The sequence below is a fragment of the Pipra filicauda genome, unplaced genomic scaffold (assembly GCF_003945595.2).
Source record: "Pipra filicauda isolate LSUMZ 115617 unplaced genomic scaffold, ASM394559v2 scaffold354_size748207_pilon, whole genome shotgun sequence".
In the NCBI taxonomy this organism is placed as follows: Eukaryota; Metazoa; Chordata; class Aves; order Passeriformes; family Pipridae; genus Pipra; species Pipra filicauda.
The window spans coordinates 158,372-288,897 of record NW_024104481.1 but is presented as its reverse complement, the minus strand read 5'-3'; the positions used below and the strand labels follow the sequence as shown (position 1 = coordinate 288,897).

Below are 130,526 nucleotides of genomic sequence, written 5' to 3'. Positions count from 1 at the left end.
GAGATTTGGCAAGAGCTCTGGGTTGTATTGAACTACAATGGCTTCATTTTAACCTTGTTACATTCAGGGGTCCCTGGTGGTCTAGTGGTTAGGTTGCAGCACTCTCACCGCTGCCATCCGGGTTCAATTCCCACTCAGGGAAAAACTCCCCCGGGCAGATGGAGCTCGTCAGCCCTGTAAGGCCATCCATCTAAGAGAAGGTCACTCTAAACAAACCTACGTCCTGAGGACCTCGCTGCCACTGTCCAAGCTTGCTCGGCCCCGGCAGATGAACCTCAGGATTAAAGGGTGGGCTCAGTTCAACGCACACTGTGTCTCAGCTAAAAAATCCACTGCGCAGGCTCGAAGGGTAATGACCTTTCCCAAATCTTCGCTCGCGAAGACTGGCCATACATTCAGTGAACATGCCAATCACCATCACTCCTGGCAGCCCGGCCTACCTTCTTGCTATTCTAATGTCCCTCAATGGCACAACACTGGAAATATATGCTACATATATCTAATTAAAATAAATTTCAAAGACAGTTAATTAAATTTTACTAGATAACCTGATTTATGTCTATAATAAATAGAGATCTCTTCACAAGAAATTGTTACCCTTCATTAACTTTTGAAGCTTTGAGGAGAAAGAATTGCTTATATCTGTTTTGCAGGTGTTTTTGCCTCAGCAATGCAACATACAATACAGAAATATGCTCAGGTGAATTCTCAAACTAGAAGAATTAGTGGTCCTAAAACAAGAACACAATTATATTTAATCTAACGTAAATGGCTTATGCACAATCTGAAGTGAAATTCAATTTATTATAAACTGTCCAGTCAGTGAATTAGATGACTCACTGTAGAAGTATTTTCTTATTATATGATTGATATTGAGTGTCAGTATGTGTAATTTTCATTTTGAAAAGTTGAATTACTGCATCATTCATGGTATGCTAGGTATAAAACCAGCCCTTAATTTTTGAGAAAAAAGCAATCCCATGGTATGGGACTTTAAACAATTAATGATAAATACAATGGATAGAGTGAATTCTTTAATTTCACCAAGTAATACTCCATTTCAAAGGTTCCAATGTAGACCTGTTTGCTTGAACTCTTTTTTTAATTTGTGTTCTATGTTGTTGAATATACCATTAGCCAATAACCTAGGACAAGAAACAGTGCCTTCTGAAAAACTGAAGACCTTTCTTTCCTAGAAAAAGATGGCTGAAACTAAGTTAACGGCATTAGGCTCTATGCCTTTGTGAGGAAGAGGAGCTTAGCATCCCCAAAAGCTGGCAGTTTCAGCTGATGGCAACTATGCAAATAATAAGTGATGAATGGGAAATAGACCAAATTTGAGGGCAAGTCTTGATCTGGATGTCATCAAAGACCTTTAGGGTCTTCTGTCTTGTGAAACCAAGATTGGGGTTTCCCAAATACATGGTTCAAAAATAATGTCTCTCTTCTAGAAAAGCAAAATTCTGAGTAAAGCAGAGAAATTTACAACTGATAGAGCCTAACTGTCTCACAACCACTGCTGGAACATTATTATATTAGTTTTGTTTAAGCTCCTGTGTGAAATTTCCTAGCTTCAGGCTGCAGCCCAACAAGTCAAAAGCACTTCTTGACAGGAAAGAAAGTAAAGTTGCATTTTTCCAGTATAAATCAACTACAATTTGAAAACTTGTTCCTGCAAAAAATTCAAAGAGATTGTAGAAGCACGATAACTTGTCTAAGAATCCTACAGTTGGAAATATGCTTGGTTCTGGTAGAATTGAGGATTCCAATTTTTGAATCATAACAGCAAGATATTTGCACACTTAGAAATCTACAATATTACCTACACTGCTTTGAAATGCATTGTAGTCATCACTTGAGAGATTTTGCTTAGTCTTTCCCCCTTTCAGCTGGAATTGGAAAGGATAATAGCCTTGATTCTGATTTGTGTGCTGAGTCTCTAGTGAGGCACAGGCAATGAAGTAGTTTGCTGCTTGCCACCCACTTATCCTGAAGTATAGAAACTCATTCCAGCTTGGTAAGGAACACTCTAATACTACAGATTTCATATTATTTTATGATAAATGTAGCATTGTAAGCAAACAAAAGATGATGTTACCTCTTTCTGGCCTGAGCAGAAAGCCAAGAATCTGGGGTCTTGTGAATTATTTAAAATGGAGGAGAAACTGGCAGAGTCCAGCTTACCATAGATACAAATTAGTTTATTACAAAAAGCGTTCAAAGTCACCTTTCCTGAATGCAAGAGAAAATAAAAAACAAGGGCAGGTTTCTCAGCACACAGGTCAATGTCCCTTTTGAACAACACTTAGACCAAAAATTCTCTCTCTGTTTTAACCCATGCCTGTTTATAATTGTCTTTTGCAGGCTTTTCTCTCAGCTATTTCTGTCATTCTGCATTCCAAAGATTTGAAAAACGTCATTTTGCAAAACCCATTCGTGCTGTGTCTTTATTTTAGATGGAAACTGTTTTTGTTTCATCTCTCTGGATACCTACAGAAGCATAATCATTTTTTACCTTTATCCCTCACAAAGACCTATTGTTAAACCTAAAAGCATTTAGTGACATTTAGCCTGCTATGACAACATCCGGGTTTTGAACACTTAGCAACAGCTACAAAATTTCTCATTGCTGTGAACCGCACCATATACAGCCTTGTGTCCCAGCATCTATCTTCAGCAAAAGACAGATAAAGATAAATTATCCTGGTCTTTGGAGATAAGGAAACTGCAGAATAATAGTTCTCATATGTTTTAGTGCTTCAGTTTCATAGTGGTGCAGTCACAGGAAAGGAGTGACCTCAGAGTGGCTGCAGATGGACAGCACAACGGGACAAGCTGGGTGCTAGAGGAGGGAGAGCTCACAGTAGCTGTCAGTGGGTGAATGCTGTGAAATGTACAACAAACAATAGTATGGATTCATGTGTAGCAAAATCTTGAACTATGATCTTACTTGTCTTTCATACCGCATTTCTGGAATAATACTTTTCTTTCTTCTGTAATTAAAAAAAAACCCAACCTTTTCCTAATTAGCCTTATTTGAGAAGAGAACCCACTTTTCCTTCTAGTTTTGAACCACCATGGGCAGACACCCATCTAGATGTCTATAAGTATGTCTGCAGTGCATGTGAAGGTCTTGAAGCCTTGATCCTAAAGTGAACTTTACACTGCCAACAAACAAGCTTTTTCTTGGGTTTCTTTTTTAACTGAGACACACAATATTTACAAAAACATTTACCAAAATATTTTGAAATATAAAATAAAATCCATGAGTGATTTCAAAGCAATATTTATAATTGATTTTGATAAGCTCAGCTTTTAGGATTACTTTCTACTACTTTTTAAAATAACTGGATTAGCTAAAGGATGAAGAAATCTTTGACCTATATATTCTAGTTACTGTCTCTTTCTTTCATTTACTTGGCTTTAAAGCATATTAAGACAAGCTAACCCATATAAATGTCTTGCGGGACGTAGGATCCAATTTTAGTCATGCCAAAAGTACCTGTGTACCAAAAGAAGACAGATGGACAGGCTCTTATTTTAGCACACATTGCATGGCAGAAGGAAAACAGTGGAAAGCAGGATTTAAATTTCTCTCTACCCCATAAAATTATAATCACAGAATTATAATGAAATAAGATACAAATAAAACCCAAAAAAAACCCCAAACAAACAAAACCCCCACAAAACAAACACCCTCATGCTGCCTGTATTGATACTTTTCAGTGTTGGTTACAGTGCTCATCAAAGCTACAGTTAACACATCATCAAGGAGAAAGGACAGACTAGAGCGTGGCAGCTTAATTTATCAGTGAATTCCAGTTCCTGCAGTGAGGATGTGACAGGAAGAGCAGAGGGTAACACATGGGGAAATTTTTCTTTACAAGGAAGGAAATGAGATAGGCATTGTGTAAGAAAATATTATTGAAGCACTGATCCAAGGATGTGAAGCAACAATCCTTTTGCAAGCAAGGACTGCTTCAGATAACATCTCCCAAAAGTCTAAGGAAATCTGAGTTTCTTGACTGTGTATAAAAACTTCTTGCTCTTGCATGGGACTGGCATGTAGTGGTGTACAGTGAGGCTGCAGGGGTGGGCTCTCAGGGCAGACAGGCAGTGGAGATGCTGTCCTGGCTATCCACAGTGCCAGTAAAACCATCTTAAAGTATGGATGAGGTGAGTCTCTTGCATCTGCAAACACAATAAGACATTTTACTTCATTCTTCTATATATTCACAGAATCACAGAAAATGCCAGGTTGGAAGGGACTCACATGGATCATTGAGTCTAACCCTTAGCCCTGCACAGGACGATCCCCAAGAGTCACACTATGTACCAAGAGTGTTGTCCAAACGCTTCTTGAAATCCTTCAGGCTTGGTGGTGTGACCACTTCCCTAGGGAGCCTGTTCCAGTGCCCAACCACCCTTTGGGTGAAGAATCTTTTCCTAATATCTAACCTAAACATCGCTGATAGAACTTCAGGCGATTCCCTCAGATCCTGTCACTGGTCGCCACAGAGAAGAGATCAGTGCCTGACCCTCCTCTTCCCCTCACAAGGAAGTTGTAGACTGCAATGAGGCCTCCCCTCAGTCTCCTCCAGGCTGAACAGACCAAGTGCCCTCAGCCGCTCCTCATATGGCTTTCCCTCAAGGCCCTTCCCCATCTTTGTTTTTCTCCTTTGGCTTAATTTCTTTCTTATATTGTGGTGCCTGAAACTGTACACAATATTCAAGGTGAGGCAGCACCAGTGCAGAGCAGAGATGGACAATCACCTCCCTGGACCGGCTGGTGACGCTTAGCCTGATGCCCTCCAGGACAGGGTTGGCCCTCCTGGCGGCCACGGCACTGCTGAGTCATGTCCAATTGGCCATTGACCAGGACTCTCAGGTCCCTTTCCACAGCACTGCTTTCCAGCACCTCCTTCCCCAGTCTATACATGCATCCAAGGTTGCCCCATCCGAGGTGCAGAATCCAGCACTTCCCCTTGTTCAATTTCCTATGTTTGGTGATTGTCCAGTCCTCTAATTTGTGGAGGGCCTCCTGCCTTCGAGGGAGTCAACAGCTCCTCTGAGTTTTGTGTCATCTGCAAACTTGCTTATTATTATTTCCAGCCTCCACCACCCTTACATTCCTTCTTTCTTTGATTACTGTGTTGATTTAGATAGCACACATAGTACATGTCCTCTCTCTCATGCAAGAGAAATGCAACTATGTTCAATGCTAAATGACCCAGATGAAATAATATCTGACTGACCTAGGGAGTGGTGAGGTTTAACTGTTCATTTATTTTTTTTACACTTGCCTCTCTGACATACTTCACGGAGAAGTCACTATCATTATGACCCCTAGAAAACAATGTAAAACAGAAAGATGGTACACACACACTCCTTTGTGTGTACTTTGATTTCTTTTTCTCTAAATAAATTAAATGCCCCCTTCCCCACTTTTAAGATAAACAGATTGATTCTGAAGAGAAAACAGGCAACAGTAATATTTAATTTTAGTATTAAAGTTACAATATTATTTTTTTAACCAGATTTAAAGTTTCCCTATCAGACTCGGGCATTTCCAAATTGGGACAGGGGAGGGCACTAAAGAGTTACACATGGATCTGAAAGCTCAAGCAATGCTTTGTCCAACATGTAAATTGGCTCCACAATGATTTCAGGCTCAGCATGAACAGTTCTTGAATGAAAATGAAGCTTTGATACAGCCTATTTTAGTTGCTTGGACTACGTCCTTAATCTTTTGGGAAAGCTGCTGAAGCCAAGCCCTGCTTTTGTGTTTAATCATCTCTCACCCAAGTAAGGAAAAATACATTCTTATCAATAGTTTTCTAAAAACATGCTGATCTCAGAGAGAAATATAGAAATGGTGTGAACCAGACTAGTGTGTTTAGGCATTAGTTTTATTTTGTCTCTAGTCAGTCAAATTAAATTTTAGGATTAAAAAATATGGTCATAAGGTCCTTGTTCTAACTGGGCTAATACCACTAAAAACTGACAGGTTTGGACAATGGACTGCAACCATCATCACTTCCAAGAAATCTGCTGCAAGGTTATTTGAAAATTTACTACGCTTTTCCAGAATTTGGCTTCTATGGGAAGCAATGATTCATTTTCATTTGCAAAAGGAGCGTGTTTTGTTGACAGAAATGAACAACGCACATTTATTTACATAATTAATTACCATCAAGCTCACAGCAGCGTATTAAGCTGAGACAATTCTTCCCATTTTCTGCCTGTCAGAGTGCACTATACCAACTGAGATCATGAACTGAGATCCTTCTTTGTAAAAGCACATCTGAATGAAGACTCTTTTAATTATAGAAACTTTTTTTTTTAATTAGTGGATAATGCTGTAACCAGTGGTAACATTTGTAATGGTGCAAGGCTATAATCAGATCTCATGCATTAGTGGACAAATTTATCACTGCAGAGCTCAGGAAGGCTTTATGAACAGCCTTCAATAGTTCAACAAAGGTACAAGTTCTGTGTTTTTCTAGATCCCTTTTATGCTATCTTTCATACCACACAATATATAATAACGCAGTAGTAAACCTGGGTGTGTTGGTCAGTCTCGGGATAGTTATGAGGACATGGTATGCAGCACACATGAGGAAAAGAAACTCTAACAGAGACAGAGAGGTATGAATGCCACTTTACAGGTCACTGATACAGTTCTGGTCCACTGTTCTGATCAACCCTCGTCAAAAACATGAGATAAAAATGGAGCAGATCACAGGATGACTGTCAAGGAGCACTGAAAGACTTGAGGTACTGGATCTCTTGTATGTGATGAACACATATATAACATATTCTAAGACTTGATCTTGATATACATCCAACTCTACATCATAGTTTTCTCTAAAAGGAAACCCACATGCGTAGGCTAGACAAAAACCACATTACATGGCAGTTTATTTTGGATGTCTTCAAGAGAAGCCAGGGAAGGAATGATTGCCTCCTATATATAAAATAAAAAGCTAAACACTGGAAAAAGGTCAGACTACTTTAACTTAGGTTAACTAAGTAACTTAGGTTACTTAACTTAGCAAAAACATATGGTAAAAGACTGATGATAACAAAAACATGGTTGCAAATCCGACGGCATCTTCTAATAATTCTCAGAGATGTGCAGCACGAGATCTCAGTTCCCAAATATATGTTTACCAGTCACTTGTACAACTGCTTAACAGTAACAACAGATGTTCCAGGGTACATGGGGTTCCTCCTAGCCACCCAGATGACATCCTCCTTCTTGACATTTTAGAAGGAATATCATATGCAGCAGAAATGGAACCAGGGAACAAAGTGAGGCATGGAGGACAATGCTCGCCTGGGGAGTTCTAGAAGACCCTGACCCATGCAGAGGTGTGGTGGAAGAGTCCAACGCCAGATGAGTACAAGCTTGCTGCATGCCCCTTTCTACAGAAAGACAAGTTCCCTAACGGCTTACAAAACTTGTTTTTCTCTCCATGATTGCAGTTTCCCATGACAACCATGTTTCTCCATAGGGACACTACGCCTGGCTGCCAAGAGATGGATTTTTGTGAGAAACAAAAATTTCACAGGAGCTGGACCTGCCCCCAGCAGATGGAAACGGTTCGGGTGCTCACGGTGTTCAAAGCATATACAAAGTCAATCCATTTTTCTACCTTTGAAAGAAGCAGCAACCAAAACATATTGCAAACAGAAAAAAGAAGCTTCTTTTGCATTTCAAAACAGAGCAAAGAAGGAATCACTTTCTCTTAAGATAATATCAGGAGCTTGCAAAAACAAGGACGAGCTGTGCATATGTACCCATCTTGACTTTGTGGGTGTAACAGAAAACTGGAATCACAAATGCACACCATGTGTTACAATATTTTTTTAAAAAAAGATCTGGCTGCTGTGCTACCATACTGACACAGACTCTCCAAATCAATTGTAAGGACGTTGCCATGAAAAACAGGATCAAGGGAAGTGCTTGGCCTTCCCAGGAGCTGCAGCGGGCTCTGCGCTGGGGGTTACTGTGGGTTATTTCCTCCCCACACTGTTCTGCCCTCACCCAATCCTTCCGATTACACACCCCGCTTTTGTGTGTCCCGGCTTAGCAGGGGGAGAGAGCTGTGTGTGTTTGTGGTTTTGTTTCCCTCATTATCATGCAGACAATATTCGGCTGTTCTCAAGGAAGGTCTGGGTTCCCTGCTCTTTTCCCAGGCTTTCTTCTTGTCCATGAAAAGAGGAAAAACAACGAGGACCCTGTTTGGCTCCGTCTCGCCAAGCCATGGGCTGATGATGATGTAACAGCGGGCCCGGCACTGAGTGGCTGCGGCCAAACTGGTCATGCTCTGTCCAGGCATGGCGCGGCCCTCCGCTGGCAGCCGCCTCACACCTCGGCCCCGCCGCTGCACAAAGGCTCCGAGCAGGGAGCATTCAACCGCAAACAAAGTGCCAGCCGAGCATGAAGTTGAAGGGGATCTCCCCCTCCGCACTGAGATGGCTCCCAGCCCTAACCCGAATGCCTGCCCAGAGCTCGCACGCTTCCTGGCTCACACCCCGGGCTGCGGATATGATGATGATGATGGTGATTATTATTAGCTGGTGGAACGGGATTTTCTGAAATTGGGGATGACTGGGGAAGTAAGCAACGAAGGAGGAAAACTAAATTTGTTTTTCTTGCACTGATCTCAACTGATGTAAATCAGCATAACCTCATTGCCTCCAGCAGAGATACATTCAAAGACATATCAGCACAGAAGTTGGTCCATGATGTCAGATAACCGAGGGCAGTTTATCTCTACAACTGTTGCACAGTTCCTTGTTGGACAATTAGTAAGCTAAATGTCTACTAACATGCATTTAAACAGAATCATTAAGACAGTGGGTTTAAACCAGTTTGTGATTTTTATCATCTTACGAAATTTCATTTTACCTAAAAAAGCATTCATTATTCTCAAGGGGAAAAAAAATCCTTTGCCGGTCCTTTGGTGATTGCTGACTCCTGGAGTGACACATTCAAACATTTTGTGGCTCACTATACTCTTGACAGATCCAGGGGAATGAAAAGCAATGGAAGTTTGCAGATTGTTTTCAAAGGCAAGACACTGAAAGTACATGACCAGATTTTTCTGAAAAAATATTTGACTTAAGTGAAAGGGGAGGAGGATGAGGGGGAGAGATTAAGCACTACCTGTTGTCTGAAACATCTCCCACCTTAAAACTGAATCAACTTCGAAAGTACCAACCAATTTACTTTTCAGATGCAAATTTCCAAGACATTGTGCTATCCTATAAACTTGCATGAGGTGTCTGAGAGCATGCAGTTTCATCCTTTTAAAAGCCTTCCAAACCCTTGAGTTTGAAACTTGCTTTGTTTAAATTTAGTTTAATTAAAGGTTGTAAAGTAATTCATTGATTGTTAATTATAATGAAAATAAGTATCCAGATACTTGAGCTGCATGGCTTTATACTTGTTAAAACACAGAGTCAAAGCACAAACAGTAAGGCCATGCTTATCATCCAGCAACACAAATATTCATTAAAAAAAGTGCTCCCCTCAAGTTTGTCATCAGCCTTTTTAAGAGCTTCACAATACATTTGCTGTCTTCTTTCCACTACAGTCCATTTGTCGAGTATGCAGGTGCTGCCTATTTCTGCAGCTCAATGACATATAATGCATGCACATAAAGGGTAATGAATATTTTCATTCAGGAGATCAGAAGTTGTCTCACAGGCAGTTCAGTCTGCAGTCTCTCATTTCCAGGTATTGGCATTTGGAGATTGACACATAAAAATGATGGAGCCTAAACTGAGATATTACAGCAAGCCCATGCACCCACCAGGACATTCAGGGTCTGTCTCTCTCTACCTTGCTGTATCTCATACATGCACACATACACATTTTCAGGACAGCAGGAAATGTATGCGGTAGAGGGGCACTAGTAAAATCAGAAATTAGAAGTGCTTGGAAACTGGAAAGGATTTATGTATGAAAAAGTGAAATTAAAAATAGCTGGTGAATTCCTTGAGCCTGCCAATTTATGTTTTCACACAAAACAGAGTTGGGGAGAAGAATGTTTGGGGCTGATTTGTTGCTGAAAGAAAAATAAACAAAACAACTCACAACCTAGAAAATTTAAAAGTGTTCCTCCAAGCAGTTTTCTCTGCTAATTAATTGTCTTCATCATTAGGCTTTTTCTCTTCCTGTAATAACAAGCTGTGTTATATGACCTCTCCTTTTTTCTTCATAGTACTTCTAATCTCAGTGCTCTACTCTTCACTGCTGCTGGCTAGCAAAGATTACAATTAACACAAGGTGTTACTTGCAGTCCTGTTCTTAGAATTGTCATTATAACTTGGAAATTCGTAGTTCAACCTGATTGTGTAGAAGTTTTGGATGCCCTATCCCTCGAAGTATTCAAGGCCAGATTGGATGGGGCTTTGAGCAACCTGGTCTAGTGGAAGGTGTCCCAGCCTGTGGCAAGAGAGTGGAACTAGATGACCTTTAAGGTTCCTTCCAACCCAAACCATTCTGTGATTCTATGATCTCTTGTATTTCTTCAACCGCTCCCAGTTTTTCTCTGGGTCCTCTATGCAAAGTCAAGAATTGCTTGAGCTATAATTTTTAACATCTAAACACTTTGACCAAAATACAGAAAATGTGTCTAGAGAGAGGAAGATTTGAGCTGGCAGGTGGCTTTGTTTTTATCTACTTTGTTATCGTGGTTACGATTGTCTTCTGTATTGTAGCAATATTTCCCAGGCAAAAACTACCCAGTTTTGATACTGATGGTGACTGAAGAACAGCAGAACAGACAGAAGGTCATGAAAACATTCAAACAAACCACAAAAGATAAATAGGTCACTATGCCACTTGTGAATCCCGTATTGCTTTGGTAAAATTTGTAAACTATGTTTTGAAAAAAAAAAAAAAAAGAAAGAAAACATAAGTAAAACCTACATAGGCCTCCAGAAAAAAAAGGAAGGTATCTATCTGTACTTATATGAGTGTGTATGGTTGTTTTTGACAACAGTGAACTCTATTGTGGGAAATAAACATTCTCAGTTCCAGAAGGGAAACCTTCACACTTTAGAAAGGCAGAAAGAAGAGGCTTTTCATTCTGCTGTGAGATGTTGGATTTTGTACTTGTTTTGTGTATGGGGACCCAAGGTTTCATGCTAATGGGGAAGTAAAATAGTTCTTTATGGAGTATTTTATAAAGGACTATCAATCATTCCAGTATGAGTCTGAAGCAGAAGGGAAGCAAAGGAGAGGTCATGCACAAAAATGGTTGTGTTTCAAGCCATGGAACTAAAGGAGATTTGACTGTGGGAAAACAGATTCACATTCATGCAAACCCTGAACTTGGCCTTACAGAGCAGATAAGTGCTGCTTGTACCCTCAGTATCCTCTCGCTGAGGTCTACCACCTATAAAATAAATCCTGTAATGAAAGCAGATTACCTCATAATGCAGTCCTGGAAGGGGCTGATTCATCTAATATCTCTTGCTTACAAATGTACTGTGGGGTTACCATAGTTCAGGCAGCCTCATTAAAAGCAGTGCAAAACACGCAGAGCCTGAATGGAGATGAAATAAAAGCCCTATAGATGGCTGTTACACATAATCCATTTGTTACTATGCTTTGGGCAAACAAAGAAGCACATTGTTTATAGAGCTGCTTTCTGCCAGCAGCAGGACAAATTCTTATATGATTCTAGTGAATATTTTACAACATTCAGCAAAACAAAGAGTGTGCCTCCTTCATCATGCTAGTAATTCATAACTGGGAGAGATGAAGGCAGAATAGAGAGAGTGAGAGTAAAATACTGATATCAGGTAATTTGAAACAGCTGTACAGGGAAAACAAAATTATTACTGATTCTGTGCACCCGGAGACCTGGGGGGAGGGGAGATTGGAAAAGAGAAGGAATTTTTCATGATTTTACGTGCATTGCATACAGTATACATAAAGGTTAGAATCCATTCCCTAACGACTTAAGTCAGTGGTTTATAGTTTTGCATACCAGTAGGTGAAAAGGTCTCACTAAATTTGGAAAGCCAAAAATAAAAGATATTCTTGAAATAAAAGTTGGCCAGGCACTAAAAAACACAATTGAAGGTAGTGAATGAAGCAATGAATTTAACAAGTCAAGGACCTATCTAGTTACACAACAGGAAAGTTTAAAATAGAATTGCTATTTCTAGTTCTGCATTTGGCATGTATGTTGAAGGCTTTTTTTCACCAAACAAATGGAAAACATAGTTTGCAGTCTACATATTATTTGCTTTCTCATATTCTGGGTTAAATGATGTAGATTATGTAGATGTAGACTTCATCCTGACCTCAGTGGATTTGCACTAGATTCTAAGCATGCCAACCTAGGTGTCAGCCCAACCAGTTAGCACTGGTTAATTCACATCTTTCACCACACCTTGCTTTTTTTAACAGGAACTATGTCTTTAAGAGGACACTCTCATTGTTCATATATGTGAGCAAACCAAAATTCTCAAAGCTGGATTTCTAAAAAGAGACTAAACGCTCCTTACGCTGGCATAAGCTGAGAGATGGGGCTTGTACTCAGATAAAGGAAATGTGTGGAGATTGTTCTTCAAGCTGAACATGCAATGCACTATACAGAACTAAACCCTTTGCAATTTAAGCATAGGACACTGGTCTGTTACCCCACCTACACACAAAGTGTTGAGAAATATTTATCACCTGAAAACAAACCTAAGGAAAGGGGTTTCAGAGACAGAGCCAAAAAAAACCAACTGTGAGGTTTTGTTTAACAGAAGTATAATAAGATTGTTCAACTGCAGCCTGGTCATGATATAACTTACCCCGACTCAGAGGCAAATGGGCAGGTCTCTCTCAAATGGCCTTAGTTCTCCTTCAGGAGGGAAAGCAAAGCAAAGAGACCCTGAATGCAGCTAGGGGCCTCAAAAGGGAATCAACATATCTGCGAGGAAATGGCACACCATGAGGCCCCAACTGTTAATACTATCTTTGTGCAATGAAGAGAAGTGGTGGCAAAACATGGCCTGGTGAAAAGAGAGCACTAAGGCAGATATGCAAATTTCTGTGGGAAAACATCCCCTCCGAGGCATTGAGAAGCACTGACATGTTTTCACATAAATCATTAGGCAAGACAGGATCCTATTTTCCATCCAAAAACACTCCAGAAGATGTGGGGAGCTGAGGGCTATTCCTCTTCCATGTACAAACCACTTTTGCCTCTATCCACACAGCTCTTTTGCTCACACAGCAATTGCATTTCTGTATAATTGTATGAAAGTAGGAAATATGAATAAGGTTGTAAGGAATGTCTTGTTTGTGTATGTGGTGTAAATACTGATGACTGGGATATAGGAAGAGCCATGTTCAGATTTCCCAATTGCTGATTTTCTGGATTCAAAGTTCCCAAAGTCATTTGAGGCACTGTGACATTGTTTGTGTCAATGCAGCTAATCTATTCAAGAATTCAAACTCCAGTGGGATGGATTTCTGCTGCAGCTGGAAGGTCTTATGGACTAACTAAGCAAGTAAATGAAGTGAGTGAATGGGAATTTTTTTGACTGTTTTAATGCTTCAAACCTTAATTGCAGGCATATTCTGAAGGATGGACTCCACTGAAAAATTAAACTGGTATTATGCAAAATACTAACAATTAATAGCTGACATTTAGCAATTAAATCAAAGAGGAAGAATGATTGCGTGACAGACACAATTGCCCAGAGAAGCTGTGGATACCCTATTCCTGGCAGTGTTCAAGGCCAGGTTGGATGGGGTTTTGAGCAACCTGGTCTAGTGAAAGCTGTCCCTGCCCATGGCAGAGGCATTGGAAATAGGTGACCTTTAAGGTCCCTTCCAGCTAAACCATTATATGATTCCATGACATGGAAAAACGTGGGGCCTTAGAGAGGTGACTTGAAAATCCTGAGCAGAGAGACAGGCTGAGGAGAGGGGTGGTGGCTGCCCAGCTGGCTGCTGAGAGAAGGGAGCTCGTGTTACTGCCATGAGCAAATGGCATCTGCTGAACAGCCAACAGGCCTCCAGTTCCAGCACTTGCACCCAATGGAGAACTGCAGAACATAGGACCTGAGGAGCCCAGTGAATGTTTTTGCTGTACCCTGACGCCCCACTGGCCTGCCTCTGACCCACTCCAGCAAACTCCCTGCTCCTGCTCCTCCTTCCCCTGAACAAACTGAAAACTCCTGTCTCCTGCCAGCAGGAATCCCTCCATCCGTCCCTAAAGCCTCACACACTACCAGTAACACACTCTGCTTCCCCCGTGGGTCACACTCTGAGGGGAGTACTTCACCCATACAAATATTTCAGCCAAAAATTCCCAGCGTAGCATTGGATGAGACTGTGGGCTGGGGGTGATGTAAGTGATTAATGGGTTCTCTGCAGAACAAAACCTCCTCAGCTCTGTCACAAGATAGTTGCTATGGTTTTTTGACACCGCTTAACAGAAATTTACTTTGGCCAGGGGATTGGAGAAGGGGAGAAATAAAGAATAATACTATAGAAAAGTCCTCCATTGTACACTGGCAATTATTCTGAGCAAAATCCTGTGCCTGTCTAGAATTTCAAGCTCTATATAAATACTTACAATTAGACTTAAAAAAAAAACCCAAAACACTAAAAAAAACCCCAAAAAACCAACCAAAAAACCACAAACCAAAACCACAACAAATGAGGAGACTTTGCTAAGAACAGCTAGCTTGAAACATGTCTTCTTGTCTATCAACAGGGTCTGTTAGAAATGCTGGAAGGTTTCAGCTAGGTTGATGTAAAAACAACATCAAATATCCCCTCCTGTGAGAGACTAAGTTTGCAATGACTTAATTAAGGAAGGCTAGGTAACAATGCACGCTTCATTGCAATCAGCTGGAACAACCTCAGAATCTTTTAGCATGATATTTTACCAAAGTCTCAAGTTTCAGCTGGCTTAAAAAATGCTCTGTGACAGATGGCAGTTTTCATAGGTGTAAAATGTTCTAATATATCAGACAAGTTCTGCCTGAAACATCCAACAAAATAGGAATGAAAATTGGCCAGGAAATGTTTTTCAAAGTCTCTAAAAATGAATGCTTCCCAGTTTATGAAACATTAAAAGGCCAGAGCAGCATGAGTTTTAAGGCACTTTGCCCATCCAGAAAAAGATTCTTTCTGCATGTATTTTGAGTGACACAACCACAGGCTTTTATCACCACTCCCCACTTGAAGGAAGATCCTGATAGACTGAATACTGGAGATTTGGGCTTCAATGCTTGTACAAGATTGTAAAGAAACTGCTATCCTTTAGCAGCCTCAGGCATGCCTAAATTGTCTTGTAAACTCCAAAATCCTCAAGATGCAGAGTCCCCCACCTCCCTAGAAACACTGTATAAGGGGTTTCCATCTATAGTCAACAAACATCAAACCAGAACACCTGGGAGCACAATTCATGTGGGTTTGTATGCTTAAGTCTGTTGGCATGTCTTTACATGTCATAAATCAACATTACACAGGCAAACATTGAGGGTAACTGGGAAAGGAAAGAAGGATAGCTGTGTTATCACGTCATTCTGGGCTACAGGAGCAATTATTCCAGGAAAAGAAGTATACTGATACAGATACTCTGCTACTGCTGCCTGAGACCGCTTGTTGATTTCCAGGCAGGACTGCATTATGTCACACAGAAATGCTTTTTAGGTATATTGGAAAACCCATTCCCGAATATCAAGTAGGATTCGTAATTACTTTATTAATTCATCGTTTCACTAATTTTAGTGCTCTGAAGTCAGTTTTTACTAGCAGATCATCTGGCCCCCACGAACTATCAAAAAGCTTAGACTATACAGGACTAAAAAAGCTGCTGCAGTGTATCCATCAGGATGTACTGTGTTGGACAGGCAAGATGTCAAACTTTATAGCACGCGGGAGAAGTTTTGAGAATTGCTTAACAGTTTCAGTGGAAAATGCTGTGTCACTATCAGATTTTTTTATATAAACGTAGCAGTACCAGTGAAAATTTTAGTTTAGAAAGTGGTTCAGTTGCAGAAGGAGACCAGAAAACCATATTCCTCCAGCAGAACAAGAAAGCTAGGACTGACAGTTGAAAGCTGTAGTAGTAAGCAGCTAGAAGCTAGTTTTCAGCTTTTGGAAAATAAGGAAGGAAAGCAATTAATCTTGTTTAGACAGTTACAGTTACTTTCTTCATTGACATTTTCATAGTTCCTCTTGACTGGGCATAAGAGGGACTTCCAAGAGGTTTATTTTATTCTTAGACCGATGTGACAGCTCACCTTCTTGAGATCATTGTTTCCATAGAAGGAACTTAGATACAGTGTTAAACTAGATATTTATCCTTGGAGATGCTATGTGCTCATCATTTGTCGATTTCATCACAATAGAATACATGTACTTAGTTTCCTCTTTCTGGTTTTGGACAACTTAAGCTCATCAATTTTACTAACAATATGTTACTCATTGCCAGTCTCCTACAGTCATTTCAATTTCTTCAGGCTGGCAAGTGAAAAACAATAGAAATTATGAGATCACATCCAGACACTAATGAGTGCCCCAGTCTAAAACAATTAACATGTGCCTCTGGGTGAACCTTCACTTCAGTTTGGATCTGAAGCACACTTTGGAACAGTTTACTGATCATCCTCACTGTGCTTTTATTCATGTTGCAAAGTGCTCTTGGAGAGAGTTCTTTCAGATGTAACTGCAGTTGGCAGCTGCATTTCAAAAGTACATCTAAAGTCCTTCAACTGCTACTGAAATGTGCAGCAGTGACCAGCTCCTCAGCACCAACCCTCCTGTTAAAGAAGGCACTCCTGTTATGCTGCAGTACCTGTAAAGGTAGACATAAGCTCAGACAGTTAACTCCAGCAGAGAATTAAAGCACAGAAACTAATCAGAAAAAGACATCAGCCTGCTTGGGGACTATTTTTGGTTTCTGTTGCACCCTTTTCTGCTCGCTAGCTGATCTGGACTCCGAGGATGTCTTCCATAAGATTCAGTTCTCCCCTGGATGTGGGCTGAGACCTGTACCTACCACAGGGTTCGGGATCCATCAAGTGACATGGCCTCTAGAAGCCAGCAACCATTTAATACTCAGAGAAAGTGTGCAACAGGACAGTACTGCTGAAGTACAAAGAAGTAGCAGTACTTCCTTCAAAACCTACTTACCTTCAAAAGGTAGAAGTTAAATCCTACAATATTTGAAAAATTACTCTCCTTGTTTATATGCCTCTAGTTTTAAACTGTAGATAAATGAAAAGCTTTTTACTCCACTAGGTGGTGTAATTTGTCTTTCTGTAAAATGTGGCTTTACAAATATTCCCCCTAACCTTCATTCAAGACGAAACCATAAAATACCATCTGAAAAGTGAAATGGGAATTTGGTCTACAGGAGTCAGCTACTTTATCAGGTCATGCCTCTTCACCATTTTCTATGATTCCTTATAAAAGCTCCTATAAGGACAGGAAAACTTTTCTGTAGAACAGTCCTAGATTCACAAAGGAATAAAGTAGGAACCCAAAACAAAAACATGGTCTCTCTCTATTTCCCCTTATACTCAGGCATGACGCCTGGGTATTTAAGCTGTTCATGTGATTTATCTCATGTATTTTAAAGTGTAACATTTCTCTCCGTGGTTTATGCCCGAGTTACAAGATAATGCAGTCAAACATATTCCTGGATCTTTCTTGGCCAGTTATGCTAGAACTTGCATGGTTATAGTTACATATAGGGGAAGCAGAGAATGCTAGCCTGCATAACAGGATGTATCTTGGAGGATATACTCTGGCTAAATGTAACCCTGGTGGATATAACCCTCTGGTTAAAACAAAAAAAACATCTTGGCTGGTGCCATCCAACTCTTGGCTTCAACTGAAGTCCAAATTAATAAAAAAGTATGCCTGGATCATAGCTTGCTGTTTAGACATTTGCAGGCATTTATTTGTTCATGATCAGTGAACAACATCTACTGACACACATACACCAAAAAAAAAAAAAAAGGCCATCTAGTAAGCAAAATGCCCAACACCCCATCAGCAGTATACCTCTCTTCCTAGAATTCTGTAGCTACTAAATCACCACATGGTCCAGCTCTGCCTAAACTTTAGCATCAAAGAAGTCCATAATGGAAAAATACAACTTGATAATTTTTATAGTGCTTCCAGGATGTCTTGTAGGTATTAAACAGAAGCCATAAAACTTACAGAAACCAACCAGCAGGAGAAAAGAGACGGTTCAAAGCTCAAGACTGAACTGAACAAAACCCATCTGGCAAACTGGAGGAAGCTCAGCTATCCTATCAGCTCCAAGTTCTCTTCTGCTATCCACCCACAACTCTGCCTCCTTGCCCTTGGAAAACTGGTACTGGTAAGAGGCGTTTTATTAATGAACACACCCATGAGAAACGCAACCAAGGAACACATCCAACACAGATGGAATCATCAGCTTTCAGTGCTGAAACTTTTTGGCACTTCCTCATAGTCGTAGTCTGTACAGTACCCACGTTAATTCAGGTTATTTACATATACAGACACATTTAAGAGCAGTCAGAAGAGATTAAAGAGTTTACATGCTCACCATACCTTCTCCAAGCACTGAATTTAAAATATAGGACTGCCTACTGTGCATTATTAATGGCATTTCTATACATTAGCACCACTGGAGGATTTGTTTTTGAATGCAAATTTCACAAACCAACGATTTCCTCTATGAATGATTAATGTGTGACAAATCTGAGGTATCTGCATCTACAGTTGTGCATGCTAGAGACTCAGAAAATTTACCTGAAAAGTTTCTGTTAAATACTTCAAGGTTGGGTAGAAACAAACCCAGAAAGTTCCTCAATGGCTACAGTAAAGGCTTTAATCTCATTAAAAAAAACCATAATTGGATTTGTCTCATAACCACTTCTACAACTCCAGTTACTCAGGGATAATATTATCTAGAGTAGGGTCTGTGTTGCATTATACTGACCAAAGCTTCCAAAGGTGTAGCTCTTGAGGTGACAGAAAAATGGGTAAAGGTCCTTCTTGGTTATACACACACCAGATAAAGGGCCATCTTAATAGCATCATCTTGTGCACATATTTAACCACAAGAAGAGGAAGAAGCAATTCTGCAATTGTAAATTCATATGTGATAATCTTCATATTAAGTACTAGACTGTTCTGTGAAAAAAGAAACATAAGAAACACCATGACAAGTGCATGACCTATGCCACACAGAGAATGTATCTGTTATGTCCAATTACTGATGTTGATCAATTTAAACCTGATTTACGGTCTGCTGCAAAATCTTATACCAGGAGACTCTTTGATAGCAGTATCAATGCACATAGCTCTATCATAAGAAAAAAAGCACTTCATGCTGGGCAAACACACAGATTCTGAAAAAATTAGATTAAGCATTTACAGGATGGAGGTTTGTGTTCCATTAAGTCACTTTTATGCCATCATTAGAAAATGCCCCTAAGCAGAGGTAGGTTTGAGGGATTAAGAAGGAAAACTTGGCACAAAGAGATACCTAATAGTGGCATCGCATCAACAACATAACTGCACTCAAGTCTCAGCAAATGTGGGTTTTGCTGAATTCAGTTTGCAAATTGTGACAGCAGATGGTTGAAACCCGCCCCCATAAAAATTCCATGCCTGAAATGGTATTGCCTATGTTTACACACCCTGAGAAATAAGACTTGGATTTACAAAGAACCAAGTGAGTAACTTCTATTCCCACATGCTGTGATGCCTGTTATGCAGGGTACAGGACACTTGAAAACACAGCAAAGTATTTGGCCACTATTACATAGTCAATAAGCTTTTATTTAGATGATAAAGGACAACATGTTTGCAAGAAGAAAGATCTAGGGAGATTTACTGCTCCCCTGAAATTCAGAGAAGTTCCCCAGGTTCCCTGTCCGTACGTCAGTGCTTGAGCGAAAGAACAAGCAGGTTCTTTGAATCACAGGCAAAGTCACTATCTGCATTAACTGCACAGAGATTTCATCTTCACGTTGCCTCCCGCTGGATACACTCTGTGTATGAGGAGTGATCTAAATATTGGATTGCACATATTTGGCAGGTCTTGCACCCCTCTTCACAGACAATGGTTTTGTCATAACTCACAATGAAGTTACTGTAATACTGCTTAAAGAGTGTGCTGTGTGGCATAGACAACTGTTTGGCCATTTCATATAGGCTTTCTGGCTTCAAGTCTTCAATGCCATAAGTTTTAGTCAGGATGTATTCTAATTTCCAGTTGGATTCATTTTTCTCATTGGCATCTCTGAGGTCCAAGTAAAACTGCCAAAGATCCTACAGTTAAAAAAAAAAAAAGAAAAAAAAAGAGAAAGAAAGAAAAAATAGTCATGGCTGTATTGCTTTCTTCCCTGCTTCATTAAGTCTCTGGAGTGATATATTGATTAGGAAGCTGTCAGTCCTCATTATTCACAAGCGAACAGAAGGTCATGTCCCACCCCAAGAGCTGGGCTTACACCCAAAGCTGGTACTTGCAGTGCGGTAATGGTGGGGGGATGGGGAGGAGAAGAAAAAGGAGACACAAAAGGCAGCAGTGCCAGTGTTAGAGGTCTTTCCTGTCCAAACTCCTCTATGCTCATGTCTGCCTTAGGAGCGGGGCAAAAGGATAAAAAACAGAAGTCTCCTTTCTGCAGGCACTCCTTGAGGGGCAGAATGGACAGAAAAACAATGGCCCAGGGAGAATTTAAGGGAAAGGAAGAGATCTCGATGCAGGAGTGAAATCTGCACAAGAAAGGAGCAGCCTGTATTAGCATAGGTCTCCAGAGAGAAACCCCACTCCCAGTCAAGCTGCAGAGTGCATTGTCACTGAACTCAGTGGAGTGAAGATTTTATCCTGAATTACAGAGAGAAAGTCCAAGTCATTCAGAGCCAATATAATTATACAGGATTCACTTCATCTCCAAAAATCACAAGACCACAGAGTAAAAGTATTTTACTTTTTTTCCTTCTAAATTTATCTACCATTTCCCATAAAAAGTATAAACTCCATATAGGAAGATGCATGATTACAAGACATCATGGGGTTAAAAGTGCTTTTCTTCCTCTGCCCTTCTACACCCTTTAGAAGCCTTTCATGGACTGCATCCCAAAGCTCAGGCTATCTTCAGCAAACAACAAGCCTAGGATTTGGGGTGAACCTCTTTCACAGTTGCAGAGCTCCCTGCAAATAGTTTTAGGATTTTGCCTAGAAAAATTCTGATTGTCTTTGATTCTGTGTCATAAGAATATTCCATTGAGAATAGAAGGTAGTCCAGCAGGCACAGAAAGACAGATTTCCTTTCCTTTGCCCAGGAAGAAAAATTAAGAGTAAGCACCAAAGTTCCACCAATAGCCATGATACTACAAAGGCTGATTGATATCTCACTGTAATTTTCAATTACACTATATTTAAAGTCTTCAACAATGCTTTAAAATATTTACTTACCAGCAAAGTATAATCAAGAATATCATACTGATACAATCTGACACCAGGGTTATTGGACTCCATTTGCCATACATTCTTCACTGGGGTTACAGCAGGTGCCACAAACAAGGAATTGACTGGCTTTTCTGCAGGAAAAAAGAAGGTGAGGAGACAGTTTCCTTTCAATCATTTTTTCAAACAAACGTTTTTTTAGAGAACCAACACAGCAAGGACAAGAGTGACTGGCTTAAGGATATTAGCTTTTTCCCCCCCTGGATAAGCTATATCACTGTGAACTCCTTCTATACTTCCAATACACAAACCAAACCTTGTGTCAAATACAACAGTACTCACTCCAGTGTGTACCACTTAAGTTTGTCTATACTAGAGGCTTCCCAACCAATTCGACTACCTGGGCAAAGTGTCTTGCCTATATGTGAAGTCTCTGCATTTTGCATATTTCTACTGAAGACATATTCAAAACCTTTAGCTGCTGTTTCCATACAGTATTTTACATGTCACTTTATGTGTTTATAATGTTATTAGAAACAGCAGAGTCTCATAACTTGACCCTGACTTCACTCAGCTACACTAACTCAGCACCTAGTACATGAACACAGATCTTTACAGCAACTGAATTGCGAGGATACAGATGGTTTTAATGAGACAGAATATGCAGGTAAGCACATTGAGAGGTTCTCTGTGGAAGAAAGAAAACCTAACTATTCCCTTCTCTGACACTGTCACAGCAATGAAATCACAAGGTCAGTCTCCACATATGAGCAGAAGCTTTGAAAGCTTGGAAATCAATAGATTCTTCTGGAGAAGACAAAACTGAGCTCTATCTCATTACACTGATGTTGGCTGCAATACTGCATTTATCTTGAATTCTCTGGAATTCTGTCAAGAGGAAAATGTCATGAATAGAAGACAGTCTAAAACTGTACAGATAAACACAATCTGTATGTAGCTACATGCAACTTCACTGTTTAAATCTTGTCAAAAGATGCAAAATTACTAAAATAATTTGGAAGCAGTTGCACATGTGAACTGTAATGACAAGCACCAAGATCAGTCTGTCCCCAGTGAAACTTGCTGTAGAGGTGATGATTTTAAGCATAAATGGGACAAGGTAGAAAAAATGTAAGTATGAGACTGCCTTAAACACCATTAAAAAAATACAAAAAGCCAGTTCTTTCATTAGTCTGGATTCTTTTTACTGGAGATTAACTCCATAATAACACCATGTAAAAAAGTAAAAGATTTGGAATAGTGTTACCCTGGTCATCATTTCGGGCATAGTTTTTATAAGTTTATATAAAACATAGATGAAGAGCCAATTAACATTTGGGTATTTTACATAAAGCAAAGCAACGGACCTCTCATTGTTCTATGCTACAGACACAACTTGTTAGATATCTTCTGTTAGAGATGTTAGAGTGCTCCATATAGCCATGCCCATGTTTCAAACTAAGGGATTTCAAAGCAATAAACAAAAATTTCAATGTGGGTGATTTTCTTGAAGGGAAATTAGCTGATCTAAGAGATGCAACAGGCAGAGACTTTCTTTCCTCTGCCTCCTGCTTACCCTTATCTTAATTAACTTTGAAGCAGCAGGGAACTCAGCAGAGAGGCACAGTAATGATGCAGGAAACACAAGAACATAGAGCATGTCTAGCTGGCCTGAGAACATTCCCTTTGACACATTACACAATAGCAACTGGCTAGTATAATTTGCCCGTGTCACTGAGTGGAGAGGAAAGACTAGAAATGCCTGTCTAGGCATAAGCGTTCATTAAAAAAAAAAATAGATTAGGAAGCTAGAGGAGTCTCTTCTAACTACAATAAAAAAAGACAGTCTGCCTTGCAAGATTCTCTTTGGAAAAAGAATGGCAGTGTGTGAGACTTGAACTCTTGCAGATATATAGCAGTATTTCCCAATTTCCTTTTTTCCAATTATTTGTAACAGAAGCTGACTAGGAAAAACATGCAAGAAAGTATTAATTTGCTTTTAATCAGGAAGAAAAAGATTCAGGAGTCAGCAAGCATCATTACCTTCTTCATCCAGGAGGACCATGATACTATCTCTATGTGTATGTCCAAAAAACTGGCCCGCAATAACACTACTGTATTTGCGAAAAATCTTTACCAGTCTCTCATTGTAATACTCCCTTATAGCTGTAGTATTCCTTGCATATGGCAAGTATCCTACCGGTACATGACCTATTATATATACCTAAGGAATTAAATACAGAAAGTATGATTAGCACCTTCATTTGAAACTTACACTTTTAGCTGTAACCTAATAACGGTTACCACAGTTTCATAATAATGCTGTCTCAGAAATGTCATTCTGAAAGATGTAAATCATGACAGTTTTTTAATATAAAATACAAACAGTATGAATGTTTAAATTCATAATATCAATTAAGTATATTATTAGAGGAAAATAGTTCCAATAAATCTACGCGTGATTTTAGGCCTAAGGAAAATGTTATCAGTTACTTCAAATGAAAAGAATTAGTTACTAGGGCAAGACTTATAATTTGGCATCTCAAGAAGATAAAAGGAAAAACTTATGTTCAAGTATTACAGTGCCTGCATAGTCAGAGAGTCACCAGAAACATGGAAAAACTAGTTAAAACCCCTCTATCTGAGGCAGAGGCTTAGTGCCAACTGCACACACCAGCTAATATGCTGCAGAGTTTCTTGAGGAAGGGAAATCTCTCCTTTCTCCTGACTGGACTATAATATTTTTTAAATTAAAACACTGCACCAAAATGTAAACATGTTTCAAATTAAACACATCTTCTGCTCAGATGATGATCCAATCCCTGCACCAATCAATCAATCAATCTATCAGGAGCCAACAATTTATAACTTCATTTCAAAACCTGAGTAATATATGACAATTTACTATAACACTCAAATCACAGCAATTGCGCAGCTTGGCTAAGTTTTGTGGTTGACAAACTCCTTTCTAATTTCTATTTTTGATACTTTTAATTATATTAAAATGTAAATCAAACATGCTAGCTTTTGTCTTAGGCCAAGAGTGTAGATTTTAAAATTAAAGACTATGAGTAAAAAAGCTAAGAAACTGGCTTCTGCAGTATTTTACATAGTAGGAAAGAAAAAGTATTTTACTGTATAATTTGAGAAACTTCATTAGAGAAATTTCATTCAACTATTTTATTAATTGTTGCAGTATAATGTGCCTATCCAAAGAGGAATTATTAAAAAATAAATTTTAATTTTTTAGTATCTTTGGCAGCATTAATATTCTTCTAGAAGCATGTTTATATTTTCATTGTCTCTACTTCTTCTGATGGGTTCTGTTCATGGCCCCTACCTTTTCCTTGTTTTGTGAAGAGGTTTCAAGTATTGCCTCCAGCCAGGCAAACTGGTTGGCTGGGTCAGTGATATTCACAGTTAGGCTGTTGGGGCTGTAATATAAATTTGTGTTCAGACTGATTATCCTGAGCGGTTGAGAGCGATCACCGGATTCAAAAAGCTGTGTGTAGAAGCCACCTGTGAAAACAGGACCAATATCCTATGAAAAATGAAAGGCTTCAAGGCACAACTTTACAATCAAAGTATGCCACTGATAAAATACCCAGCCTTACTTTATAATAGACTACTGATGCTTAGTCAAGCTACATATCACCATATCACAACAGAACATCTTAACAACGTTTTCAGCCACATTTTAGTATAAATTGACACTGAATTATTTATGAATTCTTGCCTGTAATTGTCTTTGTGTTTATTTGACAGTATTCAGATGCAATTATCACATCCAAGAAGTGCCCTCTAATGTTTCTTCCACACTGAGATACAATAGTTGTTAAAAGTCCCACATTTCTTGAAATAATGCAAACGTACAGGCTCCTCCAGGAAGAGCTGTTTGAGTTTAGTAGCCTTGTACTCTGAAAGTCATTTAACTTCAGACTGGTAATATGATGAAAAGTAAAGATCACATTTTTCAATTCTAGCTCCCAAAACTCTCCACAGCACGCTGAGCTTCTTCATAGGTGTAACTTCATAGTTCAGTGGAGCTACAGCAACAGAATTATAATATACGTGAATTTATGGTCTGCCCTTTGAGTTTTATTATCCTTCTTAAAGTTTCCACTTCCATTCTTATCCCGAGGTTGTTCTCATTCAGGACACAAACCCACAAATTAAACTTCCAAATCCCTAATGTTTGAGTGGATTGGAAATTGGGTTGAACTTTTCAGTCCTTTGCTAAAAAGAACAATCTTAATTAGGATATCAATATTCTCCCAAGTAGTAAGTTGGACATAAATGTTAACAGTATAATCACCATGACTATGTGCTATCATAACCTGAACCAAAATGTACCTATTCAATATGCCCTGAAACACATATAGCATTAAAACAGAAACATCATTTTAACAGTTTTTTACAACCAAAGCTAAGTTTTCTTGTGCATCCATACACCTTCATCTAAAAAGTATTAAGAGGTATTAAAGTCAGAAAGGTATTTCACATGCATTGGTACAATGTCAATAACACTGTACATCTCTACAAGAAGCAATAATTATTGCATCAGAAAGGAATACACGTATTTTGAATATAGGCATTGCCATTGAAAAAGATAAGTAACTTCTTCCAGGAGAAGCATTACAGATAATCCATTGTTCTGATTCATCCTATGAGACCTAGCTAAACAAACAGCTAATCCATAGAAACATTAATTTCCTAAACCTGAGCTTCACAATGCATTACTGCCATATTTACCTTTTCTGAAGGTATTGATTGCTTCATCATTTAGCCAAGGTTTCCAGAAATCGGCAACAGCATTGTAAACTTCACTGGTAGTTACAGGAAGCTGATCCTGTGAGAGAGGAGAATCTCGCTAAATCTTAGCATTCGGACACACAGACAAAAAAACCCCACTAAATTATCCTACCTGGTCTCTTGCATAACATGTAAGTGTATCCAGTCATCACCAGGAGGAATTCAAGAAAGGAAAAAACCAACTTCTAAACATCCAGTATTGCTGATCAGCTTCAAATGCCTAAACTTAGTCAGAACTGACTGCATGGCCTTATTAATGCACTGATAAACTAACGCCAGAAATATGTGAAACTTTAGTAATACAGCAGAATGGAAAACCATACATTCTACAGAATTAATAAACATATCAACTGACAAGTCAAAGTCTAAAAATAAAGTCTGTTGGATGAAAAGCTTGAAGGTAAGCTTCTCTTAAAGAAGGTGATTTTTTCAAGAACTTGGGGTTCATAGCAGCTCCTTAAAACTCCACTACGGCCCTCAGACACATTCAGACGAAATTGGCAAATGTTGCTGTGGTGTCCTGTAGTTCTAGTAACAAAGCATTTAAAATATAAAAGAAAAAGTTTTGTCAATGTTTTCTCCCACTGGCTTTAATTAGGACTGTAGCACTCTTCAGCCTGAGCCACAGCCTGTTAAGAGCCATGCTCTGATCTAACCCTGACAGGAAGACACCAGCCTGTCCTAACAGGGGTTGAAAAACAGGAACAGTATTGCAGTGCATGTTTTCTTAAACATAAATTTGACCTTTCCAAGATCTTTGAAACTAAACCTACGTTGTTAGAGGCTTAGGCAGTAAGCCTCTGTCTAGGAGCAGTGCAATCAGACGTCTGTTGAGAAATTTGCTGCTTGCAGTGCACAGACATCAGTTATTAGGACAGCTTTGAGCCAGACCTAACAGTTACTAAGACACACAGCAAAACCTGATCTCAGATAAGAGATCATGTTATGGACTGAAGGTGGTTTGGACTCAGGCAAGCCACTGTTCTGTGAATTGCTAGACAGCAGTTTGGGAATTTGTTTTAAGCAGGGGCAAGGGTGTGAAGCAAATAAGACAATGCAGAAAGACTTAGGTCACAATATACGATATGAAAGGTATCTCAATGCTTGATTATACTGAGTAGTGTTTATAACATGTTCTGCAAGAAAAATTACCCAAGACTCTTCAGTTGTTAAGACAGTTCAGAACACAACTGAGAGCAATAAAATTCTTCAGTGCATGGTGAGCATGCAGCTCTCACACTTGCTTTGGAGCAGCTCACAGTGTGTGTCTTGTTCCACATCACTTCCAGCCTACAGGATATTTGCCATGCATGTCCATATGAAAAAGAGAAATGTCATAAACTGCAAAAAACAAATGTTAAACCAATCAAAACAGATGAAATGACCCCATAGTGGGGATATTCTGATCCCATTGGCATTTTTCAAGCAGTAACTGAAAAGCATGCCAGTTCTGCACCTTGGTGAAGCATGCGATTTCAAAGCAAAGTATCACACAAACTGTGGCTTTGCACAACAATCACCAGTTATTCCAATCACCTGCCTGCTTCAAAGTCCTATTTGCTGCCCATCTGGTCCTCCTGAGCATCTTTTTTTCTATTTTCAGATTTAATTTTGCAAGCAAAATTCATATTTGTTGAAAAAGTCCCTACATTCTTTGTCTACAAAGTTATTGTATCTAGTTTTTTTCTTCTATATCAAAGGAGACTGCTGAATGACAACTATTATCTGTTTAGACATTTTTAAAAGCAAAACAAAATGAAAACAAAACAGAGCCCTCAGTTAAGGGGTTATTTATCAAACCAGAGGTTTCCAGTGAACCAACCTGTCCTCATCAGTGCACCTGACAAGCCAACACAAAACTACCACAGTAAGAACACAAGAGACTGAAGTCCCAGTTTGGTTTGTACGCTCACATTTCCAATATATGTCTAGCTCTTATTTTTGTTTCACATGTTTCCTTTTCCCACTCTCTCAGCACCTCTGTTACTCTTCAGTCTGGAAACCACTAACTCCAGCAATGACACAGGAAATTATATCATTACCTACTACACCAACATATACCCTGACAGGCCTAATGAATAACACAGAAAGCTGGAATAAATCCTTTGGGGTGTGAAAGGGTGTTACTGAATTCCCATGAGGCATTTCAAACAAAATATTTTAGTTGACCTGCTCCACATCCCTTCTGATCCCCTCAGATCCAATGACAGCATTTGCTTCTGAGTCCTGTGTGCTGCCAGATCAACCCACAACATGCTTGAAAGGACACATGAAGCAACTGTTTACTTTTGAGCTATGCCAAGAACAATATTCACAGTACACTCAAAGCGAAAAAGTCCTCAGCTGCACATAGAAATATTCACATTGATGATTCAGTGGCTAAATGTCCAATAAGGAAAGAAAAAATAGACATATTTTAATAATATTGGCAAAACTAGAGGGACATTACAAAAATTCTGCCATTAGTTTGGTAAAAAAAATAAATCCAGTGATGCCAGCAGACAGATTTCCAGCAGGACTTTCAGTACACCTTGAAACTTATCACAGGCTCATAGATCCATTAAGGATGTAATTTCTGATAGATTACACATGCATGACTCATACAGCAATAAAAAAATAAGCATGTATTAACTATTTCGACATATGGTGGTTCTAAGCCATGAGGAACAATTAGCAATGAATTCACATGATCTCAGGCCACGTACAGATTTTACCTGGCATCAACCTTTCCTCGGGTAAGAGCACAAAGAGAGAGATTTAGTTTCTGTTCTACAGCGGAACTATTGGTAATTTTAAATACTAACTGAAGAATTGTAGAATTCTGTTTCCAGAATAATTTCTGAGGCGTTAGGAACACACTCAATATGACGTATAAAAAGATAGCTAACTTGTTTTACCTGTGGCCAGTAGTCATGATTGCCCAAGGCCGGGAAAACCTGAAGATCTGGAAAGAAATTACGAATTGTAGAACTCATATTGCCAATGATGCTAATGACCAATTTCGTGGAGAGCTCTTTTACAGGAACATGAGGAGGGCTATCTCTGAAAAAGAAAAAGGCTTTATTAACAAAGGTTTGTTAGCAACTGATAAGGAAAGGCAAAAAATTCTGCAAACACATCTACATTCTAGCATGTAAGGCTACTATACTTTTTAATTAAAACCACAGAATTGCTTGAAAGGCTCACTGCAAAGGCTTTAAAAAAGTGCAAACGAGCAGACTAATGTTGTTTCATATCGTAGTGAAGACTTCTTATAAATTAAATTAATTTAATGCCATCATGTTGAGCTACTGCGCAGTTTGGGTTATATGTCTTTCATCACCTGCACAACTTTGCAAGTTTCTTTTTTTCCTTTTAACAACATCCTGTTGAAAATTAAGTACGATAAGGTAAGTGAAACAAATTCATCACTTATCTTCATATATTAGTATTTTTAACACCCTTCCCCAGCAAAATTGACACAACATAAACAAACTAGTTCTCACAAACACTCAAAACTATTAATCTCTTTGATAAATTATCTGTTGAGCTATACCATAAAAAACTATGTGATGGTAGAATTCAGAGTTTTCCTGTGGCAGAAGAGTACATCAATGCTATCTTTCATGACTACCTATAAAGTAACAGGGCATAGTACTATCAAGCTACTCATATGCCTCCCTTTCACACTTCTTTCTCCAGTCCCATTGCTAAGGCACAAAAAGCTTCACAGGTAACACCTCTGTGAGAGTATTATTATGCTCACTTTCTAATATGGAAGATTGGAAGAGGAAAGGTAAATGCTTTTACTCAACAGAGTAAAATGATAGACAGTACTGAAGAGAGAGGCAGCAACTATGACACTGTTACCCTCCCCCTGAGAGCCGCTGATCTAGAATCCATACAGGCACCAAACCAGAATGGTAACTTTATACACTTAAAAAAAAAAATGCATAAGCTACAGTATTGCTTGATTCTAGTTACCTCTTAAAGAACTAAATACAATGTAGTTAGAGGGTATCTTCTAAGAAAGGATGCACTTCAGATGCAGACCTGAAGATGTACAAAATTCACTGCCTCCCGTAATAATTAATTCCAGTCAGTTATTGCCCTGACCTTTCTTTTTGTTTTTTTTCCATTTTCCACCCCCCCTGCACCATTTCTATTAACTTACACTAACACAGCCATGTGGTAAATACCACAATGAACAGTCCAACAATTAATACAGAGATCGAAGTCTGCTCCTGAGGCCTTATATTCTCAGTCTTCCACCTAGTAGCCATTTGGACAATTAAAGGGACAACTAGCATTTGTGAGATACTGAACTCAGATCTGTTGGTGCAAATATAAACTTGTGAATTACCGCACTATGTGGCTATCCCGCTTTAACTGCAATGACGTGAACACTTACCCTGTCCAAATCATGAATGAAACCTGCTCTTTGGAATCCTTCATGAATGTAAATGCTGACAAAATAAGTTGATAAGGAGAATCACACAAAAAATCCCCAAATGGGCCTGGGTTGGAGGCATTGGCTCCTTTGGAAGAAGAACAAACTTTGGTGCGATCAGGGGTAATGTGATAAGTCGGATCTAAATGTAGATCGGATACATGCCAGAACTGCCCTGTTTTCAGAAAACAAAGATTAAAGAAAATGCATTATTTGCATCTGAACTGGATATACAAGGGTAATGCCAAGTTTGCTCCAGGTTTCTACTGCTATTCCTCTTTAGACTCTTGAAAAGGAGAATAAATTTAACAAATTGTTGATCAGCCTGTTTGATAAGTGTGGGCAAGTTCTGCATTCCTGACAAGAGTCGAGTCCTTCCTGTAGTCTACTTAGAAAAACTGAAAACAGAGGCAGAGGCATGGGTTTACACTATTTACCAGAAATAAAAAGGAGATTGGAAGGAACTGAAAAATCAGCTCTTTTTCATTAATAGCAATCTGGAAACTGCAGAGTAGAGGAGGCAATAGAAGGACTTCTCCACTTCACCTGAAAAGAGAGGGAGTTGCATTTTAATTATTTTTCCAGAGCTTCCCTGGCTGGAAGCTACTATAAAAGATCAGAGCCTAGAAAGAATGGCAAGAAACAGCATGTGTGCAAAAATTTCAAAGCTCCTCTCCTCAGCAGCCACAGTAGCAGAGACTGGGCTTCTCACCATAGAGCAAATGTGTCAGCCTTACCACTGTTTTCCAGGCTGACATGTTCTCAGCCATGGCTTCACAGCACTGCACGGACAAAGGAGCTGAGAAGTATAGGAATATGCTGAACAAGGTGAATGAAGTCTGTATTAGCCTATAAGCCTTCAAGTTTCATGTAAAATAAGAGTAATTTCTTTCTGTCCGTTTCAAAGCACTTGGCTTTGATACCCATGTATCTGGGGCAGTGGTTGTGAAACAGGGACGGATATAAATTGATTTTTCCCAAGGTCACATGCCCACTCTGTGGCTGAGCAGGCACCACACAGCTCTACCCCGTGGAGCTTTATTTCAGGAAGCAAAAACCAGCAGCGTTCTTCAAAATCTGTAAAACTGTGACTCCTACGATTAGGACTCTCAGAAACGCCAGGATACTGCTGCGTGTTCGGTCCGAGGCAAGTGTGAGCGACATGGAATGAAAATTCTCTGGGAAACCATTTGGGAGCACTCACCTGCGTACACGGCCGTACCAGGGGCCACGGCGGGCAGAGCGCGTGTTTGCTGACAGCACGGAGCCCCGACGCGGTGTTTGCAGTGCATGCCCCGGGACACCGCGCCACAGGCAGGGCCGCGCTCACCTCACCTCACCCCACCCGCCGGATAACTGGATATAAACCCCACTTAACCCCCCGTACCTGAAAAGCGCCCTGTTTACTGATCTAACAGTCACGTGCAGCTGGAGCCACTTGGGACAGGGAATACCGCGGCAGGGGGCTAAGCGCGGGCAGCAGTGCCACCAGGGGAGGGGAAAGGAGGCACAAGCGGGGAGCGTGCACCCCAGCCCCCCCGCCGCCGGGCCGGCAGTGCCCCCGGCCGGGTCTGCCTCCGCCGGGCCGCCCTTCGCCCGCCTCCCCCGGCCTCCGGAGGCGCTGCCCCCCGCCGACTCACCCACGGCGGAGCGGGGCTGCGGGCCGGCCGGTGCCGCCTCCAACGCGGCGCAGAGCAGCGCCAGCCCGAGGGCCACTCGCAGCTCCATGTTAGCCGTGCGGGAGCGCCTGGCCCGCCGACGGCTCTGCTCATGTGACTGCCCGGGAAAGGGGCGAGCCCCGAACGGCTTGTGCAAGCCCCGGCCCTCCGCGGCCTCGCCGGGGCCGCCGGAAACCACGGCGCCGCGCCCGCCCGCTCGGGGCCAGCAGCCGCCCCTGGCCGCGGCCCCCGCCCGCTGCCAGGCGGCGGCTCCCGAAGGGGCGAGCTGCCGTCGCCTCGGCCGGCCGTGCCCGCGGTGACCTTGAGGGGAGCTCGCAGGAGCCAAGCCTGGCCGCGGGCAGGGCTCAAGTCAGAGCACCGGCTGATGTGAGGCGGCCTTGAAGGAAGGCTGCGCTCAAGACACCCCGCACCTCAAACATCTCTTGGAAGGATGGATCCCGGTTACTTAAGATGCTTTAAAATAAGAAACAAAACAAAAAAACTGATGAAATATGCTATGAAGTACACGTTTAATACAGCTTAAGGGAAGTGATGAGATGTACTGTAAATATGAGTCTCTGCTGCCAAGGCTTTATGGTAGCAAAGCTGCTGTTTATTGCTGAAGTCAGAGTAGTTTTGTCTAGAGGAAGAGTACTTGCTGTCAATTTTAGGAGCAGATCACAGTAGCGGTGTCATGGATCCTGTGCCTGCCCTCAAATGTCACAATGCTCTGTACGCTATTCTGTTCAGATCTGCTTTCCAGGGTTCTGCAAAGCTGTTGTATTAGCAGCAGCTGGAAGTCCCGTGTGTCATTTTTTCACTCCTCTGAGCAGTGTCACAGGCACTACTTCTCCACGTTTCTCTCCTTAATTTGACATTAATATTATTTATCTTTAGAATAGCAAAAGACTTTACCAATAAGCTTCACGATGGTTTCATATTATATATAGAACTGATGTCTGTAGGGAAAAGTAGCCTTTGTTTAAAAGCAACTGTAACGTAAAATATTTACTGTTCAAGGTTTATTCTGAAATGCAACATCTCTGCATTCATTTCCTCATATTTAATGAAAACCTTTTTTTTTTTAATTAATGACCCCACAAATTACTTGTTGTGAAGATGAATGCCAATATTGAGGAGGCAAGTCTGTTTTTCCCAGTGAAGAAGGAAATGCAGCTGCTGCCACCTTTCTCAGAAGGGGTGGCTGGGAAGGACAGTCATGTGGCAAGAGCACCCACAGGCAACAGAAGGAAGGCAGATAAAAGCTGCATCAGATACTGAAGCTGAGGATTAAATGAGCTAATAAAACTGAAGGGCAGAAGATGCTGCTTAAACATAACTGGCACTGTAGCAGCTAAGCAGCCCAGAAGAGCTCCCCATACGACTAGGGCAAGTTCTACTTTCCATTTCTCTGATGAAAAGTGTTTGCTCCAGATTTTGAAAACTATCAATAGCCATCAAATAAAACATATCTTTAATGGTTCATAATTAAGGACTCTCTTCTACCTCTGTAGTGTTCCCCACAAAGCAGACTTGGATCTTCCTTTCAGACAGCTTCTTTGTGAAAAAATAAGCTAATAACATTGAATTTTATAGTTGTGTGGGTTAGGTGCCTGTTATGTCTGAACTTTTATCAGATGAGTGAGATGGGCTACCCACATTATCCTACCTATCCAGGGAAGTCAACAGCATCTTTCCATGATATCACACAGGAGACCTGAAGGATGATACAGTGCAGGATTAGGCCTGGGAGTTGGGCTCAGCTGTGCCTTTGTTTGCAAGGCTATAGATGGCTACATCTCCATGTGGTTCACTGACTCAGTGTGTAGAAAACATGGACTCTCTAAACAATCTCCTCCCTGCTGCCAACAACCCATTCCAATTTTCTTAATAATCTGAGGCGTAAGGTGAGTTTTCTGACTCTGGTCTTTTAAGGAAATATTGGTCAGGCATAGGGTTTTAATTTATCGTTTTTAAGCAGCATTTTTATTTTAAATTGCTCACAGTGCAAACTGTTATCTCTCTTGTACATATTAGCTATAAAAAACCAGGTCAGGGAAGGGAATTTTAGTAGGTTTGTCTTGTACTGTTTTCCTGCCATCCTTGTGGAGACTGATGAAAGAGTTATTTATCATGTTGACCCTTTCCTCTGACCCTGTGAAAGACTTCAATATTTGCATATTAGCAAAAAAAAGCCCAAAAAAACCAAAAAAAACAACCCAACAAAAAACCACAACCAAAAAACAAACCTATCAAAACAAATTAACTCTCTTAACTACTAAACCCAAAACCCTATGATCACCCCAACAAAGTCTGTCTGTCTACTGACCTTAGCCTGCATTGAGAAACAAATTCCCAGTGAAGAGGGGAGCTGAAACTGGCTTGAGCATCTTACTTCTTTGCCTACATAAAGACAGGGACTTTATCTTTCTCCAGCAAAAAGAAGCCACTGAAGTAAGTCTGTGTTTCATTTCCCAAAATACTCTACACCACATAGAAAGGCTGCTGCATCATTGTGCTGCATACTTTTCCATCCTTAAACTCAGAAAAGGAACTTTGAACACCTCCCTCCAGAACACTGGAATATTAGCTGATTAAATGCCAAAGGAGCACATGTTTAAAAAATGTTTTAATTTCTTTTTGATTTGCATTCCAAAACAATTCACATATTTTCCATTTACCGTAATAAAAAAAAAAAGAGGCAAGTGTTTCAGAAATTTAATGCCAAGTTTAACCTGTTTCACTATAGAGCACAAGCATGCCAATTTGGTGGCATAAAGTTGTTTTTATATAAAAAACACTCCCCAAAACTCTTTATTAACCTTTCATGCCAGAAATGTGCATTTTAGCTATGCTCGATTATGGACGGGACATTAATCCATCCAGCAGAAGTAACATCTGGACAGAGGTCACGTAAACTCTACGCTTTCTCATAGTGGCGAACAGCAACCACATCACCAAAGGTGAGAGTCTGCAAGTCCAAGGAAAAGACAGACATGTTAGATGCTGGACTATTTTCTGTAATAACACATATTATGAAGGCCATGCTACAACAAGTTCAGTTTACATTATGTAATTTATAGAAAAATAAATTGGTCTAGCTTGACATTTTAAATGAAGAAGCAAAGCCTTAGTTTAGTTTTCATAAGAAATGAAACTTTCTCCTTGCTACTTTCACACCCAGGAAGCACATAATGCACATTTACAAGGCAGCACAAGTGAGGTTAGAATTTAACTTTTTTAATATAGCATTGTTTTAGTACACTTGTTTTCCCAAAGCTGATCACACCAAGATGTAAAATTTAAAATTCGAAGTCCTCTATACCCCTATTCTATACTGTTATGCATAGGTATATACTTAAGGAGAATCTTGCACTAAAAAATGCATTCTATGCCCTGTGAAGCTAGAACTAGCAGATACAATAGTTGCTGCAATTGTGTAGAACACTAACTACAGTATGCATTCTGGAAGTATTTCCTGAAGTAGAACAGGGCCCCTCAGAATGTTCAAATTCCAAAGGAAAAGGTTTTCTGTATATGTGTAGCTATTTCAAAAAGCAAAGCATGTGTTTTCCCTTGAATCTCTTGCCACATTGTGTTGCATTGACTGTATGCTTTAAAGTTTGTATTATTTGCAACAGTCTCCATCCATGCAGATACTCTCTGAAGTATGCAGGAAACAAACTAACTGGTTTTCTCCAGGGACCAAGTCTGATACATTAGTATAGCTGAAGACGTTTTTTTGAAAGCTACATATCTGTGCCAAAAATAAGCATGAGAAGTGCTACCGTGGACATTAGCTATAGTAACTTATAACATTTATTCACCCTATACTCCAGTTTCTGAAAAGCTAGGAAAATAACGTGAATTTAAACTGAGATTTTTCTCTATACAACAGCTGTTTATTGTAGTTTATAAAAAGATAGGAGGACTAAACCCTTTATTATTAAATATGAAAATGCCATTACCTCCTGCAACACTGTAATTTTATTTTCACAGGGAAATACTTATTTTGTGTAATTAACTATTTATGCGTGCATGCATAAAGTTTTCAAAGAAATCTGAAATATCACTGGCAACAGATAATTTCCTATATAATCAAGAACTTTGTATCATTACCAGAACTTTTTTTCTTGGGTATTTACATAAAAGTCTAGAAAGAACGTATACACTCTGGAAATCCATAGCCTGACTTGCCTAAAACCACTAGCAGTTTTTTAGTTGTCACTAAGACAAGACACAAAACAAAACAACTATTTGAAAAATCCCTGCTAGCTTTCCCTGCTAATTTAGTTTAAGGATTTGTGTCTAAGTAACACTATCTGTTCACAAAGCTTGAGATAAGGGTAAGTGAGAAGTGTTAGTGGTACATTCGAACGCTCAGGGAGCTTTATACTTACCATTACCATTTTCCCATCCTTTATTTCTCTCACAAAGTTTGTCTCTTTGCCGTCCCATTTCTGTACGTGCACTAGCTTGTCTCCATCCAGGGTCACAACTGACTGTGAGATACCAAGAAACACAAAGACCTTCATTTATTTGGGATATTTGGGATTCCGCTCACACATTCTATTGAATTCTCTTCAATAGATGGATGTGGATCTAGAATTATAAAGTAGTCCCAGCCATTTTCAAGCCAAGGCTATGAATCATCCTTGTTTTAAGCATGAACTCCACACAATTCTTGTTTGTGTCAAAGGATGAAAAAGTTGTTTCCTTCTCACAAGTTCCAGTCTCACAAGAACCTGCTTCAGATGTGCTTTGGGATAACGTTTCATGTTAAGCCTGCAAAGGTGCAGGAAAAAAAAGGAATTTGACTATTTCGACTGGAAAAAGGTTTCGCCAAATTGTATTTGGATTGAGAGAAAAGCGGGCAGCTAACACAATTCGTCGACACTAGAAGGCAGACAGGGAGCTGGGGAAAGGACACATTGATTCAAGCAAGACGGTAAGCGGGCTGGGCAAGCAAGATGCAATCTTGTCTTTTTTTCCCGTCCTTCGCAGTGCTACAACTAGTAGTAGCAGAAGTTACATTTTTTTCCCTTTGACCCTACCAAAGATAGAGCCTCGGGGGCGGGGAGGAAGAAGAGAAAAAAGACAGAGGCCACTGCAGCCCAGAGTTCACTTACTTTGCAGTTTCTATCATCGGGGGTAGTTTCATCAAATTCCTCTCCAAGTTTAAAGCTGATTTCTGTGTTTTTGAAAGTGCTTTGAGTCTTGATCACTGCTTTGTCCCCCTCGCTGCTGATAATCACAGTGGGTTTAGTCACATTCCCCACCTGCCGTGTTGCAAACCCCACTCCTAGACCATTCAAGGACAAAGAGAAATCCATCAGACCTTCGGATTTTTATATATTTTTTCTTTTTGCCACACATCGAGGTACAGAAATCTCTCCTCCCGCTCTACAACTGTAAGCCATCCCTGTGCAGTGCTGCTTTCTGCTTCGCCTGTGCCCTGGTACCGACATTATCCATCGGTACTGCCCCCCCTTCGCCCCCCGCTGTAGCTCCGCGCCCCCCTCGCCGCCACCGCACCCCGTCCGCTGTCACCCCTACGGCCTCGATCGCTTCTGCTGCTCTGAGTTTCAGTTCCTTATCACTCCAGCATAATGATTTCTTTTGTGTTTGTTTGTTTCCAGCTTATCCGCAAGCAGCATGTGCCCGTCTTTCACACGCATCTCCTCGCCCGGGGCCATCTCCCGGAGCCTCTCCCCGCAGGACGGCTCCCACGCAAGCACACCCGCACCCCCCGCCTGAATGAAGCAGCGAAGTAGCTCTGGGGATAGAAGCACAGCCGTCTCAAACAACCTCCCTCATCACCACCACTGCTGCCTATGCCTCATCTACATCTCTGGCAATGGGGGGGGGGGGTCCTTTTAAATTATTTTTTTTTTTTTTTTTTTAAGTATGGTGCAAAATTCCAAGGTCTCCTAAAGGTGCCGCCGCCCGGCCGTACCTACCCAGGGCCTTCATGTACTCGTCGAAGTTGTGGCTGTCCACCAGCTTCCAGGTGCCGCAGAAAGCCTCGACCATGGCGGCCGGCTGCGTGATCCGAGCGCGGTGCCGGGGGTGGCAGAAGCGCCGGTCCCACCGCGCCGCCCCGCATTTAAAGCAGGCGCCCGGCGGGGGGCCGGGGGCGGGGGGCGGCCGCGGTCCGCCCCCGACGGCCCCGCGGAGACGCCCCACACCGCCGGGGGAAGGCGCTCCCCGCCCCGGGGAAGGGGCGCGGTGGTGCCCAGCCGGGACACACGGCGGGACGCGGAGGGGAAGGGAGAGGAAAGACTGAGGCACTGCTCCTCACCCGAGCCTCCCCGGGGGCACCCCCATCGGTCCCCGTTGCTATCCCTAAATGTAAAGTAACACGGTGGAAAAAACAGAAGCGGGCACCCAACGTGAAAGACTCCACTGAGGGTCACAACGCTACCGAGTTTTCTCATGAAGATTTTCAACCCCAGTTTGGTGTTGGCCAAGTGCAGATCCCTTTACCCCTCACAGCATCTATATGGATGCTTTCTGAACTTGGCATTTGGTGTTGCTGATTGGAAACAGCACCTTGCCCCCACAACTGGCAGCATTTGGAGACTAAGAATGAAGAAAGAAGGAAAAGAGATTAAAACTGTTTCTTTCTTTTTCTCCCCCCCCCCCCCAAGAGAGGGAATGTTTTCTTCCTAGTTGTTGTTTGAAATCCTTTTAAGATGCTAGGTGGTCATCTTGTCTCTCAAAAAGTTTTTCAGAAAGCAGCCTGTCTCTGGGACACGCCACAGTGTCAGCTTTTCCAGACCTATGACTTGGATGGATTCCAGAATACTGAATCTAGCACTTCAGCTCTCGTAACAAAACTCAGGGACTAAGTGAATTGCTGAGGAACAAAACCTCAGCAATTTTTTACCTTGTTCAGCCATACAAAATATAAATAATTATGAATATTTTCCCAATATTTTTAAATTAGTTTCTGACCATCATTTGCATTTCTTTCAGGCTCTTGTAGTATGGCACATTCTTTAAGCGTAGGGCAAATGATGATTTCTGATGGGATTTTAAGTAAATTTGCCATTTTCTCACTTGTCCTCATAAGGAATTAAACCCTCTCTGAATTAATCCAAGGAGTATAATTCTAATTCCTTTTACAACACAACAACACAATTTTAATTAATCTTCAGAACCTAACGTTATGAACTAGTGCATCAATTTCTCTTTAACCTTCCATTCACTTACTTTGAAGCAAAAAGTGCCCTCCTGCAGCTGCTCAGTTTATGTCTGACTGCCTCTTCTGACCAGCTCTTCTGAGGCTTTTCAGCCAGTGCTCAGAAAGCCATGGAGACTGGAGCATCACTTGAAATAACAGACTTCCAGTTGTTCATGAGACTGAAAGGAATCAGGTCCACCTTTTTTTTTGTCAAAGTTGAGTAATGCTGTACCTCCAAAGTTTGCAGAGAATATCAGTCTTAGTGGTGCATCTCATATGGATGTTCCCTAACTTCATGTCTGTAGTCAGTCAAACCCTCTGTAATGAATGAGTGCCAATTACACTTTGTAATTGGCATTGTCATGGCACAGGGCACATGGGTTTGGTATTGTGCATGCGTGTCATCCCTGGCTCCAGTTCAGTTTGGGGATTGTGTTTCCTCAATAGAGTAACATTATCAAGTAAATAATGCCCATCACTTGTAGCCAAACTCTGCAGTGGTGGTCTCACAGAATCTCATCGCTGGCACCCAGGCAGCTGACACACAAGTACATTCAAACTGACCTTGTCACTTACTTACTTCACCTGAGATGCATCAGTACCTAACGCGGACTACAAGAAAGCTGGAAAGGGACTTTTTCCATGGGCACGCAGTGATAGGAGAAAGGGTAAATGGCTTTAAACTGGAAGAGAAGAGGTTTAGACTAGATATTAACAATAAATTCTTCTAGTGCACAGGAACATGGTCACATCTTGCCTTTAGAGCAGATTAAATTTAAGACCTATCAACCTCAGCAGTGTCTGGGTCAGTTTTCTTCCTCTGCACTGACAGGGAACAAATTTGAAGCTTCTGTGTCATTTCTCATGCTTTGAGTTATTCCCTTCCTTTAGCACATAGACCTGTTCCCTTCCTGAGGACGATAATTTTTCAGCCAAACTTGTGAAATCAGTGAGACACTGGAACATGTTACCCACAGGAGCTGTGGATGCCCCATCCCTGGAACTATTCCAGGCTATGCTGGATGGGGCTTTGAGCAACCTGATCTAGTAAAAGGTGTCCCTGACCATGAGGGGTGGGGGTTGCAACCAGATGATCCCTTCCAACCCAAATCATTCTATGATTCTATGATATTAAATTCTAAATGATTTTACAAATATCATCTTGATCTGTATAAATGCTTTGCTATGGCTGGAATGGAGATTGCAGTGTGAAATACACTGACCTGGTGTGTATTTTAGGTTGCTGCACAAGAGACCAGCTTGGAGTTTCGTTTTTGCTGTCAGCAGTTTGATAGTTTTAACAGACTCTGTACTCCTCTGTAAAATGCCTGTGTGACAAAAGCTACCTCTGGAGATTCCTCTCTGAACACGAAGGGATTCATTCTCCTTTACACTAAACTCTTTACACCACCTGAGCAGTCTAAGTAGGCACATTTGTGTTTTCTGTGCAAGGTCTGCTTGAAAGATGAAAATGCTGTGGCAACATATCCCTGTGTAATGAGTAATCCTTGCTTCCAAAGGCCATTCAGGGTGAATGTGAGGCTACTCTAACCTTCAGCCTTCAAATAAGGGTCACAAACCCTGCTTTTAGCTACCTTTCCCCTCTTATAACCCTGCTTCACATGCTCTCAGACATTCAGAGAATGAGGCTGTCAGCCTCGTTCAGCCTTCGTTCTGTACTTGAAAGAAAAAAATTCACCTGTTCAGGAAAAAGAAAAAAAGAGGAGGAAGGAGGCACCACACTATGGCCACCAGACTCCTATGGTAGAAAAGGGGGGCCATGAGATTCTATCATGTGTGAATTCCTCACAATGTCAGGAGCTGCTGAGCATATAATCACTACAGCCAGACACTAAAGGCTGTAGAAATGTAGTGAAATTGGTGCAGCTAGTGTTTGAAGTCAGGTTTATCTGTCCTTCTGCTCTGTACCTCAGTGGATCTAATGCAGGCAGGGCACTCCTTCTACACCAATTCAGTTAAACCTCCGTTATTTCACTGTCTTTACAGTACAGTAGCCAGGAACTGAGTATTACTCTGTAAAGTTTGATCAGTAGTTAAGAGGATACTAAGTTATAAGATCTTCAGATAATTTAGTGATGACTGCATTATTCAAATATTTCTGTGTTCGAGGCAGTAAAGACCCTGGAACTGCAGAGTATCTTGTATCCATGTATGCAACAAAGGGCAGCAGTGATACCAGGCCTAACTCCCCTGGTATAAAAGCAAATGTAGGCACTCAGAGGACTTTTAGGTATTGAATCCAATTGAAACCAACATGATTCAGGGTCCTAACTGACTTAGGTGTTTCTTTAAACTCTTAGCATTGTGAAACATATAGAGGGCTACTTCTGAATTAAGGAAATTGAAAATAATGTGCAGCTGAAAGAAGAAGCTTTCCCCAAATGGACAGCCAGCTAGGGTATTCTTATCATGTTTTAAGCTTTTTTTGAAGTCCTGCTGTGAATCTCTGTGCAGTTTTGACCTCAGTGCAACACAGAAATGAACAGATTTTAGTAGCTATTGTGTCAGATGGGATGATGTTACTTCAGGGCTGAGTGCGATTTGATTTTTGATGTTGCAGAAAAACCTAATGTCAAACAGGGCAGTAGAATGTCCTTAACTAAAATTATCTCATATGCTCTCTAGCTGTCTGAGAGATTTTCTGTTGGTGAATCACGGAAAATATCTAGGTTTATTTACTCTATTTTCTTTAGAAATCCCAGTTTCAACAAATGCCTTATGGAGAAGACACCCAATTATGCAGCTGCACAAGGAAGTGGTCACAGAATGGCCCCAGGTACAAAGCATCTGTATGAATCCAGTCTTGTGCTGAATAAATCCCACGTGAGGGGCTTTGTTGGAGCTGGGGACCACATGATAGGCAGGGTGCAAGGTAATGCAGGCAGAAGCAGGGAAAGCATGTTTATACCATATCCCTTCTAAGAGCATGGCATACTGTAGGCAAAACTTAGGAGCATGTTCAGCAGGCTTCTTGCCACTGTAAAAGCTCAACCAAAATAGTGCCAGGACAGTCTAACATTAGACACAAGTCATGTTAAGGTCTAATTCTGGTGTTGATTGCTAATTAGTGAAAATGAAGTGGTCTGTGATCCTGCATTTCATTTGTGAAGATTCTCTCTTATGTTACAAATTGGTGTGACATGAGATTAGGAGAGTCCTGGAAAGTAAATACCCACTAATACCTCATTATGAACTATTAGACATATATTCGGATTGGTTTAAGCTGAGAGGACAGCTGGTCGACAATGGTTTAAAGAAGTAAGCAAATGCTGTGAAGTATCTCCAGGGTCTTCTCTGTGTCTAAAAGGCTTTCGAGGGGTTGGTATCTGTTATCTAATATTACTGTATCAACTCATTTAGAGGACTCAAGTCAGAGGTTCTCCTCAAAGAATTAGCCTGCACTAAAGCCTTCCTGGCTCCCGGTTCAATTCATTGAAGATGCAATTACTTTAACTTCATGCCATTACGCCCTTTTAATTTTAATATTTGTCTTTGCTTTCTTTTGTATTTAAGAGTAGAAAAACTATTTAAAAACCTCCAAAATATAACAGAAATATTTGATACAGGATGTCACTTACAATAGCAGTCTAGTTATTGTAAAATCAGTACAAGAAATCAGCTTTTCAGACTTACAATTTCACCATGGGCAAATGTAAGGTCGTACACTGAGGAAGAAAGAAAGAAAAACAACTGACTATTTCAGGGGTAATAATGACTCAGAGAAATTTAGAAGACATATGAATAAGAGGAACATATTAAATTAAAATAATCCTTATGTGGAAAAACAGAAAAATAGCACATAGATTTAAGGAGATTAGATGACTTGCATTTGACCTGTTACAACTGATTCTGAGAGTCATGTGTGGATTTGGTGTTCAGGGCATAACAGTGAGAATATTAGTGGAGCTGAAACACACTCTATATTAAGGTCCAAGGATTCTGTATTATAGCAATGGAGGCAATGATTTTTATCATCATCAATATAAATTTTACAGTGTTAAAGGTACAAGTTTAAATTGTCATATGTCATTAATGTCATATTCTCTTTCTGTAGCCCTAGTATACAACATGGAGGCTGTCAAATACTTACTAAGTGTGACTACTTGGAATTCAGTGTAATCAATGTCAAGCTAAAACCTTTCAGCATAACAAAAGACTGTGTAGTCTGCAGGGCTGAATTTAAGAAATTTTTGGAATAGCTCAATGTAGCTTCATTCTGTTTATCCATACTGAGGCATTCCATTTTCTGCATTATCCTGAAATAACTCTCAACACCAGATGAGATTTAGATAAGAAGTAAAATCAGGTTTATTTAACTAAATTTCAAGTTTAAGAAAACAGCTACTGAATTTGAAAAACAGATGCAAAGTTAAAGCTCAAGGACACAGCCACATCTGCTGGAGCCAGATGTGATCCCCCACTCCTCTGGGTTTGTGTCCTCCAAATCAAAATCTCTCATCTGGAGGAAGCCATTTTCTCTGAAGTTCTAAAATGAAGTGTTAACACACTCTGGAGAAATGTCTGAATTCCACAGTCTTGATAAATAATTTAATTATGTTATCAATTTATGGGACATTCACGGATGAACAAATGCCTGACACGGTTCAGGCATTTGAAATGAAACCTCATGCTGGGTGACCTAGCTGGAATTACACACCTAACCTGATTCATTCAAGAGTGCAACTATATCCCTGCTTTACATATTGTTTTGTGACCAAGCGTTGAGTTATTTCTGAGTTTTCATGAGTCTAAATACATAAACTTCCTGGAACACAAAATTCTAAAGCAACTTGAACCATTGTAGAGTTAAGATAGCTCATTACTAGCTTTAAATAGGTGCTACCATCAAGACAAACTTCAGGAAAATTTAGGTCATACTGGCTGTTGGGAGACAATCCCAGAGAAACAGTGGTCTCTTCAATCTGGTATACAAAATTCCAGTCACTGGAAGTTAAGCCAACAGAAATTTATATTAAAAATGAAGTGCATATTAGCTGTCAGGAGACTTCACCCTTTGACCAACTTTCAAACTGCCTTACAAGACTTTTTATCCCTGCAAGTTGTAAACTATGCTAATAACCACAGCTATTGAACATCATGCAGGAAGTAATTCAGAGAAGATCTATATCCTGGATTATGTAAGAAATCACATTGAGATGGTTGCAATCAGCAAGTCTACACCAGGAAACTTAAAATCACATCCCACTAGCTAAGCGTGTGTTTGCACTTTGCCAAATTCAGAATCTACCATGGGAAAAGATAGAGATATGCATAGAAAGGAAAAAAGGCATGCAGTCCCCGCCCGGATAATCATGGGACTCACTTTCTGGACTGTACTGCAGCAAGTGCCAAAGAGGAAGTATAGATACAGCCACTATTCCTTTAATTCTATACATTCATGTTTTTCAAAACATGTTTCAAAATATTTCCCTCTCCGTGTGGCAGTAGTAAACGTAATCCAGATCTTCTAAGGCCAAAATGAATAACTAATCATGTAGCATTTAAACAAAGCTTCTAATTGCATCTTCCTCCAGACCTTTGAAACTTTCTTGAGTGGCTGATCAGCCTTGCAGCCAGAGTTCAAAACATCCAGAGTCCGGAGCCAGTGGGGGGTGCAGGAGCAGGCTAACTTGCTTGCACCACGACTGGCTCATCTGTTCTTATAAAAGAAGGGCTATGGAGAAGAAACATGGGACAACTTTCATGCATTTAAGTCCATCTCACTGTGCTTTGTCTCCCCTGTCCTTAAATTTATTCCTTCTTACATTTCAACATTTCATTTTATCCTTTATAAATTTACCTAGAAGTTTCGACTCACAACAGGCCACGTTAAAAAAAAAAAAAAAAAAAGACACAAAGTTCAAAGGCTGTCTGAAAGAAGACACTTATTTCAGCACTTTCTTATATTGCAACACCATCTCTGCATAATCACATGCTATTTGTTTTCTACAGAATCTCTGTGTTCAAGTCAAGGGCTGTTCAGGGACTGGCTCAAGGGTCTCTAATGTGTCTGTCTGATATGTAAGATTTACCCAGAACTTGCTGGGAGGAACAGCAATGAGTTGTCCTTTTACCATCTCATTTTAGTGAACACAGAGGCAATTAAAGAGATTAGTTTCTTGTATTGGGCGTTTAAAGCACTAATAGTTGATGTTGGGCATAAGAAGGTGTGAGTGAAGCGAAGGGTGAGCACTGAAGAAAAGGCAGTAGATGGATGTGAGCTTTGAATGGAGTTAGATGAGAAACTAAGAGGGAAGGAAGGAACGTGATGGGACTGTGAGCAATTAAAAGAGAAGATGGGTACAAAATTGGTGGGAGGAATAAGAAGGTTCAAAACGTGTAGTTCTCCTATGAATGCACGTATGGAAGTTTTCCTGTTTTTCACTTAAAGGGCCCTTTTCTTTCACAGTGCCCTGGATGTCTTGGCTCAGCCCCGGCTGCCTGTCGGAAGCCGGAGGTTGTCCGGATAGCTGCCGGGGAAATCTCGGCTCCCCAGGCAGCTCTGTGCAGGGGGTTACTGGGCCATGGGGGGGCTGCTGGGGACCGCGGGCTTGCAGGAGCCACAGCTTTGCTGGAGAGAGAGAAGTAATGATAATAGTGCTGCTGTTTTAGCTGCGCAGAGGGACGCCGGTGCGGTCCCTATGCAAGGCGCCTCCGAGGGCAGGTCACCTGCTCTTCACCGACAGGAGCTGTAAGGGAGGCACGTTTCCAGCCCAATCTCCCTGCTTTGGAAGCCTCGGGAGTTCTGGCGCTCGGGGCCCCTGTAGGGCTGACCCGCCGGGCCGGCAGAGGCTGGACGCGGCCGCGGGAGCCGAGACCGGCCCGAGGCAGGAGCGCCCTCTGCCGGCACCGCAGAGGATGTCATCCATCCCGCGGCGCCGGGCGGCCGAGGCGCCGGTACAACCGCCGCTCTTTGTCATGTTATGGATCATCCTTAAGGACAGGCGAACTCCGCCGTGTCCGAGGCGCTGAGAGCCGGCGGGCAGACAGAGGCGAGGGCTGAGGAAGGCGAGGGCTCCGTGTCCCTGGCAAGGCTCGGGCGCCACCTTGTGCCCGCTGACCGGGAGGTGCCGCCTGGCGGCCGCGGAGCCCGTCCTTGGGGAAAAGGTGTTCCTGCAACCTAAGGAAAGTGGGTGCGTTATGAGAAATATACATCTGGAATACTGCTGAGGGTGCTCCTTCCTTTTGTGTTTACCCTGCTGGTATATAATTTGCAAACATGCCCTAGAGATCTGAAAAAAACCAAAACAAACACCCAAACCAAAATACACAGTAAGGTTAAACCAGCCACAGATTAGCTTTTCCGTACACTGTATGGTAAGCACTGGGTTTACACCGCCAATCCCTGCATAGCAGAGTGCCAGGAATAAAGCCCTGGTAGGGATTGTCCAGATCCTCACATCAGGGCCCTTTAAATAGCAGGCAATTGTTGAGTACATGTTTAACACAGAAAAGCCCACAGCACCCAAGAAAAAAAGAAAAAAATCCATCAAATCTAAGTCTTGCACTAAAATCCAGAGATCTGGCATTAGGCTATGGGGCAAGAACAAGGTGAAGTGACACCCTTTAGGCTTCCTATCACTCCCAGCCATCTTGGGATATTAACTGGCCCCATTGGGCTGACAAGGGAAATAAACCAAAATAGTAACATAAAGTAACAGCTCTCAGCATTTATTGCTAATTACTAGTCAAAGTAGAACAGCTTCAGGTTGGGAAGATGAAACTGAGTTCTCCCTAACAAGAGGTCAAAACCAGTCTGCTGTGGCGGGATTGACACCCCAGCCCAAAATGCAGAGTGGGCACTCAAAGCTGGGTACCAAGCTAGGCTCAAGCACCTGTTTTACTACAGAATTTATGGGTTGAAACATGAAATGCCTCTTGTTTGCCATCACCCACATTTCTGAATACAGAGGCACCAAGGTTCTGGGCCCTTAGCAAAACTCCTGGAGTGAACGTCTCAGATGAGCTGGAGACAGTCGGCCTCTCAGCAGGCCAGTTTGCAGCTGGGTTTGAGGTCTCTTAAACTGTCTCCAATTCCTTGCACAACCTACCTGAAAGCTGAAGACCCCACTAGATGGCAGGACCGTTTAAGCCTTTGCTATTTCTACTTCAGAGCAAGCGCCCCAGCGGGCTCAGCCCACTGGTCTGTGCTGTCTGGACCGTGGGGTTTATAAGCTGTGCCAAACCAGTGGAGAAATCCATGCAGAAATCTCTGCTCAGTTCCTTTTCACAGGCTTTATCACACACAGAGCTCCATCAGACCGAAGAGAGGAATACAAACTAATCCTAATTTGCTAAATCTTTAAGTATTCCTCTTTGCATGTGTGATACATAAAGCATATTTGGCTTACTGATGGTAACGTGTAGTTTAAATCTCTTCTAGCCTCTGCTCTGTTGTAATTTTTAAGTAATGCAAGTGGAGTTATAATTTTGTATGATCACCATTGTATGAAAGTTGCAAAACAGAGAAGTGGCTGCTGTGGGTCAGGTCACAGATGGATATAACTAAGTAAGATGTCTTGGATAGTGCAAACATTTCCACTGATTAGCTTCCTTGCCTCCAAGCATTTGTGTTTATGGACTTTCTGAATTGGGAAATATTTTCTGTTTGATTAGTAACTCATGACTTAAAACTAAAGCTAGATATAACTCACAGTGTAGCTAGTATAGAACCAATTTTTGTCTTCAGTGATAACTAAATTTGGCCTGCATATGGCTGCACTATCACTGATTTGGAAATTTCTTTTAAAATACACTACCTTGTGAATTGCTTTGCCACTCATTTCATCCACCCAAGTTCAGCCTATGCACTACTGCACCAAAAAGATGGTACATAGCACAGGTACATACCTGTATGAAGAATCAGCAAATAAGCTTCATTTTAAAAAATCCTTAATTACTTCAAATTATCTAATTAACATTCTAATAATCAGTCCCCTACTTCAAATCTATTTAGTGTTTTATTACCTTTCAGATAAAAAATTGAACTCTCCTGTTCTATAGTAACAAAAGATGTACCTCAGAATATATATTCATCCACCTCTTAAAAGAAGCTTATGATGAAGGGCTGACCCAAAGAAAATTACCTTCTTAATGACATCTGGTAAATATCATGGCTAATTTTCTGTATATTCAAAATACCTAAATTGTTTTATATATGCACAATAAAACTACAAGGGTATTTCCTGGGGTTTTTGTTTGTTTTGTTGGTTTTCTTTGTTTGTAGTTTTGTTTGGTTTTGTTGTTTTGTTTTAAATATGCAGAGTGGGTAAGAATAGATAATTGTTTCATTAAGTTTTAAAATTTGGAAACAACAAAGTTAACTTTTTTCTTGGTACTAATATGAAATTCTTTATAAAAGCTCAGAATAGTACTGTACGATGATGAAAAAGTTACTATTACCTATGCCGCACTTGCTGGAATGGAAATTGGGATTAATGCATTATAATACCAGATTAGCCTTAATAGAAGTTTGCTGCATTAATTTATCAAGGTAATTAAGTATGTACCTAATTTTAGGCACCTAAGTAGTTCTGTTGACTCCTGTGAGACTAGTCTGCATTTAAAGTTAAGCACGTTTTAAAATACCCTGCTGATTCAAGGCCATAACTTTTTGGCCACAGTGAATTAAGAGAATGCACTGTCCTCAATAACCCATTAGTTAAGCTAAAGGGAGGTGGTACAGACTGGATAATGGTAGAAACTGGATAAACTGGCTCAATGAAAAGTATATTCAGAAGCACTTCATTTGTTCTTTACAGGCTCAGCTGAGGTTTAGTAAGTCTATTACCTATCTTCAAGATACTAACAACAACATGAACCAGAGCCTTCCCAACTTTGGCTGTGCTTAAGACAGTAAACCCACCTAAACCCCAGATTCCTGGACAGCATGGAACACAGTCCCCCCAGACAGCTCTAAAGGGGCTAGCTCCCATCTGCCTGAGTCAAGCATAATGCACAACTAATAAACTCTGCTCGTGTTCAAAGATTATATGGCACAATGTCTCCCACACCAACCAGTTTGTGGTTCAGTTTATACTGGTCAAAAATATTCATCTGGCTCAGAATTTGAAAGATTTGAAAAAATCCAGGCATAACTAAATATTCCTCTTCTATTTCTGAATGAGCTCTCATGCAGTCTAGACTAATATTGTTTAGACGCAAACAGTACATGCATGTGGCAAAGAAGCATTTCTGTGTCTGTAGCTTGGTTAATATGCAACTAGGTAATACATGTGTACCACTGTATAACATATTACAGATATTTTAGAAACATTCATCCCACTTTTAATTGAGTTGCATTTTAAATCTTAGTTTTTACTACTTAGGTATTTTTTCAAATTTTCTTTCTACACAATGTATTTCAAGCACCAGAGTGCTTACAGTAATTCTCCAGGGTGTTGAGCACTTTTGACTAGTTCTAAGCTATACATTTGTGAGCAGTTAACTCCATTTATGTATATAGCTGTGGAATTATTTTTATATAGAATTTAGCACATGAATAATTTGCTAAATTCAGCTGGTTCATAATTGGTGTTTTAATAGTAAAAAACTTCAAATCATCTTAGGCTAACAAAGTACTAAAAGTATCTATTCCTGTAGCCCAAATTTCAGTGTCTGTATTCTATCAAAGAATCTAAATATATTCAGTGCTGCAACTGCGAAAGTGCAGAATTCAATATAGGCTGTGACCCGGAAGAGCACATTAGCATATGCTCCACCTAAAGCATATAAGGGATTCTGTTTCAGTAATACTTGGTTACTTGATTTCCATGGGATCATTATAGCTTCTTATAATTTGCCAATTTTATGTACTGTAATGCTGTAAAGGAGGCTGGTATAGGAGAATGAGACTGCAACCCAGAACAAGAGTGCGTGCCACAAATATAGTTGTCTCCAAATCCCTCTCCACTGTGGTTTTCAATGCTGATCCTCCCGCATCAGCTACTTCAGTCTCTCAGGCTCTCTTACGTCACCTGTTTTTCTCCAATGGAGTAAGTTATTTTACCTTTTCAAACCTGAAAAAACCCCTGAGATGTTGCACTTGTTACATGAATACAGGCTAAAGAGAAGGGAAGTAAATGTCAGTTCAGTTGAAACTGGATCCTTTATTGAATGGTCCCCAAACAGCAGGGCATGAGTAAGTGCACAGCAGGAATGGAAGTTGTACAGAGAGGCCTCTTACAAGTTCTCTGCCAGCTGCAGAATACACAGATATTTTATAGACGGAATACCAGTCAAATGTGGAATGTACCCATCAAAGATGCTTCCTCTGTCTGGCTACAATGCAACAGTGGGCAAATAAAAGCATCTGACTGCAGGTGTTGGTTAGGTTTCATGATGTATGTAAATGGCTGCTACCCAGGCTATAGTGAAGGTGCTTGCCTGTACCTGAATCTTAGGTCTCCTACAATAAGGGAATGAATGCCAAGTATTTTCAGGAGCATGACCTCGATAGCAAAACAATTCCTTTCAAGAGACAAAAAGCTTTACTTAAAATGTTTGTAAAAATCACAATGATTGAAACATCTTCATTGTCAGCAAACAATAAAGCAAACTCTAGATAAAATAAAAGAAGCATGTATTATAGGGTTTTGTCATACAGGAGAAACATCAAGGAATCAACCCAAGACAGAAAAGATTATAGATAATTAATTTCCACAGTGAGATTAAACAATATTCATCATATACAAACATGGCTACTTTATTTTAGATACACATGAACAGCTACAATATTCAGCCTGAAAACAAATGACAGAAGTGGCAAGACTGTACGAGTGGGAGATATGCCATAATCAAATTGAGCTAAGGAGAGTTTGAAAACAGTGGTGTTTAAGTAGTTTACAAAACCTTTTGGAGACAGGAGAAGGAAAGAAAACATTTTCTTTTTTTTTAAATTTCTCACACCCATCTACATATGTCTAATGAGAACAAAAATCTCAGGAGATAAATTACAGATAATGTCTGTAATCTAATATATACTTAATATCATGGTGGAGAGAGTGAATACACCTCTATGTCAGAGAGGAGAAAGCTGTTTTAGGAAATTAAGATACAGGATTTTTATTTTGAAACAATCATTCTTGGAACATCTGCTAAATATATTAGTTGGAACTGTCAAAGAAGATTAGTTAGGATGAATACTATAACTATGACAAAACCCCAAACAAGAGATACATTCTTTAGTTCTCTTCCCATTTGGATGTGTAGAACACTGGTTTTGAAGGATGACAGTATTAAAAACAGTATGTCATCCACATTAATGTCATCTAGATACAAGTGTGTTGCAAAACCATGTCTATGCTCCTAAAGTTGCTACCACACTTCAGAAAGGGTGACACAGGGAAGCTGGAAAGTCTGTTGATAGGTTTCATTAACCCAGCAGTCCTTAGGTGTTAGGAATCATTGCTTTTCCGTTCCGCCTCTTGACTTTCCAGCAAGGCTTTGGATGATGGCACTTCTCCACCCTCTGCTCCTGCATCTAAAAATAGACAGAATTAAATATTTATACCACACACATTCTCATAGCTTTTTTAATGCAGCCAAATATTTGAGTTCATCTCTGTTTGGACTGGCTCTTTATTACCACAGTCCTGGATGCTTTAGAAACAGAAATTAACTTGCAAGATAAAGACCTTGCAGAGGATCTTTCAAAAGCAATTACCTATTGGCGTTGATTTGCCTGTTCCTTGCACAGACTGATCAATGTGTATTTGGCTTTAAGAAATAAATTGGAAATAACTCTGTATTACTGTTATTCTTTTTTTACATGGGTCATTTCCATAGACAAGTTACAATATTGCATTCCTTTGAGCACTGCTTGGTTTCAGGTAGATAATGTTACAGTTTATGAACATGCCAGTTATCTGTCTGACCTTCTTTGCCAAGAAATACCTATGTGAATTCACCCTGTCTTCACAAGAGGAGGGATTTTTTATTACTCTGATTTGGAAGTTTGCTCTTCTATAGATTAGAGTTGAATTCTTACATGACTAATATATGTAAAAGCTCCCCAGTGTGCCTGGTCATTATATGAAGAGTTCCACACTGTTTCTTTTGATCCTCAAGTTTAATCACTAAGAAACAGGAACTTTTCTTCCCTCAATTTCCTTTATAACCATAATAATTTTCACATTACCTTCAAGCCCCACATGGCAGTACCAGAGGTAACAGAATACCCAAATCTATGGCAGCACATAGTTTTTGGGGACAAGGAGAAGTCTACTCAGCACATCTGGCTGTACCATCTTCTACTTTAACAGCAATAATCCAAGGAGTACATTTTCAGCTATTTGCCCTGGAGACTTGCTATAAAATATCACAAACACCCAAAAGAGTTACATGTCTTGATCTCTACATATCATAGCAAATATATAATGCTGTACACAATTCATCAGCTAAAGCTGTTGGCAGCAACTGATTATGTTTTTAATTCTGGCTAGACGTTTAGAGGCTTCGGAGTTCTATACTGGTAAATAAAGAACTGAGTTATTTGACACCCTTCAACATTAGGTATCACAGCACTGTTGTGGTAAGGCAGACAAAGCAATATGTTCTATTGGCTGTTTCTGTACAGGGTTGGATGTCTAATAATAGAGGAGTCTTGCAAACAGGGTAGAGGAAAACAGTTGGTTAGAGGAAATCTAATCTCATAGTTGGTAGCACTTAGGCGTGCAAACAGGTGTTAAGCTGCTGAGTGTATCAAGATAGTTATACATAGTCACCTAGGAAAAAATCAGCAAACAATAAAGGGTATGGACAGAATGGTGCCCTAATGCAGATTACCAAATGTGGGAGACAAGCATAGCTTCTTTGCTCTCTCTTTGTGTCTTGCAGCCTCCTCTTCAACCTTTGGATCACCAGTGACACCAATCAGCTGTTTAACTTGGTTCCAGTACAACCTCCCACCAGATCACCTGTGGAAAGTCTCCACCCTCCAAAACTTATGCACCATAAGAGGACAATCAGACAGGATACAGATGGTCTTCATTTCAGAGTTAGGCTCCAAGATAAACAGCTGGTGCCAGAATCTCTCCCTCTAATCTCATCAGAACATTAATGTGGTGTGGCCTGCAGAGTACATGGACATCTGTATCACACAGCTACAATCCTTGTATAAATAAAGCAAATCTCTTTTCTAAGACAGACAAAAGGTATTAGCACATCCTGTTCCTGATTTTTCACTATGACAGGAGCTGAAAGCATTTTAGAAAGAGGAAATGTATTATACAATGAGCATTAGCTAAATTTGAAACAAGATGGAGAGAGTCCTCCTCACCACTTCCCATAATCTTCACTGAATCTGAATTTCAGAGCAGAAACAAAATAGGGCATACTTTATATAGCCACATGTTCCATCTTCTGCACTTTTCTCATTTATCTAACTTCTTTGTTCTGAGCTGCAAATGACTTTCAATTTTTAATAAGTCATTGTTATAACCTGAAACAGGCAAAAAGAGATGCCTGTTTGAGCTCCAAATGTTTTGCAAACAAACTCTTTTCCTGTCACAGCATTTGATCTTCAAAACTGTCTTTCCATTTTGATGAAGTCTTCTCAATTTGCTTGCTGCCTCATCAAAAGTTCTACTTACAACACAACGAGGCTGTAATTCCCTTCTGATGCTTATGGAATTGCCATCCCCAAAAAGCATCCAAACAGTCAGTGAACCTAACTGCATCCTGTATTCATTTCCTATTATCACTGCTGTAAACTGCTGATAACAGAATCTGCTCCCTTCCAGCAATCTCTGGCACAGCTATATGTCAATGACAAAAACAAAGTACAATTCCATGATCTTAATTTTCTTCAAATCCCGGCAGTGCTGGTACCTGTATTTGTAAGAAAGCATCGCTACATTTTGCTAAAACTAACATAGCTATGTTTCATTTCTTCCTCTTAATGCATTGGATGGGTACTAGGAGAGGAGGACTATTCTGTCTGGAGGGCTAAATACTTATTTTATACTATGCTGTAACATTTCTTATAACAAGACTTTCCCTCTTTCCCGTTTATTTTGGCGGGGGGAGGGAGGGAGACTGAAGAGAGAAAATTTTTATGCTTTAGAAAGTATATTCTTTCCAACTACTAAACTTTCCAGAGGCTAAAGTGAAACAAACATGAGAAACTTATCTATAGCTGTTGTATTCTTTTGTGGTCTAACATGGTGCAACTCCCTCAAGATTCACTTCTCTAAACAATACAAAGCCTAGTTACCCCTAATATAGCAATGAATATTTCAGTGGATTGAACCTGTCATTTCACTTCCACAGCTCCTGACACTAATAACAATATAAATTCCCATCTACCTCCCCTTTGGTAATGGAAACAATTCTTTCCTGCTGAAGCCTGACCATGCCAGGCAGAAGAGCTATTTGGAACAAAAAACCCCATAATATTTGAAAACCAGAACATTAAATGTTAAGTGACTGTTTGTACTTCAGAATGGATTTCTGGTGCTTCATCTGCACACACCAGAAGGAGAAAATCTGCAGGGACATAATGTTCATATTCATAGCGAAAAAAAATCTCTCCTTGAGACAAAGAGTTTTAACTGGACTCACAGGACTCCCAGCTTTACTTTGATTGTACTCTGTCACAGGAATCCCACCTGCTCTTCCAGATTCTCCTAGTTCCCCTCACTATTACCCTGCAGCCTGAGGGTATCTGACCTTGCCATCTTTCCCAATTTTTTCTTCATTTCCACCCTATTTTCTTCATAAATCCTTGCACCTTCCTTTCTCAAAAGTAATGTCTTCTTCCAGCACCCATTTAGATTCTTATTTTCCTCTCTTTTCCCAGTTCAAGTCAGGGTAAGGTCATTTGGTCCCCTGTCACACCTCCTGGAAGTGTTCTTTCCACCTGCCCAGCAGTCCTTTGATTAGACCCATGTTTGGTTTAGATTACAGAACCCCAAATACATGAATATAAATTAAATCACCAAAGCAAAGACAATTTGTGATCAAATAAATCCTCCCCCCCCAGCCTTTATGGTGCTTTAGGAAGCTGTAAACTCAACATCCTGTAATTGCTTCAGGCAATGTAAAATGAGGACATGCATCCTCATCTCTCCTATAATCTACTTCAGTTCAGATTCATGGACCCTCCACACCTCAGTGCAGGCTTGCCTTTCCCTGTGCTGCACCCACACCATCACTGTTCCTGGATGTGGGACCATCAGTTGTGGTGGCATTTGTCATGGCAGCAACAGTGATGAGCATGAGATGAAAAGGTTTGCTGAAAAGATTCTGATTAAAAAAGCAGGGGCAAACCATGTTTAAGGTCAACCTATAATTTTCACTTCATATGCATTAGAAACCAGATTTTTCTGAGTATGAAAATCCCCCTGAAGTCACTCTGAAAGTAAAAAGCTCACATGCAAAGCTGGTGTTGATTAGACCTGTGCTAAATCAACAGAGCACCTTATCAAATTAAAGGACATGGCAAAATTGGGCACTGGTCTCAGATAGCAAAGTTGAAAGCCTACAATCAGGAGTAAATCACTATAAACCCTACTCTTAATGTATATGCCTGAGTTAGGTTAGCTGTCATTGGATTAACAGCACAGCTTGCTGTCCTGTGCTAAGTTATCTCAGCGCAGGAGTACATTTGAATTTGTAGCTGGTGCGATGGGTTTTCCAAGTTGCCCATCAATGCAACTATGTTTGCTCTTCCTAAGCGGAACTGGAATTCAGTTCCTAGCACTGAACTGTTTCCCCAGGCTGCTGAACACTGAATCTGTGGGTGAATATGGCAAACAGCCTGGGTTACTATTAACTTGTCTTATCAGGAGATACAAGAGAGAACTGCATTGGAAAGTTGAACTTATTTATAAATGAAGAAATAAATGTCCGTATTGACATCAAAACTGTGTGGTGGCAGAAGCCTTAAGGAGAAAGCAAAGGACGACTGCATAAAAATGTTCCTGTCTGCATGTGCAGCCATTACCTTCTGAAACAGAGAGATCAGCCAGTTTGTGTGGCAGGTCTGAAGTCCCAGCACCAGCAGGAGAGCCCAGGATATCTGGTAAGGCGTTGCGGCGCCCTGCCCGTCCTGATGCTGCAAAATCTGTGACCACAGGCTCCACATCAGTCATTGCTGACTCCTTTCGTCATAGCAACGTCTGCAAACGGAACAAACAGAAGAGGCAAACAGTAGCCTGATGGACGCTAATCACCTGCTCAACAATACAATAGCCATAGGATTTGCCCAATGGTTCTTTTGTTATTAAAAGCCATACATTTCAATACTGAGTGCTTAAGCTTTATTTCTGCCCCAGCTGAAGATAAAAGAACGTCTGTCCATTTCCTTTGCACATCACATTAGCACTATGAACAACTCTGTACTTAAAATAAACCTGTGAACAGGGTCAGCAGCAGCCCTTTCTGCCAGCCACCTGTATGTCTTTTCATGACCTGTTCCCTTTTTTTAAGTGGTTTTGCCATACAACTACCTGGAAGGAAACTGAAACTCTGTTGTCATAGTGTGTATGAAGTAAAGCATGTTTTCTTTATTATCAATCTTGCTCAGATTCTTATTTACAGTCTTGTTAGAACAAACTCGTTTCACAGAGGAGCAAATTATCCAAAAAAGACCTCTCAAAAAACAAACTGAAATTCTTCATAAAATTTCTTTATCCAGTAGATACCAAACCACTTGTTTTCCTCTACTCCTCGTTAGCCTGGTTGAACTTCCGCTTGGGAATGTGACTTTTAGCTAATAAGTAACTGAATCCTGGAAATAATAGAGTCAACAGCGCTCTGCTCCCTTGTTCCCTGTCTCAAAGCCCATTGAATTGAATAGGAAAATTGCTGACCAAAATGGGCTTTGGATCAGGCACGGAGGTGTTTGCAGGATCACACCCTAGGGCAACAGATTAAGTGAGAACACCCTGAGTAGAAGGAGGCGATACTTGGCTGCAAGTGGCACACAGGGATAGTGTGTGAAAACTGCCATTAGCAGTCACAAAAGACTATCAGACCAAAATTTACACAATAATTGCTGATAATTAAGAGTAATTTCTAATAATTAGGCATCTGTTACTCAAAAACAATAGTTACTTGCCCTATATGAATGCAGTTCGGTGCACAATACGGAAACAGGAATTTTGTCTCTTTGGGTAAATACGGTCAGCACTTTGAGTGAGAAGGGATACAGATGGAACTGGAGACCAATCCGATGGAAGGCTGTCAGCTTCTGTTTGACAACTGTCCGTATTTAGGATAAGAATTGGATAAGGAAAATCACAATCATGTTAGAGTTGTTAGTGTTGTTAGTGTCGTTCGTGTAAGAAGCAAAGCATCATAATCCCCTTTCTAAAACTCTAAGGTTGGGAAATATTAGTGCTTTCATTTCATGGAAATAAAAAATTATAGAAATAGAGGTCAAACACGACTTGCTCTGATTTGCAGGAAGGAAGGAGCAGAAATTTGATTACTGATGCTGACTTGGCATTTGCACCACAAACATTTTCTCCCTCAAAGTGCCTTTCAGCTGTGTCATTCCAGAAACAAGAATAAATATTCTTCATCTTCTTTATATCTCTAAATACTTTGTAATAGAAGAAATGCATAATTTTTAGTGAGAAATGAAGGCACAAGTAAAATCTGCAAGTCTGAAAGATGACCTGAACATGCAAATAAACCACTTTCTTTAACCAGAGTCAGTAAGTAAAAGTTCTGACCTGGAGATTTAGCAGAAGGTTCCTGTCCTGCATGAAAACAGGTCAAGTCCAAATGAATCTTTTCCATAAGTGGCAAGAATATAAAATCATGGATATTCAAGAATGCAACTTTTGAGAAAATACATAAAGTACATGCATTGACATTCTCAGATATAGCATTATACTATGCATTAATTAAAATGGCTAAGATTCAGTACTTGACATGTAATATAAAAATAAGGAGAAAGAATCCATGTTTACAGACAGTCTCATGTTTTTTTGTGCGTGTCCATATTTACTTAACTGTAGGTGTTCTAAATGTTTTCTTCACATGCTCACCAGAGCAAGTACAGACACCGTAAATTACACTTCAAGAACAGAAAATACTTGGGATCTTCTTTTGTTTAGTAAACCTGTTAAAATTTGTTCTCAGTTCCAAAATACCGGTATTGCTGCAGTTCCTGCCCATTTCATTTCAGCCATTTATACAGTGAAGACAATATTACTGTTGCGAGTTGACTCCTGTCCACATGACGATCTACAGAATGACATTAGTGTTAAAAAACACCAAAGACTTTCTCAAGCCTGTCTTGTGGAGTTTTTTCCATCTTTTCTCTCCCGCATGGATGTTTTGGTCCCTAAATGGTTACTTTTTAAATGGAGAAAATCTGCTCTACAACTCATGCTATATTAAACTACTCTCTTCTGCAGTACAGTTTCAACTTACCCACCTTGTGTACTTGTTTCGAATCCCTCCCTTTCCTCTTCAGCACACCTCTTTCTCCTATCCTCTTTCTCCTATGATGTAATCTCCCTTCATTGCACAATACTAGACAACACAGGAAGATGATGAAGGACACGTTCTGACACACCTCTGTGTAAGTGAATTTTGATTTATGCACTTGATTAAAAAAGTGTGCAGAGACAAATCTAGAACATCTGTCAGACAGAAAATCAGCTGATCATTATCAATACATCTGCTGGCCATAATTCAAATGGAGTTATGTAAAAATAATATAAGTACACCATCCTCTATATACATAGTGGTTGTATGTTTTCACCTTTGTTTTTTCTGTGCTACACTATGCTAGCACAGGATGTTCTTTAAGTATATTTGAAAGATGAGGGACTATCCCAGCATGCTTAGAACTGACATTAAAAAACTTAAGTCCATTTAGGTCCATATAAATCAAAACTTAAGTTCACCTCCAAACATATGACAGATGTTATTCAAAACAGCTTGCTGCTGTACTTGAAAGAAATGGCATTTTGTTCTTTAATGTTCTAAGGAATATTTTCAATTTAATTCTGATGCTCTCTTATAATAGTATTTTCTAGGGCCTATATCCAAGTAAGGATGTAGAGTTTCTCCTCTTCATCTGTTTCTACCTTTAATTTTTTAAACATATCCATCAGGAAATATCTACCTTTCTGGCATCTTCTTGCATCTGTTAAGCACAGTATTATTCATCCTTACTCACAGAGTAAACAATAATTGCAATGTGCAAAGCACTTATTTTCTCAATTCCACTCCTCCTGCTGGCAAAATCTCCTTCAGCTTCACTGAACCCATTTTGCTCTAGCCTTATCCAAGATAAAGATACTTATATCTTGCCAACTCCTGCATGCAGTTGCTTCTCTCAGTTTCCAAATTACTATTATCATTTTTCTCCCGTGTCACTGCTCACCAGACTAACAAAGCACAGCTCTAAAAGAATAGTGCCAGATTTCCAAAACAGAAACTTCTGTTTCTGTACTTCCCCAGCTCCCTTTTTTCCACAGCAAAAACCCAAGCTACCCAAAAGTATAAGGAGACTGCGTGGAAACAAAGAGCTGGGTAGGGATACAGGCTGGTTGCAGGAGGGTCAATAGTAGGAAAGCAGATGGATGTCCCAGAAAAGCTCATCTACTAAAGTTAGAGACCAAAGGCTTTGCCTGGCATCCCATCAGTACTCCGTGGCACCAGACTAACTTTGAAACTCATTCCTGGGTCAGGTTTTTGGGAGTACTAGGTTAATCCTCTCATATGTGCCTCTGAAATCCCTGCAGGACCACACAGAATGCACATCAGACCATTCAGGTGTTGTCAGAGACTGAAATGGTTAATGATTTACACATTCTGGGACCGCCAGGGGACTTTTGCAGGCTGGGAAGAGAAGGTTGCTCACCCAGCCGGGCCCATCCTCCTGAGGGTGCTGCTGAGGTGTCGAGGACTGAAAGGTGGGATGAGCCATTTTTGCCATGCCCTTCACGTGAACTCTGCACGTCTGGCCTGGGCTGTCGGAGATGTTGGAGGCTCGTGGCATGGCCTGTGACACTACCCATGGTAAAGCTCCCCACCCCTGAAAGGTACAAGGCAGTTGCACCTGAGCTGGAAGTATATAATAATTCATAACTTCTTTGAGCGTGTGGGTTTCCCTTCCCCACCCCCAACGGATCAAGACCACCACTTCAACTAATAGACACGGAAGCTGCAACTACCAAGTTTCATCACTGGATCCAGTGGGCAGTGACTATATATCTTTCCACCTTTATCCTTTCTTTCCCTTTCTCTCTCTTATGCATTTCTTCAAGTGTTATCCTTATGCTCTAATGATTGATATACTGCTATAGATGATAGATATAGATGATAACACCCAAAATGGCAATATACCTGTTTACCTTTAAAACAAAATTGTTCTAAAATAAACCCTACATATACATGTTTTCAAACACCGATTATTCAGCGTCATTTTCACTCTAATCCACCCCAAGGGATTAATTAATAAGAACTTGGGCTATCCTCCGCTTCTTCTAGGGGCAGGTCACAACAGGTGTGGAAGCGGAAAGGAAGTGCTCTGCTTGTGAAAACTGGCTACAATGAAAAGCAAAACTCAATTACTGATGTATGAGACATTCAAGTAATCATTCTCAGACAAAATAATGGCAGGTAAACTACTAGTGACATTTTTTCTGAGAGTGACATTTTCTGAGCTAGTTTGTTAATCTTTGAATCCTCTTTTGTTGGCAGCATAGCCAGCCCTTTGGAGGAAAGTGAGTCACAGAAGCTGGTAAGAATTTCTTTAAATAAATGACAAAGGAAGAGAACAAATAAGTCTCCTGAAACAACTTGTGTGCAGCAACAAGAGAAATAATGCTTCAAGGTGCTCAGCTGTAGCGGTCCACATGAAATGTCAGTGCTATCTCTTCCTCACTCTTATCTGCTAGGAAGTAGATAAATCACCACCTTAAGTATTTGTGAAAGCTCTTCTTTCTTCTGAGCTTTCTACTGTCTCACACAGACAAAATACTGATTTTGTTCTTCTTGGAAGGACAAACTGTTCCTCAGTAAATGTCAAAAGGTTCCTGACATTGGTATTGTGGCAACTCCACTCCACAGGAGACTGAAAGACCAAACATATCACTCCTTGCCACTCAGGCATTCTGTCAAAAACTCTTGTCTTAGGTCTTAGGAACAGTCTCTGCCTGTAGCAGAGAAAGCTACACTTCCCAAACACTGTTCCTTTTGAATGCCCCTTAATAGGAACAAACTGGAAAGTGTGAAATCCTCTCACAAACAGATGAAAAATAAGTAGCCAAGTAGTACTTTCAGAGCCATACTGACTGATTCTACATCTTGAGGGTCTCTTACTGTAAGATGCATTTCAGCATCTTACTATATTCAGAAAGAACTTTAGTCCTTTCAGTGTTGTTTAGTTCATTTTTATTTACTTGTAAGTAATAAGTGTTCTCCAAGTACCTGTAGGTTCAAAACTTTCTAAGTAAGGAGAACAAAACAGAAAAGTTATTGAATGAAATGCTTCCGACCATGCAACTGAGTTGAAAACCACATCCCCCTTGCTGTGCAGTTGCCACGCTTTCACATCCACTTCTGCTGCAACTGTATCCTGATGGCTTTGCCTCCTCTTACCAAAGGTCTCAGAACAGGAACATTCTCACTGTATGTGCTCATGTAATCCTTATACTTTATCGTGAGGCATTTTTGTATTACAGAAAAGGAAAAAAAAACCTAGGAACATCCGTGCTTTTAAGGAAAACAGCCCAGAGATTATGATGATAACTAACAGTAACCTGGGCACTTGTATAACAAATTTTGTGAGAAAAATTTCTGCTATGTGTTTTTTTCACAACAGGAACATTTGTAACACACTGGTAACCCTAGTGCTGGGAAGCACACAGAAAGATAAGCAAGTGCTCTTTACTATACGTATATCCAAACACAGGGGTCTTGATTTTGTTTGGGGCTTAAGACAAGAGACCACACATTTCTTAATATACAGAAGCAATACATCTGACTGTATGAATGTTAGAAGTGATTAATTAAGGAAAAAGAAGTAAATTTGTTAGCTTTAAGTTTTTTAATACATCACTAAACTTGAAACAAGAGTTCCTTTTATTATTTCATGTTAGGAGGATGATTTGGGTTTCCTGTACAAAAAGAGTTGGCCTCTCTAGTCCATGTTCTCTGAAAAACTGACAAGCTGTTTTTCCCTACAGGGAAACTAAACTATATCCCATCTCAGTAAATCTACAGTGCAGAAGCATGTCTGAGTCCTTCTATATCTGTGTCAGTCTGGATGTTACAGCCCATATAACACACGACATTTCTGAGATGATATTTCAAAGTCTGGTGTATTGTATAACAGGTTTTCATTTTTGGTTGCTTACAGTGTACACAGCTGGATAGACATTTAGCACAAATGTCTTGTGTGTTCCTTCTGCTCTGGATACACTCTTGCACTACACTCTTGCACCAGAAGAACATTCTTACTGATAACCAATATTATACTCATGGGAGGGATAACAGAAAAAAAGCCATGTAACTTATTAATCCTGCTGCCTTCATGCTTCTGGAGAATGCACAGATACCAATTGTGAAGTTCACTTTCTGCAAGCCCATGCAAAGTAGAAAGCTTTACTGTGAACTGTGTCTGATTCCTGAGTATGCACAGTGCTCCAGTGCACAGGAGAACACATTACAAAACTAATAACAGTTCTAAGTAATGGCACAATTTTCCCTTTGTGAAAGAAAATAAGGGAGAGAGGAGAAGGGGTCATGATTCTGACAACTGAATCAGAAGTTATCTGCAGTAAGTAATAAATGAAGTGACATTAGCTGAAGGCACTCAATACCAGGCAAGCAAGCACATCATTTTCCAAATGTCTGTGAGTGACCAAGAGCAATGACAAACATAATGTTTGTCGACTTCACTGGAAACACAATTCAATTCAAACTCATCAGCTATACTAGAAAGAAATCAAACACATCCTCTACTAGAGAATAAGAAATAAAGTTCAGTGGTAACAAATCAATGACCAACTTAATTCTTCCTCTTATATTTTGGCCATTCATCCTCACAGAGTTTTCATTTCCTATTGCAATATGTATAAGTATCACCTGTCCCACATACCCCCAAATAACTTTCTGAGTTCAGCCACCAAGTTCCAACCTTCTAAATGCTTTCTTAGGATCTGTATCTGGTTTGAAATCCAAGAGAATGTTGCCCACTTACAGGAATATACATGAGGAGTAATTTAGAATCACAGAATCATAGAATCAACCAGGTTGGAAAAGACCTCTGAGGTAATTGAGTCCAACCCATGACCCAACCCCACCCTGACAACTAGACCATGGCACTAAGTGCCACATCCAGCACTTAAAAACCTCCAGGGACGGTGACTCCACCACCTCCCAGGGCAGCCCACTCCAATGTCTGATTACTCTCTCTGTAAAAAATTTCTTTCTAATGTCTAACCTAAAACTCCCCCGGCACAGCTTAAGACCACGCTCTCTTGTCCTACTGCTGGTTGCCTGGGAGAAGAGACTGATTCCTACTTCGCTCCAACCTTCTTTCAGGGAGTTGTAGAGAGTGATGAGGTCTCCCCTGAGCCTCCTCTTCTCCAGGCTAAACAACCCCAGCTCCCTCAGCTGCTCCTCATAGAGCCTGTGCTCGAGTCCCTTCACCAGCCTCGTTGCTCTTCTTTGGACACTCTCCAGCACTTCAGTGTCCCTCCTAAACCGAGGGGCCCAGAACTGGACACAGTACTCATGGTGCAGCCTAACTAGCTGAGTACAGGAGAAGAATCTCTGCCCTGGTCCTGTTGGCCAACACTGTTCCTGATACAGGCCAGGATACCATTGGCCTTCTTGGCCACCTGGGCACACTGCTGGCTCATGTTCAGCTTTCTGTTGATTAGAACCCGCAGGTCCCTTTCTGCCTGGTTGCTCTCCAGCCACTCTGTGTCCAGCCTGTAGCGCTGCAGGGGGTTGTTGTGGCCAAAGTGCAGGACCCGGCACTTGGTCTTGTTAAACATCATACCATTGGAATCAGCCCATTTATCCAGCCTGTCCAGGTCCCTCTGCAGAGCCCTCCTACCCTCCAGCAGATTGACACTCCCCCAACTTGGTGTCATCTGCAAATTTACTGATGGTGAACTCAATTCCCTCATCCAGATCATCAATAAAGATATTAAACATATCTTTTATGGATATGGACTGGGCAACAACAGGACAAGTCAACAACTACGTAAGCCAGCACATATATGTCGTGTATTCTTCATTAGCAGAAGGGATTTGCCAACTCTGTGGAGAAAACTACTCTGACAAAACCACCAGGAAAAGCTGAGGCAGCAAACAGCTTAAGGCATACTGAAGTCTACTTACACAGTGCACTCAAGTAAAGCAATCGGCACTGTGCAATCTCAAATGCAATTGAGAGAAAATGAATTTACAGTTTAGCAAATATATGAGAATGGGGCAATCCTATGCACATAACCAACACAGTTGTGTACTCAAAGTCTCTCACTGGAGAAGGCCCAAGTCTCCTTGAGATCTTACTGACATTAATGAGGAATGTGTCTATCTGGTTCAGAGTGAATTTGAGGGTACGAGTATGTACAGGCCCAGGAATGGAAATCCTTGTGGAAGTGCTTATAGAAGAGAAGGAGTTGCAAAACATGAGGTTGACTGGTAGAAACATGTGGGCACAAATTGAACATGTGGGCTAGGAGCACAAGGATGATAGAGAAGAGGTATGGGGAGCCTGTAACTGTGCCTGTATGTAGAGAGGAGAGATTAACTGAGGGATCTTTATCTACATGGGATAAAGAAATTACATGGCAAGCTAAAGGAGCACAGGAAGAAAGGAGAGCTCTAGAACCTTACTGAGGAAGAGAAATTAAATCAGTAATGAGGAGTTTCTTTGGAAGACAAGCAAGATGGCGACAAGGAGGACGAGAGGCTTGTTCAAGTTTGGGGAACATTTCAGGAGACTGAAACGCAGGATGATGCACAGAGATGGGTATGACAGAGAACCTATGGATTAGCAGCAAACTAGCTAGGTAGCTAACACATTAACTGTATTTTATTTGTATGATTCTTTCTTCTTCAAACCTATGAGCTGTATTTTTTATGGCCAGCAGACCATCCCACCCTCTCCATGGACTTCTTCCCTGGGCAGCTCAGTTGCGCCTTATTGATGTGGAAATACTTCGGTTTAGCCAGTTTGGTAGTCACACTCCTTAGCATTTCTTCACCTGAAGATAGGAAAAGATACTCTCTGTCTTGTAATGGTATGTTTATGTCTGGTGGACACTTTGGAAAAGTTAAAGTCTAACCAAATCCAAGCACTATTCGTCTCTTTAAGTTGGAGTAAAACTTCACTATTTCTGCATTTTGGTTTCATAAGGCCAAGTACACACAAGGAGGAGTCACCACTTCCAGACCAAAAACTAGTCATAGCAGTCTAATACAAAAACAAACAAACAAGCCCCAAAACAAAATAAAACCCAAAACAAACACCAAACAAAACCCCAAAATAAAACAAACAAACAAAACCAAACAAAAAAATCTCCCAACACAAACCAAACCAACAAAAAATGAAGTGAAACTTAGTATTAAATTGCTACTTACACAGAGGTCTGGATACAAAGTCAGCTTAACTCTCCATTCTTTACTGAGCAGTTAAAGTGCTAACATAATAATAAACACTATTTTTATTTTATTTACCTCAGCAAGCTGCAACAAAGTCTGCTTGTCTTTGTCATGAGCCAGCTTGTAAATCTAACCCTCCAAGTTTTTATTATTCTGTAGCTTCCTTAAGCACCAGCCTGACAGGCAAAGCAGTTGACAACTTCAGCTACTTTGGTAATGTTGACTGTTGATGCCTCTACCACTCTCTTCACAAAAAGGAAATATCAGCCTGAGAGCCACTAAGGTATCTTGCAGACATCACTCCAACACTTCACTCAAACACAGTTCTCAGGGTCTCAGCATCATCCTTTCATCATGAAGCTCTGCGTAACTATTTCCCCCATAATTATTCATATGTTTCTCACTTCAGTTGCTTCTTGTACTCCATAAGTGATCTGGGTTAAACTATTCTTCTGGCCCATCCACAGATCCTTCTGGAAATCCAATCCAAAATACTTAATTTGGCACTCTTCACTGGATAGGATGTTGGAAAGAAAAACATGTTTGCTCAAGTCATTAAATGTTTAATTAGGTAATAAAATATTATTTTATTAACTCACTTCAAGGGTAGTAAAAACTCTTTAATTTTGCAAATAAAAGTGAACTATTGCAGAATAATTCTATAAAGACATCTCTGCTGGTATACCCAAAAATGTAATTTCCAATTACATTTTTCTAACTAATAAAAAAATATTTTCTTTCCCTAAGAACTCTGCCTTGACCATGTCCTTAGGCCACCAGTGGTGCTGGAAAGTTCTACAAAATCACTTTGGTTCACTTTGCCCTCAGGGGAAGATGAACCAACAGAGAGGAGAACACTGTGCTTTTCACAGTAATCTGGTGACTTTTAAAGTATGCCCAGGCAGCAAACAGCCATTTGGCAAGCGAAGTCTAATGCAAACAAAATGGAGCTAACTCCCAACTGCAAGTCAACCTGGTGCACTGAAGAGGCCTTTAATGAGACACTGAAGTTTCCTACTGCTGTGCTCAACATGTCAGTGATTTTAAGATTCACAAATATTAAAAATCAATAGGACATATGGCTACATTTTGAGTAGTTATATGACTTTGCTGCACTGTCTTTGAAAATCTAGACCCTCAGTTCCTGCTCTGTATGTTCAATTAATATTTTATTTATGCTTTAGCGTAAACTTTTGCCTCAGAAACAGTATTTCTTCAATATTAAATGACTAATTTTTCATTTTCATTTCATTCTCCAGCATACATCATGCTTACTCTAATACAATTCCACTCAGATTATATCCTCTAGAGTTTACCTGTTCAATCTTGCCAGTTATCCTATTTTCTGATTTTAACGAAATTACAGGTTGAAAAATTTGCCCCCTCCCATGGTGACTCACCAAGAAAATAGACTGAGATTCAAGAAATCTGTCTTCCTTTAGGTTTATAATATAAACAATGACCTTGATTCACAAGACATTCTCAATTATATTTACAATAGACTTTAACATGCAAGAAAAAAAAATTCAATCAATTACAATTCACTGAAACATATCCTGACAGTAGAGGTTTACAATTTGATCCTGCAGTTCTGCATGTACTTGGCTTCATCTAATTGCAAGGCTTCTGTTGCTTCCACTGAAATTTGCTAATACAGACAGGAGACAGTGCTAGGAATGAGCTCTTTGACATTCAAGAGCAGACAAATTTGAGTGGATTTGTCTCACTCAAATTTGGTGACAGGAGTTGTCTCCAGAGGATCAGACACCTGATGATACAGTCCCTGCTTATCTGCACACCAAAAAATCTGTGACTGCACAGATAAAGGTCAGAGACTGCGGAGTATTTACACGCACAGGCACAAAGGATCAGAACAATGCAAACCTCAGACTTACTTCTCTTCTAGAAAATTCTGAGATTGGGCGAAAACTTTTTCCACAGAACAAGGAATATGGGGGCACAAATATTTGAAAGCATCTTGTTCTTACATTTTTTGGGAATGAGCTACTACTCCACTGAATATCACCGATGAGAGAAATGAAATAAATCAAAAATCCACAACTCACAATCTCCTGAGGACTAATGATAGAAACAAATAGGCTATATGATTATCCAATTTATTTTGGATTAACTTCACACTTCAGGTGAAGGGTTTATCTGCAGTACTATACTTGCTCTCACCTTCCTATTTTTAGATGACTCCATTTGTTTCCTCTGTGACTCTGCTGAAAGGATACCATCGATCACAGCAATTTATAAACCTGCCTGACTTTCATGCTATTTTAGAGTGTCTCTTTTCCCTAGGAGACCAGGTCTAATAGGTAAAATTCATATTACTTACAAGCCTAAACACGTTAAATTTCTTTAGCATTTCAATATACTCCTATGTTATCAAAATATGAATCATCTCTATTACCCTCCCACACCCTTAGCCTAAGACATTAAAACAGCCTTCTTATCTTAGGGCTTCACAGTTATAGACTAGTTTGGTAAAAAAAAAGATGTATTTCAATCAAAATTCTAGTAAAATATATTAAGGAAATTATTTTAGAATCTCACTGATCTTACTTGGCAATTAAGGAAAATTATTGTCTCTTAGAAAAAGTAAGCCCTAAAAGCAAATCCCTACCTCCAAATATTATAACCAATCTGGTGTTCAAGAACAAGCACCAAACAGACCTTCCCAAGGCATGCATGAGGCTGGCGGTCAGGTAATTTGCACACAGTTGAATTTATGTATTTTAAATAATTCAATTAAAATTATCTCAGATTAAGACAGATGACTTTAAAAGAATCTTTTCCATTTGGGTAAATGATGCTTCAGTAAACATGCCCTGCTATTGAAGCACCTGGGTAAAGTGCTTCAAATAGGGACAAAAAAAGGTGTATTTAGATCCCAAAAGATAATTAGGCTATGGAAAACAACCAGTACATATAGGATGATTTAAGAGATGACAGCATTTAAGAGAGAAAAATGTGCTTTTTATAAATTATTTGAATGAAGTACTTGCAGGCTTTGAGTACTTAAAAGGGGCCTAGAAGAAAGATGGGACAGACTTTTTAGCAGGGTCTGTTGTGACAGGACAAGGGGTAATGGTTCTAAATTGAAGGAGGGTCAATTTAGATTAGATATAAGGAAGAAGTTCTTTACAGAGGCTGGTAAAACATTGGCACAAGTTGCCCAGAGAGGTGGTGGATGCGCCATCCATCAAAACATTCAAGGTCAGTTCGGATGGGGCTCTGAGAAACCTGATCTAGTTGCTGATGTCCCTGCCCTTGGCAGGGTGTTTGGACTAAATGACCTCTAAGGATCCCTTCTAACCCAAACCATTCTATGATTCTATGATTCTAAGTACGGCTAGACCCTTAAGGTATTTTAGCTGGGATGCCAGGAGCCACAGAACTTTTATTCAACTGTATTAATCTTCATGGGCCATTGATGCTTAAGGAAAAGTGGAGGAATGACACCAAAATATAAACAAGCAATCAAGTCTTGTTCCTACTTGTCATACAAACAATATTTAAGTAGAAATTCCACATACGGAATCTTTTGGGTTTAAAAGTTTAATCAGTTCACTTTCTCCTGGTCTTTTCAATTTTAGTTTAACGTTTAGTCTGCTGTATTCTGAGTGAGAGGTGGGTTTAATTTTGACATGTTAGAGCAGAGCCATCAGAGCCATTCTTCCACAAGGAGTAGCAAAAGCAACAAGCAAGATTGGTCTGAGCAAATGTTGCTTCCTTTTGGAGTTGAATTGGATGGGATTTTCATCTTGAAAACTGTTTTTCACTATAGAAGAATCTGCACTTCCACTGCACAGAGGTCTGTTGGAACCATGCCATTCCTGAATCACATCCATTTTAATGAAACTTTTTTACTAGGTTTAGTCAAGAGAGAGATTGCTGACTGCTCCTGAAGAGTTGCTTGCCAGTAGTTAGGGGCTGGCACCGTGTGGGAGGACAGTCAGTTTGAGTTGCTATGGATATGGCGAGTGCTTTAATCACCAAGCTTAACTGGAAACTCCATGGGTTGTTTTTTTTTTTGGTGGAAATATGAATTGAGTATTTCAAACCAAAACCTGGAAGTGATACTGACTGACAAGTGCAGATCATTGAGGGATTATGCTGATGTTGTAGCACTCAAAACATTTACTCCTTGTTTTATGTATTGGCATTTACTTCTGCATTAAGACCTATATATTCAAAAGGTCAAAAATAAGAAGGTTGCTTGCCATGGTCTCCTGGTGAGTGCATATCCTTAGAGATGGTGGATTCTCTTTTTCTAAACACCACTCAGCACTGGAGTTCAGTAGAGCCTACACCTCATCCCTAGAGTCTTGCATGAATCTCGGTGGAAAACTGCATATGGTGAGATTTCAGGGGAGTCTTTCTGCAGATGACCTCTTGTTCTTGAAGAGCTACTAAAGACTACAGGCATGATAGGAAACATTCTTCTACATTTTTATGTCTCACTTTAAAATGAGCAGTTGAAAGGTTTGTTTTATTTATAACTTCTGTTTTTCTTTAAAAAGTGCAGAAATAGTTCTGCATTTTCTTGATTGCAGATGATAAGCATGACCTTTCACTGAACAGACCTGTATGCTATTCTCATTTTAAAACCATGGGGCACATTCTGTTCCTTGTAACATCAACTAAACCAATACAGATTTGTTCAATGACATGGAGGTTAAGGAGAGTACTGTCAGAAAATAAATCTCTGCAGATACCCCTCCATAAAGCCCTACTCGTTTATGATGACAGACGGAAAAAAGTAAGAGCAAGATTTGTTCCTGCCTGAGAAGTTTCAGCACTCCTCCCTAAACTGCAAAGAGTCTCTCAAATTTGTGATGACTGTGTGAAGGCCAAGTCCAAGCAAAAGCAGCTATTCCTGCTCATTTCAGAGCTGCTTGTGTCCACTGCTCCATCTCAGACTCCTGATGGTCACAAAGGGCTCCAGAAACCTGGCTGTGATACACACGTCACTACAGGACTGACCTGACAATCTGCACCTTAAGGGCCACATACATGGTTTTGCCTGATGAAACCCTCTTCCCCTCCCCAACAGAGAAACTGAACCCATTTCTGTACTTCTCAGTAGGGAACTCCCTAAAGCACAGACAACCACAGCCAAAGAACAAAATTTTAACATATAATCTAGAGTCTTTTTGGTTTTTAATCTAATCACATTTATTATACCAATAGATGCTTGCTCTGGCATTTCAAAGCAGAGCCTAGAAAGACAAAGATGACTTCCACAGAGTGCAACACCCAGTGAACAGGAGTACATGGGCAAGGCTACAAGTTTAAATTAAGGGGAATTTCTCTGCTTGCTTAGTCTGTTCAAGGCAGTAAGGAAACAAACACAGCTCTTTAACTAAACTTCTTTAGGAATGGTAGATGCTTTTGAAATGTTGCTAAAGTACGTTTTAAAAACAGACTTAAAAGAGGTAGAGGATACAATATGGAAAATGAGAGCATAAGAAAAAAGTTACTTACAGGACAGCAAAAAGGGGCTGATGAATACCAGAGATGCCCAGAAACAACTGGAACATGATCTCAATGTCTGGTTTTTCAGCTGACTACAGCAAAACACCAAGGGAAAGCGGAACTGTTGCCAAGAGGGAAGATAAACTTGCACGCATTTAAAATAAAGGAACAGATTACAAATTCACATAAAGAAGCACATGCCTTACAGGTGGACTTCTGGACTTCAGCCTTTCCATTCAGGGCATTTCTGGTACAAAAATAAGTCCTTACAACCATGTCATTAAAGGAATTCTACATCCTCCCATAACAGAGGGCAAATCTCTCTGCAGCAGCAGTGCTGTTATATTCACCCCAAAGGTGGCAACTGCTGCCTGGACATAGTGTAAGCAAACAAGCTTTGGCTGTCCAATGGCATTCTGCTATCCAAAGAGAGAACATGTAACTGGCATGTTACATGTTACATATGTTGTTGTAAGATAAATAATACTTTCCCAATGCATTTTCAGCAAAGGCAAACAACAGGTAAAATTTCAGCATCTACACACAGATTTCACAGCAGATAAGAAAGCTGCCTGGAAAAAACCATACTGCTTAATTTTGTATTAGCTGTCAGTTGACTTGCCTGGAGAACCAACTAGCCTACAAGAAGAGGGTCATCTAGTATGGCTGTTTGGCAATCTGCCCAATTCTGCCTTCCCTAAACCTGGAAGTTTGTGATTCAGGTATGCCCCCAGCATCCACGCCACGGTCTTTCTTCAAGAGGGGCCAGGCATGAGCTACAGGAGAAAGCCACTGCATGAGCTATGCCAGCAGCTCTGGCTTCTACTGTCTCCTCAAAAATAATCTGCTGTCACATAACTACCAGATAAGCAAATTGCCACCGGAAAAGCCGGTGCTTTTAAAAATCAGGAAGGCTGAAACAATTTGAAGCCATACAAACAAAAAAAGCTTCTTTTGTGCTGAACATGTCAGCAGGGTAAAAAGAGGAAAGGAACACTGAAGAAAAATTAACTTCTCAGTTAAGGAAATGATTCAATATTCTGTGCCAAGACAAGACATTCACCACTGATGTTTTTCAAGGGTCAGTCAGCCACAGGTGAGGGACTGGGGGGAAGGTGAGGTTTTATTTACCATCAAATAGGTTTCTTCAACACAGAGGACCAATGCTGAGTAAAACTTGGATGCTGTAAATCTAGAGCAATCCCACAGGAGTTATGTTCCTCTAGATGTACACCAGGGCAATCGAGATAGTGATCTTAGTACAAACTGTTCACATCAGCAAATTACTTAGTTACTAAAGTAAAAATGGACATTTCAGTGGATGTCAGTGGAAACATAAAGTCAGGTAGCAGAAATAGAAAATAATTTGCCTAGATACGTATTCCTTTTCTATACAGTGTCATCTCTATTTCAAGTATTTAACCTAGACATGAAAAGAAGATAAAAAAGAAAACAATTCTGTTTAAATGGTTCTATTAAGCTAACCTTCAAACAATTAATGTATTAATTTGGGTACCACACTGAAATGAAACCACGCTAAATTCTACACATATCTATTAAACAATTCAGCACTTGCCAAATACAACCTTTTCTTCCCCATATCCTCTCTTGGATGAACATTCTTCCCTCTGCACTTTCATACTGAGAGATAATACTTCATGAAACCCTGTACAAACTTTGCAAAGAGCTCAGAGGACCCCTGCCCTTTTCACAGGTATTAGTTATAAAAATGCTGCTCCAGAAAGTTAGAATAATAATACGAAAACCAGCAATGTGAAGTAGATACGGGTTCATCATAGACAGATGACTGGATTTCAAAATATTTCAAAATAAACTGTAACACTTCTCAGCTTCCACCTCAACATTTCTGCAACAGTAGCTGATACAATGAAGAATGCATAAATTTACAGAAAAAGCACAATCTTCCCTGAAGCTTTTAGCACTCTGTAAAATTAGTTTTCTTCTCATGCATATTTATTATGGCCATTTTATTGTTTTTCTTAATTAGCACTATCTGAAAAAAACTTCACCTACATAACTGTCTTTGACCATTGGTTACAAGATATGCTTCATTTATTTTAGTATAGCTGGCAGGGCAAAGCAAAAATGGGATTCTAATTAAGAGCCAGGATCTGAGGAGACTACAGGGAGTAGTGAATTCACAGTATCTGTGAATACAGGGAGACAGAAAATGTTATCAATTTCTACCTGTTCTACAGCAGCAGAAAGTATGTGGTTGCCACCATGCTGATGCTCACAAACAACTCAGGGTAATGCAACGTCTACAGCACCATTAGCCCCCCTTCCAACCTGTTTTCTTCTCTTCTATTCCTCCCCCCTCCTAATAAATCATGCCTGATATCAGCAGGAAAGCATAAAATTGTGAATGTTATCTCAAGTTAAAATGCCATCTTGTTCTGAATCTGTTGCTCACCTGAAGACCAAACCCCATGCTTTTATTTCAGCTGATACATTACTGGACAAACTGTGCTTTCAAGTGCTTTGAACCACGTCCTTAGTCCAAAATAGTTTCTTTGCACATGTCCTTTCAAACCTGACATTTTGTGTGTTGATTTTAGCTGCCTTAGAGTAGCCTAAGTGCTGGGGAGAGGAAGAAAACAACATGCACATACAAAAGGTCTGTTGATGGGTTCTCTCTTTCCTATTTTGAAGTTTAAAAGCGCATATATCATACATCTTTGCAGCTCTCCAGGGTTTTCTACTAGCTAAAGGATAGATTTTTCTGAGTTGTTACTGCAGCTTCCAAAACCGTGACTCAGAAACCAAATTTTTACACTTAGAAGTTCGGCAAGTGACGTGGTGCCAGATAAATTAATGATCTAAGAGCTTCCTAATATGCATCAGGATGCTTTAATGAAAGCTTGCCTACTACATATGCAACGACAGATTACTTGCTGTAAACTTGGACAAACTTTGTTGGTCTTGCAGCATTGAGAGCATTCAGAGTATCACAAAAGACATGTTTGGATTGTGTAAAGTCCATTTGGACATGTAATCATTTCGTAAACCACTTTTGCATTTCAAGAAATTAATTTTCCAGATAATTCTGCTGAGACCCTTACTTACTGACTTTTTCTACCATAAGAAGTTCTATTTATTAATTTTTTAATATATGAACAAAGTATTCTGAACTTGAATTTGGTGCACTTGAGAAACTCAGGTTAATCTTTTTATAGACTGACCAAGCTATCTTGTATTAATTTTTAAAGAAGTCAAAATTAGAACGTGAGGTATATTATTGGATCAACATCCACAAGGTTCTTGGGTTTATAAGATGCATACAAACGCATTTCAGGTTATTTTTAATGTGCATTTATTTTGTATTATTAGGTATGGACAGCTCCACATCTCCTATACCGAGGAGATATGTTATCCAATTTCTTTTCTCTCTGAATGCTCTCGCCATAGCCATTAAGGTGAGAAGACTAGGGATGAAAAGAAGTTCTCTGAGTTTCATTGGATATGAAAATATTTGTGGTCATCCCTACAACTGATAAACCCACACTTTTCTCTAAAGCAAATAAAGGTGGAGTTAAGCACAGTGCAAGCAGCCAATTCAGAAGTCTAACTTTTTGTGGACTGTCATGATAAAGGCCCACTACTGCCCCTGGAACTCCTTTTGCCTTTTTTCTTGTTTCACACACCACAATTCTTCATAGTGTTTGGGAGTGGGTTTTCTTCATTCTTCAGCCAAGAGCATGTGCATATATGACAAGAGCCACAACACCTTTGCTTGAGGTAGCAGACCTGCAAAGCATACAGAGGCCAAACTGAAGAACTAGATGCCAAAGTTTCCTCTCCCAAGTTGGATGCTTCAGAAAACTGCTTCAACCTACAAATTTCATACATGAAAGGACAACCACTCAGAACTAACCAACAGGTAATATCTGGGAGAAGAGCGTGCCTAGGGATCCCACTCATCACGGACTTTGCCTTGCTCTGGGTTGTCAGGCGGCATCTGCATCTACCCACCGCTCACTTCAGCTAACAAAGTCATCACATCTGCAATGACACCTTCAAATCACCAGGCACAGTTCATTCCTCCTTTTGAAAACATGCCCAGAGGAATACCTTCTGATTTGAATAAAAACTGCCTTGAGCTGCAGTCTCCTGCATGAATGTTTTCATCAGCAGGGAAGAAATGAAGTTGAGCAATAGCACTTTACACTGTGCAGAAGTATTTTAACTGAAATGCTGCTCTTTTGATGTCAACTGAAATTTTGCCCTATTCTTTACACTTTAACCTCTAATGCGATGCTTTCTTTGAGGGGGAAAAAATGTATGCCACTGAAGTTGGGAGTCAGGACTGGCATTAGTCAGGCCACCACCTGAAACACAGAGGAAAAATATTATGCTTTACACCTAAGGAAACTTGCTTCTGTAATTTATGCAGACTATTTTTTATACAAGAAGAAAGAAGCCTTGGAGTCAGGCCAACATTCACAACTTCCACATTTGCAGCTGAGCACCATAATTACTGTGCTTGTTTTGTTCCCACAAACCATGAATTCTTATGTGTCTTTTTCTCTAATTAGCTCCCAACTAGCTGAATAAAATCTGTCAGCAGCACTGAGCTTTTAGAAAGGGTTAAACCAACATGAGCAAAACCAAAACAAAATCAAACCAACCCAAAACACTGTATGTTTACACTTAAAAAGCATTGACCATGCTGCATGGAACATGCTGAGTATTTCTATGAAAAAATATTTTCCTTGCATTGCCAACATTACATTACAAAAATACTGCTAAAGAAAGCACTCAGGAAGACCCCAACAAGACACTGTTCTTTTGGGGACAACAGTTGCAAAACATCTTAGGACATTTACGTGCTTCTTGCAACTGACAGTGAATGAGATCAATCACAACACAGACCTGCACAGTTGTAATTGTCTCTGTTGCTACACACTATGTTAACTCACCACAACTAATAGTTTGATTTTTCCTATCTCCCTGATGGAATGGTTAATAGAATTTATCCCTGCTAGTGATATAAAAGGAAAGGAACAAGATTAAAAGAAAGTTGAAGAGTCAGTTTTCAATTGTATGTATTATTTGCATGTACCAAACTCAAACAGGGATTATTTACTCTGGAAAGAATTTTAGACAGTTTTAATACAACTACACTCAGGGAAAAAAATATGCCTCTTGCCAGCCTTTGGTGATGTTTAAATACATGGCATACATTAGTTTGTGAGGAATACTGGGGTTAAGAGTTCTGAAAAAAGGAAGTCAGTGTAGCTGTTAGACACACGCACAGCACTAAACAGACCACTAACGTCCAAAATAAGCAGAAGTTATTCATGCAATTACTTTGGAAACTCTAGGCATCAATTTTTGTGTTTATCATTCCTACATCACATGTGTCTCCTACTGCCACCTCAATCCCCAAACACTGACAAAGCTGTACCAAGTTCAAGAGCTGGATCATCACATAGTGAAGCCTTTATGATGCCAACACTTCATCATAAATCATACATCTGCACTTCATCATACATCAGAAAATGACTCTTGTTTTGTTCCCCTCACCAAATAGAAGACTGATTTACCCAGGCTCTGAAAAGTCTTGCTCACATTGCTCTTTTGGAGAGAAGTTCTCAAGCACATACCAAGATAATCACTGAATTTGAAGTTAGTGAACTCTTAGCAACTGCTAAGAAAACAAGTGATGACCAGTTCTCAAGGCAGCATAACTGGATAAAATGAAGTGACTTTTTAGAGACAAACTGACCATCCTACCTCTCTGACAACAAGGAGCTGTGTTTTCTGGGAGAGACTTTGCTCACCTTATTGTAAGCCAGTCTAGCAAATTTCCTCTTCAAAGTAACATTTTTAGGGGAAAAATGTAATACCAAACATTCAACAGTGGCCTAAGAGCAAAAAAGAAGTGTTCTTGCTATAACTTTTGTTATATACTTTAACACATTGGAAACTGAGTCCCTTTAATTTTAGGAAAGAAAATACATTCTGCCATTTTCCTAACTTTCTTTCACATTTTATTATAAAGTTATTATTTCAGACTACTCATGGGCAAATTTTAGATGATGTCTTTGTATTTGCCCATTCTGTATGGATTCTGATTCTGCTGCTGAAGAAAAGCATGAGCTTTCTGAGTTTTTCTCGATGTCAGCTGAGGAGGGTAAAGGAACAAATAATATAAATGAGAAAAAGTACAAACTAGTTCAGCTTTATGCTTTTTAGTCTTCTAAAAAATAGTTCTGTGTATGAAAATAAATTAGGGTCACCGCTTCTGGAACAACTAAAAAAATGATTTAAATCAAAGCAAGGAATCTTACTTGACTTTGCTGAATACTTTCTGAACAGATGGGGTACATGAGACATGAAGAAAGGTCTGTGAGGAAGCAGACTGTGGTGGCTTCTTAGAGGCCACATTCCGCTGATGCTTGCTTCAGAATAACAACACAGATAAATTTCAGGATAGACTAAAATGTCTGTCTCCTGAAAAAAAAGAACAGTCATCTCTTTCACAGTGAAAACAAGTTAAGGAAACAAAGTTCATCTGTTCAGATGGGAGTAAATGGATGAGGTAGTCAGGAAGAAATCAGTAACTTTCACTTCCAGCACTGGTTAGAACCATCATCTTCACCAAGCAGATTTACAAGGCCACAGGGACAGACTGGCATAGGTTTGAACTCTGGTACAGAATCAGTCAAGATGATGATTGGATGTGAAACATGTTTTACACTTCTCTGATGTAAGAAGTCAGTCTCTTGCCAGTGAGTCCCGGGTTTGCTGTATGGGGTTTAATTTTTTTCCATCTGTCTTTTTGCCTAAATGAACATGTATCCAGTGTCTTTGGCTCATTTCCTGGTCCTGCTCCCAGAAATTGCTCCACTTCATTTTGGACCTGAATACAAGTTCTTTGAACTTACTTGATGCTGGAACACTAGATGGTATTATTTCTTCATTTTCTGAAGCAGAAGGAAAACTTCATTTTTGTTATACTAAACTCCCTCAGCTAAATGTTTGCTGGAATTCCATTCTGCCTTCCTGCTAATTACTGCTATGGTTTCTTGCCAGCTATCATTTTGAAAAGTCAAATACTAGCTTCCAGATGAGCAGCAATGTGAAAGACAACAAAGAATCATTCTAAATAAAATATATGGCAGCATGAAAGGAAAGCAAATGTTTTCCTGTTGGGACAGTTGCCTACAAGTCCTGGCTAAGCAACTGCCTTATGAAGACAAGGTGGGGTTTTGTCAAAATGGGAGTTTGTCCACATCTCAAAACCAGCACACTTTTCATCATGTCATGGTTCACTTGGTGGAGAACAGCATTCCTTCATTCCTTGTAGGTGTCTGAGAGTGGGACAGGAGGAGGTGTCTGGGACAGAGGTAGAAGTAGAGGACAAAGCTAGGCTGAAAATTTGGTGATATAAAATCATTGAGTAATTCAGGCTGGAAGTGACCTCAGGAGGTCATCTACTCCAGCCTCCTATTCCAAGCAGAATCAATAATTAATTCAGATTACAGTCCTTGAGAATTCATCCTTTCAGCTATTGAATATTTTCAAGGATGGAGACTCCACAACCTCTCCGTGCCAGGGTTTGACTGTCATCATGAAGAAAAGACTCTTCCTTACCTGATGTCTGAATCTGTCCTGTTCTAGTTCATGACCATAGTCTCTTGTTCTCCTGCTGTGCAACTCTGTAAAGAGCCTGGCTCCATCCTCTCAGTAATACCTTACAGCTATGGGAATGCTGGTCATAGGTCCCCCCAAGTCTTCTCCAAGCTGAAAAAGCCCCAGTCCCTCATCCTCTTCTTTTCCCTGACCAACTTGGTGGTCTCTTGCTCCAGTTTATCAACATTCTTTTGGCAAGGCAGGAGCAAAACTGGACAGTCTTCTGTACACAGTCTAATGAGTGCTGCCCAGGATGTTTACTCACCTTCCTTGGTGAGTAAAGTTTGGCTTGCACAAAGCAGAATACGACAACTCCTGTTACCAAGAGTTTTCAGGTCGAGTGGCTCACCCTGACAGGTGTGCAAAAGATGGGGAACTATCCACTGATCCAGCAAGATTTTGTATTCTACGAGTCTCCACCATTTGGAAACTGGGCATGGTGACAGATTTCCAGTTCGGCTGTGAGACATATAGAGCAGAGCATGTGGTACTCCAAATCAGGCATCACAAATCAGCTTTTCTATTCTGAACAGGACTGGCACCGAGTCTGGTTTCCAGACGGTTTTCTGTTGTGTGTTTCTGTTGCTTAGAGGAACACAGCAAAATCAGACAGGGAAGCCCTTCCCCACAGTGAAGTAAGGAATCAGGGAAGCTGAAGTAAAAACCTGAAGAATAAGGCAATAATTAGAATATTACAACACTTTCCATGTCAGTTTTCTCTAGTAAGGAACCAGCTATGGAAGCTCTCACTTTTATGCTAAACAATTCAGTGTTTGACTCTTCTGTCTGTAGTAGCTTTGGCTGGCTACAGTCTTATTTATAGTTAGATGCAAAGCAATCCATTAAAATGCTTGTTATTTCTTTATTAAAAAATTTGGTCTTTTAAAGGACAGCTCTTGTTTACCATCCCCTCAGACTTCAGTCAAACTTCATATCAGTGTTTGTGCTCTATACTATACAAAGTCTGATTTCTTTTGTTCTCTGTCTGCTTTTGATATTTAATTTTTAAAACTGTTCAATGACTGTATTAGGGTCTGGTTTAGTTGTTTCCATATTTGGAATTGTTCCTTACAGCTCACTGATCTCACATTCATTCATGAATCTCATTAAAAGTCAATGGGAAATTTCAGTTTAAGAATGTGATCTTTGGAGTAGCTCTGGCTTCTAAAAGATGCTCAGCACAGCTGAAGAGCACATACTTACTAAAGCAGGGACATGACAAAGTTGACTTAAAGGACTGCTAACTACACTCACCTCTAACTATTTGTTGGTGTTCCATTTATTTGTTGTACTAATTGTCCATTTATTACCTAACAAAAGACAACTCAAATACAGAGAGGATAATGTAAAATCAAAAACTGAAGCACGATATACAATGAAATGCCTTTTTAACTCCAAGTTGTAGCACTACCCACCATTGTACTGCATAGCTCCAGTACATAGGAGAAGTTGATTGCATGTCCAGTTTTTGTAGTTGCATCCTTAAAAACAAATACTTAAGCACTCTGTAAAACTAGGGCCATAAATGCTTATTTTATTTTTTAATTTATTCTTTAAAAATAGCAGATGCAGGCTTAAGCGAGACTATCAGGACGCAACAGGTCCAAATGTTTAACTTTCTCTTTTTAACTCTGCAGAGTACTGCGTATTGCTGACTTCTACATGTACTGGGGAGACATAAAGTCATTTAGCAACTTAAAGGATTGAGCACTGTTAAATTACAGGAATGCACAAGACCTCATCAGAAAGGTTTCTTTCACTGGGGAAATCTCATCTAACAGTAGATTTTTCCCTGACATCTGATTTCCTGTAATAGATCAGATTCTTGTGGGTCTTTTGTGCTGCTGTGGCCTTGCACCCAGGCATCTGAGCAGACAAACAGAGCAAAGATACAGCAAATTATAAAAACAGGATTCCCTTCGGTGCTTATACCATTCTGCCTAAGGGCATGCATAGGAGGCTGAGCCTGGGGCTCACTGTTGCTGCCGAGCAGCAGTACCTGGGATACAGGAATCAGGGCAGGAATTACATTACTCTCTAATTCTACTGCTTTTTTAGCATTTGCCTCTTGACCTTCGACTCATCTCACAGTTTCCTCACTCCTTACCTATTTTTCTCTTTACCTTCCATCTTACTGATACAGAATTCGAGGTAATAAGCTTTATGAGTTTATTACTTTTTCCCTGTCACCTACAAATTACTTGGCTTGAAGCAGAAATCCAGGAAATCTACAGAGTGTGGTAGCCAAAATGTCAAACTATCTTTGCAGAGACATAAGCAGCATATAGACAGAAAGGTAGATTAACCTGTGCTCATAACCCTTCAGAAGAAGCACTGTAAAAAAGCAAATGTGTGGTTGCAGGACCCATGAAATACAAAGAGTGAACAGGCTGCGCTTTGAAGGGTAATTTAATTTTAATCACCGGTCAGAGATTTGCCAAAGGCAGAGAAGGCTGTTAAGGCTTGCCACTGTCCACAGCACAGCCATGCAGATGCCAGTATGTCAGTAAAACACCTTTTTTCACATGTCCTAGCACAAGGTGGACACAAGCAGAGCCATGTAGACATCAGCAGAGCTCCAACCAGCCCTATCTGCTGGTCTGAGACCCAGAAAGAGCCATAGACTCAAAAGGGGAAGGCAGGAAAAGTGGCCAAAAGGATTTAGTCTGTCCTCTTATACTGTAGAGCCCATTGTGCCTCTTTGTCACGCAAAAAGGAAGAGAGGAAAGAAATCTCCCCCAAACATCAGTATGCAATCTTCCACAGCTTGCAGTCAGGAATCAGCAAATTCACACAGCCAGACCTAGGTCTGCATGAGGCTACAGCTTATTTCTGTGCAGGTTATCGTACTGTGCACGGGTCTTTTAAAGCACAAATATAGTTTCTGACATCCTACCTAAATGAGTGGAGTGGTCACCATAGTAACACCTGCATCACATGGCACTGAACACCTGATACCAATCAATCTTGAAAAAATCTTTTTAAAGAAACAGCCTCCTGGAAAACTGCAGATGAATATTTCTTGCTAAGACTAAGAAGATGCTCTTTTCAAAAATGAAAATTTTACCTTATCATCTTCTCATCTGACTCTCCCTCCATAAAATCCCATTCTCTATCAGCTTATAAAGATGATAGAAAATAAACAAGGGCAATGTTTCTGTGCTGAGAATAGTTACAAACAACAAAGTACAGCTGGTACATAAATGATACCTTGCATTTTTTCCCAGAGCATGAACTGTGGCTTCTGAGAATACAGCCATGCTCTGGTTGCTGAAACAAAATATCAACATGCTCACTAAAGTGTCTCTCCACCTTCCTAGGACACCAGATTTCCTTCAAATGCTAAAAAATCCCAGAAATTTCATCAGCTTCTTTCTCCTTTTTTGGTTTCCAGGTCTCAAATTCAATTTTGTTGATTAGCATTGTGTTCCTCTCTGTGGGTATAAGAAGAAGAGTATGTTTAAGGAAGTGATGTTTGCACTTAGCTTGGTACTGAAGTGCATTCTGCCACCAGCCCTCCAGACACATCCAGCAGCCAAAGAGCAGATGAAGTTGCTGAAGTCCCTAGGGTTTTTGGCACATTGCTGTTTTTTACAGCTCAGTTCCACCCTAACAGCCTATCTGTGCTATGACTGATCCTCTGCCTCTTATTACCCTAGCAAGAGCATTGCTACGGGTTGATGAAAATAACCCCAGCGAAAAACTCATGCACAAAGTTCCACTAGCCTCAGCAACATTTCCAACATAGTCTTGCTATTTCCTATTTTATTCTATCCCAAATTATCACTACTTCCTTCCATTATTTCAAAGTCTCCTGCTTCTTAGTTTTCCTTTGAAAAAGACTGTTCAGATGGCTTCAATCTTTGTCATCTTCCATTCCATATATATTTTCTTTTTCAAATAAGTCACAGCTATAATCATCCCTTCTGACAGTGCCTCTCCTTTATTTCATATGATTTCAGAACAGGAGAGCCACTGAATCTGTAAATGCCATTGACTGACAAAATTTGGATATCCAACTCCCATAAAGCTAGTAACAAATTTGCACAGAAATTCTTTCAGCATCCTAGAGATGTGTGTAAAATCAACAGAAGTAGACACTGCATGAGTCTAAGGAGGGAATCAGACATCCTTTCATAAGCCTACTGAATACACTAGAACCCGCTCCCTGCCTTGCCTTTGCTGACCCACCAAAACAGATTATGTGCACTTGAACTGCTACCACAGGTTGTTTGAGCTCATCTGGGTGACTGTACACTAAAGATGATTAGGAAAATGCTTCCACAACTCATTTCCAGAGAGACAGTCATATCTGGAACTAACTACTTAAATCATCAGATGGCCACTTAGAAAAGATCTCACTATTGCTGTTCAAGAAGAGTGCTATCGAGATTTTGTAAGAAAGGAAGTGCAGTAATTGTGTGATTATGGTATGTATAAGTCACTTTGCATGCATCACAACTGAAATGTCAAATCGTACTTGTTCTGTGCTTAGGTAGGAAAAAAATCCAGTTGTCTCCAATTTTAGTATAATATGAGCCTCTACCTAGAGCTGTGTTTCAGAAGAAAAGTGAGGAGCAGAGAGAACTAAGATGCATGTTACTTTGAAGCTAGAAAAATAAAGGGAATTAGTGGTATGTAAACATTTGTGGCAGTTGTTTTCTGCCCTCATGTTGTCATGCAAATAGCTCTGAGCAGCTGTACCACGTATCTGTGCTGTCTGTAACACTCTACAAGACAGCGCTTTCTACAAGTCAGTGCTAGCAGTCATGCAGTCCTGGTACATATTAGGAAGCCCAGCTTTAAATCTGCTTTCATAGTGTGGAAGTTACATTTATTCAATAGTGGTTCTGATACATGTCTCACAGTAAATGGCATTACTCTTCAACAGGGCAACAGACTGCAATGATAGAAATATTCTCCAAAATCAAAATGAAGAAGTCAGTAACAGCTTATTGGGTTTTAAGGTGTGCCAGGGCCCAATTATGGTTTTCAAAATGCAGAGGAATCAATGGCAGAAGAGATCTATTGATTTCCATTGATTTTGGCCAGGATCGGAGACCATACTTCAACTACGACCAATATCTTTTGCAAAGATAAGTGGCAAGGGAATATCAGGAAAGTGCAAGTGAGTTGTCACAGCAATTGAGAAAGCTGTCAGTGGCTTCCTGTGATTTATCAGCCTGTAAGAAACTACTCAGAACCTCCCCTGCCTTAGTTTAAAGACAACAGCGTAATCCTTGCAATGAACACAAAATGAGTCCACCCTCGCCCTGAAAGAGAATTGTCATAAATAACTAATTAACCACACAGTTCAGCCTGGAAATCGAACGTTGTACTTGCCACCAGAAAATTATGATTCCTTTGTTTTCCATATCCATTTATAAATGAAGGGTCATCAAAAAAAATAGCAGTGAAGGTCAAAAACACCACAAATGTTTTCATTACCTTCTCTAGCAGGTCTTCATATGCTTTTGCTGACAGGAAGATCACAAATCTTTCACCTCTATGCAGCTGACTCATCAGAGCTGTAGAAGCTGTCAGTACTGCAAGTTTTGAAATGTATGCTAAACTGATGCTTTTTGTTAAGGCTGCTACTATCTTTATATGTATGGACTTCAAACACCAAATACCAGACTGTGAATATGGTATGTGCCTTTTAGGCTGGGGTTCATTTTTTAGTGCTCCTTTAGTAATAAAATCTTTATATAAGCACATCTACATAGTGATTCTTTTTTATCCCCTGATGCTGTGTAGTATAAATAACTAAGAAAATAGCTTACTAAAGAGTTATTTATACAAGTACAAACACAAACCCCTAGATTTGATAATATATTTTTCTTTTGTACTAGTGTAATAGTGAAATAAAATCAGCTTGATAAAAATTTGATTCACAAAGAGAAAATAGGATCAGAACAGCAGAACCCTCAAGCAAAGCAAGTCAGAAAGTCTGCTCTCTGAGTTCTCCATTCATATTCAGACTTCCATCCCTCACACCTAAGGTTAAGATTTTTTTGCCCTAGTCCACTTATAATTTCTGAGTCTCAGTACTATCACCTAGACACATCTGACACCTTTTGTTCTCCTCCTCAAAGAAGAGCAAAAGGCAAGGATAAAGGCTGGATTCTCTGACAGGTTTTATCTTCATACTGTGATTAATGAAGCTGATGCTGTACTGAATTTTAACTTGAAAATGCCAAAACCAACAACATCCCTCTGACACACTGTGGAAGAAAGGCACCAATTCACCCCCTTGCCAGCCTGAAATTGCTTAGAAAGGCTCAAAAACATTTCAAGACAGAGGGTCTCCCTTACTCCTTTAATTTCCCTACAAAACCCTTTAGACATAAACCATTGACCAAGCCTGGCACTGAAATTGAGCTCAGCTATACCTAGGCTCCAATAGGAGTTTAGAAAGCAAGGGAGTCCCCCTAGAACCTCATGACTCAACGGGAATATCTTCCTTACCTTTTACATCCTTCCCCTCTTACATACCTGGTCTCCATGTAAATCATTTAAAATTGATTCTAAACTGATTTTTCTTTGTATGCTTTATCTACACAGAAAGTCATAGAATGAACCTTGCCATCAAACTTTGTCAAGATGCACCTGCACAAATTGAGATTAAACCTGCTTTTGCCAGTACCTTGGACAGTGATTCTTTAAGTGACCTAAACCATTCATTTGCAACAGTCTCCTAAGAGAGAATCCATGGTAACAGTTTTTACCCAGTTTTTACCCTTTGCCTCGTTCTGCAAACAGATGAGTTTGCATCTGTGTTAGGAGCAGCCTCCTAAGTACTGACCTCTACTAAGAGGCATTTTATGCCAGCTGTTGAGATGCACAGGATTACTGGCTGAGTACAGCTCGACTGAAGGGGAGGAACCGAACTTCGGTCTACAGATCTCCATGTGTTTCCTACTCCCATGACCACCATTATGACATCCTATTGGCTGTAAGAGGCAAACTTGCTCTTTCTTCTGAAATATGCAAACATGGTATCAATTTAGACTGTGCAGTGCTTTCACAGGACATCTTTAATGCCCATGTAGAGCAACTTTAGAGATTCATCTGTTCTTTTTGAGAGAGGTGTAGACAGGATCTATCCAATGAAAAAAATCCTTTATTGCAATTCCTCACGGGTCCAGTATAATGGTATTGATCTGGAGGACTGTTTCCCCACTGCAGTGTGGTGCCCAGTCTCTGGAGGTTTTGAAGTAAAAAAAGGTGTCTATGTTAAAGAAATAAAGATGTGATGTTAATGTGGGTTGAATACTTGATCCAACTCGTGCTGAAGTCAGGGAGAGCATTTCCAGGATCTCAGATGCAGGACAGGGCTCTAAGAGGGGGATTTTGTATACGTTTGGACTAGTAGCAAGGAATTCTGCCTTCTGTGAAGCACCTTCGAACCCTGAGAGGATGCACAATGGCTTAATCCTCCTCACACAGCCTATGCTGAACATGAATGATATTGGCAGGAATGATTTCTATATTGTAAACTTGTATTTGAGGAGTTTATCTTTCAAAAATGGATGAAGCTTATCAATTTGCATATTTTTACCATTCCCAGACACAGAGATATGTGGGCTCTACGTCTGAACAGATAATGAAGGTCAATTCAATTTCTGATCCCATGTTGCAGCTACTAAGCTAAACAACTTGTGTCATAAGCCTCATCTGCAGTGAAATATATAAAAAAATGACATTTCATTTTAACCTTCTTTTATCAAGGTTAAAAATATGTCTATAGCTGCTTCGTAGGTTATCTTATGCTTAAGCCACATCTGCTTACAGTTGTAGTTCTTTCCTCGACCAGTAACTTGCATAAGGGCATTCTACCACTTTCATAAGAAATTTCACAGATTCAGAGAGAAAAAAACCCCTTTCCATACCTGGGTATGTTATTAATACTTATTGATGAGCATTTAAAACTCTAAATCTGTTTTAAACATTCAAGAATGAGCAATGAAGGAATGTTGTTTTCAGTGGCAGAAAAACAGTTTTTCAAAAACAAATCTGTCTGTATTAATGAGGCCTAATTAAGCAACTTTCCCTTAACAGTCCTGGCTGAAAGCACATACTGAATTACTTAGTAATTTGCAGAACTGCTGAGTATGTACTTCTCATGTGGAATCTGTAGGAATTTAAATGAAACAATATAGTGCAAATATAATCGCCTGTAATTAGGCTTAATTTTAATTATACAAGTTCAGATGATTTGTTAACATATATTTTCTTCAGATTTTCAAACACAACATTAAAGAATTCTGCTCTCCTTGTCAATAGGAGAGAGTCCCTGTTTCTTCCAGCGTTGTGACAGGTTCCTGTTCCATTCTCTTTTCCTGGGACATTTCAACGTATACCTTTAGTATAATCAACAGCTAGATCATCTGAGGGGTGTTCACTGCACGCACATCCTTTCTCACTCAGTATTTCTGTATGTGCTGAGAGGCACAAGAGCAATGCTTTTGTCTTCAAAACTGCTTAGCCTTAGCAAGGCAATGGCAACATCCCTATATACTTGAAGTGGACAAGAAAGCAATGGCTACAACTGGGGTAGGGGACAAGGAGCAAATCACACCAGCTGGAAGAGGTTGATGAGAAGGAAGAAGTTAAATCCAAAAGAGAGGTGAAATATGGCAGCAGTGAGGGCTGGCTTTGAGAAGATGGTGGCTATCATTCCCGATGTCCTGTCCCTTGGCCAATATCTCTGTTAGAAACCAACACTCCAAATTCACACATCTCCACAGATTTATGGTTTGCTTTCCATTACATATGATCTTAGCATTTCAAATGTTCACAGAATTAACAGGTATCGATGGGGAGGCATGAACATAATGCTCAAAGGCCATTATGGTCGGCAAATATGTCAAATTTATTATTTAAATCAGTTAACTTTTATACAGTTTAGTTTGTTTGGGACGCATGCTTATAATAAGGTGATTGGACAGCTCAGTCTGTGCACGCATCTCATGTCTCCAGTTCATTGGACCTGATGTTCTGTCCATGCGATCTGAAATCATCCTTGGCATAGAAACCTCTTTCTAATTAATCTGCTTTTAGGGTTTTACTAAATTTGCAGGTGTTTCATTATCTTCCGTTTCTCAAGGTTTTCTTTCTATAAACATATTATGTTCTCAAACCTTATAATTAGACACACAGCTAACAAGTATAAGCATCACATATTTTCACACAGCCTATAAGTATAAACAATACACGCTTGACACTTCCATGGTAAGCAAGGCCTACAGAGTGCAGGAAAAATTGTTCAGAGAAATCTCTCTGTCCCGGCGACAAACAGGCAACAAATTTCAACTGTTTCAAAGACAGAAGTTGCCTGATGTCATGCAGGTGGCTTCAGGGAGCAACTTCTGGATGTCTGTGGCAAATCTACCCTGGTTTTGAAAACTGTTCAATCTAAACAAATGAGAGGTCAAAGAGGTAATTGATAACATTGAGAAGGTCATAAAAAACCTGAAGCAAGCAAAAATCTATCAACAGCAATTAAAAAATACTGTGTCTGGCTCCAATAACCAGTGAGCTGCTGAGCACTGGACACATGGAGAATATACAAGGGGATGCACCTTTGTGTGTTCACAGTGTTTTTCCTTATTTTTTACCTCTCTCAGCAACACACTATACACTAGACTGCCATTTGATAAGAACCAGCTCAACTGTCCTCAACTGCTCTAGAGGAAAATATGAAAACAAACTCCCCACAAATGAAATCCCCATTATGTCAGTTCAAAGAAAGTGGAAAAGTTCCATCCCTTTCCTTACCAAAGACCAATCTAAGTCATTTAATCACCATTGACTTAAGTAAACTCATTTCTTTCTGTGACAAGGCAGAACATCATGTTTCTAACAAAGAGAAGATTACATAAAAACATTTTCAGTTCTGATTTCAACCTCCAGAACCTGGTGTGAGAGATCACCTTCAACTAAGCCCACAGCAATCCCCTGCAGAGGGGTAGGACTAGTCTCTCCTATGGCAAGGAGAAGTCAAATATGTCTGCTGATTTTGGAGGTAAAAAGCAGAACGTGAAAGTGGAAAATTACAAGGGTATTTTGTGCTAAGACATCAGCTTTCTGATGAAAATGGGAAAGGATCCCTTTAACTGTTCATTCAGTTTAGTTTTTTTATTTCAAATAAGAACTATACAGTGAAAGAGCACTCTAAAGATTGAAAGAGATCAGACAGAAAAGAACATAAGATTATCAATTTTGTCTTCCTATTGAAACTGTGTTACCCCTTCACTTGTGCTAAACTCTGCCTAAATGGTAAAATGGGAAGTTTAAAGTTTTAAAGTGCATAAAGAGATGAACATGTAGGTTTTTCCATATTGATCACCCCTGAAGCCCAGCAACTCTCTGCTGGTGGCTGCAGAAGCAGCCCTGCAGTGCTGCAGGGTGCCCTTCTGAAAGGACAACAGGAGCAACCAACAACCAAAGCAACGCTCTTTAAAGCAAGGTGATGAGGAGGAAATTTAAAAGTCAAATGCCCCAAAGAATCAACAATTGCTGTCCTGTCTACAGAGACATCTCTGACATTGGGCAGGCAGAAGATGACAATTTATGTTCTGTCTTAGCCATAAATAAAGCGATCAGCATAGATGTGAGACCTGAAGTCAGCAGTTCCAAAACTAAATCCCTCTTTAAAACCTATGATGAGAAGGAAAAGGGGTCAGAAGCCCAGACAGACTCCAGCTGCAGGTTGTAGTCACTTGCCAATGTTCAGCTAAAGCAATCTGCTCTCACACCAGGACTCTCCAAAGGCTGAATGGCGTTTGGAGGTGAGGGGAAGGCACTACCAGGGAAGATAATGAATCATGTTTCATCCCTAAAGAGATGCAGAGGGACAGCAGAAGCAGAAAAGGGATTTCTTCAGTCTTTGTTTTTCCACTGTGTAGGCCAGACACAGTACTTATATCTGCATGTAGCAAATAATAACAAGAAGATGCAAAACTGATATTAATGGTAGAATGATGATAAGCCTGAAGGCTTGATGATTAGCCTGAACAGAAGCAAGTGTGTCTGAACACTACTCCCTTATGTTCAAATTCACTGCCGGATCCAACATTCATTTTCCCCTCCCTAATTTCATGTCACATTATCATTGTGCCTACTCCTCCCTTGCCCCCATGCAAACTGTCCTGCAAAAGAAGACTCGTAGAATCACAGAATCATAGAATCAACCAGGTTGGAAAAGACCTCCGAGATCATTAAGATCCTACACCACCCTGACAACTAGACCATGGTACTAAGTGCCACATCCAGTCTCACCTTAAAACCCTCCAGGGACAGTGAATCCACCACGTCCCTGGGCAGCCCATTCCAATGTCTGGTTACTCTCTCCGTAAAAAATTTCTTCCTAATATCCAACCTAAACTTCCCCTGGCACAGTTTAAGACCATGCTCTCTTGTCCTACTGCTGGTTGCCTGGGAGAAGAGACGAACCCCCACCTGGCTCCAACCTTCTTTCAGGGAGTTGTAGAGAGTGATGAGGTCTCCCCTGAGCCTTCTCTTCTCCAGGCTGAACAGCCCCAGCTCCTTCAGCCTATTCTTGTAGGACTTGTGCTCAAGTCCCTTCACCAGCCTTGTTGCTCTTCTCTGGACCTGCTCCAGCACCTCAATGTCCTTCCTGAACTGAGGTGCCCAGAACTGGACACAGTACTCCAGGTGTGGCCTCACCAGCACTGAGTAGAGGGGAAGAATCACTTCCCTGATCCTGCTGGCCACACTGTTCCTGATACAGGCCAGGATACCATTGGTCCTATTGGCCACCTGGACACTCTGCTGGCTCATGTTCAGCTTCCTGTCAATCCAAACTCCCAGGTCCCTTTCTGCCTGGCTGCTCTCCAGCCACTCTGTCCCCAACCTGTAGCGCTGCAGGGGGTTGTTGTGGCCAAAGTGCAGGACCCGGCACTTGGCCTTGTTGAACTTCATCCCGTTGGAATCAGCCCAACTCTCCAGCCTGTCCAGGTCCCTCTGCAGAGCCCTCCTGCCTTTCAGCAGATCAACACTCCTCCCCAACTTGGTGTCATCTGCACATTTGCTAATGGTGGACTCAATCCCCTCATCTAGATCATCAATAAAGATATTAAACAGAACTGGGCCCAACACTGATCCCTGGGGGACACCACTAGTGACCAGACACCAACTGGATGCAGCACCGTTCACCACCACTCTCTGGGCCCGGTCCTCCAGCCAGTTCCTAACCCAGCACAGGGTGCCCCTGCCCAAGCCATGGGCTGCCAGCTTTTCCGAGAGTATGCTGTGGGAGACAGTGTCAAAGGCTTTGCTGAAGTCCAGATAGACCACATCCACAGCCTCCCCCTCATCCACCATGAGGGTCACCTGATCATAAAGGAGATCAGGTTGGTCAGACAGGACCTGCCCTTCCTGAACCTTTGCTGGTTGGATCTGGTCCCTTGTCCATTCTGTAGGTGCTGTGTGATTGCACTTAGGATGATCTGCTCCATAACCTTGCCAGGTACTGAGGTCAGGCTGACGGGTCTGTAGTTTCCTGGGTCCTCCTTGCAGCCCTTTTTGTGGATCGGTGTGACATTTGCCAACTTCCAATCATCTGGGACCTCCCCAGTGAGCCAGGATTGTTGGTAAATGATGGAGAGTGGCTTGGTAAACTATTCCGTCAGCTCCCTTATCACCCTAGGATGGATCCCATCTGGTCTCATAGACTTGTGAGGATCCAAGTGGCTCAGCAGGTCACTGTTTCCTCCTGGATTACAGGGGGGGCTATTCACCTTCCTGTCTCTGTCTACCAGTTCTGGAAGCCAGTTGTCCTGAGTACAACCTGTCTTACTGTTGAAAACTGAGGCAAAGAAGGTGTTAAGTACCTCAGCCTTTTCCTCATCTTTGGTGATTATGTTCCCCCCCATGTCCAACAAAGAATGGAGGTTTTCCTTGCCCCTCCTTTTGCTATTGATGTATTTGTAGAAGCACTTCTTGTTATCTCTAACAGAAGTGGCTAGTTTGAGTTCAGAGTGTGCTTTTGTCTCTCTAATTTTCTTTCTACATGACCTAACTATATTCCTAAACTCTTCATGAGTAGCCATGTCTGTTAGTACAAGGTTATCCACCATGCAGGCTCTAAAACTGCATTTGCTAATATTTCTTTTGACCTAACAGGCTGTGACTGACCACGTATTATTCCATGTCCGGTATCACTGAGATCAAACCTGAAATAAAACAATGGAAGGAAGCCTTAGCACACTGGGTATCACATTGCTGAGAACTGAAGGTCACCTCTGGACTCAGTGTGCTGTGACACCAGACCTCAGGCAATCTGGTGGTGTTCTTGCTCTTCTCTCTGCTATGCATACCACTGAAACTGTGAAACACTACTTGTGCAGCTTTAAGCAACCTGCAAGTGAAAATAATTCTGATGTTAATTCACCAGGTATTATTCCTGGTCCATTTCTCTCTGAGGTATGCACAGGAACAGCATACTCTATGTTCATTCCAGGAATGACAGCTTTACCTTACCCTATATATTGAGGAAAAGAACAAATGCATTTATTCTGAACACAGTTCACATGTCAGTGTTCTACACAAGGATATGGTCAGGCCACACATCAATCAACCATGCAGCTTTACAGCAAGAAGCAGGCAGAACTATAGATTTTTTAATTGCCTTTGGTATGGATGACATCCCCCCAAAAAAAAGCAGGGCCAGTACCACTGTGCTGCAGAGATGCATCTGTGAGGCTAATGTAGCCAGGCACAATTTGTAACAGATATTCTGATATATATATCAGAAGCCAAATTCACTTTCATTTACCCTCAGCCTCCACAAAGCAGAGGAACCAACACAAGACTCTACCCTTCAAGTCCTGGGTGGTCCATTCCTCAAGCCTGGATGAGTTGTGGGTCTAAGCTGGCTAAAAGCACCCCCTGAGGGGTGCTTTCAAGAAACTACAGTTCTTGAAAGAGCTGCTAAAAAGATCTCCTAAGGATGCACTGCTTCCAAACAAATGCATAAAACCCCAACTGAAATAGAAATAGGGTGGATACATCTCATAGAAATGAGGCGACACATGGGCATAGGACTCAAGATTCCCTATATTCAAACAAGTTCCTTTCAGAGTTTTATTGAACATCATAAAAATATTCATGCATAGCAATCCAAGCATACCCATTCCTACTGAAGGATGCTCAAGCTCTACAGCCAACTTCTCATACAATGCTGAGTTTTTTCTATTTGTCCTTAGTTTTTTTTTGCTTCTTCAAAGAATCCTCAGGGCCGCATGAAGGAGAGGAGACAGCAGTTATTTAGCAGAACTATCATGTCTGTTAAAAGCACAAAAGCTACCCTGCCCCAAATACCATCTGTCAGGGGTTTGTGCCTAATGCCCTTCCTACCATATGTTCTTAGGATGCATCAGTCAGCCTGGCCTACATGGTCTTCTCAGTTTTCACGGTCACTGAGTTTCATGAGCTAATACGTGATTTCTCAGAGATGCATGTTTTGAACACATCAGCTGACTGACAAAATCCTCAAGATATATATATATATATATATATGAAAATTGTATGTATATGAATAAAAAAGGAGCCACATTAACAAATAAACTACTCTCCTGGAATTCTGGTCTTTCGGCTACAGAAAAATGGCTACCAGATAACAAAAACTGATGCAGACAAAATAACCTACTTAAAGGAGAATGAGCTGCAAGCTCACACTAAGTTCTTTATCAGTGCAAGTGTTAATTTTATCTGGAACTGTGAACCACTATAAGAAGAAAAATCAAAGTCAGGATATACCAGTAGCCTTTCTGAGATTTCACGCAGCAAGAAAATATGCTGAACCTACATATCCATAGGAAAGCTCTATTTAGCAAAGTGAGGTTTCAAATTGCTTACAAAGTGAGCTGAAATAGTTGAATGGACCAGGAGTAGTTTAATGGCTGTAGAGAAAAACAAGTTGAGTGAAAAAACAGTGCCCAGTCTGTGTGATGGCAGAACCCTTGCCTTGTGCAACATGTTTTACATACAGGTCAGTAAACATTTCTGGGATCATAAACTTTTCACAAAAAATGAATTTCTATTATCACTTGCTAAGCACAACTGAATCCAGGGCATGTCACTCGTTTGCCTCACTAGAGGACATGAACTCCTCACTCTTTCAAGAAGCTTCCATGGTGACACAGTTGTCTATTCTGTGCTTTGAAGGCTTCATCTCACAACTCAGAAGGTAATGTTTTCCCATTTCAGCAGGGACAAGAAAATCCACCCTTAACCTCACAGATCCCCATCTGAAGGGGATGTGGCCTGCAGCCCCAGAAGAACACTTCCAATGGAGGATGCTCCATAACATTCATATCACCAAATCACAATGTGGAGGGATCTTTCAGATGCCACAACCCAGACCCTAGCATTAATCAACTCTGACAGCCAGATGTGGCTCATCAACAAGATGGAGAAAAAGCTGAAAACTTGTGCAGGAATTGGGGCCACAAATGGCCATGAAACCACCAAGCCAAGGTGGGGGTGTGAGCCCAAAGCCAGTGGTGTGAATGGTCAACAGATGCAATACAACAAGCAGCAGAAAAACAGCTGCAGATCTTACTCCCCTTCCCCACGTCCCACACTATTAGATGTGGAGAGGGAGGTACTTGCTATTGCTGGGAGGTACTGTGAGGCTGCACATCAGCATTTTTGTCGAAGCTCATTCTGGATTAATTGGATAGCTCACTACTCAGTCCCAGAGAAAAAAAAAAACCCACAGACAAAAAATCAGGGTTGCATAGTAAAAATACTGTTTTGATATGTTTGGGTTTTTTGTTTCTTTGTTGTTTTATTTTAATCTGAACCATCCATCACTCTAAAGCTCCATACAATTCCTGCATTATCTCAGTATGCACTGCTGATTCAAAGTAAGGATTAGTAACAAATCTGTGCCACCCCAGAGCTACTAAAACAGCAAGTCAGTGGATGGGAAAAAGACATGCATCTGATAACTAAGATGACCTTTCCTACAGATATTCATGTTTGATTACCGGTATCTTTTCTGGTTATACAGATCTACTAGTACACTCTAACATCACAGCTCTTACTGAATTGTAGAGACAAAAATAAGATAGTCTTTACAACAAAACAGTGCTGCGTATGCAGTGCAAAATAGTACAAAACTACCAGAACAACTTTATTCTTCTGAATAGTAAAGATACTTTAATAAACCCTATTAAGCCCAAGTATCAGTATTATCGGCATTAAATTGCTGAAGAGTAGTCTTTTTATGGAAAATTTATGACCAAAGGAAATGTTCTAGCCTTGGTATTTTTATAGCATCCATTCATTCTTTAATGGAGGAGGGGGCTATCCAAGATTTTAAATGGTATTCAAAGTGTCCTCTACCTTGAAGAAGAAATATAACCTACATCCAAACACCCTGCCACAGCTCCCGGAACGTGAGATGACACCTGGGTACAACTGCTGTCGACAAAGCACATTCATTTTGTCATCCACCATTCTCCTCAACAGACATCCTGCACATTTTGGTTATAAAACAAAGCCATTCTGACCTTTTATCTCACTCCTCTTATGAGTACCATTGACGTCCATTGTCAAAGTCCTGGTTCACAGCCCCAAGGCCAAAGAGCGAGGGTCCTCAAGCTCTTTCCTGGTGCCACAGACCTTGTTTCCCAAGCTGCCTGCTGCTCTGCCACCTCAGCTCTGCCCTCTCCCACTGGTGGGCTGCCTTTCCCAAGGCGTTCAAGTGAACATCCCGCAAACTCAGCACCCCAAACAAGAAGTAAACGCAAGTCATGAGCTATTTTCCAGTGATTTATTACCAAATGCAGCATGACCTGAGAAAAAAAAAATAATTAACTGTTATTTTTGTTCCTCTAATTTAGAAAATGAGGGCACAATTTCCTCCATAAAGCAGATGTCACAGAATTAGTGGTGAGTTTTCTTGGTACTTTGTTCACAGTTTAAATATTCAAATTGGAGTCGCAATATGTGTTTGTTAAATGTTTAGAATAGTTAAACTCCATTTTTAATTAGAGATATATCATTTCAGATGTCACAGTTCACCAACAAATGCTGAGCACCACCTTTGCACAGAGTTGCATTTCCCATAGGATTACAACTCCAGAGCTGTTAGTGGAAATGCCTTTTTCTCCTGAGTGGCAGCTTTTCCATTGAAACATAATTAACAAGATACCACATCACTGCAGCTCCTCTGCATCTTCCATTTGCAAACAAACTGGTGCTAAGCCCTATCATATTCCAGCTCTCTTCTCAGCTTGCCTTCCCCTTCACCCTCCCTTCCTAAATTCAGGGACACAAATCTACAGAAAAATGTGCTAAGACACTTTCTGAAGAGATGTAAGGAGAACAGTGTCTGCTATGTTTCTCACCCAAAATAAGTCTATGTGTCTTTTATACAGTCCATATGCCTATTTTCTTAAGAATTTTGAAACTCCCTTACTGATACCAGACATGAACATGCCATAATATTCCTTCTTTAGTTTCAGGGGTTTTTTCCTCCCAAGGACTCAGTCCTCTGAACATTCCTAGAACATCTCCAGCCTTTCCCAAGTTCAGTACTGGCTGTGCTGGCACTGTGCAAACACAGCTCGCAACACCACCGAGCTGTTTTTAGCTCCCATGCTGCCTGAGGCTGAGATCTTCCCCCTCATCACATCCCATTTTGTGATGAGCCATCTATCCTCATGCTTTTGAATGCTATACTGTCTCTTAGGAAATCAAGCCTTAAAAAGACACGGTCTTCATCAAAAGAACGTGTCTCTATGTATTCTGCTGTCAAGGCCTTTGCCCCAAAACACCGGAGAAGTCAACATAGACACTAGAAAATCAGAACTAGGTCTTACCCGCACCTATTTTGTTGGGCTGTATATACAGACTGGCCCCCTGTCTTGCTGGAGCAGTTTAGACCAGCACAGGAAGAGTGGAGTCAGATCTCTCTGCCAGCTCCTGGTAAGACATCTGAACAAATATCCCCATTTTGCGAAAAGCTGAATTTCAAATGGTAATTACGTCTCACCTTTGATGGGCTCCTGCTTTTCTAAGCCTGAACAGTGGACCACCTCGCTTGTCACAGACACAACCAGCGGATCCACTGCCATCTACACATCAAATGTGACTCCCGTCAGATGGCAGCTTGAGCTGTCAGCCTTGCTTCTCTTCCTATACGAAATACTGATGTCGGAAATTCTCAGCAAGGAAACTGGGATTACAGGAGACATCCTTTGCTCCAGAGACAGCACTGACGGTTCTTATCTCTGTCCTCCAATTCTCCATCAGGAATAGTGCAGTAATAAATACATTCAATCCTACCTTGAAAGGCAGCCATACAGAAAGGTCTGGGTTGTAAATCCCAGTTTTTTGGTGACTTTAATCGAATGGAACAGCTTTGGGAGGAGAGGGGAGTGTGGTAGTTGGGAAGTGTCAAACCATTCAAATTTAAACTGACATTTTCTTAATTTGCTTTGATTCACCTCTTACACACTTTTTCCTAAATTTTGAAAAGGTATAGAAATGAGACTAAGATACAGATTAAAAAAAAAAATTATTATTTCCTTTCAAAATGTATGCTAGAAAAATTGCATAGTTAAAATATTTATAGTAAGGGCTAATCAAGCCATTAAGTATAATTTAAAAGTTTCCTTTCTTAAAAAGGTGCATCTCTGAATCTCATCTTTCAGTTCTTCCAGAGTATAAATCTTTATTTAATTTTAAGCAATAGAACTTCAGGTCCTAGGTCTTACAGAAATCTAAAGAACCAGCAACTTTTAGGATCATTAAGGCGTGAAGTTTTAATTGATTTTTTTTTTGGTTGTCAGAATCATGAGGCAGATATCGCACCATGTGGATGTTCAAAATAGATCAGCTGGATAAATTTGTTCAGTTTTCTCCTATGCTCCACAGACCAACAATTGCTATTTCTTTCTAAAGAGGCCTCCGATTTTGTTTGTTCTCCCTTTATGTGAATTAAATTCTCTATAAAGGTTGGATTGTCAACCAGTCAATTAATACAGTGACTATAGCGTTAAACGTCTTATTACATCCCTTTAAAATAGCTTAGTTTCTGCTAAGAATGCTTGAATTCATGCTAAGATGCATGAATTATTATAGTTCATGCAAAATAAGAAACTGTGCAAAACAAGAAACTCTCCTTAAATGTGATTACAGCAATAGGTTTCAATTTGGAATTATGTTCATATTCATTAAAGGTAAATAAATTAGTGTCATGACTTAATATTTATTTATTTATTTATTTTATTTCTTTTTCAAAACTTGCTAGAACAGAAGCAATACATTGAGTCTCTTGGGAAATCTGCTTGAGAAACACATCATCCCATTTATTCTGTTTTACTTTGAAGCACTACTTCCAGCTACCTGTAAGTAATGAGAATCTTGAAGGAGAGAAGGTACATAAAAGTGAGTGACTCATTAATAAAAGGAACTGCGTGGACAGCATGTACGCTCTCTTCAAACTGCAAGTAATAAAACTACCAATTCAGAACAGAAAAAGGTAGCATTGCCTTTTCAATGAGCCTTTTTCCTAAAGGCAACACGCTATATGCCTTCCACGTTCAAGTGGAAAGCTTCCAACCACATCAATAATAGGTTGTTTCCATTAGGAATTGGCTGAGATTTATTTTTATTCAATCCCTTCCACGATTCTAGCTTTTCCAGCAAACAAATGCCAGTTTAAGGAGAAAGAAAACAAATATTCCCCCAACCCTCCCACACTCATCTTTTTAAGCTTTTTTAAGCTCTCTGAGATAAACACCAAGCACTTTTAGTGACAGCTTCTGAATAATGATGGGGAAGAGTGAGGAAGTGGTTGAAAGCACCACTGGCTTCTTAATGCAAACTCTTTTACGTTACTCAGGGAACATATGTTCAATCACTACTTATGAAAAAGCTTTGACAACATGGAGAGGAGCTTTTTGCTTGCTGTTTGTTTAAATGAGACTCTATCTATTGTAGAAGACACTGCTTTTAATTTCCCCCTCCTTTTTTTTTTTTTTTTTTTTTTTGTTAAACAGAAGGAACTCACAGTCTTAATAACATTTTAGTGAGTGGTTGTCTTCTCTGGAGACTTTGTTATCAAGAGGTTTCACTGCACTTCAGCTCTTCTGAGAAGACATTTAGAGAAAACATCAAAAGGGTAGTACTGAATTTCTAATACCTGACCTTCCCAAGAAGAAAAACAAGCAAGATACATTAGAAGAACCCCATGTTTACTTAGGGACCTTTCTTTTAAAGATCAAAATCACACCACTGCGCATGATGCCTACTTCCAAGAAAGCAGTAGGTTCAGTGTTTCATTTCTGAACACAGAACATAACTATCACATTAAGGCTTTAGCAAAACATGTTTACAGAAATCCCTGCGTTTTTATTGTGCTGTATTATGCCTTGGAGAAAGCTTTTCGTAAGTGAACAAAAGCAATAGCAGGCTGAATTAGACTTGAAGCCCAAAACAGATCACATGCAGAACAGTTAGAAATTGTGTTGCAACATTGAATTTAACCATATCTAAGGCAGACTATATTATCAAGATACTTTAAGGCAGGGACTGCAAACCACTATGCTGTTGTTAGCAACTATTTGTTATTTCTTATTAAAGATACTGTCACTGGCCTTCTTTCACTCTGGTAAATAATGTTGCTCTTTCCTGTTACATTTTTCACGCATAGATGGTTAACAAGGACTTCACTGTAACTTTACAGAGTCTCAGCTTTGGTTTTGAACTTTGAATGACAGTCATGGGACAGCTCACGCTGGATGGGAGCTCAGGATGTCCCTGGACCAGCTCATCATCGAGGTCAGATGGGGTTGATCAGGGTTGCCCCCCCTTGGGACTGGAACACCCCCAGAATGGAACTGGCACAGCCACCCTGGGCAGCCCACACCTCTGCCTCCCTGGCCCCTTTTGCTTGTGCACCATCTGAACCTCTCTGACTTGGTCCAGCTGATGCCCTTTGTGTCTTTTCTTGACCACCTCCCTACAGTACCAGGGGTTGCTGTCAGCACTCCCGGAGCCATGCCCCCTCAGGCAGTCCATCCCTCACTCTCTCCTCACAGGTAACTTCTCCAGCCCTGACGATCATGCTTTTGATACTCTAGAAAATGGCTCCTTCCCTAGAGGAAAGTGCATCCCATTTTACAAGGAAACAGGTAAGGTGAACTGTACCGACAGCCCTGGCCAACTCCAGAGCATCATCTGACTCTGTGTGTCAGGACTGGAAGTGCATGCCTGTGCCCCAGTCCACCTCTGCTACAGGCAGGGTTACAGCTAAACTGGTGTCTCGTCTTCCCATTACAAGTTGTATCTGTAAGAGCATCCCATCCATGATCTGGAAGAAGTGACAACAGAATTGCAGAGCTCTGCCCTGCTCCTCAGTTCCAGGCTGGCTTTTTTGTCAGAACAGTCTATAAAGCCAATCCTCAAAATTTTTATTCATACAAAGAGCAGTAAAATTCCTGCACTCCCACTGTATCATAGATTTAAGTTAAGATGAAGTGCCATATGATTGCTTAACACTTTGTTGTGTCATCTGCCAAAGCCAACACTATTCACAACTGGCTAAGCCCTGTATACTTCACATATTAGCAAACCATATCCTTCTACTTGGAACCACAAGGGAAATTCTGGTTGACATTTCAGGTGCTACTTTCAGAACTGCTTGTCCACTCAGAGACAGAATTTCCAGGCGTCATCTTCCTGTCTTCTGCTTCCTTTAGTCCTCTTATCCAACTACACCTTGTCTACAACAGACAGAAGAGACATATAAAGGCCTCCATGTAAATATTCACAGGACAAATCTTATCAATGCTATTTAATGGAAACTCCCTTAATTAAGGACTATAAAATCCACCTTTGTGGATATAAATTGCTTATGGACAAAGCATATCACATATTGCCCAGGAACTAAAGCTATTTTTGATGAGGCAGAGGGATTGTCTCAATGACAATCTTTGGCATCAGTGATACCACAGAGCACTTTCATTGGTTAGTAAGAAATATTTAACAGCTGCCAGTGCTTCTGCATCTGTCTGAAAAGGTGTTGCTTCCTTTTCTTTTAAGGCCTATCACACAGGTAGTGCTAACTGTTTTGAATTCACAACTAATTCAAAATACCATGAAGAATATCCTAGTGACACCACCCTTCAACAAGTCAGCCTGCTCTATCAGGAAGAAAGATCAAACATAAAGATGTGAAGGCATCTGGGTTTGTCTTCTAAAAACAGCTTGTGTACTCCAGTGAGGATCACTGTAATATTGTTTTAATGGATCTGCTAGCTTCTCTTTACATAAAATGAGTTACGGGATGTTGATCCAATCCAGTGCTGACTCTGAGGGATGGGTTTTCATTGCGGAGGAGGAAGCTGTACCTACTGCCCAATAAGTGTTGAGGGCTGCACATCTTCCAAGGTCATTTCAACAACTGTGAAGCTGCATTACTAATCACAGTTCCAGGTTACTCAGGAGCCTATGGGCAAACTTCTGGGTTTCCCACAGAATTTTGCAAACTGGTTGCAGAGGTAATTGAAAAAAGCCAAAATAAAAGGCTGCCCGTTTGCCCATGAGGCCTAGAAAGCAGTAGAAATTATTCCCTCTGTTCTGCATCAGCAGGTGCTCAGATCTGCAGGCATAAATACTACTGTGTACTACAAACCCTCTTCACCTTCCTCTGTTGGATGGAATATGTGGACAGGATGGTCCTACAGAGACAGCTTTGCTATTGTTATGTATGCAGCAAATACTGTTTAATCTGTAGATTAAAAGAAGAAGAAGCAGCTAGAAGAAAAAAGCAAGAGGTGCTCCCCGATCTGCAATTTTTTCTCTGGGATTTTCCTAAGGACACAGAAAATAGAAGGTTTTTAATTAAGAGCTGTGTCCTTGCAGCACAACCTAGCACAGACCTGCTCCCCCTCCAGGGTCAGCATGGAAAGATGTGCGCTACATACAAAAGCAAGCACATGCAGCAAGCTTCTGCTGCATATATTCAGCCCATACTGCACTCTGGGAAGCAGGCTGAACACCTCCTGTCCAAATGCCTCAGTCTGAGTGCACCTGGCACAGATCCACACTCAAAGGCTGCTCTGGGTACACATCTTTGCATGTGCTCTGCAAACCTGATCCAGCTGGTAAAATGATCGTCTCCCTTTGCTGACAGTGTTTTTTTAGGCTATAGTCAGATTTGCTGCCTCAACCACAGGTGAAGGGCTCCTGCTCTCAGCCCTGCTGATGTCTTGCCCAGCCCAGGCCCCTGGCCTCTGGGCAGAGCCACACTCTCTCTCTGTAGGATGTCACTGCCCTTCTCCAACTTGCCAAGGTAATGGCATGGGTTTGCACACCCTACCCAATCTTTCAGCACAATACAAATTAAACGCTTCCACTGGTATGGTTTTGAGATCCACCCCTTGGATGCATTTGAACTGAAACAAACTGGGTATCACCTACGTATGCCACTACATCCCACATTTCCGGGAGCCACACAGCTGCTGGTGAAGGGTAGGGGGTGAGAAACCTCTGTGGAAGTTGTCTCTTACACCAGCTGGGAGGCACCCAGCCCAGGGTGCAGAGTGGTAGCTGCACGGAACACATTCCGTGTGGGGCTGCCAGGAGGCCAGGTCCTTGCAGCAGGGAAGGATGTTTGCCTCCATCAAAGTGCAAGAATATGAGGCAGGGCAAGATGCTACATGAGCATGTGTGCTTGTTCCCAGAGAAAAAGACATCATTGTGCATTTTGTCCTTCCTCTTGCTAAGATAAAACAAGAGAATAAAATCAAAATGTAATTGCTATACAAGCACAGTGCTCCTGTCCTCAGTGGGGAATGAAGGCTTTAATAATATATAAATGATTATAAAAGATGTAGAGGAGAGCTTAGTGCAACTTGAATGCAGACAAGTATTTTAAAAGAAGTGAACATTATCCACTGAGCACTGTAATAAATTAGTTTCATTTATAGATGTACATTCATTCCCAGAGAGCAAGGCCAGTTGATAGGATTTCTACAACAGGGAAAAAACTAGCAAATCAACCTAATATACTATTACAGCTCTCTAAAAAACAAAATTAAAAAAAACCCCAAACAACCAAACTCACCTTTCCCAAAAAAATCTACTCACAGCAATCTTATAAGGAGATAATGAAAGATAAAAGACAGACGAGTATTGTGATGATATTAAAGTTGTCAAGACAAGGAAGAGAAGAAAATGGGCAATTACCCATAAACATATCTCTTAACTTTAGCTATATAACAGAACAAATAATCAGAACAATAACCACCACTTAAAAGTCAATAAAAGCAACATGTATTTATAAAGGTCTTGCTAGATAAACTCATAATACCTTTTCATATTTCTCCTCCACTATCATTCTCCTGTCATGACACGGGGAGAGTGTTACAGCAGCCTGCTGTGCAGAGAAAGCAGAAGAGGATGTTTGGATGCAACCATAGCCAGAAGAAACAGCAGTGGCAGTAGGAAGCAAATTAAAGTCTAATCAAAAACTTGTAAGCAATTCAGAGAAACTGATTGTGGAAGAAACTGGGTTTTATTGTGACCACATTAATCGAGTGTTTGCACTGAGTCACGATAAAAAAAAAAAAATTACTGCACCATTGGCTATCAACCCTGTATCAAGAAGTATTAAATTACAGGCTAGGAATTCAACACGTCAGTTTATGAAGTTAAAAAAACAACAGCATTTGTATATATAACCAATTACCAGAAACATCTCGGAGACATGGAGCTTACTTTGAGGGGACTATGGAGACGAAAAGGCAAGATCAAAACTACCAAGACTGTGCACTCCCAAGGAGCAAAGAAATTGAAAAATATAATCACCAAGCCTTGAGCAGCAGAAGCGGTAACACTCAACATCCTATGGAGCACCCACACAATACCAGAAGTCTTGAGGTTTGTAAGATTTCATCACTTTGAAATCTCTGCTCTTCTATTTATACTGGTTGAAATTAATCTCCAGGGGTAAAAACATTACTCCAAGGCAATGAGGGGAGCTATCAGTCAGACAGCATTATTGTTGTTTTAGCTTCATCTCCTTAGGAAACCAGGTTGAAATTAATACAGACGAGGCAGAAGGGAAGATATAACAAACACAAATCTAAAATGGGAAAAACTTCTAAACCCAAAATTATTAAGTCAAGTATAGAAGACATTATTTCACGTGAGGAAAGCCAGATTTGGGAGCTTTTCACAAGCAGATCACCATTTCTGACTTTCTAGGATTTCTGCTAAGCCATACTCTGAGGCTGCAATGAAAATCTGGATGATCCCCTTGCAAAAACGCAAACACTAGAATCTTAATCCATTCTGACACAGATGTTTGACTGTCTAAATACTTCTACCAGACAAGATCACTTGGATTTACTTTTGTAATTCTCCCCTTTCAGTGCTGGAGGTGATCCCATGGGTCTGAGTGGCCAGTCTGGATGCCACAGAGTGGAACAAATTAAGGCACCAATCTGAAATCCTGCACTGTTGCACTGCTCATGAAACTGTTCGAGAGAACAAGGACCACCCTAGGGAGACACAGTGAATGGAGGCTCTTTGGACATCAAGATATGGAGAGAGCACACCGATTTCCCTCACTTTGCCCCCAAAGCCAGCCAGGAGGGAGCCATGCCCAAAGAACTGAATGTAGTCCTGGGGCATCTTTGCCAGGAGAAGAAATCAATGAAGTCCAGCAAAAAGCCCAGCAGGAGTTCAGGGAACATATGATCTTGAGCTGAATGAGAAAACTACACAAATGATTCCTCACAGATTTTCCATCCCAGGTTTTAGAAATTGAAGGATGCAGTTACATTCTGAAAGGCCCATTAAAAACACTCATCAATATACTAATAGAAAATATTATTTGTACAGGACAATAAAAAAACAGACACAAGGGAACAGTTTTGCGCTTCCAGACAGATTAACAACATGACCTGCATGAGTTTCTTTCTCTCTGCATTTCATTGTTTGCATTAGTATTTTTTAAATTTGTCATGATTCTGAAGTTCATGTATATTTTTATAGCATACTTAAGCTTTTCACTATCATGACATGACTAATACAAAAAAAAAAAAAAAAGAAAAACAACACTGGTCTCTGTTCCAACAGGCTGTATTTCAAAACTAATTTACATAACTAAACCTTCCCTCTAACAGTACAAGTAATTATTTTACTTGTGTATAAGTAATTTTTATCAACCACAATGTAATATCTCAAAAACATCATAGCACAAACATTCAAGTTCAACATTTCAAAGAGAATATTAACAATTGAAGCAAAAAACCCCAACAACCATTCTCATCCCCATGACTTCTTCAGTAAGAAAAGGTAAACAAAGTGTCATGGTCTTTCCTTCAGCTGTTTTAAAGGTCTCTGTTCCGATCAAATATTTCATCAAAACCTGTTTTTTCTAGCTTCAAAATGTGATGAAGTTATGCTGGGCAAGTCGATATGCCTCATGTATTTCCACGTTCTCCAATCTTAAACACAATGACCCAAGAGGTGGACAGGATTTTCTTGGAATGACCAAAGTCTCATTTCGTTTCAAAATGTAGAACTTTAAGAATTGAATGTATCTGTACCAACCAGACAAATAGCCTGGTATAGACAATTTTATCTATTATATTGCTTAAGGAATATTTTATCTATTGCTTCAGGAATTTTGAATACTCTTTTACTTCTTCCTTCGTTAAAAGCACTTGCCTGCTCTTCAGAGTCCACAAATTATCAAATGCTGAGAAGCACCATTTTTAACTGGACTAAGAAACAATTTTGTTACTGCCAACATTTTGTGGCAATCAGAAAGAAAATTTCCTGCCTTGCACATGATCTAAGTACAAGGACACTCCTTACATGCACAGAAAGCTGAAAGTTAATGATGTATTTTAAGTGATTTTCTAGGAACATCTTTTGCATCCACAAACTGCGTGTTAGTTGTTCATTATCCTGTCCGTCAACTTAGATTATGGACTTCATGCAAAACGGTTATGTTTCAGAAATGTATTTTAATATACCTTAACAGTGCCACTGTGTAAATAAAACCTGTATTTTTACTCTCTAGTCTTCATGTTGTCGCTACTGATTAATTTGAGCATACAAATATAATTTCACGAAGGAGATGCAGTTAAAGGTCGCACCTGGCGCACTTCTGATTGCTTTTCCCCCGGAGAAAAACTCATTTCAGCTTCCTTCCCGATGAGGGGCAGCCTACGTATGACACCGATTAGCAGTTTCCCTAAAGGCTTAATACCTGGCGTTAATAAACATTAAACCTGGTCAGTCAGAAAGCATCCAGGGCAGGGAGGCACGGACAGATTATCCGTGATCTATCCACGGTCACGCAAAACGCCTGGGACACGGTGGGACACGGGACATCACGTCCCCAGGAGCACCCTGAGAAACAGCTTCACCACTCGCCCGGAGTTGCCCGCCCTCCGCTCCAAACTTCTCCCCCTTCCCTTCGATGCCCACAGGGGTGCCCGGGACCGGGGTCGCGGAGCGGGGGGCCGGGAGGGACTCGCACAGTACCTGGAAGCTCCGCGCCGCCGGGAACGCTCCGCTTTGCGAGCGCAGGGCGAGCGGCCCCTCCCACGCCCCCGCCGCGGCTCCCGCGGGGTGTCCCCGTCGGTACCCGGACCGGGAGGCCGATCCACTTCCCGCAGCCACGGCCGGGCTGGAGCGCCGCTTGCCCCCCGCCCGGCCCGGCCTGAGCCCGCTGCCCGCACCGCCCGCACTCACCGGCGCCGCACTCACCCGCTCTGCGCCCTCGGCCCGCGCCGCTCCCCGCCCGGAGCGCGGCCGTGCCGGGAGGCGGCGGGATGCTGTGCCCGCCCCCCCGGCGCGCCCGTCCCGGCGGGAGCGGCGCGGGGGGGCCGAGCCCGAGGGGCTGCCAGGCTTGGAGGGGGCGGGCGTAGGGCACTATTGCCCAAAATAGCGAGCGTGGGGTGGCTCAGCTTGCCTTTGGTTGGGACCCCCCCTCCACTCCATCAAGCGCGGAGGGACGTACCCACCGAGGGTCCCTGTCCCCCGTAGTCCTTACAGGGGCACAGAGCTGTCCCCCTGCAATTTGATGTCGCAGAGAAGAGCAGGTCCCCGTGCCCAGTCACCAAAAAGCAGCGGGGAAAAACACAGCTCTTACCCGGAGCCTTGCTCACTTTAGTCCCAGTTCTTCCTGTTACGTTTCTCTTTTTTTTGGCTGCAGTCCCCAAACTGAACCAGCAAAATGACACAGGACATCCTCCCGCTCCTGCCCGACGCAAGCAGCTCGCATCTGACAAAAAGTTGGCACCTGGATGTAGCCATATGTGACCCTTTTCGGCTACAAGCTTTGTTACACCGCGCAGGTAGAGGCCGTGGTGCAGCTGCAGTTGTCTGTCAGAAGGCTGCTGGCCTCTGGGATTCGCCTTATGCAGGAGTTTGGAAAAATCCAACCTTGGCCTAAAATCAGCAGTCTTTGCCCTTTTCATCTTAAAATGGTACCCTGTGAAGAATACTGCAGGTTCTCTGTCTTAATTATTGCATTTCAGCAGAAACACAAAATTAACATCTGGCATCTGGCATATCAAGGCACTGGTACATTCCCTGAAGCTGGATGTGTAGGACCAAATTATACCAAACTGGCTTTGAAAGCTTTTTAAAATATCTAGGTGGCTTAAGGATTGATTTTTAGCATTGGGGTTTTTTTTCCTTTTTTTTTTTTTTAATTTTTTCCTAAGGGACTCTGGGCTATCTATTTTGAAATCACTTTAAACTGTTTTGAAAATCACACTACAGCCAATCCATATATATCTAAGCTTTTATCCAGCCATTTCCCTAGATCCAATCAGAGCTGAATGACAAGGGAACCTACACAGAGGTTTTCCATTTATACTCTCAGATACTTTACATTTGTATTCTGAGAACTGGACAGATGCAGCTAAAGGTGGGTATCTTACCTGGATTTTACAGTGCTTACACTATAAAAATGTAGTTTTTAAATTTATTTTTATTTATAATAACAAATAAAGAGCGCCAGAGGATTAGAATTTTATTTCATTTTGAAAATGAGGTTGGCCTTCCTGAAACTAAAATCCCTTGGTTTTACTTCTTACAATTTTCTGGCGTGACCTAGAATACTTAGGATCTATTTTTAACACTATTTAAGCCATGTTGTTACAGTAATCCAATTTACAATGGGAACTTTAAACTCCAAATAACTCAGGTGATGGCTTAGAATTGGTTGATTATTTCACATTTTTATTAGATGTTCCCAAATGTCCTCTTAAAGTATAAGAGCTGTAGTTTGGAGTTCTGCCAATACTCCCTCTAAAATATTTTTCTTAGAATATAATATACTGTACCTCCTTTGATAATTAGTCTTTTTGTAATTTATTTTATTATTTGGGCAGATGTTTTGATTTCTCAAAAAACCCCCTTATAACTACTATTTTTGGCTTAATGACAAAAAAAATTGGCAGGTGCCTTTCATTTTGCGGGTTATAAGAAAGGTTTACCAGTAAAAATAAACCTGCAGTTTTTCTCCCATGAAGCCACAATTTCTACTATAGATTTACATTCAGTGGCTCATTTTTCCAGCAGAAACTGAAATTTAGTGTGCTGATCACCTATGGTGCTTTGTTTGTGTGAGGAAAGGAGAATACACCCAACCACCATATCTATCACCATTACAGATCATAGTGCCAAGATACAGTCCTGGACTTAGCTTGGTGACATGTGAAGGCCTTGACATCTTCGTAGCTCATCTGTATGTCTTCAGAGGGAAAATTCAACCTGCATATTCCTTCAGGCTGAGGTAGAGGTAGGACTTCTGAGGTAGTAGGAGATGCTGGTCAGCTTTCCTGATGCAGCTGGCATCTGCCGCGTACAGGTGGGATTTCACGTGTGGGGTTTGGAGGAGAGCACTTCAGACACCTTCTCTGAATTGAGCCAATATAAATATAAATATAAATATAAATATAAATATAAATATAAATATAAATATAAATATAAATATAAAAGTATAAACAAATGCTTGGAAGAACTCCCATGCCTATATGTGAGACGACTACTACATGGCAACAAGTTCTTCAGGGATGTGCACACTCCCACTGTGGCACTGAGAGAAAAATCCTTCCTGCAGAGGAGCGAATCAGTTACCTTAGTGATGTTCAGTAGTGGAAAGCTGTTTTGAAGCAGCTGGGATCAACTTATTTTCTGCTGTGGGCATGCCTTGACGGAAATGTGAAGCTTCCCACTTAAAGCTACAATGGTGTTTCTCTTCCCTTTCTTTATCATAAATTGCTATTTCTTTATTTTAGTTTTTCCTTCCTTGTAGCAAAATCAATGTAATTTGAAAAAGAGATTTCATGTATTTGTAAATTTTGCTGAGAAACTTTTCAAGTTGTAACTCTGTGCAGTTTCTATATTTTTAAATATCTGGAGGATTAGGAAAAAATCCTAGTGTACTTTAATAATATTCATGTTGAGCCTCTCTTTCTTTATATTATATTGTACATATTGTTTAAAGTTTCAGATAGAAAATAACACAAGATTAAATCCCAAAGAAGCTTCTAATGAAACTGATTGCTATCAGAGGAAACAAGACAGTGATGGAAATACTGTAGATGACTGTTTTTCAATTCCAGTTGAGAAATCTATGAAAGAAGATTGTGTTTTACTGTGGTGCCTAGCAGACATGGAATTAAGTCAGTGGCCCAGATCCTTGCTAGTCTTGTGACCGTGTTCCGCGTTCCACTTGGCATCTAAAATTTTAGAGATAAACAGGATATAAATAAGGTAAAAATGAACAAAAGCAAAATGCAGACTTTTACAATTATTTTGCTCTCTGTGCAGTGCCCTCACTTGCAGCAGGCACTGGCAATACAGCCAGGAGAGGAAGGAGGCTACCCCTGGGGAGCTGTGGGGAGCTGCAGGGAGCCACAGGACCACCATTCTTCTCTGTTGGCCACCTCACTGGATGGGCCATGTACCAAACCTCTTGCCAATGGCTCTTCCCTGGGGATAGAGCTCTGCTGAGCTGGGTTTTCATAGGATCTGAGCAGCCACAGTACTGGATGTGTCAGAGACCGAGGCTACCTTTTAAGCTGGAGGCAGAATCTTGCCCAATAAAGGCTTCTGAATGCTCTCCTTTCTACTAGAGAGCTGGCTTTAGAAAGCTGATATTTTACTCTCCTTAAAAGCATCATCTTAAGAGATGCAGAATAAATTAATATTCCTTGTAAAAAAAATATTCTTAGATAAATAAGATGACAGAGCTAAATAGAACAGGTCTTATCTGAAGGTAAAAGGCATTTTTCAAGAAGTGGAAGCTATGTGCAAACAAGGGAGCTTGCACAGATCATAAGCCCAAACAAATTATGATTAAAAATATAAACAAAGGGTTTGAAGAACAACTTGCTAAAGTCAAGTATAAAAGTTACTCATAAGACTTTAGACCACAAAAACTAGGAAGATCTGCAGAGCTGAGGATTGATCAAGGAGTAGGAGGATCACAAAAAAGGACATAAAAGAAGTATTAATGCAAATCTTTGTTGAAGTGTTCACTACTAAAGTGCTTGGAGACATTCATATCCATGCACTTTCTTTATGAAAATCAGGTCTGCAGAGTTATCTCATATTGAATGGTTGGAAAAAAAAAAAAGCTCAGATAAGGAAAATGGGTAACAAAATCAGCTTGCCTGAGTCCTATGCACCTAGAAGTTCCTTGAGAGGTCAGATATTGAACAGCTGTTCCACTAACTGAAGTGTAAACTTACTGTTCAAATAGTTTTTGAACTCATCCAAATAGAAGGTACAAAATTTTGAAAAGGGCTTCAGAGGGTATTTGTATTTGAGACAATCCATTTAAAAATAACCTAAAGAACACTATCAGTTGGCACATGAATGACTCTGAAATAATAGCATCCTGGCCTGTATCAGAAAGAGTGTGGTCAGCAGGATTAAGGCAGTGATTGTCCTGCTGCACTCAACACTGGTGAGGCCCCTCACAACAAGAAAGACATTGAGGTGCTGGAGAACAAGTCTTGTGAGGAGCAGCTGAAGGAGTTAAGGTTGTTTAACCTGGAGAAAGGTCCCTCACAGAGAACCTCATCACTCTCTACAACTGCCTGAAAGGAGGTCGTAGTGAGGTGGGGTTAGTCTCTTCTGCCAAGTAACAAGTGATAGGATGAGAGGAAATGGACTCAAGTTGTGCCAGGGAGGTTTAGATTGGATATTAGGAAAAATTTCTTCATTGAAAGGGTTGTCCAGCATTGGAACAGGCTGGCCACAGAAGTGGTTGAGTCCTCATCCCTGGAGGTATTTTAAAGAGATATTGATGTGGCACTTAGGGACATGGCTTAGAGATGGACTTGGCAGGGTTGGGTTGATGGCTAGACTCAAAGATCCTAAGGGTCTTTTCCAACCTAAATTATTCTACAATCCTATTCTATGATTCAATTGTACTATTCTATTGTATGATTCTAATGAAGAAGCATCAACATGCCTTTTGTGGAAGGCAGTCATGCCTCCTTGCTATCTGCTGAATGCTTTATCAAGCTCCTTCCTATGCAAATGTTCTGTTTTATCTAGACTTTTAAATTCTTAAATTAATGCTTCTTTCAAAGTCTTTCAGGAAAGATCAGTGAAAACCTTTATAAACAATCTCAACTAACTTGAGTTGAAAAGGATTAATAATTACTTAAAGGCCCATCATGGGATATTAAAGGGAGTGTTCCAGATTCAGCTTCTGTCTCACAAAACAAGAACAGAGTCTCTGAATGAAATCCTCAAACAGTGTTTGAAACAAATAAAAAGAAGTAGTTGTTCCATGCCACACATTATTAAATGACACTTTACCTACATGATCAGAGGATAATGTAGAAACAAAAATCATAAATGGGTAAAAAATGCAAATTATGGGAAAAATATCTGTCAGGTGAAATTGCACACAAAAATTGAGGCTTCTAATAAATGACCCAAAGAAACAAGGTTTATAACAGAGTACCGAAACAGAAAAGCAAGTGCATCATCTGTGTCTCAGCTCTTTGCAGCTTTAACACCTATGGTATTTTTGGGGGAAGGCTCAGACTCTGGAGACATTCAGAAATCTTCTTGGAGAGAATGTTAGTTGGAAAAGGTGTTCAACAGGAATATTAGTTTTTTATTTACTTGTTTACCAGTATTTTCATTAAAATACTGGCAGCATGAGCAATGCATGGAGCCCTTCCTAGTTTGCACAGCACAATTACTTTAAGTGGCAGAATCTTTTTCTTGTTAGTATCACACCCTCACGTTGATCAAAAGCAGGGACAGGGCCTCCAACATATTGGCCTCTAGTGACTGGCCTCTAAATTAGTATGAAGCAAGAGTAAATTCCACAGAAGTTGAAAGTAACTGTGAAGCAAAAATCGAGCTTCTATTCATGAGGTATGCATCCAGATACATGCAAACTTCCACGTGCAGGCTTCCTGTCATCTGTGATTCAGCATCAAGTATCACATCTTGCTGTGACCTAGAACAGAACTGACAGTTATATATGTACTTTGAATTAAAGCACTCTAAGGAGAAGGGAGGAGATTACATTGCCTAGATTCAGAAATGTCTACCCAGAGGATCTTCATCTGAAATGTGTGTTCGTATCAGAATGACAAAGCCAGGGTTTGAAGACAGATGCTGCTTTTTCAGCCCAGAGTTGGCCTTGACGGGTTGCATGTGATATGTGCCTTGCAGATATCCAGTTCCTGCCTCCTGCCCCTCCTCATGTCCAGGCTTCCACACACAGTCATAAAAGGCTTAGAGGATTTAAATTGCCTGGTTACAAAATTGTATTGAAACATAGATACTGATGCAAATTGTACAGCCTGTTGGCACTGTATGAATCACGTCAGGCCTAGAATGAGTCTACATTAATTCCAAGTGTGCTTATTTCCATTTCCAAACTAGTTCTCTTTTCATATTCATATTGTGAGTTGCCTTCATTTAGATTATTTCCTTCCTTTCTTTTTTTAATTTTCTTTTGCATATATTAATGCCTTTGCCAAGTCTCTGCATACATAGCTAATTTCCAAAGCTTCCCTCATCCTGTTCTGTGTTTGATCTCCAGTTCTTCCAAAGGAATATATACAATGGCAATCAGAAATTGAGATAAAGAAAGAAGCATCTTTAAAATAATTGTTACAAACAAATCCCTATTAGAAACAGAACCAAAGGAATAAGAAAAGTGTTCTTTCCCACCGTAAAGTTGCTTTTTTTTTTCATCCCAGAGATACGCACAGCGGACTAGCGTCCTACCATTTTGGTCATCCTCACTTCTTTCATAGGAAAAGCGTGCGCCACCCTTTGAAGCCTGTTTCTGCTTTCTAAGGGAAAGCTGTTCCCATGTCACTGCCATAGGGAACACAGGCACACATACCAACAGCACATACACCATGCCATCAACAGCAGTCTTCTCTCCAAAGAATGGAGAAGCAGGAAGACGATCCAGGCTGGTGATACTGCCACTGAGCAGGCTACTCGCTGTCATGGCTGCTGTGATGCATGGCCAAATTCAGGTGATACATTTGAGAGTGGCTATAAAACACCTGTCATTAGGAATCTGCATTTATAAAGTCAGACATAACTTTGGTGAATCTGATTCCTGAGGGGATTAATGGGCAAGACATATGCAACTCTGTGTGCTGCAGCAGCTACCATGAAGTCAGTACATTGCTACCAAAAATTACAAAAACACTTTTAACAAATACAGTTGTTCATAAATCCCAGGAATAGCCTGCTGGGTGAAAAGTTCCTTAAAAGTCACATTCAATCAAAAACCGACTGTTGTCGCCAGATGTATATATCCTGCGGTACAGTTTAATGTATGTCAGACAGAGACAAAAAGACAGGCTAAATGATGATTAATGCTCAGCTGTCAATTTCACAAAGCATCACACTAAGTAAAGGAACACCTCTGAAATAAACATCCTAATCCACATAACTTAAGCTAACTAGGCTGAAAATATGAAATAAGTAAAAATAGATGATGCCCCAAAAATACACAATTGCAATGTGTTTGCAGTCATTTCCCAGACTATATTTCTATCTTTTGCCCAGCTGGGGAGGAAACATCTCCTTTTCAGGTCAATAAATAGACAAACATTTTGTTCAAAGTGATGAACCAAAGCAACAGAGCTGTAACTGCATGCCCCAAAAGACAACAAAGGCAAGGTAGGGTCTTAAATATGTCTTACTGGGCTTCTGAAGAGAAGCAGTGTCACATACAGGCTCAGAAGACCCAAATGGTGCTCATGAGCCTTTACACAGCTTCCTGGAACATCCTACTGGCCTAACACATACTACTACGATGTTACAACAGAAATACTGTGTTTTCATTATGTGAATGTGCTGGCATCAACATTGAGTTAAGGAGTTCTTCTGCCTACTTCACAGATGGTTGATTTTAGTTCCATGAAATGGTGCCTTATCTCCTCGGGTGGCCTGTACAACTGTCTGTGAGGTCATGCTGTATGCTGCAACAGCAAATGGAGCACAGGGTAGGCCACAGGCAGTAATGGATATTGCCAGAGGAGTATCATGAAAGCACAGTCTCCATTCAAGCTCTGCTATCCTGCAACCATCAACATATCCATAATTGCATGAGTCAAGAACTGGGCCAACGTTGCAGAGCTATGCAGCATCAGTTGGAGTGTTCAGACATTGCCTTTTGCTGGTGTGATGTCCAGTTTATGGATTAGCATTTAAAGAGAAGACACTGATTCCTTTTGTCACACAGCTCAAAGTTCCTAGTGCAACCGAAGCAGTGCGGAAAAGTTGCCAGGCCATTACTTGTCTCCTGATACTTCAGTTTTGCAGCATGAGGCACAGGAAAGGTACAATGCAGGCACTGGAAAATTGATGTTTCCTTGCTTTACAGCAGTGAGAAAACAATGCAAATTGCTCTTGTTCTGTGAAATTGTTTCTTAACACTCTTTGGGGTGCGTGACTTAGTCTTGTCTACTCCATGACCTTGAAAACTCTGGTGATGGAAATTACCCGGCAAGTTACCTCAGCTGGAAGATTCACAGTTCCTGATCACTGGGGTATCAGATTCTGGATGAAATACACCTTCAATGCACCAGTTCCGTTTACATTTATCTTATTATTAATTTTTCCTCATTCTATTGGAAAGGTACAAAGAAGTTAGAAAACATTTGCTTGTATTGCTGTCTGCAAGGTTTTCTTTGTGACTGAGGTCAGCTTAATCTTGCAGAGCTGCTAACACTGGCTGCTGTAGTAAGGTCACATACTATATGAATTCCTGGGCTGAACATTTTCACTTTTTCTGCACACCATAGCAGTTGGACAAAAGGATCATATGGGAAGAGGATACCAACCAGTCCCAGCTGGAAATATTGGGAAATTGTCCTACAAGGAGCAATCTTGTCAGATGTACAGAATGAGCTGTAATTACTGGGGGAAAGTCCTAAAAAGGCAGTAAACTGAGAAAAAAAGATTTAAAAAAATAGCCAGACATGTTTTCTCACTCTAAAAAGGGTGGGTTCACAGCATTCCTCTTGTCCACTTCCATGTTTCCCTCTTCCAAGGTTGTTTGACCTGTCTTTCAAAGCTGGCCACACATGTTGTTTAAGCTGCAGAAAGGCAAGTAGCAGTGGTACATCCCTTCAGCCTGCACAGGAATCACAGATACAATACAGTACAAGATACAGCTTATGCAGCCTAACAGCAACCACAGTCAACCAGTGCTCCAGGCATCAGACTAACTTTACCAGCAGTGAATTTGTGGATTTACCACCAAGCACCTCTTCCTGTGCAGAACTGTAAATCAGTCAAATACCTCAACTCTGCGTCTGCATCAGCTTCTTGCATACTGGGTGAAAGAACCCATTTCAGGACACCAGTATGGAATGCTTGTATGGCATCATATGGTGAAACAGTTGTAAGAAATAAGGCCTGATTCTCTCTGATAATTAAATAAAATAACACATTTGTTTATTTCCTCATCAAATAAGTGGACACAGGTGTGCTATCATTTGTTTATGTTATGGGTATACAGGCTACAGTGACATCTCTGTAAGGTCTTGTTATACAATTTATAATGTACTTGATACATCTGTAACTGTTTTACAACATTATTATCTGCGTTTTTCCTTTTTTTTTTTTTTTTTTTTTTTTTTTTTTTTATTTATTTAAGCAAAGCAACTAATAACTTATCTTTCAACTATAAATTCCCAACTTTGGGAATGGGCTTTGGAGAAGTCCCAGCTAAAAAAATGCCATGTTAAGGTATCCAGTTTACCTTGGTCGTCTCCAAAAAGCCAGGTTCTTCCTCAGAATTTGTTAACTAGGGAGCACTCTTTAGTAAGCACTGAGTAAAGGAGATGGAGCTTATAAAAGGACATAAACAGGACTCTTGGAAGCTGCAACAGCTAGAAGAGCAAACAAGCACTGAGACACATTAATGATGAATGAAGCACAAATCAGTAGAGAGACAAAAGAAACAGCATTGTGGAGAATTATCTGCATGTCATCACAAGGTGATTATAGAACTAATATTACAAGCATCCAGGCACATAACTATCTATTAATTTAGCATTAATTGTAATTTAAATTTAGTATCTGAGCAACCTGGACTAAAAAGTTCCAAATAAAGAAGACAATAAAGGCAAGTAATTTGGAATAAAAGAAATCAGAGAATAGAGTGGACTTGAATCTGAGTTTCCACTTCAGATGTAGAGATCCTTATGTCAGGGATGATGTAAGCAGTAATAAACTTGTACTGTGTCTTTCTGAGAGGTACTCATATCATTGCTGGCTAGGAGAAGTTTCCAGGGAGAGAGCACGTGGATACTGAAAAGCAGAAAAAATAGATTCTCAAGAGGGGTGAAAGGACATTTTGTCCTAAAAAAAACCCCAAAAAACCAAGAGAAGATGTTTTGTGAAAGAACCTCTCAGAACGAATCAGCTCCTTGGAGTGGGTCAAGTTAGCTTTACAAAAGAGGTTGTTGCTATATATTCACCATTCAGGAACCTTCAGTGAATCAGGGAATTAATTTCTTGTAGGACGTTTCTCAGAAGTGCCTTACCAACATTACTGGAGAATTAATCTTTATAATTCAGCTGTCAAGCAGTGTGATTGATCATCTACAGTTTTATTCTTGTTCCCTCATTAAATGGTCTCTGCTTCAAAAAGTCTTTTTCCCCTAAAAAATTGACCTCAAATTTAAGCAGGCTTGAAGATCAAAGTTCTTAACTTTGTGTTTATTAGTCAGCCAGAATTGTAATTATCTGAATATACTAGGAAAGCAAAAGTTATATTCTTTAGGAAGCTCAGGAAGAGAAGGTAACTAGGCCATAGACAATGAATTTGAAGATACAGGCTGACCCTCTTAAATAACCTTGTATAAGACTATGCAGACTTGGAAGATGGGAGTATTAATAAATCAGAAAATTTTAAGAGAATGATCACTATGGATTTGGAGGTCCAAAACATTATACCAGGTAATGAGCCCGTAGGGGAAGAGATTAAGGATGGACATACCTGGGATTTGATCAGTTCTGTGGTCAGCAATTTGAGCAAGAATCTACAGACAGAAAGAACATCAGTGAAGGACTGGGGAGAGCGATGAACTTTTAGAAAGCAGAACTGAAATATTTCTCTCCTGATGGTGATTAAAATGTGAAATGTCCAACAAAAACAGTTGCAACAAAACTCCATATTCAAATAAAAGTTGGATGTAGTCAGATGGTACCAACTGGAAATTGTATCTTTATCCAGAAGCACTGAATGGGCATATCTCCGAGTTACTCATATGTTATTAGGATGCCAGAGCATCACCTCTGTTTGCAGACTATGAGAACAGCTGTAATGATTCACAGAAAAGTTCTATGACTACAAAAATGCTGCATGTGGTCTTTCCATAATTCAAACTTACTATTAAGTTCCTTCCTGCTACAACATTTTAGCAACAGTAAAGACCTTGGTTATTGTAGAATGCAAAATTTCCAAATCATGACTACGTAGGAGACACACAGCCTGAGTGTTTTTTTCACTCTCATAATCCCTGAAAGACACGTTTTCTCTAATTGTCCACTAGAAAATATTATTTCCTCCTCAGATTTCTTTGCATACCATGGGACAGTTAACAATGTGCAGAGATGGCTGGTCTTCTACATGAATAAGCAAAATTACTTGGGGAGCTGTCACTGGAAAGTTCATTTGCTATATTGCTTAGAGTTTATACAATGTTTACTCACTTGAATGTGCTTCTAAATTTAATAGAGCTGCTTCTATAAGTCTTCACTTAGAAGACAGACAAAGTGGTTCTTGCTACATGGAAAGTGCTAAATATTGACTTTTATTTTTTCTGGTTTGATTTTATGCAAGAGGACAGAATGAGAATATCCTAAACTAGAGATGTGAAATATACAGCAAAAAAGATGTTTCCCAATTGGAAAATCTGATTTTTTTTTTCCAGTTTGGAGGGGGGGTGTTTTTTGTTTTTGCTTGTTTTTTTTAGTTTAGTTAATTTAGGACAATTCGACTTGATCATGAGAGTAATACTTGGAATCGGAAAGTGAAAAGAACAAAAGGAAAAATGCTTTTAATTGGAACACTGGCACACAGCAGAAAACAACATTTTCCAAATTTTTTAGTTTTAATTAGCATCTATTAAAGTACAGCCCCACATCAAAAGTATGACAACATCTTATTCAGAAAAAAGCTAAATGCTGATGGCAAGACATAACTTTCACAGGGGTTTCCTCCATTTTAAGGAGCTTCTAAGGACATTTAAAGGTGTATGAACCTCTTAATTATTTTGCTCTCAAGCATTAACCGGATAACCAGGTAATGCAACAATTGTCAGGAGATGAAAGTAAAATATATGGTCCCAAACATAAACAGTAAAAGCTAGGTGAAACTAGCTTAGGCTGGGTTGTTCCAATACACATTTCTGTTGTAGATCTCCTCCATATTCATTATGTATGTTCACCTTCGTATTCATTATATTCTTATTTCATCCAGGTTTTCTTTCCCTCCAAGATCATACACTGCAGATTGAGGAGGTGTTGCTGCCCTAAGACTACCTTCCATAAAATCCCTGTGAGATGGTCACTGATGTGCCAGTGTAGAAGTACAAAGTATCTATAGTTTGTTCCCTTCTTTTCATTCACCAGGGCATGCAAGCTTCTGAGACTGATCTTTTTCCTTTCCCGCAGTCAGCTTTAAAAAACCCCACTTTTTCTGCTAATGGCATATCAAGTCTTGACATGAGAATGTCAGAGTGATCTATAAAATGGTGCCCAGCCTCCCAAGCTTGACTATCTGTGGACTTTTATTTAGAAAGATATGTGTAAACACTTGTATAAACATGAGTTCTAGCAAGAGGCAGCACTTATACTGATTGCACATGAAAATACCTGCTACTAAATGGAATGCCAGGGATGTTACCTGGGTTCCAGAACAGCACCTGTCACTACCTAAGCCGATAAGGATAAAAACATAACATTGTAAATTCAATTTATGGGTATGGCATAAAAATATTTAGAATGGGTTTAATGTATTTCTTTTACACTAATGTCCATGTTTTATATACAAAGATATGCTGCATATTTATAGGCCCAAACCCCATTACACATGCTGGGACACCAGACTATGCCTGCTTGGATGTGCAAGTCCAGATTCATCCCATCCCCATCCCTGGAAGTCAAGGCCAGACTGGATGGTGCTTTGAGCAACCTGGTCTAGTGGAAGGTCCCTGGCAGAGGAGTTGGAACTAGATGATCTTTCAGGTCCCTTCCAGTCCAAACCATTCTATGATTCTATGATTGTGCTCCTGTAGTCTGCTCTGCACTTTCATTCCCCATCATCTGGGTTAGGATATAGGCAGGAAGGACACTGTCCGTCTCCTGAAACATGATTCCAGTCCTGAGACTTGGAGTCTTGTCACCAAGTGCCCAAAGCCCCCTTCCCAAGTCTCCATCTTTAAGCCAGTGACTAAAATATCAGTAGGTTAACTATCTTCCACTCACTGACTATGTAGGGTAGGGGAGCTTGGGCAACCAGACATTTATTTAAGGCACATAATTTAAGAAAGAATTAATAAAGCTTTAGAGTGGCCTTCAATTTGGTATGTTGCAAGAGATAGATGAGGGCATTTCTAGGCCTTTAATTTACCCAGGAAGATGGACACTGGATAATGACCTTTAATCCACTCTCAGCACCACCTGGACCAGTACTGCTTGGACCTTTGTCTTTCACCGTTCACATTGCCCTGAAAAAGCACCTGACCTCCTTCAGACCTGTTACATCATCTGCCTCACTTGACATACTGCTGTCACAGATTTTACCACTCCAGAAAGAAGAGAAATTACATTTCATTCTTTTCCTTAGAGCATTGAAATTGAAATCTGCCTCTGTTGTTGAGTGGCTTGGAGCTGGCTCTTCTTACCTGGATTTCAAGTGGGTAGACAAGAACATTTTTGTCCTTGAGCTCTGATTCACTGCTCAGAGCTGGCAGAAAAATCTCACTGCCTTTTTTACAAGACCTTGCATGCCCACCTGAAATAGGTTTGCTACAAGGAGATAGGAAAATTTTATTTGCAATTTGCTCAGCTTTCACCAAATTACTTTGCCCAGAAACAAAGCTGGTCTGGGAGCATTCCAGAAATGGTGGGAGGCTGCTGAAAACAGTAGTGCAAATCCTCACCAGGAGACAGCACAACCTAGGCATGACTGTCTTGGCTTTAGCCCTAGAGTCAAAATAGGACTTAATCTAGTTCAGCATTCGAAAGTTTCATGTCAGTGTAGGTGTGAAACAGTATGGATGCTTGGGCCAAGCCCAAGCTGTGGTAAGATATACTGGAGTGCAAAGAGGAACTGGCAGAAACTGCCATGATCCTACTGCTGACTACTGCAGGTTCCAGAGAGCCAGATGAGCTAAGAGTCACCACAGGCTAGAAACCTGACAGCCCAGACAAGGAGGGAGTCAGGTACTGTTTCCTTTAGGTGAGCACTGTTTCTCTACAGTTGCCACATATTGTCACTGAAGAGAGATGTTTTCTAGGATAAAAGTTAAGCTGCCATGAAAGTGAGGAGACAAGATAAGAAAATTACTTTTCAATCTGGATCTGAAAGGATATCCATACAAAATAAATTATTTATACAAAATATAGAGAACATATCAAGCAAATTTGCCATAATAATATGTTGGGAAAGCCTGGAAAACCTAAGAAAGCAGATCTAGACCAGTGTTTATATAAAACGTATCATCAATGAATTATAAAATCTATGTTGTAATTACCTTATGTAAGAGAGATGAAAAAGCAGAAATCCAGTTGCACTAGTATGAAAAAAAGTACAAAATTTTGTGTTGGTAGAGAAACAGAAGTTACAGTGACTCCTTTTCCTGCCTTAGGTTACAATAAGCCTGCTGCAACTGGGATCAGGAGGAAAACAAGAAGTTACTAGTAATGAATAATATGTATAATATGTTCATGGTAGTAGAGTAGATAGACCCCCTCCTAAATTCTTACACGGCTAAATAACCCCCCTCTTGTTTTTAGACATAAAGAGGAAATCAGTGCTGAACATATTCCAAAGCAGTCACAGAAACACCAACGCTTCTGAACGCTTCCTCTAGCCCATGGCTTTTCCATCATTGCTACAAAGTGACTGCTCCAATATCATTACTCCAGTGCAGAATACCATGAATGATGAAATGCAGATTTAGCAGTGAAAAAACAGTGTTCTTCAAACCAACCTGTCAAGCCAGAGAAGAAAAATGGCAGAAGGATGTTGTTCTCATCACAAATAAGCAATTGTTAAAAAGGAATTTTGGCTCTAAGGTTTTGAGTTTTTTTGTAAATAGGGACCCCAAGTTAGGCATGATTGGCCTGAGTGGTCTACCAGCTGGAGGTCCAGAGAATCAGCAAGTTCAGCTGAAGTTAACAGGACTGCAAAGGAATTATTTACATATTAATTCAGGCATTCATCTCTGAAAACATTGATTCTGTTTAAAAACTGGTTCCATCTGAAGTCAAAGGATTCTGAAAATAAACACTGATTTACTTCCTTGAATCAGTATATCTGTGGTGTGTTCTACTCTTAGGCTATATTTGCACACAGGCAATTTGTTCCACTCCAAAAAACAGCAGCAAACTGTTCCAGCTTGCCAAGAGATCATACCGACAGCTTAACAGATTGAGAGAGCAATTTGCCTGTTTAGTACATAGACATAAATCCTTTCTCCTAACAGCTTTGTTTAATGACCAGGACTGCTCAGTCCTACACCTGAACCTGCCACTAACATATACACGGTTGCACTGGGAAAGAAGCAGTAGTGAGGGAGAACACTTACATTTACAAATGCTAACTTGAATAGTGTTGCTCTCTTATGAGAGTTTATACAGATGTAGAGTTCATGGTGTAGTCCAAACTTTCCTCATGTTCAGTACTCTAGTGTTTGTGGCTGTGCAAGGCACACATAAAAATTCCAGCTTTGCTTTCCCTGCACAAGCACAGCTCTTGGGTTGAAGGATTATGGCCAACCCGTGTCCCTGCTGGTCTCCCAGAACTCTGCAGAGGAGGGCTCTTGTTATAACTCAGCAAACTGCAGGTACCATGTTCCTTTCTCTGAAATCTTCTAAAAACAAGACAAATGATAGATTTTGGCTTACCTCCTGCTGTACTGCAGCAATTAAAAAAAAACAGACAACAAGGGCTCAAATTTTGAAAGTTTGACATATTCCACAAAAGAAGGTATTGATATATTCCACAAAAGAAGCTATTGATATATTCCACAAAAGAAGATTTACTAAAGGCAAATCATGCCCTTAGGCCAAGCTGGTGGCCTTCTGTGAAGGAGTGATGGCAATGGTTAACATGGGAAGACTGACAGATATCATCTAGCTAGACTTCTCTAATGCCTTGGATACAGTCCCACATAACATTCTTATCCCCAAATTGGAGAGGCATGAGTTTGATGGATGGACTATTCAGTGGATAAGGAATTGGATGGACACAGCTAGAGAGTTGTGGTCAATGGCTCTATGTCTAGGCGGAGGCCAGTGATAAGTGATGTCCCTCTGTCTTAGGACTGGTGCTCTTCAATATCTTCACCAATGACATGGACAGTGAGATCGAGTGCACCCTCAGCAAGTTTGCAGATGACACAAAGCTGAACAATGCCTATGACACATGTGAAGGATGGGAAGCCATCCAGGGGGACCTGGACAAACTTGAGAAGTGGGCCCACAAGAACCTCATGAAGTTCAGCAAGTCCAAGAGCAAGGTGCTGCACCTGGGTCGGGCAGTCCCACATATGAGAATTGGCTGGGAGAAGAAGTTGTTGAGAGCAGCCCTTCAGAGAAGGAGTTAGGGGTTCTTGTGGATGAAAAGCTGAATATGACCTAGCAATGTGTGCTCACAGCACAGGTCAACTGCATCCTGGGCTGCATCAAAAGCAGCGTGGCCAGCAGGTTTAAGGAAGGGATTCTGCCTCTCTACTCTGCCCTCATGAGACACCACCTGGAGTACTGCATCCAGCTCTGGGGTCCTCAACACAAGAAAGATATGGACCTGTGGGAGTGAGTCCAGAGGAGGGCCACCAAGATGATCACAGGGATGTAGCACTTCTGTGAAGACAGGCTAAGAGAGCTGGGGTTGTTCAGCTTGGAGAAGAGAAGCCTCCAGGCAGACCTAATGAGGTCTTCCAATACCTAAAGGAGCTTATAAAAAGCAGAGAGAGGGACTATTTTTATACAGGCAGATAATGACAGCACAAGGGGCAATGGTTTTAAGCTGAAAGATGGCACGCTTAGATTAATGTTAGGAAGAAATTCTTTACTCAAAGGGTGGTGAAGTACTGAAACAAGTTTCCCAGAGAAGTTGTTGATGCCCCATCCCTGGGGCATCAACAGGGAAGTGTTCAAGGCCACTTGGATGGGGCTGTGAGCAACCTTATCTAGTGAAAGGTGTCCCTGCCTATGGTGGGGATGGGGGGGGGGGGGGCTGTTGGGGGGGGAGTTAGATGATCTTCAAGGTTGTTTCCAACCCCAACCTTTCTGTGCACATGGAAATGATTTCTCTATTTTTAAATTAAATTATTAAGTTACGTAAGGAAGAGTCCCTTTATCATTAAAAAGAGAAAACTATAAATAGTTTTTACTACTTAGTGGATAATAAGACACTTAGCTAAGAATATCAGGAAGGCTGCACTAGGTCAGGGTAAAAGTCCTTGCCTGGCATTATGTCTCTGAACAAGATCAACAAGAGTGTATTTGAAGGACAAGCAGGTGGTGATAGCTTTGCCATCCCGGTTCCAGCAATTACCATTCTAAGGATTTTCTGAATAGAGATTGGAACTGGACAATTATGCTTAATAGCCCTTGATGGATCTTGCTAGTAGCTATTAATCAAAAAGGGAGCCTCTTTTGTCATTTCATGACTGATTAGATGCTTTGAAAGGTCTTAGTGAGCATAGTGAGGACCTTGTGTAAGGCTTTTTAGAAATCTAGGTACACTGCAGAAGCCAAATCACTCTTATTCATAGGTTCACTAACTTTTTAAAAGAACTCTATTAAGTTTGTGCAGCATGTGTTCCCACGAGGCTAAGCTGCACAGGTGCCTCTGGAGCCTTTGGAAAAACTGACATCAAATTTGCTCCCCGCTATTTTCTGTGGCAACTCCCACAAACAGTTAAATAACAACTAGTGGTTCAGTATTTGCATATTTTGATTTGTTTAAAATAGCTGATAAGATGCATCTGATCCTACAAATGTTATTAATGTCTTCAGAATTAGCCATAGTGCCCAAAATATCAGTCCTAAGAGCAGAATGGTCACTAAGTTCTTGCTTTCTTGTTCCTGCAACAGGGAAGTGTTTTTATGGAGCAAATACTAAAATCCTCATGATTACCTTTTAAGAAGATTAGAACCTCTGCATTGCCACTCCTGGTTGGCAAACTTTATGCTTATCTGAAACTCATAATTGAGGGAAATATGTCTTCATTGCCTTTCATTCATTGAGAATGAAAGGAAGGTCATTAATAATACAGGCCACTAACAGCTGCTGTGTGTCAGCATAGCTCCAATAACATCCCTGCAGATATATAAAAATAAATAAAAACTAAATATTATCTTATAACACATAAATTTTCTGTAACAGTTCTGCTTTTTCTGTGCGTGTATGCATGTATTTTAAGGGTTATTTAAAAAAACCCCTTATTTCAATAATAAACTGGCTCCAGTCTTGGCCACTTGGGCACACTACTGGCTCATGTTCAGCTGGCTGTCAACCAGCACCCTCAGGTTCTTTTCCACTGGGCAGATTTCCAGCCACTCTTCTCCAAGCCTGTAGCACTGCATGGTGGTGTTGTGGCCCAAGTGCAGGACCCAACATTTTGCCTTGTTGAACCTCGTACAATTGGCCTTGGTCCATTGATCCAGCCTGTCCAGATCCCTTTGCAGAGCCTTCCTGCCCTCCAGCAGATCAACACTCCCACTCAACTTTGTGTCATCTGTGAACTTGCTGAGGGTGCACTCAATCCCCTCATCCAGATCATTGATAAAGATATTAAACAGGACTGGCCCCAGCACTGAACCTGAAGGGACACCACTTGTGACCAGCCTCCCTCCAAACCTGTGCTGAAAGCTGCCTTCAGCAAAGCCACTGCGAGGAGATCTCTGTTGAGACTGGAAGCTGCCTAGTGCAATGCCAGTGATGCGTCCTCAGGTCCTCCCAGACACCTGAATGAGCCCTCCAATACACGAGACGGGATGATTTTGAAGAACACAGATGGACCCAGGTCTTCTAAAATCTTGCTGGCTGATGAAAAATAAGGGGAATAAATAATTCCTTGATGAATTCCACATGTTTCTTTAGACTTATCTCCAGGATGAGCAATACAAACACAAAGTTTCTTATGGTTGGACCACTAGGCAAGATGGAAATAGACTGAAAGTTGTCAGTATTGGGTTTTAAAGGCATCCATCACACACTGGTACAATGGTAGCAGGAGTTTCCAAAATGCCAAGTATTTAGAAACACTGAACCATACTATGTTATACAAATTGAAGGGGGTTGTTTTTATTACAAATTTTTCTGTCTTTTCCAATTAAGGCATAGAGCATTATGTAGTGATGTGAAACTGTCTTATTAATTTACCCTTGGAGAGCATTTATTCCAGGCACACGATAACAGTAACAGAGGCAGAAATTAGTTTTCCTCTCTCACTTGCAACGACTGAGATGGGGCTTAATAGGAACATTAATAACAGTCTTGACCCAATCTGCATCTAATGTTCTCCTGCTATGAATAGAGTAACAGCAGTTTGCACAATCTGATGATTTTTTGTTCTTTGCTTCATGGCAGTAGCTGTATAAAACAGATTCAGACCATTCACTATTTTCTAAAAAGGATTACATCCATACATATTTACAAAATGTATGTAGTTGTTAATCAATTTCTACTCAGTGATGTATTTTTCAAGATAACGTGTCATAATTTTAGAAACATACTTGATAATGCTTTACCATTTAAATCCATTGCATCATTTGATTTTGATCTACATAAACAGGTATTGTTAGAATAAAAAAAAAAACAAAAAACCTAAACTTGTAAGAGGGAGATAAAGACAAACATTTGTGCTACACTCCTATCTATTTATTTGAATCAGTATTAGATTTATATCTATGTCAGTCATTGAAAAATATGGTCTCTGAATTCCATTTAATTTCTGATATCTCTATTACAAGTCTTTGCACAATCTATCAGAAACAAGAATTTTATTCCTTTGTGTTCTACTTCTCTCACACCAGAGAGAGAATCCTGGATATCATAATCTGTTATTACAAACATCATTTCAATATTACTTTTCATTTAGAGGATCAAGAGGACAAAAAAGATTTTTTTTGTAGATTTCACTTAAGTATGGCTTAAAGTAAGTGAAATGTGGAGTCGTACTGTGTACACAGATGCATTCCAGAAAAAACACCCCTGTAGACTATTTTTCCATTAACATTGTTGAGATAAAACCCACATCTTCAAATTGCCATTTCCATTTAAACGCTGCCAGGGAAATACTTCCATTCTTTAAGTTGCACTGCCCTCTGGGGGAGAGGATCTTCAGCAGCTGTAGTTCCATGTCCATGATGCGAGAACAAAGGCCTTCCTCTGTTTTCTCCTTCAGTTTTGAAGGTTGAACATTTTCATTCCTCCAAATGTTATGCTGATGCTTCATATGATTTTGGCATTATACACAAAGGCGAGTGAGGCCTAATTACAGATATGTTTTATTTGCTTTTTTATTCCCTTGCATGTTCTCTTTGTGTGTGTGTGTGTGCTCGTGTGTGTGTGTGTGTTTGCGCGCGCGCGCGCTTGTAAATCTTGTCTGGGAAGGTTTGGAGGTGCTTTTATATCTTTCTGAAATTTCTGGATGTAAGATAGTCTATCCATGATGAAGGTCTGATGCTGCTGTACCATAGTGTACATCAAGATCAACACTGTTCACAAAGTTTTTTAACTTCTGCTTATGCAGTGCATATTCCTAACACATACATGGGCACTGCCTAACCATACAGAGAATTCCTGGGCTTACGGTGCACGTGCTACACACATGGTCACCATACATATACTTGCTGTTTCCTGCAAGCCACAGGGTTTATTCTGTGTTTATCAGGCAGTGTAGTATTTATATAGGGTTTCCAGCATCCTACTTGCTTTCTCCTTCAAGCAACAAATGCAATGAATGGTAACTCAAATAGTGAGGGCAGGAATTCACGGCAAGAAGCACAGCCTCCCTCGGTGTGAGGCAGGTAGGCTACATGTCCACCTCCCATCCAGAGCAATTGTCAGGATTCTCCCTTCATGCTGTTTACCAGTGTGTTGAATGACTAACAAAAAAATAGATTTGGAAAAGCCTTGCCTAAAGAATAAGCCTGTTTATTGTATCCTGTTCTGTCTAGCTCACTCTTCCTCTCAGTAGTCTGGGATCATGAACTCAAGAGACATAATGGTTACTAGGGCTTTTCTGCTGTAGGTTAAAGTGTGCATAGCTGTGTTTGGGCTCCCCCACAATGCAGCTCTGGACTCTCTGCAGATCTGGTGTTTGCTGAAGGAATTGATGGAAGTTGCTTGTGCAGACCGTGGAACTGACAGGTGGTCTCTAGTCTGGAAAAATCATCATTTTCCAATGAATAGCAGACAAAAAGGCAGGTTTTAGTAAGAAGTTCCCTAAAACAAACTTGTAAGAAGTTCCCTAATACAAACAAGGAAAAAAAATTTATTTCTTCTATTTGAGTTCTGGTATTTTCTAAAAAAAAGAAAAATTCAGAGGGCCAGTCAAATAATAGACAATTATAATTCTCATAATAAGCAGGATATCACACTGGGGAAGCCATCTGGGACAGATATCTGGGTATGGTGAATTTCACCCCATTCAAACTAAGTAAAGCTGATGCACTGCACCACAAGAATGGATTCAAACCTAGCAATGCTGCAAGAAGCTTTTCCAGTGACAAGTGGACTGACAGCAATTAGTTAAAAGAAACTCCAGTACAAAGGAAAGTATTTACCATCATGGCTGATGGTAAGCAAAGTCCTAAGCATTTCCATATCAGAACATATCAGCCAAAACAGACCTCCAAATTCCCAAAGAACAACATTGAGGAACCACTAGTTTCTACACAACTGAAATTTCACAATGATTTAAAGCTGTCAGGCAAGCTGTACAACTTGAAAGTGGAATAAAATTCTAAAAGAGAAATTCCTGTAGTAGATCTTTTCTCTTTTACAATTTCTTAGAAAAAAATGTGTAATGAAGAGAAGTAGGACTTGTTTCAGGGAAGTATATGTAATGCGTCAGCATCTCTCCACAGTAGATGCTCCAAATAAGACAGCAAAAATAATGACTGCATCAGAGAACAATGATGTGATTTAATATTTGGAAAGAAAAGAGATCAGGTTGTTATGGACAGAAATAGTCTGCCTTGGCTGTAAGGAAAAAGAGTACACTGTGAAGACTGCGGGTATATTGAAGTGGAAAAAAAAATCAGTAACTAATGAAAACTCACATTTCAAGAAGATTAAGGGCTCCACAAAGGAGAAGGAATGGAGATTATGAATTCATCACATGAAGCAAGCCACAGTGTTACCTGCGAGCTGGTGCTGAGCCTCTAGGACCTTCTGGCTATTGTGGTGGCGTTAAGCAGAAAATGAGCACAGCACACTTCACTGGCTCAAATTAGTGCACTAACAAAAGTGAACATTAAGAATTACTGTTGTGGATCTACTGGCCAAATAAAGGGACTCCAAAATTTTTCCCCACCCACTACTCTCCCTTTGCCCTTCTGAGAAGACACAGGATGCAGGAGCATCAAATACTAGTTCACTGCCAATCACAGCCTCATGCTGCAAGGAGCAGGAGAGAGGAGCACTCACTGCCTTCCTCTCCCCATTGTCTTTTCTCCTCCTTGGCACAGCTGCAAATCCATTTCCATTACACTACCAAACACAGGGGAAGGTCCTGTTACATTACACTGAGTCTTGTGTGGAAAGCTGGCTCAGGCTCAGACCCTATGCTCAAATCAGAGCTCATCTGCACCTCCACTGCTATCTTAGAGTAGGACTAGAAGGTGCTTATTGACAACAGACTAAGGAGAGCCTGATGGCCACTGATGACTAGAGATTATTTAGCCAAGGAGCTGATGCACCCTAACAGTTGATCCCATCTCCCACTCTCAAGTACTTCCACTTCAGCAACATTACTACTTTTATAGAGACTTTCCAAGGCTTTCTTAAACTTTTGGTAAAGATGGGTATGCTGCATGTTCATGCAACAAGTTCAGCATTCAATGCCTGCTGAACACATCCGTGTATTTACCTTTCAAACTAACAGCTATAACCATTTTGTTAATTATTCCCATTCCCCTTTTCATTACTAGACAACAATTGCAGCCTTAAACCTTCAGCCTGCAGAAACTCCTTCTTAGCTTTTTCTTTTCATGTTTGATTTTGAAAATAGGATTGCCTTTAAACTCAATTACAAATAATAGACTTAGCAACATCCATAGATACGTCCAATCTGAGCAGCAGCTTAGCATGTAGTACTATAATCACTGCATGTTAGTAAGGGAAACTTGTGAGAGACAAAAACATTCCTGATTTGTAAAATGATGTGAAATGTTCTGCCTCATACTGCTAAGTATTTTTTTTAAAATTCAATTTCTTTACGTATCCT

At 40.4% G+C, this 130,526-nt stretch overlaps 3 protein-coding genes and 2 long non-coding RNA genes across 9 annotated transcripts; 1 reads left to right on the top strand and 4 right to left on the bottom strand.

Moving 5' to 3' along the window:
• Positions 1-19,801: 19,801 nt before the first annotated feature.
• Positions 19,802-34,860, bottom strand: SMPDL3A (sphingomyelin phosphodiesterase acid like 3A). 2 transcript variants are annotated; one of them, XM_027751770.2, is made up of 8 exons: positions 32,334-34,860; positions 30,655-30,868; positions 29,162-29,306; positions 26,205-26,301; positions 24,793-24,971; positions 23,496-23,676; positions 21,462-21,586; positions 19,802-20,314 (listed from the first exon to the last, which is right to left on the bottom strand). In XM_027751770.2, exons 1-8 carry the CDS (start codon positions 32,419-32,421, stop codon positions 20,009-20,011), a joined length of 1,335 nt encoding a protein of 444 aa, XP_027607571.1. In that variant the 5' UTR covers positions 32,422-34,860; the 3' UTR covers positions 19,802-20,008. The 2 variants fall into 2 exon arrangements, with proteins under 2 accessions (XP_027607571.1, XP_039240373.1); XM_039384439.1 differs by lacking the exon at positions 30,655-30,868.
• Positions 34,861-34,962: 102 nt separating this feature from the next.
• FABP7 (fatty acid binding protein 7) lies at positions 34,963-38,429 on the bottom strand. The gene is made up of 4 exons (XM_027751771.2): positions 38,312-38,429; positions 37,481-37,653; positions 36,752-36,853; positions 34,963-35,322 (listed from the first exon to the last, which is right to left on the bottom strand). Exons 1-4 carry the CDS (start codon positions 38,382-38,384, stop codon positions 35,272-35,274), a joined length of 399 nt encoding a protein of 132 aa, XP_027607572.1. The 5' UTR covers positions 38,385-38,429; the 3' UTR covers positions 34,963-35,271.
• A 12,217-nt stretch (positions 38,430-50,646) lies between these two features.
• On the bottom strand, positions 50,647-107,157 carry PKIB (cAMP-dependent protein kinase inhibitor beta). 4 transcript variants are annotated; one of them, XM_027751788.2, is made up of 4 exons: positions 107,068-107,157; positions 106,452-106,564; positions 56,504-56,678; positions 50,647-52,039 (listed from the first exon to the last, which is right to left on the bottom strand). In XM_027751788.2, exons 3-4 carry the CDS (start codon positions 56,649-56,651, stop codon positions 51,954-51,956), a joined length of 234 nt encoding a protein of 77 aa, XP_027607589.1. In that variant the 5' UTR covers positions 56,652-56,678; positions 106,452-106,564; positions 107,068-107,157; the 3' UTR covers positions 50,647-51,953. The 4 variants fall into 4 exon arrangements, with proteins under 4 accessions (XP_027607589.1, XP_039240375.1, XP_027607590.1 ...); XM_039384441.1 differs by lacking the exon at positions 106,452-106,564 and having other exon boundaries at positions 107,068-107,152; XM_027751789.2 differs by lacking the exon at positions 106,452-106,564 and having other exon boundaries at positions 107,053-107,143.
• Positions 107,158-112,432: 5,275 nt separating this feature from the next.
• Positions 112,433-114,689, bottom strand: LOC114004103. The gene is made up of 2 exons (XR_003546461.2): positions 114,522-114,689; positions 112,433-112,804 (listed from the first exon to the last, which is right to left on the bottom strand). It is a non-coding gene; the product is annotated as an uncharacterized LOC114004103 (long non-coding RNA).
• A 147-nt stretch (positions 114,690-114,836) lies between these two features.
• On the top strand, positions 114,837-116,304 carry LOC120323840. The gene is made up of 2 exons (XR_005564723.1): positions 114,837-115,160; positions 115,875-116,304. It is a non-coding gene; the product is annotated as an uncharacterized LOC120323840 (long non-coding RNA).
• Positions 116,305-130,526: the final 14,222 nt, after the last annotated feature.

Coding starts and splice junctions, on each gene's coding strand:
- FABP7 (XM_027751771.2), bottom strand. CDS start 38,384: ATGGTCGAGGCTTTCTGCGGCACCTGGAAGCTGGTGGACAGCCACAAC. Junction 37,654..38,311: donor CGAGTACATGAAGGCCCTGG/GTAGGTACGGCC, acceptor TGAATGGTCTAG/GAGTGGGGTTTGCAACACGG. Junction 36,854..37,480: donor CCGATGATAGAAACTGCAAA/GTAAGTGAACTC, acceptor GGTATCTCACAG/TCAGTTGTGACCCTGGATGG.
- PKIB (XM_027751788.2), bottom strand. CDS start 56,651: ATGACTGATGTGGAGCCTGTGGTCACAGATTTTGCAGCATCAGGACGG. Junction 52,040..56,503: donor TGATCTCTCTGTTTCAGAAG/GTAATGGCTGCA, acceptor GTCTATTTTTAG/ATGCAGGAGCAGAGGGTGGA.
- SMPDL3A (XM_027751770.2), bottom strand. CDS start 32,421: ATGGAGCTGCGAGTGGCCCTCGGGCTGGCGCTGCTCTGCGCCGCGTTG. Junction 30,869..32,333: donor GCAGCCCCGCTCCGCCGTGG/GTGAGTCGGCGG, acceptor TTCTGAAAACAG/GGCAGTTCTGGCATGTATCC. Junction 24,972..26,204: donor AATCAATACCTTCAGAAAAG/GTAAATATGGCA, acceptor CTGTTTTCACAG/GTGGCTTCTACACACAGCTT.